This window comes from Excalfactoria chinensis, chromosome 2 (genome assembly GCF_039878825.1).
Source record: "Excalfactoria chinensis isolate bCotChi1 chromosome 2, bCotChi1.hap2, whole genome shotgun sequence".
Lineage (NCBI taxonomy): Eukaryota > Metazoa > Chordata > Aves > Galliformes > Phasianidae > Excalfactoria > Excalfactoria chinensis.
Genome location: NC_092826.1, coordinates 98211057 through 98355235, shown reverse-complemented (window position 1 = coordinate 98355235; position 144179 = coordinate 98211057). Strand labels below are relative to the sequence as shown.

The 144179-nt window shown below is 39.6% G+C and overlaps 1 protein-coding gene across 1 annotated transcript; it reads left to right on the top strand.

Annotated features, from left to right (window-relative positions):
* Positions 1-63833: 63833 nt before the first annotated feature.
* STAC (SH3 and cysteine rich domain) lies at positions 63834-135567 on the top strand. The gene is made up of 13 exons (XM_072328446.1): positions 63834-63930; positions 64171-64251; positions 64789-64912; positions 87537-87813; positions 107591-107691; positions 109662-109743; positions 111445-111560; positions 115521-115593; positions 119555-119619; positions 120571-120659; positions 124508-124559; positions 124679-124816; positions 133039-135567. Exons 3-13 carry the CDS (start codon positions 64796-64798, stop codon positions 133135-133137), a joined length of 1209 nt encoding a protein of 402 aa, XP_072184547.1. The 5' UTR covers positions 63834-63930; positions 64171-64251; positions 64789-64795; the 3' UTR covers positions 133138-135567.
* The last annotated feature ends 8612 nt before the right edge of the window (positions 135568-144179 follow it).

The following is a 144179-nucleotide window of genomic DNA, read 5'->3' as shown; positions in this document are numbered from 1 at the left end:
TCAGAGAAATCCAGATGTATGCCAGGCAAAAAGCTACACATGATGATGGTAAGTTACTTGGATTTCAAACTAACCAGTCCTGCTTCACAAGGGAATGCATATGCTCACGTAAAGGGAGATAGGGGGAATTAACTTACTTTTTATCAAGAATCTGATGCTATTTCTAATGGTTCTAAGCAAAATATTACTTTTAAATACTCTGTGCTCTTGTCCTCTAGATATGACTGTAGTGTAAATAGAGGTACTTCAGAATGTTTGGGAAAATTACTCATTCCAAATTATTATGACATCCAAATAGTTTTATAAACAGTGAGTCCACCTTAACTGGTTCCTCTTATCACAGGCTTTGGGTTTTCATTTTGAAGATTGGTCTGCTAAGAACTTGTTTATAGTTGTGCCTCATTAAAATCTGGAGATGTAATACTCTGTGCAGAGATGTTAATTTGTCATAGTGCTAAAAGGAGTCATCTAATCTTCCTTAACTTGTCTGAGACAAGCACGTGGTTGAATTAAAGTCACAAAACTTCATCTGCACGGCTGATTTGCTATTGTTTTGAATGTTACTTGATGCTATCCTGTGGCATTATCTGTCTTCTTTTTACTCTCTCGAACCACTTTTTATTTGCATATGCAAAGACTGCAGTATAGTAGAACTGAAATTCACCCTTCCTGGCAGAAATGAGACTTCATATTCTGTAGTCTCTGCAACACTTGAGTAAAAGGCATTTCCGTGCAGTGAATTATATGTTGCAAAGTAACAGATCCAAACAGAGGAGGTCAATCCAGTTAAGACTACAGGCTAGTATTTGAGGGGTGAGACTTGGTCACTGTGGTTTTTCGGAATTCTTGCCTACAGGACTGGAAGAATTTAGCATTTCACACTGTTACATGAATACACAGCACCGTGACATTTATCTTCTTGTCTGGTTTTACAATTGCACTGCCTCGTTGAAGCCTCTGTCTCAAATCGCTGCCACTGAAATTACAGAGTAATTTCTAAGGTGCATAAAAGTCATAATCATTATTTTTTTATCTTATGCTTATATTGAGAACTAGCACAAACTGAAGAGATGCTACAAGCATGCATTCAGTCAGGAAGGTAGGGAAATGCCGCATGGATGTGGTAAAATGCAGCTCCCAGAGCCGGACCCTTGTCGAGGTGTAAGCCACGATCTCAGATGGAGTGGGAGGAAAAAAGAAACCACCGAAAATGCACAAACCCCAAAAGTTTCACACAAATGAGACTAAGTCTTAATTGTAGTAGTTTCAGGTGAAACAGATTAGATTTGCAACAGTGGTATTTTGCACTTCTTAGAACTCTGGAATTCTTATAGAATAAGGTGCTTGCAGTGTTGCTTCTTTCTTTAAGTAAGCTAAATCCTACAAATTAATAGTCTTCATAGAAAATAAAACAGTAAAGATAGTGCACACCCTTAAATGACTGACTTTAGAGATTATTAAAGCTAGAACAGTTCATGCACCTAACAGTAAGTGCATTTAAGAGAACTTCACAAACCTGGTGTCTTAGGGAGCATTACTCCATCACTGTTTTGGTGTGACAGTAGAGTTACAGTGATATTTACTTGATAAAGGATGATGAAAAAGCAGAAAATGAACATATTTTTTGTTTCCCCTTTCACATATTTTCATATGTATCACTTTAACAGCAAGTGATTAGTACTGAAAAGATCAAAAACATGAGATAAATTAGCATTGATTGCCCTTTTATCCAAGGAAAACACACTTCAGAGGTGCTTTCTTTCTTTCCTTCTCTTCAGACACTGTTCAAGCAGCCTATTGAGTGCCTATATAGTGACAGCCATTGAGAAACTGACCTTTTTTAAAACAAATCCAAAGGAGTGTGCTGGTGTCTACACAGTGTATGGGTGAAAGTCGCTGATGCACAGTGCTAAGCCCAGAAATAGTGAGTGGTTCAGTGGGAATCTGCAGGCAGTTGGTTTTACAGGAGCCTGATCTGCCAGATTTCACTTCCATTACAAGAAATTAATCCCCTGTTCAACAGACCCAAAATAGAAGCTCTTTTGCCTGCCTGGTAATTAGTCTCTTGCATATTTGCATCTCATTGGCTTTTTCTCTCTACTTAATGGTGCAGCTGCTTTTTGCTCATGATAAATTAGAGTGGGAATCAGGAAAACATATCCATTTGGTAGTAATGGTCTGTCTAATAAACTTGTTGCCTCTTGAGTTTCACAGTCCTAATGGTAATCTTCTATTAGTTCCAGGAATGCTTCATTTCTTTCCTTCCTCCTGCTCTGTTCCCTATTAGTTAAAGTAAAGGTTTAATGAGATGAATTTCCACATCAACCATCTTTTATTGAAAAGCTCATCTGTTGTTGAAACGATCATACCTCACATCAACCCTTCTGAATGGGTGTCTGCACAAACTACAAATAAGAAGGAAGAGCAAAGTGGGAAGTAAAAAGCCAGTTCAGTTTAAGCAAGGAACATAGTTTTGCTCCATTGTCCTTCACCTGCAAGCTGCATATAGCCAAATTAACATTTTCCATGTAATGACTGAAGCTCTTCTTTACATGTCACAATTTGTATGTTCTCTGTTTAAGCCAACATGAAAACCAAGCAGCCACAGGCTGGGCATCTTGCTGGTTATCTCAGCCTTCAGTGGTGATAATGAGCGCAGAGGAGAGGTGAGTAAACGGCGCTAATCCTCTGAATGGCTGGTGAAAATTAAGGATCTCAATTATAAAGAAATATTGGTGATAGTTGTGTGCCATGGTGGAACTCTACCAACCGCCATTACTTAGCAGTGTAAGCAAAAAACCTGCTTTGCTGAGGGCTTTGTTTGATCGTAAGCCAAAAGGAAATTAATCCAGTGCCGGCTGAATGGAAACAAAACTAAAAGCTGGAATTCAGATTTCTTCTGTACGGGGTTGTGTTGTGTGAAATCACTGCAAGGGTGCTCTGTCACTAAAAAACTGTGGCAAGAAATTTCATGACTGCCTTACTTTCATAGTATAGAAACTGCTGAGCAACGACAGCATGTTTACTTAGATCTGCACTTGCTGGAAGCTAAAATGTAGTTGAGCTATAAAAGTAAGATTTTATTGGGAAGATTGCTTTGAAATTTACATTACCTGTACTCATTTTTCTTTTCCTTCAGATTTTATTTCTATGCAAGTATTTCAAATTGTTTTATATATTAAAGTTAATGTTTCTCTATTCTCCACTTTGAACTGGAACTGCTTCTTGTGAGTAAGTTGCTGATGTCAGCACTTAGAATTTGAGAACAAATTATTTGTAAGAGGTAAACAGAAGAGCATGCTTTGATCCCTGCTGCTTTCAGTGTACAACCTTAAAGTGACATTACTAATTCTTTTAATCAAACCAGCAAAGAATTATTGAAAATGCCTTGGCATTTCTGCTTTTTCTTTTGACATTCATTAGACTGAATTAAGTGATAAATCCGTGGGTAGAACTAGCAGACTAATTACTTTAACCTTTCACCTTAGAATTAGTTATTATGGAAAGGAAAATGTTGCATGCTGCAAAAGAGGAGTTTGTTACAGTACTATGTGACACACTTAGAGTCTGTTGTGTCTGAATGGGCATAAAGCAGTTTCCTATTTGCAGCATGTTGTAGTGTTGGATCCTGACTGGAGCTCACAGGGACACAGTGTAGGCAGGCCAACTGATCTATCAGGTTTCTGCTGGTGTAACCGGTAGGTTGGATCTATGCAGCTCAAGAGCAAAATGACTGAAAATAAGGCTAATGCCAAATGGTTGAAAGTTCAGAGAAAGCACAGCCAGAAGCTCTTTATGGGGAAAAAACTATCATCAGCAAGGTGAGCTGAGCAGCTAACTAAGTGAACATATGCACACAATCGCAGTGACTATGTATTTTAATTTAGGGTTAGATCTTTATGTTTTATGACAGATTTAATGAGACTTCCCTCCAAGCACTCTAAAGACCCTTAGGCTTCTTTCTGTTTAACAAAGCAAAGGAAAGGAGTGTTTTGTGTTTAAAAATAGCAACAAAAGACATTTTAGTTCATGTGCAAACTCAGCAGAATTTCAAAAAAGCAGAAGAAAGTGGGAGAAAGAGCCTTAGATGCCTTAAGTTTTATCCCTTTCCTAGCTAACAGCCATCTGCCCTTGTTTGATAGGAGACAGATATCCAGAGGGATTTAGCTGAAGGGGATCATGCAGTCCGGGAGAGAGCAAAGTAGATCTGTGGCACCAGATGAATCCCTGTGCTTTCCCTAGCAGGTAATTGTAATACCTACTGTTGGTGTGAAAAAGGTAGATTAGTTGCTCTTTCATTTCTAAATAGAAAAGGTGAGTGTTTCACTGTTAAAGAGTTGCCTTTTGTGATAGCAGGGCTTTCAGCACTTAGCTTCATTTCCCTATTGTAGGTCAATATGTTACTGAATCAAAGGAGAGAAGGAAAGCAAAAGCACAGATCTGTCCCCCATAACTTGCTAATTGTCCAGAAAGGAAGAACTTCACTCCTGCCCGTACTTTGTAATTCTGTAATAACATTTACTGCTTTGCCATCTGCACCAGATGAAAGGAAGCTGACCTCTGGGTGGCTTTGAAAAGCCTGTGTTCCATATTGAGCCAATAGAGATGATGTCAGCCTACCTTACTTGCCATCAGACCTTATATCTGAGAACTCATGTAATTTGTTGTAATAAAGTGGCTGGTGTAAATGCATTTGCAACTCTAAAAATAACATTTAATTTCAAAATTAGCATATTTTCAATTAAGGCCCTTCAATCTATTACAAAATAAGAAACATGCACAATAACTACTTATTGTTCTGTCATGGTAAAATATATAAATTAAACCAACAAATGTAAGAACTGAGCTCTCTATAGCACAAGAATTACATTTGTTAAAGCTGGGAAATAGAGCAAGAGGACTGAAAATGTGTTTAGTGTAAGCTTGGTGGTGTGGGGGAATGAAAGAAACAAGGTACGCCCCATCAAGACATAATACTGATCATTATTTTTTTAATGACATGTCATTATATGTGGTAACGTTAGATTTGTATTTGGTCACAGCTGCTACTTGACCAGTAAGAAACAAAGGCCAGATTTTCTTTTCATTATTTTTTCCCCCAGTATTCAGTGGACTTTGGGGTGATGTCAGCTTGTAACCACTACAGCCTGGGTCACTCTGGGTTTTTTGTTTTTTTTCTGTGGATTTGAGTTTCTATTTTTCTCTGAAATGCCACGTGCCCCTGAAAAATAAAACTTCGGTGTTTAGAACTAAGCTTTCAAAACTGAAAATAATCAAGACTGCAGTGGCTTCTTTGACTACTTAGAAGTTCACAGCATTGAATACCCTATTTGCTGTAAATTATTTCCTCAGGTGTAATAATGAGAATAACCTTCATGATCTTTTCTGATGCAAATACAATTGAGACAGATGGTAACAACACTAAGAAACTTCTGTCTGAAAGGTTAATCTGATTCCTAACCAGGAAACCTCATTAGCCAAGAACTATCATTCTAACTCAAAACCTCACACCTGTAGTAGTGGAAATTGCCAAGTGGCACATAGGCTTGTAGACATTAATCACCCTTCAGCCAAATGCCTGCTTTCCAATAAGTTCTTGCATTGCTATCTCCTCTCTGTTGCTAAGCATTGCTATTTTAATATTTGCTTTCTGCAGCCTAATTTATTGCCTACTTTATCTTCAATACATTTGGACTGAAGCTTAATCTGAGTTCTGAAATTTGATCTACCTGTGCAAATAGTTACTTTTCTCCAGCTAACAAATTAAACTGGGTGATGATGTAGGAAGATATGAATGACCCTTACTGCCGTGTTTCAACTGAGTCATTGCAGCACCATGGACTATTCCATAATTCAGAATGAGTGACACATTGCACTAGCTCACGTCAAAATTCCATGTGCACTTTTTTACAAACATTTGCATGCGACTATTTATTTTCTCTGTCTCAATCTTTAATATTCTTATCAATAAATCTGCAAAAGTTTTGTCTTTCTCCTTTAACGCTTATCTTATTTGGAAAATATACCCTGACCGCCATGTATTTCATCATCTTACAAGAGGTGTGTTCGCAGGTAGTGTCAAGAAGATGGAAAAGCTAAGGGCTAGTCACGGATTCAAGGTGGGTGGATAGGTAGCCAGCCAGCCTCATCATGCTGAAATCATAAGCACAAGACACCACTCTCCCCCAGTGATTTCTCTCCATGCTACCCATCCTGAACCATTTCTCATAATACACAGCCTTGTAGCACTAGCCTCTCAAATCCTGGTGTCCAGCTTTAACTGTCTATCTCATTATGTTAAACATGTATAGACAGTCTTTCTAAGGGTGCTTCCTATATGCTGAAATAGTTAAGTAAATGCTATTTTATACACACACACATTTATATACATAGATATGAACACTTATGTTCTTTTAATAAGTAAAGGCAATGCTATTAGGCTGTCCCAGGTTTTATCCATACTGGATATTTCAGTAGGTGCATAGTATGACTTTTTTAGAGGTTTCTTGTTGAAGACACGGAATATTTTTTCCTGGTACACTATGCTCAGGTTCTAGAATCACAGAATAGTTAGAACTGAAAGACTGTCTAGTCCAATTCCCCTGCAATGGAAAGAGACATCTGCAGCTTGATCAGGCTGCTCAGAGCCTGGTGCAGCCTGACCTTGGATGTATCCAAAGAGACATCTGCCACATCTTTTGGCACAGCTGTGTTCTACCCTTTCATCCCCCAGCATGCACTGATATTGGGGGTTGTTGTGACCCAGGTGCAAGACCTTGCAATTGGATTTGTTGAACCTCATGAGAGTCCACTGCGTGAGCCTTTCTAGGTCTCTTTGAATGGAATTCCATCCCTCAGGCATACTGACCACACTACAAAGCATGGTGTCAATTGCAAACTTGCTGAGGGTACACTTTATCCCACTGTCTATGTAGTTGATGAAGATATTGAAGAACATTGGTCCCAGTACTGACCCCTGAGGGACAGGACAGGCAAGGCTTTCCTTTTTGCAATCCATGCTTGACTGAGATCACTTTGTTAGTCCATCATTTTTGTAAGTATTAGCTTAATGAATATTTGACATCTCTGTGCCTTAGAAACTCTATATATTATTAATGAGTTTCTTTGATTTCTTTTAGCTGTAGACGCTTTTGTATCAAAACAGCCCGTCTCTACTATGGATTTATTTATTTTTTTTCTGAACATGGGTTTAAAAGGTAATTAGAGAATCAACTGGAGACAAATAATCATTGTTTGTTCTTGAGAATCCATGCTGAATATCCTCCACTTTCAAATCTATTTTTCCTAATCATTCATCAATTTTAGGTGACCATACTGATCTAAATGTGACCTTCAAAGTCAGTCATCAGAAAATAGTTATTGTAATGTTGCTGCTGAAAGTACTCCTGATATTTCTTTAAGGCGGGCTTGTTTATTTAACTGCTTTCAACAGTGATGCATTTCCAGATAAGCTGGCCAGCTAAGCAATGCTGTGCAAAGTGCTACCAAGAATTTATTGTCTGCTTTCACGGTATGAGGCTGGGCTACATATTTATTGGATATTTAGATAGAAACAGAGTTCCTTATGAGGAAAAGAAAGATCAAGTAAGGATTTGAAGGATTGTTTGGGTTTTAATTTCCTGCATTTATTAAAAGAAAATCATGGCAGGGCAAAAAGTTGAAAGGACTTGAAGAGTGTGCATGAACTTGAAGAGGAGAGAAGTTCTCACTTCAGGAGGAGCTGGCACCTGCCGTTCATCCCAGCAAAGACTGGGAAAGGCCAACTTTCAATAAGTATTTTCTGTTACAATATGAAACCCCGTTAAGACAAACAGTGTTATATGAAGTAGTCTGACTAGGGCAATCTGAAGAGCATCAATTTCTAGCCATGTCCTGAAAACACCAGATTCTGCTGCTCAAAGAAACGTCAGTTTGGAAAAAGGTTGTAGGGAAAGTTTTCTCTCAGACAACACATGAAGGTGATAAACACAAACTATCTTGATGACAGTAAGAGGGCTATTTGTGAAGGTTGGTGGACAGCTGGCTGAACTATTATGGGATACTGTAGGTGAATGAGTTTCTGGATTGATCAGGAAGTAATTAAATGTACTATTAGACAAATTATTAAATTAAAATGCATTTATTTGGTTAAAAAAGATGGTGGTTAGGGTAGGATGGGGGGGGGGGTAGTCTTTTATGGCTCTTTACTACACTCTATTGAATAAAGCTCTCATATATCTCTTGGTCATATTTTTCTGCTTATAAATTCTCCTAGAAAATCTTGCCTTGGACTCCAGCTGCCAGTCTAGATCTGAAGCAACATGGCTAGCTGAACAAGTAGACCTTTCTAGTAGAAAGATAGGTATTTTGCCATCCTAAACATTGCTATCTGTGTCTTGAGCAAGAACTGGTCCACGTGTGAGACAGTGTAGTAGGTAGTAACTTTGTGCTTGTTTGGGGCTTTATTTAATGTTTTGGTTTTTTTTACCTGCACTGATCCTGATCTGTTGGCTGTGTAAGTAAATGGAAAGCCTCCCTTATGTTCTAAAACACCTTGAATGGATCTGTTATTTCTTCTGTGGTTCCTTTCATTCCTTTCTCTGTGTCCCATGGATGCATTTCACCTAGTGTATAAGCTTGTAATATGGACATCTAACTGGAGAGTCAGATGGGGCTGATATTTTTTCCTAACTTCCAGTTGTAAGTAACATAGACTTGTAGCAAGATACGCTTCTGCTGCTGCAGCCAACATAGGTAGTTTGAGCTAGTTATAGGAGTTGTTGATTATAAATATCTGCAGATAAATATTCACGTGTTCACTGTACTTTGTTGACATGAATAGAAACCTGAGTCTCAGCAACTGTGAACAAATAAAATCAACTATAAAGACACAGACACTGGCACTGATAGAGCAACGGAGTACAACAGCAAAGGTTAGCTACATAGAGCATGTGCTAAGACCTTCATTGAACTGATAAGAATTTCAGAAGACAGATTTCAGCAGTTCTCCCATAATTTTAAATACTGAGTGAAGACATAAATGCATTCATCAGAGATGTTATAGACTGCCTGCATGAGCATGTTACCTTGTAGGCAGTCAGGGGTTTCTTAATACTGCTAGGAAAATAATCATTCATGGTTATTATTATGCCTCTGATTCATGGGAGCACTTTGAAGCATAATTCAGTCACTGTAAAGAGACCTTGAAGAGGAAAGTTTGTCCCATACCAACAGTTTCTCAGTTTTGTTGTCCATAAAAATGATTTCACATCTTAAGACCCATGAGTCTGTAAAAGAAGAGTTTAATTTTTCTGTGTGCGTGCGTGTTGTGTTCTGTGTCTTCTGTATCCTTGTCCTTCAGGAAAAAAATTCACAGTTACTTTAACAGGTGGAAGCATTTCACTGGCAGTACAAATGATGCAGCTAAGAAGCCAGCTCTGTGCAGTGTTACACAACTCTTCTTTGAACAGACGTTACCAAAGCATAGCTTAAAATATTGTTGCATCTAGGAGTTGAATATCACTGCAGGCATACTTTTTCCCATGCCTACAAAAACTTTTGCCAAAAGATGAAACATGATGCACAATATTGCATAGACTCGGTGATGAAAGAGAATCGAGTGGGATATAAGCAGGAAGTAAGTTTGATGTTTCACAGTTTACCAAGGATCTTTGTAATGAACAGGAATAATGTGTCTGGGATTTCTAGTTTGAAAAAGCAAGGTAATTCAAGCAGCAGCACAGACAAGAGACTGCTCGTGTACTGTGACCTCAAGACTGATTATTGAAGCAGTTAGGCTTTGTACCAGTGATCAAACTTAGATGTCTGGAGGGGTATCAAGATGTCTGGTGCTGGCAAACCTACTCTGTGAGGTCTTGTAGGTCTGTTTTTGCTGATGAATAAGATGCATGGAGTTGTCTGAAATGGGCTGGGTACATTTGGAATGGACCTCATTTGTCAAGAGAAACCAGTAATTGTTACTGGTTAATTGTTACTCTAGGAGCAGAATGGATAGGTATTTGAGGTGCTGTATGTGCAATGTTTTAAGTTTATATACACAGTTTGTCACCACTCTTGAGATCTACTGGACTTTGCTGGTGAGTTCTATGCTGTAGTAGCATTGGTTTCCCACCTGATTTACTGAAAGAAGAATTTGACTCCTTCCTAGCAGAAGAACAATCTGCATAATCTGGGCAAATCACACGTTTTAATATATCCCTACCTTTCTTTATCTGCAATACTGACTTAGTAAAAAAAATAGTGTGTTATGTTGTCCCTTAGCCATCATCTTGAACCTTGTATCATGTCTTCCTCTTAATATAAGCAAAGAATTTCTCAATGGAGAGGTGCCACTTAGATTTCTTGTTAAAAGATATTGTAAGTCTGACAGAACCAAGTGAAGAAAGCTACACTGAACTTAAACATGGTTTCCTAACTTCTCATTTCTTGCTGCACTGAACTCTCTGAAGCAGTGTGCTTAAAAATATTTGACTTGCATCCCAGTAAGTCCCTGTAAAACCTGAAAGAATAAACCACATTGTGTAACTGTATATACATGTACATATTCAGTACACTAACAACTTGGGAGTTCAGCATCAGTTCTCAACATCATGGAAGGGCCTTTGCCTTCCTATTGTTGTTCTCTTCTGAATACATTCCAGGTTTATGAGGTTTTTCCTTTCCTTCCATTCATTTTTTTTTATTATTTATTTGTTTATTTATTTTTGCTTAGAAACCTGAGGTACCTGGGGGTATGGCAGTAAGAACAAATGAGGAGTTAATTTGTATTCTTATAGAGCGAGGAGGAATATAAACTTGCAATTTAGAATTGGCTGTGAGACACTTAAAAGTTGGAATCATTTTTCATTTGACTTTTCACAGTGAATTTCTTCTTTGGGCTCTGTTTCAGATTGTGCTGTGGATCCCACACTAGGTTTTCCCAGGAAACTTCCAGCGGTTAAAGACCCTTAGGGTATGATCAGATAAACCCTGTTTCTCAGTTGCAAAAGGCTGCTCTCAGGAGCTGAATAAGCAAACACAGCTTCCCCTGCATTTCAGTGGCCTGGGCATAACGTGCTGTTAGCTGGTTGTTGGTTTTCAACAGACCTTCAGAAAATCCTTAAACAGCACGAGTACACACTGTAATGTATAATCCAAATGTGTTCGTTCTACCAGCGTGCCTATGTTTATTAGAGCTGTAGGTTTAGTGCTTCTTTTATTTATTTATTTTTTTCTGTAACTGATTAATAGGTCAGTCCCAAGTAATCTTGCAGATGTATACACAGTGAAATTCATAACCTTCCATCTTAATTGTCTTCTAATGGTAGGAAAGTCATAGCAACAAATGTAGCTGTAGCCATATATCAACATATGTCATATACCGTATGTCAACAAGGCTTGTATTTCCTTGATTTCCAAAGAGATGTATATTTTAAAATTATTCTTCAAAATCTTATTACACTGCACGTATTACCTTACACAACCAACTACACCAGAAAGCCCTGTTCTTAATGCAGTGTGATAAAGGAATAGTTGAATGGCTTATTTTGCTTGTCACTGAACTGGAAAGTGTAACATTCTACTATGCATTTCCTTATGTGCTTTCTATTGTACATTCCAGATGGGCCCAGGTGCCCTAGGGAGCTTTGGCGAAGCTTACAACTTGGTAATGCAGAGAGATCCATCAGAATAGGACTTCTGTAGGGATTGAAACTGTCCCAACAGCTGGGCCAGGTTAAATATGGAATAATGTTTTTAACTCCCACCTTCTATGGTTAGTTATCCTTGGGTTGGTTTGTGGTCATGGTGGTGTGATTGTTGGGGTTTTTTTTTTGTTTTTTTGTTTGTTTTAATGTATTTTTATATTTGGTGTTTTTTTTGTTTGTTTATTTTGTTGGTTTTGTATTCAAGCATCTATGCATTTACGTAGTGTTTTTCAGAAAGCATTCTGACTCATGTTCTTTGAATGCTGCTGTCTAAATCATGTATTTCAATTGATTAACAGTTTAAAGCTTTTCTGTAGAACGGTTGCTAAAATTAGTAACATCGCAAAAAGACTGTCTGAAAGCTATGATAATGGCTTTGAAACAAAACAGTAGGTTATTCATTTGCAGTTAAAATTTATCCTGGCTCTTCTGGTTTTGTTCAGGGTGGGTTCTCAGATTAATTTATATGAATCCACAATTAATGAACATGTTGTATACTTTGAGAACTATAGATGAGCAATAGCAGTGAGCAAGGAAAATGTCTGTTTCATAATGACATCTAAAATGCATTTTTACCTGGTTATTTTGTAGAAATAAAAATGAGACGCTTCCATCTCCTTAGATTATGCAAATATCTTCCACAGTCTGCTGTTTGTCTTGTTCTTTCCTTCTTCCTGCTCCCGTGAATGAATACATTCAAGATGAGTTTAACGGCAAAGAAATTCTAAAACTCTTAACCTCTCTGAAAGTGGTCAGATTTTGGAAGTGTGAAAAAGGTGAGATAATCACTAAAAGGTTTGAACAGGAAAAGGTTACGTCACAGATGATAGCAAGAGGGGTAGAATGGTTTATATTGTACAGAAGAATTTTAATCTTTCCTTCTCAGCAGTTATTGGTCATGCTTTGGGTTGAGATCATCTTTCTCTTCACCGAGATCTATTCACTGTGTTTAATTCTATGTTGGTAAGAAAAGAAATCCTATTTCTCTAGAACATAATTCATCCTTTTAAAAAAATTTACAAGTCTACTTTGGGTTCAAATATTGTGGGTGCAAGCAGAACTTCTTATTCCTGGTTGAGAAAGTAAACATACTGAGGAGTTAGTTGTATATACCTCTAGCTGGCTGTTCTTCTTACCACTCTTTCTGAGCCCACAGCAGAACTGAAACAGACAGTTTTTACCTTTTGAAGGCTAAATCCTATCAGTATAAGGTTTATGATGATTCACTACATTGGGCTCAGAGTGAAAGAGGACAGCACAGTGAGCAAATAGACTTTTACAATCAGGTCCCCTGAAAGAGTATATGATCCTGGTCTTAGTGCAAAAACTGTGTGTGTTAGAGTGTGGGGAGAGTAGCAGCTCAGCACACATAAACCTTTCCTTGGATCTAGGTGGGGTAATTGTCACTAGATGTTGTGTTGAACTTGGATTCCTAAAGGAATGTACTACTCAATAGCTGTCTGTTCTAGGCACAAAATTTCCACATTTTCACACATTTCCACTCTTTATTAGGCTCATTAGGCCTGAGCATGTGAGATACAAATGTGGGAATGATAACATTCATCACTGCATGCCACATGACTACAGCCATCAGTAGCAGGAAGTCATCCTTTTTGTACCTTGGCAGGCAAAGGACACACTGAAGCCACTTATTTTGCTCATAGACTAGGATGGAAAGATGCAAACAGCAACCTTCCTTAGTTGCTGTGATTTGATGCAGAACTACTGATGATGATTTATACTGAAGGTATGCCTGGTAAATTTGTACAGCACATGCTCTCCTCTTTAGCATTCATTTAGCTCCATATGGGTAATTGGAGTACTCTGAATCTTTGCAGGCTGTAAAATTCACCAGTGGTGTGAATATTTTCATATACAGAGCAATATGAAGCTACCTACTTTGTTAAATATCAGATGCCCATATGGATTGGTTCATTTTAACTACTGACACACTACAGTAATACTGAACTATCAGAGAAGATCTCCAGAATATAATGGAATTACCAAGTGGCTTTATCTGTAACTATAGAATGAAGCTTCTCACTCACTTTTGAGCAGCATAGTATGCTGCTTCTAATAATCTTCATTATTTTTCTGAGTTTTCTTTACACTATCAATTAAAATATCCTAAGGTCATTTCCTCCACTGTTTCTTATTATAGCCAAATATGTCACTAACAGTGCCTTCCCCTTCTTTCCTTTTACAAATAATGGTTCTTTGTGTTTGCACTCTTATTGTAAAGTATCAGACACAAGTAAATTAATGGAGGTACCCAAGAGAATGGAAACAGGAACATGCTACTATTTCTGATGCCCTTCTGGGACTAAAAACACAGGCTCTGGAGAAGGCAGGATTTCATCTCTTCGAAAACTCACTTTAAAACTCTTAACAAAGTTATCTCTGAATCTAATGGCTCTAATTCAAAACAGATTTTGTTCTTCTGATATCTTTTGAAACCAGCGTTAGGAAATTTGCTTTTCTGAGTAGTAGTTCTCACTGCATAACGTATATAATTGGGCTACATATCATGCTTTCCAGCTCTGGATAAACAGAAGTGTTTTAAGGTCTGAAAAGTGAGAGACACTGCTGCCCCATGCATATATTTATGGAGCTTCTCACCCAGTGAACTCATCCCAGAGGACTTTGAAGAACAAAGCAGCATTCTAGTATTGTGACAGTAAGACTTAATATAGTTTATAAAATTATACTTCTTTTTTTTTAACGACTCAAAGCCTCTGACAAACAAGTGTGTCTTTCTATACTAGATTTAAAGTAGAGCAGGAAATGCTCTTTTCCTTTCTTCAAAGGTAGAGCAAGTTAAACACTGAAGATGAAAACAAATCTGTTCTAATCCTAGGGCTTCCAAAGGAAAATGAATACATCGGTTGTCTGTCATTCATCATTCTCCTGAATGCACATTGAATGTAAGCAATGAATCTCAAGATTTAAATTAAAATAAGTAAATAGCTAAAGACAGGGTGCTGCTCTTTTGTTTGTCTTTGAGAGAGATGGGACATGCAGTTCAAGTTATCCCCGCGTTCTATCTAGAAATCTGTTTTGTTATAAACCAGGGGGTTGTTTTTTCCTACACAGATTATATAGAAGGAGCGTTGAGGAAAGTCAGTTTTTGAGAGCAGAATTGTGAGAGTGCTGTTGCATGCATGTGAAAATGTAGGATTCTCTCGGTTGCTCGTGTTACAAAGCAAAAGTAAGAAATGATGAGATTCTTTTCATTGTGCTGTAAGGTTAGGTGTCTGAAGACATACTGTACATACTTGGACAGCTGAAGATTCATTAGGACACCCACTGGGTGTTTTCAAATGTAATTACTGCACCTTTAAGTGCCGGCATACTTTTCAAAAAGTTACGAATCTTTCCACTGCTTAAGTTATTTTGGTGTTTCTACTCTCCAACAGTCTTTCATCAGTGGTGAAATAAAGAAGTTAGTTTCATAGCAACAGTTTCCTTTGTGTGGTGTAATGACCAGAGCCCAACCCCCCCAGAGCATTGCACTGTGTTAGTCTATCTTTAGTCTGCCACTACAACCTTTCTCCCTTGCAATTTGACAAGATACATTTATCAGCTAGGTAACTGTCCCCTCAGAGATTTGTGCCACACAAACTTCTACACATTTAGGGTACTGTTGTCTATTGCTAAACAGTCCTGAAGGGCATTCTGGTAGAAGTGTGCAGCTATTTTTAACAAAACAAAACAAAAAGAAACCCAAATGCAATAATAATAATAATACAAAATCTAACCTCAAAACTACCAAACCATAGCTAGTTCTCTAAACTTAACAATATTCATTTATTTTTAAACTAGAGACTTGAAACATCAGAATGAATTTCTTTTCCTCTCTTTTTCCTGTACTCTTACCAAATTATTGAACTGACTGATGGCAATCTGGCCTTTTCTCCCAGAGCAGCCATGGTGTATGCAGCAAGATGTTAATTTAGATGTTTTATGAATTAAACTTGATAGGTTTTCATTTCTTTGCAGTGATCGCTTCTCAGAAACTGGAGACAACATTGCACATTCTCCACAGATTTGGATGAGAACAATGCTGAAAACTTCAGGGAGGCTCAGGTACACAAATGTATACAAATATATATTGTGATGCAAATACGTATTGTGACTATGTAGTTTGCCTATAATGCTCCAGTAATCAAAAATGCCTTTAGTAAGCGCCATTCAGGCTTCTCCATCAATCTAAACCAGCAAGATAAAGAATATTTGTTTGAAAACAACTGCCAAATTTGCCTTTCCTGTAGCTTATTCTGATTATCAGCCTCTTCTTCTTTCTTATGGCAGCACACTTCCCTAGAATATGGCTACAGTCTCAGGACCTAAAGTTTATCTAGTCCTGTAACTTGACAATGGTCAGAAGCCAATTCTTAGTTAAGAATGGGCATTGGTCACTGCTTCTGCTCCTGCGGACACTTAATGTTCATTCTTTCAATCTCTTCATATCCATCTCATTTAGTTGGAAGAGCTTTGTAGTAGTCTCTTTGTGCTCTCCCTCTGTCCACAATCTCCTTTTCCACCCCATTTCCCTGTCAAATTCTCGTTCTCATAAGCTAAAAATGCATTATATTTGGATGTAGTAAGGAAACGCCTTTCTAGTTGTGGTTGTGAATTTAAACAAAACACATTTCAGTAATCCTAGAATCATTTAAATGGAAAGAACCTTGAGACGTCATCTAGTCCAGCCTACTGCTCAAAACTGAATCAGTAGAGTTATGGCTTCATTAGAGAAGTGGCAATAGTGAAATACAAACAGATGAGATTTTAGCCACTATAAATTTGTGACCATGCATTAGTCAGTTTGTACAGGATAAAATTATGCTCTGAATTTTGCTGGCACTGTATGAATTGGTCACTGCTGGCAACTTGGTTATGACCATTAATTTCTGCTGACAATTCTCTACAGCCACCATGCTGATCTCATAGCAATTAATGTATTTGTAATGTATTTGTAAAGACTTCATTTTCTTCTTCCTAACAACCCTATTTTTTTATTTATATATATCAGGGCACAAAATTTTCCTAGGGGAAATTTGTATCTTACCTTTCTATTTGTAGCTAGGAAGTGAAGTAGGAGCCTCTAATGTGTCCTTATTTTTAAGCACAGAAGTGCAACTCCTAATCAAGTTGCCTACATCTCCTCATTCAACAGAGTTACTTCCATCTGCCTAGCATTCTGAGGGAAAGCCCTAAGAGAGAAGGAAAACAATTTAATATATGACATGTGCCACACACCTCAGGCCAAAGGGCTTATTAACATCCTTCTAAGGTTAGGGTGATACAGTACGTTATGTCTCCATTAAGTCACTGTGCTTACACTGTGGTTAGCTTAAAGCATACGCACACTGTGAATCCTCAGCATCGAGTGCTAGCAGCATGTCTAGAATCATACACTAAGAAGTGATGGGTGTGACTGTATCTTCTTTGATCCTCGTATCAATTTCATTTACATTGTAGCATGCCCTTAAGATACAGATGTCTCCAAGAAGGGCAAACATGATGCAAGGAACAAAAAGCTGATACAGTGCTAACAGGCTTTGTGTCAAGAAGATGATCTTCCTAGAATTGTGTTAAAAACTTGATAGTTTTGGAGGAGGGAGAGAAAAATAGGAAAAGCTTTGTGACTGTGAAGCAGCTTCATTGCAAACCACTTTCATGCATACTTCTGCAGTTTCTTTGCAGTGCCGCTTTTCTTCTCCAAACTCACTTCAGCATGGATTGTGGAAACTAAGGCAGAAAGACCAATTTTATTCAGTTTTTCTGTTCTTTAGTTAGCCAAATCTACACAGTGCAGTCAACAGTAAATTTCTTTCTGCATGGGAGTAAGATGAAAGGCAAGACAAGCTCTTTTTGTGGTATCCAAATGTTTTTTAAATCGTGGAGAAATAGATTTGGTGCCAGGATATAATCTCTTCTCTCCTTGATTGGTTTTGTTTTATTTATTTTCCATTTTGAATTAATGATGCTCTGAATAACCTGGTATAACTTTGAAATTGTCCCAGACCATGCAGTTTGTTTGGACCAGATGACCTCCAATGGTCCCTTCCAATTTAAATTATTCTATTATTACAAATAAACATACAAAAGACTTAATCCTATCTCATAATAAAAGGTAGATATTTCCTTTTATTTTGTTTTGTAACTGCAAAAGATTAATGCTTAGGCCAGAATTTTGAATACCTACATGTTCTTTTTGAGGAACATGGGGCACAAGTTCCTCTAGATATGAATCCAGAATTCAGTCCAAGTAAAGCCTTTTGAAGTCTGTCACGGTTGTGTTGTATCTAAGGGTAGCTGACATCAAGAATGAGGTGCTAGGGAAAGAAGACTGTTGTTTGAAGTATATGAGTATATGGTAGGTATTGGTTATAGCTCCTCCTGTAATTCCCACACTGTGCAGAGACAGGCTAGCAAGCAAGCAATTGGGACTGTAAGCCTGCTGGCTTCTATTTCTTGATCAGTTTTATCATATAAGCTTCAGAGGAAGAAGTAAATCTGAAAATGGATCTTTGATTTTGTGGGAGTTGAATTACGGGCAGATTTTGGAGCACATTTCTCTAGAAGGTACTGTCAGTTGTTCTGACAGATGGAGAGCTGCTGAAGGGATGTTCCAGTGGATATAATTAGATTTATTGGGATGTTATGAGGAAAAAGGAAAAACTGAGAGAATATTTGAAACATCTTATTATTTATTCAATACTTTATAGGCCCTTAGAGAATTCGGAGCTTATGTTGGTACCTGTAGAAACAACAAAGCAGAGGGCTGAAGACTGAAGCAGAAAGACAACAAATAATTGAGAGAATTTTATGCAAGTTGCTTAGAAAGGTGTGTTCAAAGAATGTGTAGATAAATAAAACTTTCGTGGTTCACTCACTCTTTAATTTGCTTCAAGGAAGAAGTGGGACTTCATAGGTCTTTGGGATCATGCTGAGAAGTATTGGAATGCAGTCCTCCAAACACCCTCAGGGTTATCAGTTGGCTAATACTTCCCAGATTACTTCAGTCTGCCTCTACATTGGCATCTTATTTGAAATGAGTAATGCTGATTTGGAATCATTAACAATAACAAGGGAACAGTGTCAAAAATAAAGATGATTCTCAGTCAGAATGCCGTTTGAAGTATCCAAAAGTGTTCATCAAATAATTAATAATTGGCTTTACTACCAAATAAGCCTCCCTGTATTTTGTCTCGCTTCCAAATAGAAAATGTGGTCACTTTGTACCACAGTGTGTACACCTAGTGGTGCTCCTAGAAGGGTGATTTGTCTCCCTTCCTTTTACTTCCTTCAGAAGTTGAGGAAGTTTTTCTGGCACCAATATTCTCCATAGTTTTTTTTAATATATATATATATATTTTCTTTTGCAAATCTCCTTATTTCCAAACCTCTACCTCACATCTTCCCATTTCTGGAGTTTGTAGGGTGGAATCGAGTGCCTTGAAGGATGTAACTTCAAAAAGCATATTGGCTGACTGAGAGCAAGATGCTTCCCATGGTGGGCTGCACAGTGTAATTCTGTTGCCAGCTGATTTTTCTTTAGCTCAGTCTTATTTGTAGGTATATGAAGAGAAAATATGCCTAGACTACTTTCAAAAGTACACATTCTGTGGCAAGTAACATAAGAAAAGAGGAGTGGAGAAGCAGAACTTAGATGTCTCTTACCCCATAAATTATCTACAATTCTCCATCGCTAGGATGTAGTGTTCTTATTTTAAAGAGCAAATGTGAGAATGCTACCATGAAAGAACAGCAGTACTTAATATCCACTTTGTACACGTGTGATTGCATGATACAAAGGCAAATATAGCTTAAGTCTTTGCATTTGCAGTGTTTTTCCTCCCCTTCCACAGAAAATATGACCTGGGGAGTTAGTAGTGCCATACTTTGTTTCTAAGCCCTTATTTCCTCTTCCTGTAGCATATATTAAAACATGCATTGAAAATTTCATCTGAACTTTCCTTCTCCTTGTGCTTCTCCTGCTGATGGATGATGACAGGACCATGTAAAATATTGCCAAAAATTTTTAATACATGGTACATCATCTATCACCTAGAATTTATACGTTTAAAAGTCATTGCTGTTCTTTATTTAAACATAATGTGAAATCATAGCTTTTTGCAAGCTATGAAATACTACCCACACCTTTTTCAATATCAAAGATGTAGTATGAGTCACTGTTTCATTTAATTCAACCAGTGACAGCTGTGTTCATGCAGCCTTAGAGAAAGCAGAGTAATGTTACACAGTCTTTGAACAAAGCACGTTGTGGGATGCATTACAGAAAGCCTCTAGCATGACTGGGCAGACGTCTGAAAGGGCTTTGTTTGGGAAGCGAAAGAGAAGTATTAACTAAAGGATGGGGTTGTTAATCTTTGCTACTATAGCAAGGTGATTTTGTTGAGTGCACAGAGATTGGAGTCTCAAAAAGAATTGCAGAAAAGTTGCGAGAGTGATGCTCTGTTTAAACCCACCTTTACTTGAAACTCTTTTTGTTGCAGGATCTTTTTCCTACTTGCGTTTCCTTTCAATCATTGCTTCTGAATGTGACTGGTGCTCTGAAAGTATGTTAAAAAGAGACCTGGGAGGAAGGTGAGAGAAAGCAGGGGACTACTTTCTGTTACTTTGCCTGTGAGGTTGTCACTGTTGCCCACAGGCAGGTGGTGTTTGAGATTGACAATTGTCTGGGCTTAGTTTCCTGCAGGAAATAAAGATGCCACCAGCATTAGCTTCAGCCCCACAGAAACTCAGATTTGCTCCTGAGGCCTTCAGGGAAACCATAAGACTGATGATAACTGAAGAAGAGACCATGTATACACGTCTGTAAATGGGATCCTGAGTATATCCCAAATGTACAGCAGTAGGGAATATGAGGGTGAAGGCTTGACTTCAACTGAAAAGAACATGATGTTTTCATTGCTTTTTAGTAAGGAAATGAGGAGATAGCATGGATTATTATGAGGGGCAGACAAGACCAAAGTTTCTCAGTCTCTGACTTTGCCCTGTTTGTTTACTGCCCGATGAGGTGTCCTCACTGTCTTGTTGGAGTGACTGTGGCATTCATATTGCCTTAGTTAGACACAATCTTTAGGCCACTGTAGAAACTACACACTGAATTGACAGGTCACTGGGATGTCTGTGAGCATGAAGTCTCACCTCTCCGCTACATTACACAATGGAGTTTTAGGGTAACACCTCAGACAGTGCACTACTGATTCAAGATAGCTGAAATATATATATTTTTTGGCTAATGACTAAAATGTTCTTCAGTGTGTATGTGTTATTTATAATCGATACTTTTTAAACCCCGCAAATAGACATATTTGGCTGCACTGAGGATGGTTCTGCTGAAAACACAGATTGTGCGATACAAAGTTCTGCCTCATCGAATTTATGAATATCAAGCGTAGGAAAATCTGCTTTGCTCAGAATTTGTAATAATTCAGCATATGTTATTTTGTCATAGACTTTCATTTGAAAGAGGAAATTGCTCTTAAACTGTTCAGATGGAGGGCCCATATATATAAGGGTATCTGTTTGAGGAAAGCATCTGTCTTCTTGTATGAGATTTCTTTTTTTTTTTTTTTTTTGGCCAAGATTAGTACTATGAATTGCTTATTCCTATTACTGAGAACTCAGATAAGCTGTAACTGTATTGTGACTATGCATTGTGTATTATACTTCATGGTTTTTTGTTTTTTTTTTGTTTTTGTTTTTATATATTTTTCTTGGTGAAACAAATGGCTGAAGTTAAGCTTGTTTCATTTTACAGCCCTTTTAAGGAAAGCTGAATGTAGATCACTCCAAGTTTTTTCCCATCAAGAAAGCCATGTCATTTGTTTTCATCATTTTTGCTGGCTGAATCTGTGGCTGCTTTTTATGTACCTCATCATTTTGCTGCTGAGTAGTCCATGTGATTGCTTTCCAGTCTCTAAAATCAGTTCATCTCAAACTTATTAATTGCATTGTTTATTCTAACTAGGCTGCCTGAAGAGACTATATGTACAAGATTCACATGCCCAAGGCCTATAATCATGCTCTTAGTAGAAATGCACTACAGAACCTGCACTGATGTTATGTAGTATGCAGCAAACTCAGCATTATCTGGATAGACTGGCAAACTCTCACAAAAACCATATTCACACCAGGCCTGAATTCACTGTTTTCTGGTCTTTTCAGCAGTATCTACAGAGCTTTTATGTAAACATTTCCTCATTTTTTTCCTACTCCTGAATAATTCTTAACTTTTCCACTCCATAAATATTTCTATCTACCTCTACTTTCCTCCCCTTCCCAATTCCGCATTTCCAGTGCTGTGAACGGAGAAGAAATTATTCTTGCTATTTTTATTTGATAACTTGTATCTGCAGCACAGAGCACCTTATTTGACAAAACATCTAATTTTTGCACAAGCACCCAGAGTGATACCGGCAGAGATAAAAAAATAGTGTGAGCCTGCTTACATTTCCATTAATTATTAAAATCTCTTCTTATTACTCTTTTCCATCACTTGTGGTATTTATTAAGAAAAGATACACCAAAGACTGAAACTCAGAAGTAATTCATTGATAATTTTTCTGCTCATTTCTTAATAGTTTTAGATGTTGGACAAAAAAAAAATATATTAGAGGAAAGGAAAGGAAAGGAAAGGAAAGGAAAGGAAAGGAAAGGAAAGGAAAGGAAAGGAAAGGAAAGGAAAGGAAAGGAAAGGAAAGGAAAGGAAAGAAAAGAAAAGAAAAGAAAAGAAAAGAAAAGAAAAGAAAAGAAAAGAAAAGAAAAGAAAAGAAAAGAAAAGAAAAGAAAAGAAAAGAAAAGAAAAGAAAAGGGGAAAAAAAAGAACAGGAAAGAGGTTTGTATTGCAGGTCAGGGTAGCAGCCTGGTTAACTTTAAACCTCATTCTCTTCGTTCATTTTCCTCTCCTTATTAGATCTAGAAAGCTCTGAGTTCTGGATTGTGCCATTTGTAGATTTCATTTTAATGTGCAGACTTCTATCTCAGAAGAATTTATATCTCTGTCTCTTTTCAGTCTTAACTTTGCTACTGCTGAATTACAAGCAGCAGCCACAGGAAGGAGGATGCATGGATGCTACCACCTTTCCATCCCAGGTTTACATGAGAGAAATAAAAGAGGGAAGTTTTAGAGAGCTGTTCCAAATCTTCAGTCTCAAGACCAGCCCTGGATCCATGACAAGTTAGAGCTCCTTTCAGGCTGTATTAATTCATGCTGTAGGGGTATAATCCCAGTTGATCTTGATGCTGCCATAGATGTGAGGAATTCTTCTGCACCCCTGAGCCTGATGCAGGCCCCAATGGATGAGCAGGAGGCTGAGCATTGGCTTCACTGTTCTTCTAGTGTTTTTCCCTCCAGCTGTTTCTATAACGATGCAAACTTCTTCCAAATCTGTGTTCTACCTCTGTTCCTTGGTTTGAACCTTAAAAATCTAATTGGTATATGTTTTAACTGCATTTTGTTACCTTTCGGTGCAGGATGGATGTGGCGTCTTATGATGATTCTGCATGGGTTGATTTTTGTAAGAATTCAGTGTGAAAACTGGAAAATATTGTGTGGTTTGACTGAAAGAATAGAAATAGAGACTTATGGTCCAAGTGGCTCAATTTTATTTTGAGTTTATTTACAAAGGCTGCAATATTTGCAGTGGTTATCATGGTAATACTCTTTTCAGTGCCTTGGCTATTCTGTAGTCAGTTGATTAAATCAGGGAGAAAGAAATGAAAGCGAAAACACAATAAACCTATTTTTTATCCAAATGAGAAAGCCACAGCATCCAAATTCTTGTGCTAGACATTCCAGAGATAAGCTTCCTCATTCACAGTGACAAAACTCAGCCCTAATAAAGGACTGCCTTGCAATTAGAGTCATCTTGTGAAGATTAAACTGCTCTGCCCTCTGGGAAACACTGCTTTTATCTCGTTAAGGATTCTTGCCACTTTACAATTAATAAAACACAAAAGATTCACCTCTGTTGCAGATAGAAGATAACTGGAGAAGATAATGGCAGCTGTGTTGCCAGACAAAGGCTCACCTCCATCAGGATGGATGCCGATAGCACTGAGTTACTGTCACCTACCCTGGTTGCAGGACATAATCAGACTGCCTCCCACCAGAGTGTTTTAAACCCCTGTGACAGGACTGAAATGACAGTAACTATAATAAAAAGAGGCTTTTTTCTTTCTTTCTTTTCTTTCTTTTTCCCTACGAATAGTTTTAATTCAGAAATGTGTTTTGTGACAGTTTTATCTAGAGAATACTCTCCATCCTCTTTTCACATTTTGACTTACTCTGTGATGGAAAGCATTTGAAAATGTAGACTATGCTTCTTAAAATTATCTGGTATTGTGAAGAGGTGAGCATGGACTTTGATACCGTATTCTCCAAGTCAGAAATAGTTGACACTTCCTCACATCTTCCCTTTGCCATTATAATCCGGAGGAGGTCTGCACTCCTACTGATTTCACTATAGGTTTACAATGCATGAAGTTGTAGCAAAAGACTAGACTTGATCTCTGCTGCTGACAGCATAGACGCTTGAAACAAGGCACTAAATCTTGGCTTGATTGCTTGTGAGAAGTAGTAGATCAAGCCAAATATAGCTCAGCCTGATGAGGAACTATTGCTTTGAATTTGGTAACACCTATTACAAAGCATTAACTTATCTGTGCCAGTTGCAGGAACATGCTGCCTGTGCTTATAACATAATGCTGTGGTGCAGTGTGTGAGGTGGAGTAATCACTGGGAGGAAAGGAGGAAAATACAGTCCAGGAATTAAAATGAAAGTATTCTGTCGTGATCTAGAATGGGTTGATGGTAGTGGCCATCTTTACAGTGATTCCTATGAGATCTAGATGAAATTTCAACTAACTATTGTGAGGATTTTGAACCACTTGAATGAAAAATGTAGCCTTAAATAAACACTAGAGTGCCCCTTTTCCTTATGCTACTGGATTTCTGTGGGCTTATCACTTTGATAGTCTTAAAATTCTGGTAAAAGGTAAATACACGGGACAACATGTAGTATAGTGCTGAGGTTCTTGTAGAGGAGGAGGATTTGGTTCCTTAAACCTACACATGAAACAACAGTGAGACAAGTGTATGAAAACTTGTCCATCTTCCTTTGCTGAGAGAAAGGATTAAGAAGAGCATATAAGTGGATAAAATGTATTAATTCTGAGATGATTTCAACTAAGTATTTACAGTTTCTTCTTCCTTCCATTCAATGTTTTGCTCTTTGTTAAAATATGAATTAGAACTTAGAGACAGTATCTTGAAGTTTTCACAATGCAAATAGGCAATACAACAAGGGCAATACTGTCTTAAAACGTGCTTGTAGGTATATGGCTACTTTCTAGAAATGAGATGTGAAATGTTTTTATGGAACCTTGTGAGAGTTTGAACTCAGAAGGGGTGGGGAGATCATCTAACTTCCCCAAGGAAATTGCAGATTTTTAACAGGCTTTTGTTACAGTGATCACAACAAGAAAAACAAAAATTGTAAACGAGCAGATTCTGTGGTTCTTAACCCTTCTTTTTCTAAGTCCAAGGTTGATAGCATGATTGATAACTAGAACAGGACAGCAAGGAATTTCCTATAAAGAGGCTGAAATATGCCTTGAGGTAGACACGGGCATTTTGGATGACATTAATTAGGATAATGAATGACATGGCAGATAATTGACACACCAAGTGCTTATGTCTTCTACCATTCGTTGACTGCCTGCCAGTTCAGATTGCATCTAAAGATCATTTCATTTCCTGCTGGCACCTGATGTATACAAACAATTAGCACTGTGCAATGCCTTTTAGGTCTTTTGGTTACATGCTGAGTTAATTGCTGGTATGTTTTGATGGCCACCACGGCGCTATCCTTATGTGTAAAAAACATTGTTATTTTTAAACTGGAAGTGGGGCACTTCATGGGAGCTTATTCAATATTTAATTTGTGTTAGAACTTAAGTAACTTTCATAAGAACCATTAAGAAAAGGTCTTTCTCTCACACCTCCTCTTCTCTGGACCTTCTGTATGTTTGGTTCTAACCCTTGGGGCACAGCTGTTCCAAAATACTTTTATAGGAAAACTGTTGCTGTTATATTTGTCTTTGAAGGTGAATGTCATCAAATATCTGACCCTTTAATTGTTCTTAACTTACAGGATTAATAGAACTAGTAAGCACATTGCTTGAGTAGTATTGCTTTCAAAGTGTCTGTCCAAAGATGCAGAAGTTTTTAAAAGTTCCTAATCATGAGATCATCATTCCTGTCTATTCTTATAGCACTTTTAAGGAGACTTCTCAGCTGGTAGAAATAGTGCTTTATTATTTTAGATTTATTTTGCATCTCTCTCTCTCTCTCTTTTTTTTTTTTTTTTTTTTTTTTTTTTTTTCCTTAGTACCTTTTTCTAATTGCTAGGCATATTTATTGGAAAGAAAACTGCCATTTCTCATTTTCATTTCATCTTCCATTTGATCTGTTAATGTTGCACTAATAATGTTCTGGCATCATTGTGGACAGCAATGACTATTTGTACAGAATAGCCTTTTCATTTCACCTGTGTGTTTGGCATTTTTTCCCCTGTGTTGCTAGTATTGTCCTCAGTGTGTATACAGAGAAGGAGAAGTTTTGTTTAGTTTAAGTAGCGCTGTTCCAGAACCTTGCATTTTGAGAACCTGCCAAAGGGCCGAGCCCGTCATAAGCAAAAAACTGTTTAAAGTGTTCAGAACAAGGTTTGCAAAGCAATGCAAAATTTGTTTAGGTCTGTAAGTAGCGGCCTTACTTTTAGACTAATTCAATATCTATCATGCTGCCATGATGAGCTCTTCCAAATAACTCACTGTTTTCTTCTGGCAATTCAAAGAATACTAGACTGTTGGAGAGATCCATCACCAATTAGGTTTGATGAAGTCTTTTAGGCTTTGATGGTCAATTTTTCTAAGCATGATAAACAGTTATTCAAATCTGTATGCATTTTACTACAGCACTGAAGTGAAGACAGGAAATGTCTAACAGGAAATGCTGGGCTGTTGGTGTAGTTGTTGTTGGTATTTTAACTGTAGGAAGAGATCTCAGGATTAAAGGATATTACTTATAATTCAAGTGACCAACTCACTAGGTTTGAAATAGCTGCATCTTATACTGTATGCATATAAGTAGGTTGCTCTGAAAGTAATGCCTCCTATTTATTTCCACGGAAACTACAGCCATTACAAAGAGCACAACAACACTATTTAATGGAATAAATTCTCAGCTGCAAAACACTATTTTACAATACAGTCGTCACTAAGCTATGCATTTTCACCAGCAACAAAAAAGAGCCTGCATGCTGCTCTCATAAAAATCTGCTACAGCAAAAATGACCCACAGTTTCACAGCTGCTATGATGACATCGCTGCTAGGAAGTTGTTGCCCATGCAGTCCATCTTTTACTGGCCTAAGAAAATGGAAGTCAGAAAGTGCTAGATCTGAGTTATACAGTGGATGTGGTAGGACAGTGCAGCCAAGATTGGCAGTGTGCTCCATGGTCTTGAGACTGGTATGGGACTTGGTGCTATTGTGTTGCAAGATAAAATTAGTCTTCTTCTCTGGTATGACTCCAGAATTTCAGGCCATCCACTTAGTCAGAGCATTGCAGTGTAGCAGTCAGAGTTGATGGTTTGTCTGGCTTCCAGGAGATCCAGAAGAATCTACCCTTTCCTATCCCAAATGACAGTGTATAACACTTTACCTTTGAGGACTGTCTCAAATATTTTCTTCTATGGGGAAATTCATATGTCACCACTCCATGGACTGCTGTTTTGATTTTATATTGTAGCGGTGACACCAGATGTTGTCACTGGAAGTGATGTGATCCAGGAAGCGGTCACATTAAGTCTCCTATTGGTCCAATTGGTCCTGACAAATTTCTATGTGGTGGTCTTTCTGTTCCTGTGTGAGCATTTGTGGGGCCTACCTGGTACAAACTTTGCAATATTGCAACACTGCCACCATTGTTTCCAGTGCACTGAAGACAATATTCAGCATATATATTCAGAATAATATTCCATACAGAGTTCCTTAGTAATCCAATGATTCTTCCAGATGATCTGATCAAAACACTCTTTGTTTTGTGATGTGGCAGATGTGCATGGGTGTCCAGAACATAGCTTGTCTTTCATGTCACTGTCATCACTGCTGAAACCACTCACCACCTGGTTCTTTCAGAACAGCCCTAGTATAAGTAGATATACATTTTCCCTGGAGCTGGAAATTCTTGGATAATCATGAGTGGCTTTAGCATTTCTGTGGCCTAATGGTCATACTTAACTGTGAATGTGTGGGAGGCAGAAAAGAAATGGACATCAATTTGTTTTTATACAATGATCAGTTAGAGTTTAGACTGTCTTCAAGACCAGTGATGGGCACTGGGGGCCCCATTGCCTTGAAGTACGGGATCATGACTGTGGGAATTATAAACTCTCATCTGAACCTTTGGGATATGTTGTTCCAGCTGGAAGTGCATAAGTCTCTGAGGCCTGATGGGATTCGTCCCCGGGTACTGAAAGAGCTGGCTGATGTCACTTTGAGACCTCTTTAAATTATTTTTAATGATCTTGGGAATCTGTGGAGGTCCCAGTCAATTGTAGGCAGGCAGTTCCATACACAAAACCATAAGGTTTGTGGTATTACAAGGTTTGGGAAGTTGGCATGCTAAAATAAATAGTTTAGAAGAAACAAATAGTCTTCATGTACTGTGTTTTACAGGGACACATTTAGTCTGTGCTTCTGGGGACAAGGGATATGTCTGAATAGCAGATGTAACTAATCAGGGTGTTGTTCTGGCAGCAGGAGTTTGCTACCAATATGTTACTCTAGGTATGATAAATCTGGAGTGTAATACAGGTGTACTTGTGCACTGTAATAAACTCTTGTTTTCAGTTTTACATGTAAGCTTCCCAAAGCAGACTGTGTTGCTTACACAGAACATCTTCTGTTCAACTTGCTTATAAAAGTGGAATGCAAACTAGGTAGCTGCTAGGTCATCTAGATAATAAGTCTCATTTCTCAATGGACTTAGAACACCAGCAAATTATCAATATCATTTAAAATGTCATCTGTATTCCGTATATCCACAGAAAGCATAGTGACTTTCAGTATACAGATACGCAGTCAGAGCTCATTCGCAGTAATTTCTCCAGAGCATATAATGTGTTTACATGCAAGAATGAACTGCAGTTTTGAAAGAGGCACTTACTGCAAGCAGTAGAAGTTTGAAAGACAATTAAGTAGTTACATGAAGCGCTACATACAACCCTAGGGAACATGAGCATATCAGGACCAGGCTTAGGGAATATAACAGCTGCATTAATGCAATTACCTTAAAAATGTCTATTTCAAATGTTCTTATTGACTGCCATGGCTCATTCTAGGTTGATGGAATGAACCTGATATATTTCTGCTTTTCTATTATTGTACACTACAGTTTAAGTAACCTCAGAAGTCTGACTTGCATTTCAGTGTGGCAGCTTAAGTACCTGATGCATAACAGTTGTTTTAATCTTACTCCAGAGACAGTTTTTTCCCTTTTCCTGTGATTTATATATTCCTTTCTCCCCTGCATTTCTTTTTCTTTTCTTTTTTTTTTTTTCCAAGCTAGTTTCTCTGTCAGGACCCAGATCTCTTCTGTCAACAAATCTGAAAGCAACAGAGGAATTGTTGACAGCTTTGTGATTCCCCGCTTGGCTGGAGACTGACCTTGCCACAGAGTAGACCAACTTCAAGACTTTTTTAAAGCTGTTTGCCCCAAATTTGCATTAGAAACGTTTGATGGGGTCAAGACCAGTCTCCCTTCCACAACTGTTTGCGGTCAACATGTTCCAAGTCCTGACATACAGTAAATTGATCCCAAAGGACCAGTGCAATGAAACTGATGAACCTTGGGAGTACAAGTATGCCTCTTCAGATGAAGTCTTGTTCAGCTAGGCCTTTATGTATGGATAGTTTAAATTTTATTTTATTTTTTTTTTATTTTGTATCATTTCTTCCTACATTTCTTTTTTTCAGCCTAACTTCTAAACTATCCATACATAAAGGCCTACTTGTACTCCCAAGGTTTGTCAGTTTCATTGCACTGGTCCTTTGGGATCAATTTACTGTATGCCATATTGGGATTGTATCTTGGTTGAGCTGTTAAGAAAATTACATTTCTTCATAAATAAGTAAAGTCTATCTTCTTGCAAGTGCTAGAATCCATGCTCTTCAGCTATTTTCCATTAAATGTATCATTTCTGCTTGCTTCACGTTACATATTTATTGAGAGATCACAATTAGGATTCCTGCTATTTTTTCCTGTACTGAGTCCATCCAAAGGAACTGTCCCATAACTAAATCATAGAATCACAAGGTTGGGAAGGACCTACAAGATCATCTAGTCCAACTGTCCTCCCATTACTGTAGCCACAGCAAACCACTAAACCGTATCTCGTAGCTGAAGTTATATTATAGGAATTAGATACAAGCTTCACTTTTCAGAAACTTTCTTTGAGGTTTTAGCCAAGTCAGCTGGTGTTGTCTTGCCTTCTTCGTACCCCTAGGAGAAGAAAAAAAAAGGAAAATAGTATCTAAATTGTATGTTTGTTTCATTCTTCTGAAATACAACTTATGATGAATAATAAAGAATGAGATTTTTGATTACTTGGGTCCCCAGCTGAGAACTGTTGAGGGGAGCTGGTTTTGGAGAAGCTTGAGCCATCAGGATCTTCCTGAAGCATTACAGGTTGAGCATGAAAAATGACTCATTTCTGTAATATTTTCTAAGATACGCTGAGGTAGTTCTGTGGAGGGTATTAAAAAGAAATTGCAGAGTACTTATAACCTCAAGCTGGCTTTGTGCAGACTATTGGTACTATATCCATGCTCATGTCTGACTTGTATTACCTTTAACAGAAGAACACAGGTCCTTGGGGTGTAAAAATGAAAACCCTATATTATGCTTAATACACATATTTTTAAAGCATTATGTTATATACTGAAATGGCATAGTTTGTAAGACCACATGCAGGAAATGATTTCTCAAGTGTATTGTTGGAAATCAGCATTGGTTTAATATGAAGTATGGAGGAGTTATGATAACATACATAAAAACTTTGATCAGTGTTTTACAGTCCCTTAGCACTTCGAGCTTTGGTATCCAGTGTCCTAAATGCCCTATCTTAATTAGATTGTACTTTTGGTAATTAGTTTTTCTAATGCAATATAGTCAGTCCTCTATGAAATTTTCTTTTGATGCCTAGGGACACATTATGTCAAAACCTGATGAGTGCTGTGAGCTTATGTATGCAAAAGATGACTTATAATCAAGCTCACTCCTCTATACTAGGATAGCAAAGAAAGGGACAACAAGAACAATCATCTTTCTGACTGCCCCAGCAGGAAAACCAACTTATTCTTCTTCCATTATAATGTTAATATCTTGCAGTAATAGGAACCTTTGGAATTCAAGCCCTGCCACTAAGGATGGCAAGTGCTTTTCCATTTCTGTCTTATATTTATTTTGGTGGATCATCAACACCTGTGCTCAGCAATGAATATATCAACCACGTACACTGATTCCCAAATAACAGCAGGAATAGAGAAGGGCAAGCATTTTTTTCTAAAGATCTTTTTTTCAACTCAGAATTATATCTTTGACTTGACAACTATTTATTTCACATTTGCCAATTTTACTGAACTGCCTAGAAGAGCAAAAGAGGGTCATAATGTTTTGCTTGATGCTTCTTTCACTAATATTTTCCAAACGGATAGTATCAGGTACCTAAAAATATTCCACCATTAATAACGTATTGAAAGAATGAACTTTCCTTGATGAAACTTAGGATTTGGGTGTTTGGGGTTTTTTTTATAATTGTTTTACATACTACAGAGCTTCCTGTACTCCCACAGACGTCTGGAAATTTCTAATTGCCCAAGGTGAAGCTAAAGTGCTTTGTCCATCCCTTAAATATATTAACTTATATCAGGTGCTACATACTTGATTGTACTCCTTGAGTCTTTATTAACCCAACAATGCAAACAGTAACGAGATATTTCTATACAGTATTTTTAACTATGGGAAAATAAAATAGAAGTATTTCTACTTTATGAAATGCTGTAGGATATTTTATCAGTTGGTGAAAGTGGGAAACTTGGGATATCTGTGCCGTAAAAACTTTCAGAAGTCATCCTGTGTGAAAGTATTCTGGAGGATTTGTTTAAAATACTAAAAAAAGTCTCAGACTGATTCTGTGGAAGTATTGCCACACCTTGAGGTAAACTATCACAGTGCATTTTTCTCAGTAAAAGAGAAAAGAGAGGGGCTGGGGGGGGAGGGAGGGTGGGGGGGGGGAAGAGGAAGGAGGGTAGTCAGAAATGCAGGTTAGTCTGTATCTCCATCCAGACACTGCTCCCATCTCATAGGATACATCTCTTATAAGACTCACATTCCTTGTGTGCAGTGGACCAGCAGGCTACGGGGGGCTTTAGCTGTCAACAGCCTGAGGCTATGCTGGACCTGGGGCCAAAGCCAGACTAAAATGCCATGGGTCCACAGATGCTCTTTCCACTTGCCCTGTGATGATGCGGATTTCAAGGATAACAATTAAAAATAGGCTTCCAGTACAGTTGCCATCATCGACTGGATCAACCCATGGATATGGATGAGAGCACAAACTCCTGGCACAGGAGGAGAAGGACAGCAGTAGACAGAGGCTGGAACTTATCATGTTTTTGGTATAGAAGGTAGATTATTGTATAACCTTCTTCTGACAAAACAGCACTTCTAGTGAGCATAACCTGGGGAAACAATGAGACACTAAACTCCTTTTCCTCAAGTCTGTGCACTAATGAGATGTCTCAGTATAATGTTTTATCAAATTGATACATAGTTGATGCTATGAACCCCTGGTTCTAATTAAGTAGTCTAAATATAAAACATAATGTACACATTTAAAAAGTTTTTCCTGTTTGTGAAGCCTTTCTCAGATCCAGAAAGAGTTCTCCATTTTAAGTGTAGAGATAAGTGCCACAATTTGCAATACCCCTAAAATGGGAATGAACTAAAACGAACCCATTACAACATTGTTTATAACAGGCAGGAAGGAACAAACTGCAAGTATGTCAGTCAAAGTGTTTTGTTTGATTGATTTTTTCATGTCATGTTATGGAAAATGAGAACAAAGGAGGGAGCAGTCATCACGTTCTCTTCTTAGCTGTCACTTGTGGACACAGTCTAATATTGTGCCTCAGAAGCAGAAAGCGCAGCGGCAGACTTCTTGAAACAGAGAAAATGAGGCTTTAGCATTTAAAAGAGCATGAAAAGGGAATATTTAAAGCAATTTCTCATTTAATTTGTGTAGCACATTTCTGCAGCTGTAGCTCAGCTACATCGAGGCAGTGCTTTGTGGTTAGTGTGATGCAGAAAAGGAGTGTTAGTGGCCAGCCAGTGATGCGGGCATTTGGCTCATGAGGGGCTGGCTCATTCCCTGTTGTGCTTTGCAGTCGGATGCAATCCAGCTGGCTGTGACACATGTGCCCAGCTCCCTTTTCCAGAGAAAGCACACCTAGGAGATGGAGGGCAGAAAACAGTGTATTAACTTCATCTAAAAGCATTAACCGTGTATGAGTTTGATAAACATTATACTGAGATGTTTCACTGCTGCACAGACTTGAGGAAAAGATGCTTAGTGTCTCATTGTTTTTCCAGGTCACAGCCCTGAGAGCTGTAGTTCTAAAGTCAAAATGGCTCCAGGTTGTGCGCACGGCTTTGGGAAGTGATTCCTGCAGTTTATCTGCAATTTTTTTGCCCTCAGCTTGTCTCCTGCACAAAAACTGAACAAGCATATCCCTTGGCATTCTAATTACGTTGTCTGCTGAGGGTTTTAAGGCATGCAATGCAGTTACACAAAGCAGCAAACTCTGCATGTGGATATTTTAAGTGGGCATTTTTATCATGGAGGATGTTCATTCATGCGTTTTTCACTCATAAATTCTCTTCTTAGTGGCATTTTCTCTGGCAGATTACAAAGGCAGCAAAGTTTGGGATTAGACAATTAGTCTGTGAAGTCTCCATTGCAACATGGGGTCCATTTGATCCCTTTTGCCTTTTGTCCTGTGACCATTTTGCATTGCAAGAATCTGCTTTGTTTCAGTAAGATCAAACTTCAGTTTAGAAACCTTCTACCTCAGCACAGTAGTGGGAAAGTTTCCTTAGGCAACCTTTCAGTCCCCTGTGGAACAAGTAAGTTCCCAAGCTTTGGACAAACAGTGCTAAAAGGACCACAATTGAAGTCCATAGCAATGATAAAGCACCCAATAGGAAGGGGATTAGTTCCATGTGAAGCCAATACTGGAGATGTGGATGTTTAACAGAACTAAGTAAAGTCAAGGCATTTATACCTTTTTGGAGTTAAGGGAAAGAAAGAGCTTTTCTCTTATTTCCTAGCATTTTCAGATCTTCACAGAAACAAGGAAGTATGATGATAGGCTTGTTCTTTTAAACTAGTAGAGGCTCTGAGAGGAAGACTTTGATATAAATTAATTTAGCCCTCTCTACTAACGCTGTGATCTGTTTAATTACAGACACAGTATGTTTCATAAATATTTGTTTACAGCTTGCTGCATGAAAGTACAGGAAAAATATGGAAATAAATTTATATAATTACAGCTTAATGATCTGCATTTTAATTGAGATTTTACCAAATAATTTTGCAAAAAGTCAAGAATGCTCCAATAATGCTGCTGTATGGTTAGATGCTTGGGGTTTCAAATCTGTTTTGTTATATTAACACCTATAAGGGCACCAAGTCAAGAACATTATTTTGAAATGTTAGGATTTTTTTTCTCTCTCTAGTGTTTATGGTACACTAGAGGAACATCTCTTATGTCTGACTGCTTCTGGTCAGTCAAAGTATGTAATGAGGTGTTTTGAAAAAGAACTTAAGGTTGATAGTTAGGTGTACATGTGCTCAAAACATATACTCCGTGCTGCTGTTGCTCTCTGAGATGACCACACTCTAACTCTTCTCTGAAGACAGAACCACATTGTTCTTGTTTTCTACTTGTCTCATCCTACAGGTTCTGACTTATTTCCCAACAATTAATCACTTGGCAGATACTGTCACCTACTGAATAGAGAATTAAGAATGAGGTAGTAGAGCAAGCTACTCCTAAAACCTCTTTTTGCATCATTTATGATAGTGTGACAATTGCCATCTTGGCTAAGCAAGCACGAGTTGAACCAAGATCTCAAATGGCCTTTGATATTACTATTTCATCCTTATTTGGAGCTCTAACATACTCCTCAACCCTGTCAATTTGGTCCAGAGGAAAAAAACACCCTCAATAATGCTAAAGTTAATGCTCTGCCCATGGAGTAGTGGTGAAGACTAATTTTCCAGAGCTTTTTCTTACATTCCTAGGGCTACAAAGCATGGGTGATAACAAAATCCAGATGCTTATTTTCTCCCCTTTGCCTTTCCCTACTAACAGTGACACAGTTAACAAATCTTACCAAACCTTGACAGAAGCAAAATTGTGTCCCTCTGGGAGAGATGGTGATTTTGCTCCATGTTAGCCACATCTATGCAAGTTCTTGCTCTTCGGGTGCAGATTTACTGGAAATTAGACCTTGTCACATGAGATACTAACAAAGAAATTACCAGTCCATTTTTTTTGCCACTTTTCTTAGAACTCTTCTTTTGTTTGTCCATATTTCAGATCAGGCACAGAGAAAAATATCAAATGGATGCAGCTTGCTGTTTTCAAAGTGGTCCTCTGTGGCAGTTCTTGTTCCCCTACTGCTGTGTTCAGCGGGCCAGGATTATTGACTTAAATTTATTTCTTTTCTTTGTGATTTTTCTTTGCTGCCAATTCTAAGGCATGTTTAGCAATTGCTAAATCACATGCTCTGTGATTTCTCAATTACTACAGGTACTGAGTGTGTGTATATATGTATGCATATAAGTTTAATAGTCAATCAAAATTTTCTTGGCAAATGCACCAAATGAAAGTGCAGCTATATCCACCTTTAAGGATAAAGCTGTGTGAATACATCTGTCTGAATACTATCATCTTTCTACATGCACAAAGTGATTCTTAACCTTTTGGAGTGTATTTAAAAGTCTCAACTAGATGCAAGACCCATTAAGAATGGACTGAAAATTGAAGTTGCTTTTGGTGGAGAGAAGTTGTAATTGCATAATTTTGTGTGTGCCACTTTTAGTTTTCCTAGGAACATCTCCCTCTTCTGTGTCTCACCTCCACTGTTCTGCTTTGCCTTTTCTGCTATAAATTCTTATATATCTAAAATAGTAAAAATTAGCCTATGAAGCGATAAACAGGAAATTAGCGCATTATTCTTTCTGGACAGCTAGATTTGGACAGCAACATATGAGCATTCATTGAGCTCTATCAAATTTCTCCCAAGTCATGGAAGACTGAGTTCAATTTTGAGTGGCTAACAGATTTGATTCCCATTAAATATCAGTCACATATGTCATGTAAAGGACACAATGAGTGGGAAGTTTATGCTCTTTTCTCTGCAGGTATTTTTCTAGCCGTGTTCATGTGTAAAAATAGGTTATGTGCTTCAATTATGCATAGAAGTCATCCATAAATAACTTCACTTCGTTGAGAAAGATCTCTCATGCATAGACACCTCCCTGTCTTTTACACGCATCCTTTGTAATTCACATCTTGGATATTCTGTGCCTAATTTTAGTGGATATCCTTCAACTTAACTTTTTCTAATTCATTATCTTTCTCCCTGCTTTACGTTTTTAGTAAAGTAAGGAATATTTCCCAGACACAATATGTAGCTATCTCTGGGTAGGCTGAAGCTCAGAGTCTGTTTTCCACTTCTTGTGATTACCTTTGTTTCCTGTTTATAGATAATGTATTCTGAGCTTTGCCATATGCTAAGCAGCCAGCCTGATAAAAAATACACAATCAACAAACAAACTGGTACTTAAAAACAGGAAAATCAATGCTGCAACTAATTATCTGTACTCTCATTTAACCCTAGCTGATATTCTATTAGATTTTGATCTAAGCTTGCAGCAGTGTGTATGCAACCCACAAAACAATTAATAGAGAGTAATGCTGCATTCCTTTCATCACTGCAAAATAGCATTGAAAATGGCTTTCTATTGCTATTCCATCTAGCTTGAAAAAAAAGCACATTCAGTTTCATTAGACATAATTTGATATGTCATGAAGCGTCTGAAGTCTAATAGTCTAGTAGAAATAATACAGAGGATTGCTAGGTCATAATATCTATGCTTTTTTTTCTTTAAGTCAGTCTGCTTACCAGTTGTGCAAGCAAGTTAATGGAGTAGAAGGAACATCAGTGTTGTATCTTAAATATTGTCCATATTGTATACAGAGATAACAAGTTAAACCTCTCTCCCTGTACTGAGATCAGTAGCAGAATCTCCTGTAGGATCAGGGGCAAAGCAACGGAGATTCTCACTATGAGCCATGAAAAAACAGAGCTCAGATTACAACATGAAGCTAAATATGGGGGAAAATTAAGCCGTTCTATCTCATTTGTGCTATTGTAGAGTTGTGAAATCCTTGGAGGATGAAAGGGCAGATCTGAGCAGAAAGCGTGTGATATTTTCTGAGCAAAGAATGTTAGTTCTATGAATCTAAATATAGAAGGTGGACAGACTGCATAACAGTCACAAACTCCTAAACTAAGTGTGAGAGAATTATAATCACCGTGAGTGTAAAATCACTGTTTATGTAATGCCATAAGAGTCCCAAACTTTGCCAGAAAGAAAGGAAAGAACCAGCATTTTCAGAAACTCATATTCTTCTTTGGTTGGAGCTCTGAGCGTAGACAGAAGGATGTCCTATCTTGTAAGACTGTGTTTCCTGAATAGAAGGTAGATATCTATAGAAAATGAGGTGATAATATACTACCTTTTTTGGAGGGCTTCAGTTTCAAAGGATTAGCTGCAGAAACTGAATGCAAAGAAACACTGCTCTACTCCAAAACTGCATTTAATACAAAAAGCCAGATTGTATCCCAAAGCCTCTTAGACTTTGTCTAACTTTTCACCTCTATCTACATTTGCTCATACAGGAAAGCACAGAGCAAATTTATTTTATCCTCGTCCTCATCATCATTCTCAGAGCAAGAATGAATCTGCATGAAGTGTTTGTTTTCATTTTGCTTCCTTTATCTCTTTTGTAGTTTTTGTTGTTTTTTTTTTTCACTACAGTAAATCTCAGGTAGTTTGGTCCTTTCCGTTTTGTGGGGAGTCATCAGCCTGGTGATGGCTAAGATTGCACAGCTGCCAGTAACAAAGGTAAATGTACTACAACTCTACAGATCATCATAAAAACAGAAGTGATGAGTGTAAGAAACTCCCTTTCAGCCTAGGGAAAGGGTGGTTTCTTCACGCTCTTCCCTTTCATGCTGACAACAGCTATTTCTCTTCTATTGACAAGAGAGAAACCAGGAAGATGCTTACTGCTGTCCCCATTCATTTGTTCATACCAGGGGAATCAGGCAAGAAGCTCTTGTTCTTCCCATTAAATTCAGTGTTTGTCTGCCTGGGGCTGAGTGGGGTGATGGTGCATTGAATGTTGCCTGCTGCACTGATCCATTGCACTTAGGGAGGGCTGTTGAATCATATGACTTTGAAATAAAAGCTTTTTCCCCTCTACTACCAGGGATTTTTTTGGGAAGCTGACAGCACTGAATTGCTAGTGCTTTTGGTGTCAGATGCCAGTAAGGGAACAGTAGCAGAATTATTTACCTAGAGGGAAACTCATTTAAAAATACTTATAAACAAAAAAGCTGTGTCTGTTCTCTAACTATCTTTTTCCTTTTTTTATTTTTCTTTTTTTTTTTTTTTTTTTTAAACTAGGGCCGTGATATAGAAAAATAATGATGAGAAGCTAAAGGGGAAATGTTAAGATGGTGAAAAATAATTTGATTGTCCTAATGAGTCATAGCACTGCTCTGCTTACTGTCTCTTCCAGTTTCTTATTAGCAGGCAAATGGACATACACACAGAAGCATTTCCTCTCACTGGCTTACAGCTGAGCTGTATGTTCAGCTGCTTATAATCCTTCAGCTGGTCATCTCCTCTGCCTTTGTGTAAGTGACTCCTCAGGACGCTAACACAGTGGTTGTATGTTTTGGCTGTTTCCAAAAATAATCCCTTGTGAATGTCCCTGAGTTCTTAAATGCATCATTTCAGACCTCTGAATCACTGAGACGTGCTACCATGGGAAAACAATAGCCCCAATCAGTCATAGTTAAATTTATGGCTAAAAAGCTATTAACCCAAGGCTTGTATAAGCGGGATTCTGATTCATTCAAATACTCCAAACCCAAGAAGAAGAGTGAGGACAACAGCTGGCCCTAAGCAGTTTCTTGTCAAGCTACATAAACTCCTGTCTGTGGTATAGGATGCTGAATTGCAAAGATGTCCTGTGCTGCTGTTAGGAGGCACAACTCTTCAGCTCCCTCTCGCATCCACTGTATAGCAGATAAAAGGTGGGTCACACACATCTCCTGGGATGCATTTGGATCTTCCAGACCTTGCTTACACTCAGCAGAAGCAATCAGTAACCACGCTCATGGTTGTGAGTTGGGTGACTATTTCCTATATGATCTAAAATGGTGTAATTTGCTAGCAGGACTTGGCATGGCCGAAGCATGTATTTTGTCCTAACTCACACTAATGATAAATTGCATCTCCACAAGAAGATTCTTTTTCTCTAGCTCCAAGAGTTGGTAACATCAACCTCAACCTAGTATTGTCAGTTTTATTGAGGTTGTTCACACCTTCAAATGGACAAGGAAAGTAAAAGTTCTCTTGAATTGCCATGATTTATCCCAAAGAATCTCAACTGGACCCAAAGCCATACCAGACCTTTAAAATTTTTGCTACGTGCTGATGTTCTTCAGCTTCATCTATGAGCTGCAGATGAAGATAGCAAAATTTCATCTTTATTGGTTTCTAGATTGCCTGTATGTGTTTTTCTCATGAGAAATGCATTACAGTGTACCTGCCATAGAGTACAGAGCCAGAATATATAATCATTTATATTGGATGTTAGGAAAACCAGGTTGGATGTTAGAAAAAACTGTTGTCTTAGAAAGAGTGGTAAAGCAATGGAACAGGCTGCCCAGAGAGGTGGTGGAGTCAGTGTCCCTAGAGATGTTCAAGAAGTGTGTAGATGTGGCACTGAGGGACATGGGTTAGTGGGCAGTATTGGCGGTAGGTGGATGGTTGGGCTAGATGAACTTAGAGGTCTTTTCCAACTTTAATGATTCTGTCTTCAGGTTTAAAATCCTTTTCATCCCCTCTTTTTAGAACAGAGAAGCTGTTTCACATTAGTTGTCCATTTTATCTTCCTAATGCTTTTTGATCTCCTCCCAGCCCTAGTGGGACTATTTTATTAACCAGGTTGGTTTTTTTTGTACGATATTATATACAGATTCCCTTGTACTTTTCCTTCTTTTTTTTCCTTAGCACTGTAATTCTGTAGAGGTGGGCTTTTTCTACTTTAATACTCTGTACACCTTCTCAAAATGCATCTCACGTGTGTCCCTCAACAGAACCTACGCTATTCTTAAAGCGCACAGAATGTTAAGTGTGGGCGTTTGTCTGTAAGCATACTTTATAAATACTGTGTATGCAAAATATTGTCGTTTTCTTCTTTTAGACATTGCACACTTTTCACGTATGATATGATATTCCATTTAGAAGGCTGGAGGCCCGGTATGTTAATGCCTGTTAGTGTGTGGTTAACTCATGAGAATGTGCAATCAGACATGACCAAAGTTTCTGATACACATCATGTAAATGTGCATTTTCCAAAATACAATTTTCCAAAATACAAAATCCAAGATTTAGCTGAATGTGCAATTGCTACTTGATTGAATGGCATATCTGATGGCACTTCTAAAGGAAATAATAAGAAATTTGATAAGTATGCTGTAAAATGAGGTTAAGAATAAGTAAGCTGTTCTTGACAAAATCAGATGTAAAGTTAGATTCAGGAAGTTTTTAGCTTCATTGTTTGCTAGCTGAAAAATCAATTTCTCCATGACCTAAACAATCTACTAATGGAAAGTTCAGAAGCAAATTTCCTTTGGGAAAATTGAGGGCTGTATCGTAACATTCTTTCAGGTATTTCATGTAACGTTTTCAAAGTGAAACTATTTTCCCTTTTCAAATTTACATTGTAGTTTCTGATAAACAAAATCAAAATTTTGGAAAGATATGGAGCGCCAACAGAAAAGGACAGCTTTAAATCCTAAAAAAAATATATATATGTTTTTGCTTTTTTAAAAAATATAGTGAGAAGTTGAGGGAGGAAATAGTACAGTTCAGAGCACCTCATCTAAATCAGACTTTGTCTGTGGCAGGCTGGTTTGTGATTTCAGTCACTAACTGCCCAAAAATCAATTATCTCTGCAGTTCCATCTTTCCAAGTGCTATGCTGAAAAACGGTTCTCAAGTTTTGAGACTTTCCTTAATTATTCCTACAGCTATGGACTTTTGCCTTCACACGGAACTTGTAAGATACCAGAAGAAAAGCTGCCTGTCTTCTTTTATGTCTGGGACTAGAGGGATGAGTGAGAAATTCATGAGCCGACCTATTTTACTAGACACAGAGAACTTGTCAGAGGTGTCCCAACACCCCAAAAAAACCTGCAAGACATTTGGAGAAGTGTTCCAACAGTCTTATCTTGCTATAATTGATTCCTGAGCTTCCAACCCTTTGCAATTCTGCCAACCTTTGATGATCTACCTTCATTTAAGCAAAAACCCATCTCCTTCTTCCTACCTGTAGAAAAAGGAGTCCACTGTAGGGAAGAAAATGAAATGTTAGCATTTGTTTGTTTGGTGAGAAGTTCTTCCATGTGTTTCATCCCATTCATTCTAAAAAGAAATGCCATTTTACAAATGCACTGGGAGCATATTTATTCCGAAGTGGTACAAAATTTGCTATAATATCAAGTCCATTTCTTTAATCTTCTTTTTACATCTTCATCCTTCTAAATGCACTGTTTTGGCTACCTGAATAAAAAGAGAGAAAAAAAAAATCAATAAAAAGGAATTCATCATACTGCCAATCTAGTTATAAATCAGCTGTCAGCTAAAAAAAGACATATATATCTTATCTAAACAAAACAAACTGTAAAATCAGACTAAACCCCAAACAGCACAGAAACACTACAAAGCTTATCTGGGACTTTGCTGTTTATCTTTTTGGCAGTGAATCTGTAGAAGTGAAGAGCATTTTGATATGTCATTGTAGTGGTTTGTGTCTACATTGTCCTGCAAAGACATTTCTAGAAGCAAGTTTGGGGTTGAAAGCTTCAAGTGTCTACTTGCTGTTGCAATTCTGAGAACTGTCATGTAAGCACTTCACCTGACATGCTGGGAGTCCACAGAGGATATTTCAGGTGCACATTGCTCCTGCTGTGCTGTCAGTAGGATCTGGCACGACCAGTATGGCTGACACTTGCTCAGACAGACCACCATTTCCTCTCAGGGGGCCACATGCTCCTAGAGCATTGTGCTGACCGTGCCTTCTGAGCAATGCCACATTAGATGGGCACATTGCCCTCTCCCTCACTGGGCAGCCCACAGGCTTTCTGCTACAACCCTTCCTTTTTCAGGCACTTTTACCACTGCCCTCATTGAAGGTAAAGCATGTCCCATCCACATGTCATGCAAACTTGCTTCACAGCTGCTGTCCATGAGGAAAGAGCTATCTTACTGAGGACTTATAGTGGTAACTGCCATGCTTCTTTCCATGACTGCTGCTTCCTTCCTTACTCCTCATCCTCATCATCAGGCCACGGTCCTGACAGCCTTACTAACTTCAGACAGGCACTAGTTCTGCTTTAGTCAAAGGACTATTGAAAAGTTAAACCATTCTCATCTTCCTTCACCATTCCTTCTCTGTCTAAACTGGGGCACGGCCATTTACTTCTCTGAGCTGCTTCCAGGTTTTGATGGCAAACTTACAGCTCCATCATGTTCCCAACAGACAGGGTTTCAAGAAAATCTGCTTCCACCTAATAGGGGTTGAAGTCAAGTGAGAGGATTCAGTCTTATCCATAGACACCTAAAAGAATCAAGGAACTAGACAGTTGTTAAGGGCTGTTTTTTTGACTTGACTTTCCCCCCTCTCCTTTTTTCTTCATACAGTTCAGTGAAATATCAATCAATTTTTAAAATGCTTTTATCTCTTGTTTATTTTTGCCAGTGATTCAGACTAAAATTTTCTGATTTTCTCAGATCTGATCAAGAATTGGGTAGTCCTCGCATTCTGGGCTTTATTTTCTAAACTGACTTAATTCACAGTAAGCACTTAGGCAGACAGCTAAGAGAACTGATTTTCAGAATTGCTCAGGGAGTTGGATTATGTAGGTACTTAAAATTTCACCAAAAATGCCACAGCAGGAAGATACTAAAAATTATCTGGTTTTCAAAACACTCAAGGTAATAGCATTTCGTTGTCTTGTTAAGGGAATAGATCATTTGAAAAATCCTCATATATTTGCAGATAACTGGAAATTTGCAGGTACCTGGAAATGGGACAGCAAATACTCTTGGACTGATTGCCTAATATACTTTTTGCAAACCCAGCTTCATATCAGTACTAGAGAATTGTATTCTGTATTCTGGCAGCAGAAGTTTATGTGCCTTTTTTTTAGAGGTTTCTATATTTTGTTTTTCAGGATTTAAATTTAACCTTCTTTGCATTTAAAAAAAAATAAAAGAAAAAAGAAAAAGAAAAGAAAAGTTTAAGTCAGTGCATTTTCATTTTCACTTCTAGTTTTATTGAAAGGAGCGTGGCTGGCTGTTTTTGTTTGTTTGATGAGGTTTTCAATTCCCTGAGGTTAGAGTGGTTTTGTGATGGCGTCTCCCACTTAAGCACTAAGTGCTTAAAGGTGCAATCAACATATATGCCGTGATTCAGTTATCCTGGTACAAGGCTACCACTCATGTTCATAAAGGAGCTGGTGCCTATTGATAATGAACAACAAGCAACACATGGAGCGGTCAGTGCCTTCTGCCTGAGTTTTAATTTGTCATCAAGGTCTCCTCTTCTGTACAGATATTCTGCTTGTGTTTAGCAGTTGCTGACGCTCGGTGAAAATAAAAAGTAGTGAGGCTGGTATACAAAGTAGGATTAATCTCTAACTTGTCACTGAGAGGGCAAGGCCTTGGCATAACCATATCATTGGAACAGGAGCAGAGTTGCACTTGGCATCAGAGGCCAGTGGGGTGCTGGCAGCAGGCTGCAAGATGAGGAATGAACTGAGTAAATGTTGATGTTGGTTGGAAATGATGAATCACTTCTAACCAAGCATGATGCACCCATATCCTGAACTATTATGGAGATTTCCTGAGAGTCCCCTTGACTGATAGGCTCAGCTTACTAACTCACTGCATGAGTATGATGCCATTCCTAAAGTACAAATGAACACAGTGGCACTTCAGTTCCACTTGCAGGAGGGAATGGTTTCATATTTTTTACTGAGGAAGTGCATTGTTCTTCTATCAAGGCACTAAAATGTCCTGCAGGCAACTGAGCGGGAATGAGGACTGGGGCAACAGGAAATAGAGCGGATATGTGGAAAATGGAATCAAAAGACTTCAAGACCAGAACTGAGTGCCATTATAGTCTCTCACTGACAAGTTAAGAAAATTGAAATCACTCACATTTCCCCCCCACACACACACTTTCTGTATTTCTCCTTAACAATAAAAATCAATAATTCTCAAGTGCCACATTATGGACTTTGTTATGCTTCCTTGTAGGCTCTTGCACATTCGGGATCCTTGTCTTCTATTCTCATAACTACTATAAGCAGCTGCTATTTCAGTAAATTTTCTGTAGAGGCATCCTCACAGAAATATTCAAAGAAGTCTGGTACTCAGGAGAGAATTACCAAGCAGTGAGAACAGCACAGCAGGCAAGCATTTCAAAATGGAGTCAAAGCTGTAGTAAAACATTTGCCTTGAGCTAAAATCAGCCAGGTAGATTAGAACTGAAGCAATCATGTGGTGCGGACACATGCTGAGTAGATGTAGTGTTATTATTTTATCATAAAATCTTCCACATTTCATTGTACAAAAAGGCATCAGCTACATTATCATTCTCTAGTCTCTCACAGTATATGCTATGTAATGGCCCAGGGCTCCCCATGTATCTTCTATATAAACACACATGGAAGCATAGAATTGCTTGAGTTGGAAAAACCCTTAAAGGTCATCCAGTTCAACTCCCCTGCAATGAAAAGGAACATACACAGCTAGGTCAGGTTGCCCAGAGCCCCATCCAGCCTCACCTTGAATGTCTCCAGGGGTGGGGCATCCAACACATCTCTGGGCAGCCTGATCCAGTCCCTCACCACCCTTATATCTGATCTAAATCTCCCTCTTAGTTTGAAACCATTTCCCCTTGTCCTGTCACAACAGACCCTGCTAAAGAACTTGACCCCTTCTTCCTTATAGCTCCTCTTGAGATATCTTAAGGCTGCTATCAGGTCTCCCCAGAGCCTTCTTTTCTTCAGGCTGAACAGCCCCAGCTCTTTCATCCTGTTCTTGTAAAGGACGTGTTCCTTCCCTTGGATCATTTTTGTTGCCCTCTTCTGGACACACGCCAGCAGGCCCATTTCTCTCCTGTAGTGGAGACTCCACATCTGGACACAGTATTCCAGATGATGTCATACAAGCACAGAGTAGAGGGGCAGGATCTCCTCCCTTACCCTGCTGGCCATGCTTCTTTCTATGCAACCTAGGATACAGTTGGTTTTCTGGGCTGCAAAGGCTCATTGCTGGCTAATATCCAACTTGACATCTACCAGTACACCTGGGTCCTTTTTGGCATGGCTGTGCTTTATCCTTACATCCTACAGCTTGTGCTGATAGTGAGAACTGCCATGATCCAGGTGCAAGACCTTGCACTTGGATTTCTTGAACTTTGTGAGCCATTGCTTGAACCTATCTAGGTCTCTTTGGATTGCATGCTGTTCTTCAGGTACTACTCAACTTGGTGTCATCCGTGAACTTTCTGGGGGTGCACTAGATCCCACTGTTTATGTCATTGATGAAAGTACTGTAGAGTATTGGTCCCAGTACTGACCCCTGAGGGACATCACTGGACACTGAGCCATTGACCACCATTCTCTGGGTATGATCTTACAACCAGTTCCTTTCCAATCCATTTCTTCCCAATTTGGAGAAAAGGATGTTATATGGGAACTGTGAAAACCTTTACTGAAGTCAAAATAGATGACATCAGTGTATCTTCTATTGTCCGTTGATGCAGCTACACCATCATAGAGGACCACTAGGTTGGTCAGGCAGGACTTGCTCTTGGTGAAGCCATGCTGGTTATCCCATACCACTTTTTTCTCTTCCATATGCCTTAGCATGCCTTCCAGGAGGATCTGCTTCCCTGTGTCATAGTTTCTACCCTTCTCAAAAATGGGTATGATGTTGCTTTTTTTTCCAGTTACCAGGGTCTTCACCTGATTTTTCAAATATCAACGGAGGCTTGGCAACTATGTCAGTCAAAGTCAAGTGCAAAGTCACTCAGTGAACCCAAGGAACACTGGATATATCTGTTCTAGTATATCTATATATGGAGGTAGATTCTGCAGTGAATACCCAGACACATGGAGTCTCCTTCTGTGGAGACATTTAAGACCTGTCTGGATGCATACGTGTGCAACCTATTGTAAGGTACCTGCTTTAGCAGGGAGGTTGGACTCTTTGATCTCTTGATGTCTCTTCCAATCCCTGCAATTTGGTGATTCTGGGATCTGTGTTGCTATCTAGAACAGTACTTCAATCTACTTCTTAGTCTATTAGATGAAGTTACAGTTTATATGGCTGTCCAGAGGCAAGTCTGTCCCGTGCAGAGCATCCAGGCTCCACATTCATGCCTGATGCTTCTCAAACGGATGTCCAGACCTCCAGATGTTGAGTAGTCAACTCAGACTCACTGCTGGAAGGAGCAGTCTGCATATCTTGAGATCTCGGAGGAGTAACTAAGTGCTTTGTCTGTTCCTAAGTAAAATGTCTGAGGGATCATTTCAGGAACATTCAGACACATGATAATTGTTTCCTATGAAAAAAAGTTTCTCAGTATCTTTATTTAACATGCTCACATTCTGTTTATTTACATGTCTTTTTTTTTTTTTTTCATTTATTTATTTCAGAAGAATCTTTTTTTTTAATTATTATTTTTATTTTTTAAATTCTGCTCTCTTTTTCCTATCCCTTATTTTTTCTTTGCTAATAGGCATTGCCATAGGTATTTTAGCCAGGATGCCTAGAAGACCAGCATGAGTGAAACATGTTGAGCTTCATCTGAAACTAATAAAAGGGCTTTCAATAGCAGCAGGTATCCTGACATACCTGTGTGGCTCCTCTTAGGAGCCTCTGACACATTGAGCTTTATGGTGGCTTTTAAGCTAGAGTGTTGGTGCCTGGCTTCTGGCAGGCAGTGGGAGTGCCTGCCACTCTATTAGAAGCACTCTCCTCATCCTGTATCTTGGACCTATTGTGTGGGCAGTGGAAAGGGAAGAAAGCCCTCTCACCTCTCCAGACCTCATTAAGCATCTGCTTCCCCAGGATTACAGTAAGAGTGAAGGAACTGTCTTTGAATGACAAACAACACAGGGACTGCTCTTATTGGCTCGCACCCTGAACTGTCTGCTTGCAGGGAAGAAAAGCCTGCAACTCATAGATGTTGGGAAGGTAGCTGAGGTTAGTTTTCTCTTTTTAGTTGGCAATATATGGACAAACAATGATTAAACATGCATTTGTGAGCCATCTTTAAAATGTCACTCCCGGTTAGCCCTGGAGACTTGTACCATTTTACTGCAGTGCATGCATACATTCTTTCTGCTTGGCAGATGTAAAAAAAATTGTTTGCTTTAATTATGCAGCAAAGAAGGAAGAAGTATAGCTTGGATATGTATAAATGCTTACTTTTACCATCAGTAACAACAACTGTATTTAAGGAGATGTTAACATTTCAGAGCAATTGATTTTCTTCTGATCATACTCTAAACAGATGAGAGTAGTGGCTGTTTCTACAATTGCCATTCCTAAATGTTAAAACAGTACTTGAAATGACTCAAAGTTCAATGTAAATGTTTTCTCCTGGCTGTTCTGTGTTGATGTTACTATGACATATTTTCCAGTAGCGAAGTAAATGATTAGCACATTGGAGGAGGTTATTTTGTTAATAAATGGCATACAGTGCCACTTAGTTGAATATAAACCTATTGTATCCTTCTGTTTAGGCAGCACGTATGCTCCATAGGGCCATGGCCTCATAAATTCTAATAATCTTCCCAGGGCAAGGCTGGTTACTGCACCTCCAAAAGCCTGGATTGGCAAAAAAAAGGATGATTCGATACTTGTGCTTCTTCCTTTAAGTCACCACCAATCCAACAGTCCAGGGTAGATGTAAGGGATCCTCTGCCTCTGGACATGCTGTCAGGTTCATGTTCTTCTTCCAAACAAACTGAAATTGATGCAATATAAATGCCTGTGGAAACTGGGCAGACCTACTCATATCACATGGTAGAGGGCAGCCGAGTTCAGTTCAGGATGAGGTACAGCACCCTTAGAAAATATTTCCTAGCAAATCCTATAGTATATGTGGATTTGGACAAACAGTCAGTGTCCATTGCTCCTCCAACCAAGGCAAAGATATGGTTCTTCATACAGATGTTGATGTAAAGAGGATGAAGCAGACGGCAGAGCCCACCTGCCTGTCAGAGCAGCAGGCAACCTCAGTGTGTGAGTGCAAGAAGGAATGCCTGATTATCAAGAGTAGAGTGGCAGACCTTTTAAAAATGAATTCACAATGATCCCAACAACGTTAAGAGGTGTTTCAGCCCCTGAACTGTTTGCTATTTAATAGGGAAAAGAGCACAAATGCCAGTGAATTTGGAAAGCATTCAGAGCCCAAAGAGATGCATTCTGAGCTGGCATTTGCCCAAATGTGAGACACAGTGATTGGGGTGTAGTGGGATGGCAGCAGGGTTGAAAAGAGACACGTAAAATAAGAGGGCTCCTTTTCTAATGACTGATGCAGATGAGTTTCATTTTCTTGAAGATACAGCTTTCCAAAATCTATGATGCTCTTTCAGTCTGTAGCTTCTTTGAGCTGTTTCTTTTTCCTTCTGCCTCTTAATGCAGCCATCAGATGAAAGCATAGTTGCCGCAAGCTTGAAAAGTGAAGCTTCCCTTGCCTTAAAAGTACTGCTTCTCACTCCTTTTTGCAAAGCTTTGAATCACCGCGACAAGCAAAACTGCTAACCTTAACTCTCCTCTTCTAATTAGGCAACAGCATTAAAACTCTTTATTAATGCCACCCCTCCTGGGTAGTTGCAGATATATATATTTTCGCCGCGTAATTGCTTTCTGGCCTTCATTTTAATTAGAGTCGGGGGGGCTATGGTATTCCACCACCTTCATTTCCCACTGGCTCATTGTGCCTACAATGCAGATTCAGAAATGGGGAACTACTTTCCAGATATGCTTCTGAGAAAATGTGCAAAGGGAAAGCCAAAACCCAACAGTGTTGCTTTCTCCCTGTTTAATTCCTCTTACATCCCAGCAAACTCTCTCAGTTTGGCTCCTTTGTTCACTGGGAATTCAGATTTCTGACTTTTGTCAATATGGTGCAGCTTTATAACTAGATTAACCAGGATTTTAAAGGCCATTTGAGGCTAAGCTTAAATGTTAGTTAAGGTTACAGGTTTTTTTTGCAAATACGACCCATGCTTTTCTGGGTCCTTAGAGTCTCAGGCCAGGTATGGAGAGAGGTGTAATGTTGTGGCAGAAGGGAAATGAGGTATACAACTTTGCAGACCTGAATATAAAATGGATGGGGCCCTGGGAAACCTGATGTAGTAAAGGCGTATGTTTGGTGGCCCTGCTAGGCAGGAGGGTTGGAACTACATGATCCTTGAGGTCCCTTCCATCCCGGGTCATTCTATGATTCTATGATTCTATGATTCTATGATAAAAGGAACCGCTTCTCCCAGCTGAGATTTTGCCTAACTTAGCTTTTGAGAAGTGTTTTTGTTTTACTGATGTTCATATTTCCCTTGAAACAAATCCATTTTTTGAAGAGTAAAGAAACCATCTACCTGAAGGAAACATTTTGGTTAAAGTCCATCAAACCAATAGATTGGATAGAGAATATCTGATCATACTGAATTACCTTAAAAATAGGTCTACTGCTTGACAGAGAAATGTAAGTTTTTGAGATATGCACTTCAGCTGGATATTTCAAATGAAATGAATAGTAGTTAAATGGCAACAGTATTGTTAATATCAATCTTCAAAGTTAATATATGCTAAGGTGGATGAAGTAATTCATATCCATCCAAGATATTATTTCAGGCAATGACTGCAGACACTTCTAGTCTGTATAGTGTTCCAATTAATGTTTTCTAAATTATAGTCACAATCATAAGGACTAGAAACTATAATTACTCAAAGAGGTGTGCAGAGTGAAATTCTCTCTCTTATTCCAACATTTTACAATAAAGTTTTGTTTGGTTCTTTGTGTGTTAAAGCAGAAATAACTTCATAAAGCTGAAGGAATATAATTGCTTTTTTTGAAGGTTTTCTTTTCTTTTTTTTAATATTTCATAGTTTTGACATTTTATAATTAATTCTGCTAGAAATTATGATTCATCCTTTAGTCTTCTGGATTTCCCTTCTTGGAAAGCATAGCTACCAGAGCACAGTTTCATTATAGCCTAAAACTCCCAAGTGCCAGTTACACAGCTACATGAGGCTCTGCACCTGGACATCATTTGGTTGCTTCTTTCAGAGTTCCTGATAAAAGGCTGATTACTGTTGCCAGCTCTCATGCACAGTTGAGTATTTCTAGAGAGGACAGTCGCTTCTCATCACGTCTGCCTAATTAGGCTGATTGGTTCACAGCACCAAGCCAACCTGATTGAGAGACGTGCTTGGCTCAGTGTCCTGATTTCTTACTGGTTTTGCTTTGCATTAAATGAAACTTTGCTGAGCCCCCCTGCAAGATGCTTTTCCAGCTAGAATTGAGGCTGCATAGCCAATGTAATGCTGAAGAAGTAAAACCTGTCTTGCTGATGTGCTGTGGGTGAGCTACATCACAAATATACTGAGGTCATTGTTCTAGGTTGTAGCTGCATTGAGATTTTAAAAATAATAATAAAAAAAAGGCTGGATATGTTGCAGTTTAAGGATTTAGAAGGACTCACAAAACAGTGAATAGTATGCAGAAATAAGGGCCTAATTTTTATTTAAAGGCTTGTCATTTAAAGGTTGTTTGGCTATCCCAAATAGCCTTAAATCTGTACACTAGAAGGTATGCCTATGAGAACTGTGCTTGTTTCAGAGACTGACTGAGGGAATAACATGTAATTCTGCACCCTAGTTCTTGCAGACCTTTCATAATCCCACTCAGTTCCCTTCTAAGGACTGAAACATTTGCTTAGGGCCACTGATCCCAGAAATGAAGCTTCCAGTCTTTGTAGTAGCATCAGCATGAAAGCTTGTGAAGAGACTATACTTGCTAAGTTATACTGGAGCTGAAAGATAAATGGAATGGGGTTGTGATTGAGATGAACTGTCTGACTAACAGGGTGCAAAATCAAGAGGGAAGCTGAAGAGGGGAAGCGTTTCACCATGTGAAGCACAATTAAGACGTAGGTTTGTCCTTTAAATCCTAAATTTTGAGGTGTTTAGATCAGTAAAGCTTATTCACTCTGCACTGGTAGTCCAGGAGCTAATTCTCTGTTGGCTGTAATTCCTGTTACCAAATTAATTAGTAGAGCATGCCATGCCCAGGGAAGTATTTGTAGCATTCATATGCATATATCTGGATTTTGAATACTCTTCTAAATGTGGAAGTGTGCTGCTCACAAAGAAAATATAGCTCTTACATGGCACCATTTAAATTATCTGCTGACTTTGACAAGCAGTCATACGGCATTTCTGCAATAACACTGAATTTAGTGTGGGCAAATGTTCTTTTTTGTTGACCTTTGTAAGGGAAATGGTTGTAAGTGTCTGAAAACCTAAAACTGCCAGGTGCTCTACTGCATTCAAGTTTTGTAAGCTAAGGTACAGCTAATGTCAAGTGCATCAAAGTTTGTAGAAGTCACTTTTCCTCTAAAATAGATGAACCATCTGACAGATTTACATCAAAATCACAGACACATTCCCAAGTTTCATTTGATTGCATGTGAGATTGTTTCATAATTGCTTATTTTCCTGTGAAAACTGTGAGTGCTGCCATTAGCTTTGAATGCATAGCAGTGAATTCCACCATCCGTTTACCTGACCCATCAAAACTAAATCCAAACCCCATGTACCAATCAAGGAATTCTTAAGGATAAATAAGGGGAAAAGAGCAGAATACTAAGGGATTTAAATACATTCCTACCAATATTTGGAAGTCAAGGAGCTCATACAGCTCCAGCACTGCAACATTTGATCCATTTTTCCATTTCATATAATCACTGATATATACAGCTGACAGTCAAAATAATTTTGCATTCAGAATGAAAAGCTCATTTGAATACAGTATATCCAGAGGATTCCCTCTTTTTATAGAAAGACCTCTGTTCATTAGTAATTGCCTAGAAAAAAACTTACTTGAGGTACAACAGATAAGAAAGCAATGCATTTCCACAAGCACACTGCTTCATATTCTTCTTACGTGAGCTCACATAGCTTGATCAAGGTCTAATGACTCACAGCTTACAAAGGCTTTGGACACATCATTTATGATAAACACTGGAGGGGTTTGTCTGAAGAGACAAGAAATTGCGCACAACTATTCTAATGAAAGGTAGAAGTAGATCGTTGGTGGGAGAGAGTAGTTTATGCCAGTCTAAGAGTGGGGGAATTAGGAAATTGATTTAGTGGTTCTATAAGTAGATATAGGTGTTAGTCTTTAGAATAGATTGCCTAAAGTCTTTATGCCAGCATGATCGAAGCACTAGATCCAAAAAGCTGAGGATAGGAATGGCTCAACAGTCACTGGTAGGATATTTATCATTGTTGATTTAGAATTTCAAGCAGTAAACAAGAAAAATATTCCTCTTCTATTTGAATGATAGACTTTCATGCTAGCACTGAGTCTAAGTGGCGAGTCTGTAGCAGACGGGTATTCATTTTTGAGAAATAGTGAACAGTTATTTCTCTTAACTCAGTAGGGAAATACATGCAAGAAGGCAGGAAATCAGTGCCTAAACCCTATCTTTCTCTCCAGCACATTGTGAAACTTGTCTGCAGCCCATTCCTAAGTCCACATTGTGTGAACTCAGGCACATATTCTGGGTGAACAAATTGCAATATAACACCATTTGGGAAAGAGGGGAAGATTCTCTGGCCACAGCTCAAATGGCATGCTCAGATGCGTTCATACCTGTTTCCTAAAAGCCTTCTCTTTGATGGCTCCCCACCAGGCCTGCAATAGGTCTTTAATTAAGGCCAAGATATTAGAATTGCTCTCACTGAGCAGCAGCTCACCTCCACCACACTGGTAAAATCTATCTAGCTGGTTACAGCACTACCTCATCTGACAAGCACTGCACTTTTGTATCTTCCAGAAAATCCTGATAGAGATTAGTGTGTAGTGGTATTCTCAGAGTAGAAAATAATTGATTAAATTGGTTGGGGATCTCTGACAAACTGTTTGTTAGATCAGTCCCTTGGTATCAAAGCTAGCCCTGTAGGGAATATATAAATCATTTACATGCCCAGGAGTGATAGTGGAATATGAGATGATAACTAAGGTTTCTACTTTAAGTAGAAAATCCTTTTTTATTGAACTAACATTTAACATTTGAAGGAAATTAGAACCCCTGAGGCAGAGACAGGGACAAGGCTTTTAAACTGTGTTGAAACGTACTGGAATAGTTACATGTCTTTGTGAGAAAGATTATACAGAAAAAAATACAGAAAATAGTAAAGAGTGTGCTAAAAACAGGAATTGTCCTTTTTGGGTAGGAATGTCTGACAGCTAAGACAAATTTGGTCCGGTTTTGTCGTTTAAAATAGTAACTGATATTTTGTCAAGTTGCTCCCTCATGGGTAAACTCTTACAAAATGAGAGCAATGATTCCATTAACTTGTGTCTCTTCTGTGGTCCCAGATGGCACAGTTAATATAGTTTCTGTAATACCAAGTTAATACTTATTCTTCCTTTTGCTGCGTTCTTTTGTAAATTTGCCCTCAGCTCACATTATACCCTCTGGCAGTAGAGAAGTTGAAGGTTGAGAATGGAGGCTTTAGGCTTGATCTGAAAATGAAGTTCAAGAACTGGTAAAACATAGCTTCCAAATGTGTCTTCAGATGCAACTTGAGTTTACCTGCTTTCTGTGATCTTTCATTTCATGTCCAATGCTACTTCATTCCTTGTGTCACCTGTTTGTGTAAATAATACAGATCTCTAAAGCCAGTCGAGCAGGGTCTGTTTAAACCCATCTGAACACCAACCAATATCAAGCCAGAACTGATACCAGTACCTGAGTTTTCACAGAGTTTTCCCTCTTTCATTCACCTTTATGTGTCCACTTGCTGTTTTTTTTGTTTGTTTGTTTGTTTGAATGCTAATTTCTTAAAGGGAAAAAAAAATGCAATGACAGAATATTTCAGTGGATGTAAATGGAAAGGAGCCTGGTGATATGAGTCATCAGATGATCTCCTAATTCATCCCCTTTTTAAGATGAAAAAGACTGTAATCTGTATTTGTATACAGAGAAAACCATTAAGATATCCAGGAAGGAATTTCACCCCACTTCTGATTTCTGTCTAATACATCCACCACAATGGATGAGGTTTAACAGTTAACACAGAAGTTATCAGTAAACTAAATGGCTCTAGGAATTTGTGACCAGTCTTCTCAGAGGTGAATTCAATGTCAGCATAAAACCATAACTTCCAAAGTAAGTTTTTGTTTCCAGGGATCCTTGTTTGTTTTTGTATGCTTTGTTTTCTTAGCCAATAATTCAGTACAGTCAGGTTGTACAAGAAGTGCTAGAATGAGTTAAGGATTTGAAAGAAACATATCCGGGGCTCTCTCCTGTTTTGTCATGCCATTTGGGTGCCTAGAGTAAAGAACAAAAAGGTTAAAGTGTATTTAAACTAGATGCTGATCTTGCAGATTTAGGTTGTCATAAATGAAAACTTCAGGGAAGTTTGGCTGTATTCCATTTTTTCAGCTCCCTACTCTTTTAGGAATTTTATTTTTTTTCTTGGATAATTAGATCTCTGACAGTAGATGCATGAAATTAACAGGGAAGATGGTTTGCATGCTGACTATAATAGCACTGACTGATCTCTTTGCCAGCTAACTGCTATGGCTTGGATTTCCAGTATCATTTTATTACGACAGATATCACCAGACATCCCTATCTGGAACCATCTATATTTGATTGCAAGGATGAAACCTTGAAACCATTTATTAATTTCACTGGACCAAGAATTCTGTGTGCATCCTCAGAATTCCTCCTTTAGATGGTTCTCTTTAAAAATGTTTAGTCTTTTGGTAGTTGAACGTGAACGTCTTCCTCTTTTCAGTAGTGTAATAGAGATGAAATTTCATTTAAAAAATGCATTTCTCAGGGAAGATGGGTTTTAGAATTGGCACAGGAGCTTTTACTGCGATTCTCAAAATGTACCTCCCTAGGTGGGAGGAAGACGTGTTCTCTTTAAAATAAAATGAGCTTTATCTATCTTTGGTTAAGCAAAGTTCAGTACCCTGGTGTCACTCATGTCTTTTGGAAAATTGCCCCCAAGTCTTTTTTGATAGCCCATTTACCATCTGCTAAGCAAACAACACCTAACAGTAAAGGGTTGGGAAAAACACTTATGGTTGTTTTATTATAATGTATTTTATGCTACTTACAACTTCCTTCTTACATTTAGATCAGATGAGATTTAGGTTCACTGGAATAAAGCTTTTAATCACGGCTTTTCAAGGAGTAAGAATATGAATATAGGTGGGTGAAGCACGCGCCAGATTATATGTATTTTTTTCCCCAAGCATAGGGTCCAGGTGTAATTTCTATGTGTTTAATACTGAAAGGAATAGTAACAAGTAAAACAGATCTCAATCTTTTTGGACAAAAATGGTAGCATGAATTGGAGCTAACTGCTTGCTTTTGGTCCAGCTGGTCTGTCTTTGTCAACAGAAGGCAGCTTTTACATCTCTGGAAGAAGATAAAGCCCCATGAAATATTTTTGAAGATTGCACCTATGAGGATATGAGTAGTATTTCAGCTGAGATCATGGAGAAACGGCTTTTGAGATGTATTAACAAGTACCCTTATAAATCCACTGGCAGTAATAGGATTAAAAAATACCCCTCAAAAAGTCAAAACCCCTACCAACTATTTGCAGTTAAAATACATCATTCACAGTTCTGGATGTTCTTTGCTTTTCTATGTGGAAGATAAAAATAGATTTGCTACACAAAGCTCTCATTAGGGGGTCACACAAATACACAGCAGCCATTTTCCCCTAAATTGGATCATTCTCTACATTTTTTCTTTTGATGTATGAAGTCCTTGCTGCAGTGATCTTTCCTCATCTTTTCTGAGCGCTACTGCCTAGTATTGTCTATCACTCGGTGCACTGGGCTAAGTACGCTGCATGTGAACACGTATATTAAGAAACCTACTGTTTAGCTACTACTTCCTTACTTTGATGTCTTTGTTTGAGATTTCAGTCTTGAAAATATAACTCTGGATTTATTTTTTATTTTTAAAAATGCTTTTATACTTCAGATTCTAGTGGCTAGTGCAGAAAAGCAGAATTGTGTTTATCATAGGAAAATAGAAGTGCAAGTGAGAGGGAAAAACTAAAGGAAAATTTTGATGATAAAATCTTTCAACGCAGCCAAATGTTGCACAGGTGAGATTCACAGTGCCCTTGGGACTGACCAGGCACACATACACTTTTCAACATGATTATTTGTTTGTTTTAATGTAATAAGACCAGAAAAGTAAAGCTGGCTCTGAGATGTTGTACAAATTCAAAATAGAAGGTCAACATTGAACCTGAAGAGCTGACAATTTAGGCATAAACTTCGTGTGTTTGCAGGAGTTCATATCTGATTACTGGTCATATGTGACTTGGAAAAAAAAAACAACAACCCTCCTTTGTTATTTTGCTCCTTAATTTCTAGCACTTTCCTTTTCACATTTCTTGTGAATCAGAACTCTTTTCTGCTTGAAATTATATCTTCATAGTGTCTGCAACTCCTTGGCTGTTCTGATCACGTGGACCACCACATCCTCTGGATTTTCTTCTCCTTGGGATACCAGAAAAATGCCCCAGTTTGGAACAATCCCTTCAGTTATCTGATGAAGGCTATCCCTTCTGTTATAAACTGCTGCTTTCTTTAATTGTTGGTCTCTTGTATTTATAAAAATCTAGTCACTTGTTCTGAGTTGTTAATTCTTCCTTTAGTTAAATTAAACATCCCAAATATTAGCCCTTCCTGGGAATTTGGAATGACTTGTTTTTCCTCCAGATTTCAGATATCATGATGCTCAAAAGTCTTTTCTATCCTTGTGATCCAGTAAAAAAGAGTAATAAGACATAGAAGTAACATGGACTACAAAATTAAAATGGAATTTTACAATTATACAGAACTGTATTATCTAAATGGTCAGCCACGTAACTTTAAGGTTCTGAATACTCTTGCTAAAATCAATTTGACCAATCACATGAATAAATCTACAACATAATTTGGTACCTTGCTTACTTAAAGTCTGAAACCACTAAGCCCAGTCATTAAGTGTTTGAATTTGGGGTGATGTATTCCATGGAAAGAGCAGGAGAAGTCCAGGAATCTGAATCTGATGTGCGGATCCTTTCTGTCTGAACAGCCACACTGAAACATCAGAATTACATGCATAGTGTGGTGTTACTGCAGGAAGTACAACTGAAGAAAGAAAACCATTACTGTTGTGTTGTTTCTTTTCTCTTAAATCTACTGAAGAAATAGAAGTAATTGAGAATGTGGAAAGTGAAGTCATTCACACAATTTTCCTTTTTTTTTTTTTTTTCTTTTATTTGTTTTCTTCAGTTTGTTGTTCTAAAAATCTTGACTATCTTCCCTAGTGAAATTGTTTTCTCTTGCAGCTGGGCTTGACCCTTTTGGATAATGAGGCAGTGATATGTGCTTATAAAAGGAGCAGTGACTCAAAAGTGCTCTGTGTGGAGATTTCAAATGGCAGCAAGTGATCATATACTTTCCTATTGCTTCAAGCAACGAAATATACTGATTATATGTACTGGAACAGTTTAAAAAATGGATGGTATTTCTATGGGGAGATCTAGTTGGAAAGATTCTCAACTAAAAGACTCAGTAGTTTTATCACTCCTTCTAGACAAGATAGTGAGACCTAATTTTTACCCAGTAAATTGACCATTCTCAGTCCTTTTAAAAGGTCCTGAACATGTGTGATAGAATCAGAATACTAATAGACAGGAAAACAAACCTACCTTCCTACAAGCATTTTGCATTAGATTATAAAACTTTTAGTTACTTTAAAATCAAATAATATAAAACATTACAGATAATCTCTTGCAGTATTGTAAGGTTTAGTTTGTTGTTTTTTGTTTTTTTTTTGCTGTTTTTAAATTTTACTTCATGTTTTTATTTAGAACTGGTAACTATGTAGAGAGAGCACAGCCTATTTTCGTCACATATCCATTAGTATCTTTCAAGCTTTGCATATTATCAACATTCAAGAAACAAAAGCAACAGATGTGGGCTGTAAGATATTCACCTTTCCATTCAATTCATAGCAGGCTGAATGTTTTCTTTATTCTTGTTTAAGAGCTGTAACAGACCATCATAATAACTTACATAATAGTAGGCAGCCCTCATCATACATGCTTCTATTCCATTTGACACATGCGCTAATCTGATAGAGCAAAATGTTAATCTTGATAATGATATTTTCTGATATTTCCATGAAGTCTTTCATCCTGACAGATCCAAAGGCTCTTAGAGGTTTGCTGTGAACAACTGAGTGGTGCCACACTCTGTAGGAAAGCCCTGTTTTTCTAACAAAGGTCAACTGCGCACTAAGAAATCCTTTCTTTCTTTCTATGCAAATTATGCCAACACAACCCTGTAGACAGTTAAGTTCATTTTGCATTCAGCATGCATGTTTGTGCCCAAATATTACAGTGACAGGCACACTCTAACTACCTATGACAGGAAATACTGTGCATAAAAATAAAAAATAAAATAAAAAAATAATAATAATAATAAAAAAAAAAGCATATACATATCCTTGTATTCACCACTAACTATGCTGGGAATGTTTGCCAGTGCTTGTTTTAGATTCTATTTACAGGCTAAGCAAAACACTGCTCTAAATGCATTTTCACTGGCATTAGTTAAGAAATAGCTCATTATGATGCACTGCTGAATACCAGAGTGATGGAGAAAGCAGGTACCTAAGACAAATCCAGTGAAGCCCTGCCAGTTGTAATACTCATGACTGCAAAGGATAACAAATGGACAAGGGAATTTCAAGGAGAATTCAGGCTAGGGAAGGCTGAGGAAAGAAAAGTGACTGAAAGTTCCCTTCCATCGAAAGTCATTCAGAAAAAAATAATAACCCCAAGGGTGGTGACCCTGTGAGGATTTCCTCCCACTCCATCCTGGAAAAGGATGAGAAAAGAAGTAGATACAGTTCATTGGGATGATAGAGGACTTTTCAGAGTTGTACTGAAAGCTATAAAGAAGAATCCTACTTTCCATAAAGCCTTTCATCCTGGGGAACAGAAGTGAGGTTAAAGCAGAAAGAGTGGGATAGATCATTACATTAGTTATCATCACTTTGTTATATCTCTAAATATTTGGAGCACAGATACTCTGAAAGGATTTAGTACATTATGCTTACATGGATGAATCACCATCACAGCCACTCACTGAACTGGATCAGGGCATTCTCACTACAGTCATATTGGACTGTGTCGGTAAATGGCTATTAAATGCCATAAATTTCTAGGAGCATCTGTGAATTGCAGGAAGCGGTGCTACTGATTCCATGGGTCTCTTTTTTTATCACATTCCTATAAAAAGAGAGAAGGAATCGCATTGCTAGCAGAGATGTAAAATCAGGTCGGGACTGTCGCTAGTTATTTAAAGGTATTGCAAAGCTTTTCTTAAGCCTGAACATATTACATGCTGTATCTTGGCTAAACTCCATGTTTTGTAATTACATCCTCTTCTCCTCTTCTCAAACAACTTTTGTTGTCACAAGAGGATGCTGCTTTCTTCGTTTGCCTGAACTAGATGTCTGGATAGCAGTATTTTAATCGTGAGCGCTCTGAAAGATAAATTCAAGTTGCCTGAGACGCAGCATGGTTTCTGCATCACTCCCTGTAGCACTGCAGTATATGGAGAGAAGGCAGGTTTTTAAATTTATGTTCAGGAAGAGGTTCCATTTTTCTCCGTGCTTAAGTACAAGCACAAAGCTGTTGGTTTGGCTTCCTCCTCCATTACTCCCTTGCTACAGTATAATCACTCCCGGGAGCAATAGGAGGCTTAGTACTTTAACTCGAAAACGTGTTTTGAGATCACTGTAGTCAAAATGCAAGTCATCACTATCCCATTAGCTCTTGGAATGCTTTCAGAGCACTGACTGGTTTCTGCTTCCAATTTGATGAGCTGGTGACTGTAGCCCTTGCATGGCATTTTCATAAGCAAAGTCCTGAGGGAGGTGGTTGCAGTTGTTACCATGTTAGCCACCTGATGAACTGCCAAGGTTGTATTGATAGCAAGCAAGAGGTATGTCACTATAAACAAAACAACACTAACGCCTCTTTCTGCTATTTTAGCACTGTTTTCTCTGTGGGTACAGTGTTTGCTGGCAGAGCAGTGCCCACAAGCCTGCTAACTGGAAATGCAGGCAAATTCTTCACTAGCACAGTGATCTGGTCTTTGCCATCTGGTAGCCAGCTGTGGGCAATAGTGAATATCTGAGAGCACAGCCTAGTGAAGACATCCACCAGTATGTCTGGCCAAATACACCATGCCAAAAGTAAAATTCCCATCACGAAAAGCAATAGAGGCATAGCCTGTTGCCAGTTTTCACAAAGACAAAATTGGACTGAACAAGAATTGAAGCTACTATTTCTCACCTGAAACACTCACAAATTGAACTGAGGGACTGAGAGAGAGGCTGATTAAGTTGCACTTCTAATGCCTTATTCTGTGGCTATTGGTTTTCTGTAGCACTCAGTCTGCAGCTGGCTGAATGTTGGACTTTCAGTAAACTTCAGTCCTCTTTCCTCTCAGGGCTCTGCTTCGGTGGCAGACATTCTGATTCCTCCTGATTCCTGTGCTGCTTTGTACACTGCTAGGGAGAGGTACATCGTGGTTTAGAAGTGCTGTTTATCAGCAGTATCATCTCTGTAAGCACCTTTATACTCTATTTGCTGAGGACTGTGAGATGGTTTATGCACCAGGCAGTGAATAATGATACGTATATTCATTATTTGCTGAATAATTATTTGCTTCTCTCTCTGTTTTGTGGTTGTTTTTTTTTTACTTCTTATTTTTCTCTAGTAATTACATGGGATGTCCAAGTGGGTATAACATCCTTGTTATTTATATATATGTAAAATAAGTGCTGATTTCATAACTTCCCTCTCAGTGAAATATAGCTGTGTTTGTGTACTCTTTTTGCAGAAAGGTGCCTAAATATGTTAGAGGAAGAAGGTGAAGGAATGTGGTGTGGGCCAAAACATCCACATGAAGTTAACCTTGCCACTGTGGAGCTTGAGAGCAGGTAGGACTTGGCAGTACAAAAATGTTTATTAATAATCAGAGTACATTTTCCTGTGCTGGGAGCTTCTGGGATGCTCTCACTGAAGAACAGCTGGACCTCCAGCACCGCATCATGTGCTCTGTGTCACACCCCATCACTATCATGTGTGTACCTGGACACACAGCAGAGAGGGTGAGGCATAGCACTCATGTCCTCAGCTTTGCTCTGCCCATCAGGAGAATGCTGGCGGTGACTCCAGTCAGCATCCAAGCACCTTTACACATTGCAACAACTTCAGCTGGGGGCGGAGAATCCATCCTCATGTTTTATTCATCCAAATTTCCTCTCCCCACTCCAGAAATCTACACTCATCTCTTCACTAGAGAATCTGTTCAATTTCCTCTCATTTAGCGCCATGCTGCAGCGCTCACATTTCCGCTGAGTACCTTCACTCAGAGACTGATCGGCGCTAATCACAAGTCCAACTTCTCAAGAGTGAAGCGTGGGAGAGAGAGGGAGATGTAGGCTCATCTAATTTGATCAGTCTGTTTTGTTACACCAAATATTTGATTTTCAATAGCCAGCTCCCTTGGAAGGAAATAAAAATGTAAGAAATCCAGCTTCCTTCCCTTTTTGCTTTTTTGGTAAGATTTTAGGTTTGACTCATCTTTCCCAGGCTAATTGTCAAGAATCTGACAGATCACTCATGGTTGACAAGTGAGTAATTGGGAGAAGAGAGGGAGTGCAGCAGGTGTCAGTACTAATTTGGTAAAACAAACGGGGGAAAAAAACAGAGGAGTAGAGAGTGGTATGATAGTCACTTTCACAGTCATGACGCTACAAGCACTTCATGCAAAATGTGTACATGATTTTACAACACTTAGAGCGTTAACTGTTAACCAGCCACTCCAGACGCACTTCAGAGTTGGCCTGCAGTTCACCATAAGAAGATGCTTTTGAGTCTCTTAACAGGAAAGGCTGGTTCATAGCACTGCTGAGGAAAGGGATGAAAAATAGCTTCATGATTCTCACCTATTGCATTATTGGTCAGAGCAGCCCTTGCAGTGGGCAGACCTTGTGCCCTTGGTCATCAGGAAGGTTACCACCGTCAGAGCTGGAGCATTCCATCGCTGGCATGATCTCTGTTATCTACAGCTGCCCTAATTCTCCCAAATTGAGACTCAGCCTAGACCTTGGCCATTGCTAGGACCTAAATCTCACTTACTGGATGGAAGAAGTGAGCGTTGTGCCTGGAGAGTTGCTCTGGCTCTGAAGAGAGCAGCCAAAGACTTTGCTATGTTTTAGATATCAAACTCCTGGAAATCAATTATTCCACTTATCTGCCAAATCTGCTCATCTGAGCTCTGTTTTCTTGCTTCAGTCTCAGATGTCATTGAAACTGCCTCAACACAGACCAGTGCTCTTGTTTTGATCCCTGTAGTAGTGTTAGCAGCTACAGGCTAAATAATGGATTCTGCTGGCAGACTCCTAAAACACACTTTTGCTTTAAAGTGGTGATACAAACAGCAGTGCAGCATTTCATGTTTATTGTCTGCTAAAGATTTCAGTATCTTATATGCTCGATTTCAAAGAAAAATACTTTTTTTTTTTTTTCCCCCCCAAATGCTGGTACTGGAAATTCACCAAAGATTCAAAGAAAAGTATAGGTTTTTTTTTCCAGACTTCAGCATAGTTATAAAGAAAAAATATTGAGGCTGCGGGGCACTTTCTGCTCTGGCTTTCATCTGTACAACCCCTAGTGTCTTGAAATCCTGCCTTGCTTTCACCCACGGATAGAGTAGTCCTACAGGGCAGCCCCAGGTAGCAAGCATGTTTCTAAGGGGTAGGACCAAAGTGAATCTGGTACCCTCTCTTGAGCTCCTTTCTGGCTCAGATGTCAGTGCATCATCTCCAAACACCTTTGTCTGTACCTCCAGGAAAAAGCAAGATTTTTTTTCCTTCTTGCTTTATGGGATATAAGTACTGATAACTGGAAGCACATTAGGGTTGCTTTTATTCTTTTTTCTTCCCCTGAAATATAAAGAGGCATCTCCCCCAGCTGCATGGAGTGAATCCCACTCCACAAAGCATACATGCATTGGGGAGGACATCCGTTCAACCTTTTGCCACGCAGACCTGAAGTCAGCAGGGAGGAGAGCATACAGGTGCCTTTGCAGCCGATTTAACCCAGAGACATGGGTTGAGCCTGCCAGCAAAGTCATGCTGTCCTTCTGCCAGGACTACTGCAGCCCTGAGAGTGACTTTGGGCACTGCGTCCATGGGAAAGACGGCGCCTGGGGATGCCGACAGCTTTCCCACTGCAGCCTGAGTGTTATTACTATGACAACCTACAGGTACGGATCTGCGCAGCGCCGGGAGCTCCGGCAAACCCTGACTGCATGTGCATGGCTTAGAGCGGGGGTCTCCTGCCCAGGAGAGAGGTAAAAAGCACTAAGAGCCACAGGTGCCCCTCCCTGGCTCTGTCCTGTTGCTTTGGGGTGTAAGGCAGTGTGGGTGTTCAAGAGACATCAGCAGCTAGGATTTTTAATCATCTTCTCTGGGACAAAGTAAGAAGAGTGTTGCTTTTCTCCTAGAGTCCTTCTTCAGAAAATTACCAGACCTATAAGAATATAAACCTGCCTTTCAAACTCTGCCTTCCTCAGCCTGATTAAAAGGTAAAATGCTCCCATACCTCATGCATGCTGCATGCCTCTGTGTGTGTGCATGCATGCATGCCCACATTACTTTTTTACACTACTATGACAGCACATGCTCCCCAAAGCTATTCAAAGCATTAGAAATACAACTCCTCCCTCCAGTGCCCTGTATGTGTGTGGCTGGGGTTTCTGCTTTGCCTCACTCCCAGCTGATTGCGGGCTGATGGTCACGACTCTGCTCCTCACCTCCCGGCTTCACGCTGAGGAGAGAAGGATCAGGGAAGACGGAGAAGCCGGCACACAACTGCCCTACGGAGCCGTCGATAACTTGCTCCCCGCGCAGCAGAACCACACAGGGGAGGGGAGGGAGGAGGGAGGAAAGAAGGGGAGGAGGAGGAGGAGAAGGAAAAAAAGAAAATCCAGAGAATTCTAGTCCTGCAAATGTGAGTGGTCAGAGTTCATTTGCTCGAGAAGAGCGGAGAAGAAAGAGGACATTAAATGAGAAAAAGCAAGAAAGGTCTGTAGCTTTTTTTCCTGATACTAGCAGTCTTTTAGAGGGAAAATGATTCCTCCGAGCAGCATGACTGAAGTCAGCGTGGACAGCGTGGAGAAAGAGAATGAAGTGGAGAGCACAGAGCAGCCCCCATCTCCAGCATCAACCACCAGCCAGGAATCTAAGGTACTTGTATCTCTCTTCTGTCTGTCTGTCTGTCTGTCTTTCTTTCTTTATTATTAGTAATTTTTTTTTCCTTTTTTTAAAATATGCATTGCTCTGATCTGTGTTTGAAGCTCAGTGGCAGGATCAGCAGTGGAGCGCTGTAAACCACCTCCGACTGCAGAGTCTGCTCTGACATTCCTACTACTGAATTCTCCCTGTCACCCGGGAGGCTCAAGGGTCTGAACCGAGGAACTCTTGCTTTTTGAGATGGTCAGGTTTGGGGAATTTGAGGAATGTTCACCTCTTTATTACTCCAGGGACATGGAGGAGGGAAGGGGGTCAGGGATGGGATCACTGCCAACAGGTGATTTTAGCTGTTTTCACATTGATGATCAGATCACTTACGGGGTTTCTGTTCATGGCTGGAATGATTTATTTTCTCATGTATCCCAAGAGGACTGTTTTGGTGGGAGATGTTCCACTTCCCTCATCACGCTAACAGTGAACTTTCACTGTTTAATGAGCCGGTAGTTGAAATGGGATGGAAGTGACAGCTTTGGCACAAGAATCCTTATGTACACTACCCAGAAAAGGATGTTTTTTTTTCCCAGCCTTTTATTTATTGATTACTAAATGTGTTTCAATTTACCATAGTGAAAACCAACATCCAGCTCGAATGGCATGGCCCCTAAATTTTTCATTGGCTAGTACATGAAAAGTTTTCCTGCCTGCCAGTATGTGACCTGGAAGACTGAGTAGCAAGGGAAGGAAAGTAGTATCCTTAGATAATGGATGTTCTCTGCAGCTTTCCTGGATAATGTGATTTTACTGATCCTCTGCTACTTACTTATGATTGATATCATGATAGCAGCTGCCAGATCTTCCTGTACACTTCCACAGTGATGCTGCGTGCTGGGTAAACGTATCAAAATAGGGAGGTCCTCATCACTTGGAGCTTACAGCTGGGTAGAGGCTTAGAAAGTACCATGTGAGCAGAACAGCTGCCTGACAGGGAAGGTCTGTGTTGGCCTGAGTTTAAAAGGCACTGGCTGCCTGGTATAATGTATGAAAGCTGCTATGTTATTCTGCAGCTAAAACTAGGTTTCCAGAGTGTAAGTTGCAAGAGTCTGTGTGGGAAGAATTCTGACGTAAGCTTTGGGATTTTTTTTAAATGCTGTACTCCAAGGAGGAAAACTAAGGTATCCCCAGTGTAAAACAACCTCTGTAAAAGAGTTCTCCCAGCAACAAAATCATTCCTTGTTCATGTTGTTCACTATATGCATTCGGCACTACTGGGACACTGCTGCAGTCTCCCTGGTGAGAAGGGAAAGAGTAAATGTGTTATTGGTTCAGCCCTAAAAGGATTCGGTTGATAGGTACCCAAATCCTCCCACAGAGAGCATTTCCCCAGAGTTGTTGGTATTTGTCACGTAGGGATCTCAGCCCCCCAGTGAGGTCCCAGTAGGAACTGGAGCCTTTGCTGCATTGACACCACCAGGTCCTCACATGTGCTGGACTGTTTCTGGGCCAGGTAGGATGAGTGCTCCCTCTGCTCCCAGGCACAGCCAAGCAAGTTGTTACAGAGCTGAGGTGCTGCTCACATGAGGGATTTACCCACAGAGCACCCAGATTTCCCAAAATGAACAGACAGGCAGGAATCCTACAAAAAGAGAAAGCAAAGTGCTGCATGTAGGGATCCTTCTTGCTCCTTATGTATGCTCTCAGAAGGATGAAAGCAGGAGTTAGGCGCATCTAGCCAGAGAGTGAAAAGACTACTAAGCAGTTTCTAATCAGACAGTACAATCATCAATTTTTCCAGTCTTGAGAGCATTAGGAGTGATACACTGCAATAGGCAAAAGCCGTGACTGTGCAGTTGATGCCATCACTTGAATACAGATATTTTAAGTAAACATGTAATCTGTGTATTCACATTTTAGAACTGCAAATAAGATCGGAAAATGTTCTGCATTTTCATTTCAAAAGATGGAGTCAAAAGAGCCCTCTGATCATTAGGTTAATAAGATTTTTTGTCCCAGTAAGCAGAAGGATGGAAAAAATATCAGTGATTTCATGATACCTTTTTCAAGAGAGTTTATGTACTTCAAAAGCTCTGACAAAGACGTATGTCAGTGTGTGCCAATGGCCTGTGCACTAGCTTTCATTCCACTGCATCTTCTGCCTAGGGTGCTATCTTGTCAACCACAGAGGGTTTTGCTTTCTTCAAGTACCCTCTGTTGTGTAAGTTAACAGGTTCATGTCTTCTACAGTTACTGCAGATCACTTTGTGCAGGGTCTAATTACCTCGCAATAACTTGTTTCTGAGGTAAAACACTATTATGACTCCGAATATAGAAACAGAAACAACATGGATAATAGCAACCTTCAAAATGCATTTGAAAACATTTCAGTGGAATGATAATTCTGAAAAACTTCCGTAGAGCTAATGTAGAAACATTGCTTCCAGCCTTTTGTAATCACAGTCTGTGACACATAGTCCCTTACAGTAACAAAGTCCAGAAAAGGGTTTTATCTAGCACACTCCAGGCTGTACTCAGAAGATGACACAGAGGAGATACTGCAATTCCTGACTGGCATGAGTTTGAGAGGCAGCACTTTAGGATGTTACCAAGTACCTAAAACTTGGAAGAATGACTTGCATGCACGCACCCTTGCCACAGGAAACCAGCTTGCTAAAATAAATTAAATGCTAGAAATTTCCACCATGTTTTCCTATGGATTAAGAGCATATTTACTGGTGAGTACACACAGACACTGAAAGCTGGAAGGCCATCCTCTTGTGCATGTCTTCCCCACAGTGAGCACCTTCACGCCTGCTCACAAAGCTGCTCAGTATGGGAAAATTCAAATGCTCTTTTAGTTACACCATGTTGCCTGGTCTCTGTAAGCAAGCCCATTTTACGTGTTCTAAGTAGTAGATGTAAATGTTCCACTGCTTTATAATGTAGTAGATATAGTATACTGAGAATGCATCTTTTGGACTGTAGCACTTCCTCTGTGGTGCCTCGCTAATACAACTTCAAACAGATATCCAAAGGGTAGTAAACACTGTAACTGGGCCATCCTGTAGCACTACATGTTCTGCTATTGTGCTAAATACCCTACAGCTTGAATGGTTAAGAATGCTGCAAAGCTGTTAATTAACTTATTAAATTAATCTGTTGAGTCTTGAAAACATTTACTTCACATCTAAGTACATCTTGAGTGGAAACTTGGAGAATACTTGAAGAAATTTAGGAGAATAACTTTATGAGGGTACCAAATAAATGTATATTGTTGCTAATTCTATTACACGCATCTGTTTGTAATCATGCCTTCTACCTGCTTAGGGCCTTCACATCTGCCTTCCAAAAAGGCAAATAGCCAATTTGCCAAAGAATTTTCTATATTTTCAACTCAATGAGGGAGGAATTCATTGGCTAATGAATCCTAAAGGAGGATTTCTTCTTGCTGGTAGCAATTAAAGACACACTACACACTTGTACAACTACTGACTTAGCAACAGAGGCAGAAATGTGGTGGCAGCAATCGAATCATATTTCTGATGTCTTTTGTGTATAAGGGTACCTTGAATTTAGTAAAGAAAACTAAAATGTGGGGGAAGGTGAGTCTAAAGAAAAATATTATCACAACTGACAATATTTCTGTATGTTGTGGCATAATTGGAACATAACTTTATGTCTTTAGCTTTATCATTTTTATATTTAACTTGCACATGTATATGGAGAAGAAAGAAACTGTCTATCTTCTGTTTTCTGAATAGATTTGACTCAAGTTGTTATTGCTGTATTGTGAATAATGGCTGGGGATATTCATAGACAGTGGACCACATCTTTGAAAGCGCCTTTCCTGTTTTTAAGTTTTAAGAGAGCTTGAGTATCTGTGATGTTTAAGCTAGTACCTGCAGGAGTGTCAGTGCTGGTCTTCAAATTATTAGTGTCTTGTTTAAAGTATGTAAAACACTTGTCAGATTCTTGCCTTCACTCTAAGAAGTAGTAATAAGCCTTGACCATTGTCAAGGCAATCTCTCATGTAAAAGTTATTTATTGACAGTAAAGAATATGAAGGACGAATATTCTTTCACAGCTTTGCCCATTTCTGTCTACTTTTTTTCTGGTTTAATTATGATGTACTGTGGTCATGTATCTTTGGTGCAATAGCTTCACACCAACAATTTCGTTGGCCTAACAAATTGCTTACAGTCAGGTCAGTTAGGTAAGTTGAACAGCTGAAAATAGGGAAAAAAAAAGCCCACAAAAGCAGAAACGAATCCTCCAAATGAACATGACATTTGGAATAAGTATTGCACAAAATAAGTGAGTTTTTCAGTCTGGCACTTCTGCACACATACTACTCATTAGCCAGTATTCAGGGAAATGCATGTTATTCTCTTCAAATTCAGAAATGTCATTTCGGGAGATGTAGCACAGTTGTTCTAGCTCTAACTAACCTGATATGTAATACATAAGATGGAAGTTGATGAAAAGTAGTAAACCAAGAAAGTGATTCAGCATTGAGGTTCAAGATGTAGTTGTAATTTACTTATATCCCCAAATCAGCTGAGAAGGTTGAACTTAACTTTCTCCTGTTTTGCTAGTGTAATAGAGCAATGGTGCTTGCATAATATTTCAAATCCAGGTGTTAATATTAGATAGTGAACAACACAAACAGCTTGAAACTCTTTGGACTTTAATAGGATTGTGTGGGATTTAAATCACGTAGGATTTGTGCTATGCACTTAAGCAGATATCTTCCCCATTTAAAGAGTTAATTCTTTATGAGGCTCCATAGATGGTTACTCGTCAATGAATATTTAAAGAGGCAGAGAGTATGGTGAACAGTTAGTGTTTCACCCTCCACACTACTGCTAAATACTCAGTATGTAAACTATTGCTGTCGTCTTCAAAGGAATACCAAAGAGCTTAAAAAAAATCCTGTGGAAGGGTTCTCCTTAATCGTACCCACATGCCTCTGCATAAAATGGTGAGTACATACTGTGAAGTAAGACTAAGGGAAATAAATGTGCTTAAGTTTGTTTTTAAGATGTTACTTTCAATAGCAGATTAAGTAACTAGAGGATTTTCTTAACAGTAAGAAGGTAGTACTCCATCAATATTTTCTTGAGCAGAGTTGTTGTATTTACATCTGTTTTGACTTTTCTCTCTGTCTTACCTTTCTCCTGATTAAAACACTCTGCTGTTGTTTTTGCTTTGAGATGTATGTCAGATCATTTCTTAGGTGCATTGAGATATCTCAGGCAAAGCAGAAAAGTGATCAGTTCATTCTCTTCTATCCACGCTTTCTACCTTGCCAAAGTGAAGTAAATGTCTATTTCAACAAGTAGAGATGACTTGAATCGAAACTGGCATGGTAAAAAATGGATTTATTAGAAGTGCAAATTTTCAGTGAAACAAATAAAATTGTTTTCAAAGCTGTAGGACAGTCCAAATCTACCATCACAGCCTATTATCCTGTACTTTTTTTCTTATAGTAATCCTCAGAATTTATTGCTACTCCTTTTGAAAGACATTTCCATCACCTGGATGCTCTAACGGCTAAGGGATGCTCTCTGCTCTCTCCTTCCTTCTAATTCCAGTCTAACTTTATCTTTGGCCAACTTGTGGTGCATTGTACTTTTGATGGTACTACTTTAGTTGAAACAGGTCTTTACCATTCGGATTTCCATCATTTAGGAGTAGACTTTTATATTCTTTCCAACCCTTTTATTTTCTAGACTAAACAAGTCAGGCTGATAAAAGATAAACTCTTTTCTTCTTCTCATTCTAATAGCAGATCTGTGCACCTGTTTCAGTTCTTGAAAAACATTGACTGACTTTTTTCAAAGTATTTCACATGAGCTTTCGTACAATATCACTAATATGTCATTAACTTGCCCAGAAACCCTGCTTCTCGTGCTTTTTAAGGTCCTCAATACATCCTCTTTGTGTGTTCTAGACACCCTTCAGTCATTCTGAGGTCATGATTCTATTTCTCTTCCATGATTTCCAGTTGTTAGGATAGATTTGTCCATCTTCATCTGGAGAGGTTCAGATCAGGTCTCAAGTGCCCAAGTATGCATTTGCACTGTAACTCCATCCCTCAGGCCCCAAGCCTTTTCAGTTTTGACAGTGCCTGCAGCCTCATGTAAGAAGAAAATGGCTTTATGATGCACTCTATCTTTGCATCACTTTCAGTAATGAAAATACAGAAAGCAAGATTGGCCTTAAAATGGCTGGTGTTGTTCTTTGAAGAACTCCACTAATGGTCTTCCTTCAAGCAACTAATTCTTTCATCCATTGGACTCACTTTCTTTCATATATTACAATTTCTCCACTACTTTCATTCTTTTATGTCTTGACTAATAGATTCCTACTTGATAGCACACTGAAATAGACCAAACCTTCCACTGGCCTACCAAATTTTCTTTGACTAGAAAATTTTTCACCTTCTCCAAGATATCGAGCCTAGGAGGATCTGGTTGGTTGGGTTTTTTTGTTGCTGTTTTTCGCTGCACTATTGAGATCAGACCTACAAATATCCATTTTCTGGGATCCCTTTTCCCCCCTCTTGAAATAGATTTCTATTTTTCTTTACCATTTTCCTGCTTGATAAAATTTATTAAGAAAACTTGGTCCTAGACTTGCAAAGTAAAATTTTGTAGTATTTTTCTCCTTTTCACCTCAGCAGGTATATTGAACTGCCTTTTCGATGTCATACCATCAATTTCTGTAAGTACTTTCCTATTATTCCTGTTATTTTACCCCAAGATCATTGTTCTGAGAAGAATGTGAGATGAAGCATTTGATAAATTCTGAGTCCACCTTTTATCCCATCTTTGCTATACCACAGTCTCTTTCTTCTTTTCCATTTTCCAGTCTGCATCAATCCTTTGACATTTCCTTAAATACCTTTAGCAAGGGCTCTCTCAGTTTTCCTTGGCAATTAACATGCTTAAACCTTAGCAGCTCAAACTGAAAGCTCAGATTTCATTTGCATGCCAGTCTTCTTTTTTACTCTTTCTCTTACTCCACTCCTCATCATGTTTTTGTGGACTCTGCTCTTTCCCAGTTTCCTTTCTGAGGTAACTATTTTCAAGCAGTTTGACAGGACCATACATCTATGGGATCTTTTTATTTCTTTATGTTTGTTTCATATTACAGGTAGCATTAACATATTTACTTTAAAGAAATTCTATACCTCTTGCATACCCAAGCACATTCAAGTGTCTGATGGTTTCTATTCAGTTTCCTTTCTCTGCAAAGCATGTCTCTAACCTGATACCTCATGTCTAACAAAGGCCAAGGCCATTCCACAACCCATGGCCATAGGGGTTCATCAGCTCTCGGTACTTGCTGACAGCCCTCATTCATTAGCAGCAATATAGCAACCTACTTACATAGCTGTGCTGCTTTCTAGACTGCTGCTAAGACCTTCATGCTGCTTTTGATGGACATATTCAGACAGACACTACCTTGGGTCCTTCAAACTCCAGGGTGCCATGTGGTGTAAAATAAATCCCTAGGGAGCTGGGATTGCTGAAAGTTTTGAATTTCTTTAAGAGAATGAAGCACATCAACTCTGTCCTCTTGAAGACACAGAATTTGCTTAGAGGTTCATTTTTTCCCTCAATTCAACTTAAATGAAAGTAACACATAACCACTTGATCCCAAACTATTGTTTCTGATAGTCCTATGACAAGTATTTTTCTTGTTGCCTACCTGAGCCATTACTGCATGCTTATGATGGATAGAAGATTGCATTAATCTCAAATCTGAGATTTTCCCCATATTTGTCAGGCAGAGGACTTAATTTTCAGTAGTGAATGCACAAGTTGAATATCCTTGACTCTGTATTCAGTCCTGCGCAATTTGCAGTTGCATAGGCAAATGAGCAATCAATTAATAATTGTGAGAAAAGGGTGTTTCCCAGCTGCAGAACTCTGCAAGTTCAATATGGATTTGCAGACAAGAGGCCTTTAGGTGAGTAACAGTGATTGCTTGAATGCTTTTCTTTTCTTGAGACACAATATGCTTCATTTCTGAGTGCCATTTAAAAGCTTTATTGAAATGCCATGCATGCACTGCTTTATTAAGATAATTTTAGTAGTCTAGTGTTCTGAATAGAAGAGCAAAATGCATCTGACCTACAGTAACTGATGATTAGGCTTGATTCAGAAAGGAACAAAATACTACAAGCTGGTGTTCACAAAGCGACTAAAATCATTATTTAGGATATATATATATACAGCTTATTTCTCGGAGTAAGTCAAACAATTAGAGGCATAGCTCAGGTGAGAGAGCAAAGTCATCCTGACAGCTTGTTATAGCAGATATAGTTAAATATGGGCTTAGAGCTGCACTCACATCTCCATTACCCCCAACATTTAATTTCATTTGAGTTTTACAAAAATTATTTATGCACAGTGGAATGACCAGCTTTTATAGTCCAAGTCAGATTCCTGGCATGAGGCATAGAAATCACCTCCTCTAACATCGCATGTATAGATGTGATATTCCTTTTTCATTTCCCAGTTTTTCTCCTGCCACTTTAAAAGCTCTGGTAATGATTCTGAGAACCAAACTATCTCAGGATTGAGCAGAGAGGCTGAAAACACTGCCTATAGCAAAAGGGTTGGAATTAGATAATCTTAAATGTCCCTTCCAACTCGAATCATTCTGTGATTCTATGATAACGTGACTTGTGATGATATGCCAAAGATATCTGATAATGAACATTTTGATCAAGTGTGTTTGTCAGGTGCTCTTCTCTTTTTGGTCAAAATCTTTGGTTTTGGAGAAATACTTATTGAGCGTGTAAACTTTATTAAGGAACCTTTCCCTCATTGCAGACGAAATTTCTAGTCAAAAGAGGAGAAAAATCATATGTTAATTTATACAGACCCGCCTGTAATCAGAGCCCAGCTTTTGGTAGTTCAGTCTCCCTATTTTACAAACAGACACAGACAGAAGCAGCTTTATCAAAGGTGTAATTTAAAGCAAAAGCCTGTCTAATGCATTCTGAATTAGCCTCTTTGAGAGGAAATCACTTTCCTTTTACAACAGTACACAGCTACTGCTGAGTTAAGAGCTTGAATTTAAGTAGGGTGAACACCTCTTTGAATCTGTCAGAGCAAGGTCTTGAACCTTATAGATGAAAACTGGCCAATTGTTTCCTTCCCTAGAAGTTTACTCTTCTGCCAGCAGTCCTCTCAAAGACGGTTTGAAAGGCTGCAGTTGGTTTTTTTTTATGTCAATGTGGAAAAAAAGAACAAAAAATACATTCAAAACTAGAACTTTTTCTTTTTTTTTTTGCCGTGTGGAATTGCTGTTTTGCAGCCAGTCCTATAATGGAAAGTTATGCACCTATGACAAAAAGAGAAAAAAAAATTGAGCCTATCCAGGCTTCAAGATATGAAGCACTGCTATTAAACTCTAGCTACAAGATCAATCATGTACCCATTTCATGAAGTATGGGCACAGAGCAGTCTTTGGCAGGTGCACAGCAGTTAGATCTACCTCCCGTACTTAGTCATAATGACAAATGAACTTCATTCTCATGGCCATCCAAAAGATCCAGATGAACACTTAACTTTTTTTTGCTGGCTTTTTCACTCTCTGCCTTTCGGTACTTCTCTCTCTGCTCCTTCTCTCACCCAACTGCTTTAATCCAGGACGAGGCTCTCTGACACAGCACAAAGTTTGTCTTGAGGCAAAAGAGTCAAAATTTCCAGGTTTCCAAGGTTAGCCAAGTTTAAACATGCCTGTTAAGAAAATGGATGGTGGTTCTTCTGTTAGGGAAGGGACCTTTTAGAAATACCATGTGAATGCTGGCGCTCGTGCTTTAAGTACTCTTGGAAAAAAGTGAACCCTACTGTTTGCACTTTCCTTTTCATCTGTATCCAGGACGTGCTTGTTTTATTCACAAATAAATTCTTCAAGTTGCATTTCAGTTTCCCTGTGTTGTCTGGCATTATACTGTCTGTGCTCTGCATGTGGGCGCCTATTTCTCTCTTAATGTAACATCATGCTCTCTTTATAATGTATATACAGGAAAGTGTACATAAATTTAGAACTCAGACAATGAGGTAACAAAAAGCATTTCTTATGCAGAAGAAATTAAACCCTCTTAATCTACCCTTGTGTTAGTCTACTATCTAGGTAGGTAGTAGTGTAACTCAGGAGATCCCTTTTCAACTCTGTTGCCAGTGGAGGGCTTTTGAGCTCTTGCTTCCCTAGCAGGGTAGGTTCCTACATACAACCTTGGGCTCCGATTCTGCCCTTGGTAGCACTTTTTCTTTCAGCAGTTCCTACCTGGCATCTAAGAAAAATGTTATGGAAAAATGAATCTGTGTGCATGATCAAATCTAAAGTTAATTCCAACAGCTACACCAAACCTACTTGAGGCCTGCTAGAATGTAGATGAAGTAAAAGCATTTCACAAAGATATATATATATATATATTTAAATGATAGCTAAACCTAAAATTTCTGAGGAGAATTCGGCTGTGAATAGATGATGGCCACAAGAAGTAGCCCCTCAGGTCAGAGAAATATAGTCAGATCCTTTTAAAACAAGATGAGAAAACCAGCCTGTTTTTTCTTACTCTGCAGAGAACACATTGCAATAAATACAGTATTCCTGAAGTAGAAAATGACGTAACATCATTTGGCCTTTACTACCAGCTGCTCCGTTCCAGAAAAAGATCTCCTTTTCATGAGTTATCATTCCTTCAGCACAGTCATACTCAGAGTCACTGCTGTGTATAAAAAAAATCAGTTGATGAGAAAAAGCAGGTATAAATCTTAGAAGTTATCAGTGCACTTGTTCTTCAATTCAACAGCAGCTGGTTGCTCTTCAGGCTCTGATATCTGCTATAATATGCCACACTCATGAATCAGTGCCACTCTGCTGATACCAAGAATGGAAGCTACTCTGACAGTAGACTAGCCGAAGTGATACATTTCATGGTAATACCCACTATTACGCAGGATTCATGCTCATGTTTTTCCAAACACACTCTGTCCTCACTTGACTTTCCTCTTCTCCCCCACTGCTCTCTTGCCTGCCTGAATCCCTCATGCAACCCCACTGAAATCACTGCCGTTATTTCTGTCAGACAACACGATGTTTTACTCATTTGAAATCCCTCACTTTCCTATCATAAAAACAATTACTGTAAAATCTGTTGGTATCTGATGTTAATACCAAGCTCTTTTCTCTCTCAACACCAACAATCTGAATTTAAAATATGCTTCATTTCTTTGGAGATCCCAACTGTATGATAGTGTTACAAGTCTTTTATTAATTCATTTTTCAATTCTTAGCTCACTGTGCACATCTGAGGGGCTTAACAATCCCTTTTAATACTGAGCAAAAACTGTAGTACCTCAAAGGTACAGTCTTAAATTCTCTCTTTCTGTTTGTGAAGTTCTGTGTATAACCATTTATTTTTTTTTAGAAGAAGCTAGATGTCTCAGTATAAAAACACAGTGCAGTCAGTCATTTTTTGTCCTGCTACTTCTATAGAGGTAATTTGAGAAGGAAAGTTGTGCAGCTGGTGAGGATAAAAATAAAATGTTTTTGTTTTGCAGGGTTGATCTTGAAACAATAGCTGGCTGAAGATGTTCAGCAGCTTGGAGGTTTAGGAAAAATACAAACAAAACAGATTAGCCTGAGGTAAAAGGAGCAAAAGATGTACAATAAATCTCATCCATAACTTGCCAATTAACATCTCCAAATGTACATATTTACATTATAAACTTGATGCGTAATTCAGGTCTTAAAGTATTTCCATATAGTGCCAAGTAATTGTAATTCCATATGTACAACAACATCATCATCAAGTTAAACTCTTCATGTGGATATATGGTTTATTCTTTATGTATAACATTGAATGCAGTTTTTGCTGAGCATCACTTACCTGAAATGATGGTAAGACAAAGGACAGACTTACTTAGATGGAAACTTTCTGTACTACTAAAAGCTTCCTTGAAAACTGAGTAATACAGGAGTAATTTTCCTTCAAATGATTTGGAAGTACTGTTGAAAATGAGAAAATGATTGGAGGAGATATGTTGGAAGGTAGAAATGCATGCCCTAAGTTGTATTATGAGAAGACCTATAGCTAGAAAACTGCCAGATCAGGACTGGATCTGGAAATAAACAGATCTCTGCCATGGTCGATAGTAAGATAATTAGATACATAGCAAGCAAGGAAGATGTTAAACAAGGTGGAAAAAGATTTTGATCTATAAATGACAGTATTTGCCATGTATCTGGTAGATGCTGTAGGATTCTAAAGCTGGAAAAACAAGATAAAAGAAATTCAATGAGGCCCCTGGGTGGAGCAACGAGAAACCCAGAGGCATTTGCTCAACCTGTGCTGTTGATGCTCCCCCCAGATCCTGGGCTGCAGGTCAAGTGATGCCAAGCTGTGTTGTGTCTGCACATCAGGACAGCAAGGGTCCTGCTGGGCTTCAGAACAGACATTGCCAGTGTAACATTGCCAGTAACCTGGTCTCCAGAACAGCTGGCAAGAAGCAGCATTTAAAGGATGGGACAGTGTCAGGCTTTGGGAGGGATAAAAAGAAGACAGGAGGCAGAAAATTTGCTACCAGGTTGTAAAAATAAGTACTTGGAGGGGAAGGAGGTTGTGAAAAAAGAAAAACTGAAAACAAGCCAACAAACACTGCTAATAGTCTGCAAGGCATAATCTTCCCACTAAGAAGAGTCTGAAGTGGAGAGATGGGAACAAGCTGTATAATTCAGATGTGAATCTGTTTGTGGATTGACAGCAAAGAGGGAGGTGCAGAAACCTATGGGATCAAATAAGCCAGAATAGCTTTGTTTATGTGTGTTGGGTGTGGTTTTTTTTAAGCTAATAAGCCATACAGCAGTCAAATCCTGGCATTATGGTTCTGTTCTTTCTGTGATCGGAATATGAGCTAGCATTGTGTCAGACTTAAGGCATAGTAGTTAAGCAAGAAATCTAGGCAGGATAAAGTCACACTAGGTACAAATTTGAAACAAGCATATGAGAAAAATAAAAGCAAGAGGCATAGGTGTTCCGTGGATCTGTCAGTATTTGGTTGTGGAGGAGAGGAAGGATGAATGAAGTCCATCCGATAACAGGATGCCATGTGTTCAGGTGGCTGTTCATGCTGCGGGCAGAAACCCTTTGCTCATAATGCACAAAGTAAAACAGTAAAAAAAAAAAGTTCCATTTCAAAACAAGCAAAACAATAGTCTTGCCAAATCCCCAACCTTTACTTGGGAACTGTGCTCACTGAAGTCAGCGAGAGTTAGGAGTGAGCAAAGACCTTAGGATTTGGCCCAGTGACAACAACTCTGTTGTAGAGCTGAGCACTTATATGCTTTCATCGTGAAGCAATTTTTAACAGCCTAATTTTGGAACCCCAGAAGGAGGAGTGGAAACACTAAAATATTAACTATCACAACTCCCAGTAGATCTCATTCCTCCTTTTTGTGGACAATGCATATGTGATCAGATGGTATGTGGGATCTGGTGCTGATCTTAATTTGCCCCCTCAGTTACTGTCAGCCTCCCTGCCAGATGTATCGCCATGTTTGTTTCAAGAGACATACTACCATTTAAAGTCTGTTTTTGCTGAACAGCTAAACAGCTCTGTTAAAAAAGAAAGGGAAAGGGAAAGGGAAAGGGAAAGGGAAAGGGAAAGGGAAAGGGAAAGGGAAAGGGAAAGGGAAAGGGAAAGGGAAAGGGAAAGGGAAAGGGAAAGGGAAAGGGAAAGGGAAGGAAAGGGAAGGAAAGGAAAGGAAAGGAAAGGAAAGGAAAGGAAAGGAAAGGAAAGGAAAGGAAAGGAAAGGAAAGGAAAGGAAAGGAAAGGAAAGGAAAGGAAAGGAAAGGAAAGGAAAGGAAAGGAAAGGAAAGGAAAGGAAAGGAAAGGAAAGGAAGGAAAGGAAAAGAAAAGAAAAGAAAAGAAAAGAAAAGAAAAGAAAAGAAAAGAAAAGAAAAGAAAAGAAAAGAAAAGAAAAGAAAAGAAAAGAAAAGAAAAGAAGAAAAAAAAAAAAAAGAAGATGAACAAATGAGCAAAATGACTTGGTGGAAATTATTAGCATAGGTAGGCCAGCACTTCTTAGCAGAAGTTGTCTTTATTAAGAAGATCTAAGTGAGCTTTAATTTCTCAAAAGAACAGTAGTGGAAAATAACGATGCATGCTTCATAGGTGGAAAGATACAAGGCATGGTCGTGGATGATTAATCCTACATTCACAATCATATTCATCACAGATTATTTGTGAGAAGAAAAAGAAGCAAAACTCAGGCCTTATTATTATTGTTGCAGACTCTCAGCAGGTGCATGCAGTGTAGCTTCATTCACCTCAGCAGGGCTGCCAGGATTTACATTACTCTGAAATCCAGCCTTTTAATCTCCAAAATTCACTGCGCCACTTCCACTGCTGAAAAGATTATTACGAGAGTATGTCAGGAGTTACCAAAGGGAAATCATTGTTCCATTTAGAAGGTGAAATGGAAAAGAGATATCAAAGGGAGCAGCAAAATGCAGGATTTGTGGATGAGACCTCAGAGACAACAGTCTAAATTCCTCTTATGTCAAAAGTTAGGAGATAACCACATCTGCACATCATCCTAATAGGGACAAAGTGTGGAGATGACCAGCTGCTTAACAATCAGATGCCTGAGGTAAAGCCCAGGATACCAGCCAAGATGTAGTAAACACATCCATTTTGAAACCAAATGTTAGAAGGCGGTTTTAATGAAATTGAAGGACTGTTCCTCATCATCTCTTGCTTGTGCTGTGACCTTGTCTGCTAGATCCAGGAGGAAAGACCGGAGATTAAATTGCCTGGTGATGAAGAAAGGAGCCACAGAAAAGTCATTCCACCAGCCACTTCTCATAACCTGAATTACAGGAGATCTCCCACAGCTGATGCCACCCATGTTGGAACAGCTGTTTGTTGGAAGGGAGAATATATTTCTGTGATTAAATACAGAATTTATAGTCTTGCCTTTTTCTCTGGAAAGGAGCACCTCCTCTTTGCTAGGTGAGGCAAGAGAAGGGACAAAGCATTTTCCAATCCCAACAAAAAGCGATCAGCGTGTTTTGGGAATGGATGAAGCACTGTTTAGTTTGATCTGTAACATGTTTTGATCTGTGCGTGAGTTCACAAAGGAGGAAGAACTGATGATCATTGAGCTAAACGCAATGAACTCAACATATCTGACTTTGGGGCTCTTAATCTGATTTTCATGATTTGAATGAGAAAATTCTCTGAAAGATGTTCTTGTGATTTGTTACCTTGAAATGCTGCAGATTTGAGAAAGATTTTCCTCTCTGTTAGAAGCAGGCTGCATACAAACCATGACTTTGTGACACATATACAGTGATAAAGCAACCACTCTTTCACAAACATTTATTTTTTTCTCAAACTCAGCTTGTGAAATTTGAAGCAATACTAATAGAGACGAAATATCTTGGGAACAGAAGCGTAATATACGATCTTTTATTTCTAGATTACTGATTCTAGTGTACCCAGATTAAAAGAAAAAAACCATGATGAGTACATCAAAATAGGGCTGCTTGAAAACTCAACAGAAAAAGAATTGTTTTACATAGAACCTTTGAGAGTTTTAGTTAAATAAATAAATGTATTTTATGTTGCTATTCTCAGGGGGAGAAAAAATTGCTTAGTGTTTGATTAAAAAATTAATTTTCTGGTTTTCACATGCATACAAATATTGTTATATTTATTTTGCATATGTTGCCTGCTTTTTACAAGCTGTTTTAAAATGTTTAAAGGACAGTGAGTCTTTAGAAGCTAGTATGAAAATATATTTGGCAGGGAAGTTAATACGAGCTCAGGGTAAGTCATAGTTGCAGAATATCTCACACAGAGTTTACTCTTTTAATGCCTTATGACTAAGTAGACTACTCAGAATATAATGAAGACAAGAAAGAATTTCCTTGAAATTTGAGGGAAATTACTGTAGTTAATAAACTGTTTGTGTTTCCTCAAGTGTGCCACTCGCTGGAAGGCAGTACTTTGTCCTGTTGCACCTTAATGCTGAATTTCAAGGCTATGTAAAGGAATTCAGAGCAAAAGGCAAACCATTTCATATTCTCAAGCATTTTATTTCACATTTGTTTCACTTATTTGCTAGTTCCGGTTCTTTGCAATGTTAGAAAATGTACCTCAAACTATGGGGCTTTTGGGCCAATAGCGGGAGGAATTTTTGAGATCTATGTGAAGTATTCAGGATGATTTAAACCAAACCACAAGGTTGTAGAGAAGGGATGAAACTGCTAAGCAAACACACTATTTGGCTCCACGTGCAGACTGTACCTCTTGCTAATGTAGAGGTTTGTCAATTAGATATGCAAACACACAGCTGCCAAGGATGTAGTACATCAGTACAGGGCTGAGAACGTGTGATTCACAGTGACATTTGTGGGAATGGTGACAACTGAGCATCTCTTCAGATTGCGTGCTCTGAAAAAAATCCCTGAGGCCCTTTCAGGAATTTTTGCTGTTACACTCTGATGTGCCAATCAGAGCATTTCATTGTAGTTAGGACTCTGCATGTCAAACAAAATCACAATAAGAGCCCAGCCTGGAAAGGTTTATATCCTAAATTGGTTTGAGAATCAGTGGGTGAGTATCAAAAACAATGGAGTTCAGGGAGGGTAATGTAAGGATGGTGGTCAGAGCAACAACAGCCAACCAGAGTAGCTGAAGGTACCCAATACATCAATATTATTACTATTAGGGATTATAGAAAAGATTTCCCCTTTGAGTAGTCTGATACAATATTCAAGTAGACAGATGATCATGTTTTTACAGCAATAAGAAATATATTTGTTCTAATGGAGGCTTTGCCATCTCTTTGGGGAAAAAAAAACCACAAACGTTACGTAGCAGATTGTGCAGTGATGAGTATTTTCTCTTTGTCTATAGTTGATTAAAAGGATTAAAAGCTTCTAAGAAAGCTGTCTAGGGCAGCCACAAATATATGATAGAGCTAGATTCTCAGACTGTATAAATTGGCAACGATTGAAGTCAGTTCAGCTAATTCAATTTGTACTGGAAGTGTCTTTGTACTATTTATTATTTAGAAAGGAGAAGATAGAAAAGGAATCAGCTTTGCTTACAAATTTTACTGTGGATACTTTGCCAAAAAACATACCAACCTCTTAAGTGTTTGAAATGTCCTTTTATCTTGTTAATTCTGTAAGACATGGCATTTCTCTCATCAACAGACAAACACGCTATTTATAAAGCTGCATACTGGCTTTGGACGTGTCACAATCTTATTTTGCTCATTGAAATGCCAAGGCAGTGCATTTTAAAATCAAAACTAGAGAAGAACACAACAGTCCCACACTCATCTGTGCTCAAAAATCACTTGCTTTTGTGTCCCTCAGCTTTAAGAAGAAAATTGCTAGCCTCCATGCTCACAAAAGCAGCATTTCTGTTGGAGGAGGTTCCTTGTTTGTTCTAATCAATGCAGCATGCTGAAGCCCAGCAATGCCTCCAGGCTACTGACACCCTGGTAACATCTAGTACTTCAACAAATCCATTTAACATCTGAAGTATATTCAGGGGGTTGCTGGTACAAAATGAATGCTCTTTGGCCCAGAAAATGGACTGTGTTTGGTAGAATAGATTTCATTTGTCACCACTGTTGTTCTTTCCCTTTTTTGAAAGGCTTTTGGTTCGAGTCCCTTTTGGTGATGTACCTGACACGATCTCTAGTTAATCTACACAGCAGTTCTGCATGTTGAAGTCCTTCATCAATAATAACAGAAGAGTCATATAATTTGGAAAGTTGTTTTAAGAAACAGAAAAGAGGAAGAAAGTGTTCCTTATAGAAGGTGGATGTCTGTGTCTTACAGCAGTGTGGGAAAACCACTGACAGCACTTAAAGTCTCCGTAGCTGAACAAATTAGGTACATTTTATAAGAACTGCAGCAATCAAATTGTCCTAAAGGTTCATCCCAACACCATTAATGCCTTGTGTTACTTGTAATTCATCTAATGATGTTGCTAACGCTGGTGTGAAAGGGATCAAGAAGAGCAAGCCATCAGTTTTTCGTTGTTTTTACTAGGACGGTAGCACAGCTGACATCTGAAGATCAGGGTTTTGTCATGTGGTGTGTCAGTAAAGGACAGTTGATAAGCTTATTTATTTCATTTGTTCTTTTTCTTTTTTTGTGGAAGATAAAGTTAAGTGTGGAAACTCATAAAAACAACCTTCTTGTTGTCCCCTTGCCATCCAGGAGCCTCTATTACTGCTGAGGATGGCTAGCAGTGACTGAGCAGGAAGCAATACTAAGGATGTCGAGAAGAACTCCCAACAGGGTTCCTCTGAATGCCAGAGCTGATGGTCCAAGCAGTCACAATACAAACAAACTGCTTGTCCTTCCAGTTAACTGCCACTCACCTTGAGATCACTAAGGAGAGAGCTTATGAAAGAGGACTGAAGCACACGTGTAGGGAGTGGAGCTTTCTCTGAGCTTTGGATGGTAAGAAGGTGTGATGAAGTTTTTCTAGAGAATTGGTGATGGTGGAGAGGAAACTTAACTTAGCATTTTAATTTGGTTTAGGAGTGCAGTTTCAAAGCAAACCTCTCAGTTGTGGAACACCCCATAGCCTCACTGAGCACAGACTGCATCTCTTGGGGATATGCTTGTGCTGCAGGTGGGCACATAATGCACATAAAAGCTAATGGGATGCTCTCTTTCGGAGTATTCTGTGTCCTGAAATGTTTGCATGCTGTATGTACTTCAACACCCTCCATTTCATTCAGCTCCTACTGAGCCACGTTGTCTGCAGACAGAGCCAGAGAGGCTTGGGAAAAAAAGCTTCTTGATATCAGGGGAGTGGTTAGGAGCCCAAACAAATTATTCTTTGCAGAGTGGACAACTGGAAATTACATATTTATCTATTTATCTTTTCTAATTACAAAGTTAGTGTTTATAAAGCAGTTCAAATCACCAATATCTTCCCAGCTTGAGCTCAAAGTTCTTCAACCAAAATTGTAGACAAGAGTTGTGTGCTTTCCACATAGAATAAAGTCTCAGCAAAGGCAGGTGCAACTCCCATTCAAATCAATATCAGTGGCAGCTGTTAATTCTAGGAATGAATTTCAGTAGCTGTCCTTTTGCTGCCTGCTGTTTTCTGGTTATAGCAGCTGAAGAGCTGTAGTAAAGGGAAATCAGAAGCAGAGGAGGTGTTGATAAGCTGTAGTTCATCAGGGCTTCCTGATTCCTTGAAGCACAAACATTCAATATCTCTGGAGAAGGTGGAGATTGTGTTGGATAATGCTGAAAAAAAGGTTAATAAAGATCCAGGGTTTAGCTATTTCACTTATCTCTTTCTTGTCCACAGGTTTAATATATTGAGTTGTGTGACCGATAAAAAGCTTTTGACCAGAGACAAACTCTTTTCCCCATCAGAACATCTTGAATTTGATAGCAAAGGTTCTGTTTCTGAAGGATCGGTATTGTGTAGTCTTGTGATCCTATCGTAATTCTAGAAAAGCTCTTGTGCTTGTGAGAATTTTAATTTGATCTTATTCATTTATTTATTCCAGCAAAAGCTTATTTGTAACCTTCCATGCAGGCAGAAAATGTGAAAGGCCTAGGAGAATTATCTCCAGTGTGTTTCTTAAAGCCTTTTAGTTATTGGTTTAGGTCATTGTTTAGTCCATGATTTTGTTTGTGATATTTCACTGGAGTGCTGAAGTAAGGTCAAACACAGAGCAGTCACAGTCTCACCATTTGCCAAAGTTTGGTAGTGTTTTTGTCTATGACTTAACTTTGGACACAATTAATTCTGCAGAAGGAAATTAATCATACTAAACTCTGCATACTTCTCTCTCTATTGACAGAGCTGATTCCAGTTGAATTGCACAACTTCTCCCTTAGGAGTAGCATTACAAGTGCATTAAATGAGTTAATGGCACATCAAAACCAGGCCTGTTGTAAGCTAGTGTTTATATTTAAAATCTTCCAGTTAAAGAGTGGACCTGGCCATAGCGCACTTCACAATGAGAATTCTGCATTTGAGTAACAGCAAGAATGCCCACCTTACCTTGGAAAATGATTTTAACAGTTAGTGCTGAGGATTATTCCCTCATGCAGAGGTGCCTACCAAGCTTATAGATGCAGTTTGGTCAACTCGTTCCTGAATATCTGTGTTCTGTTCTGAATGCTGAGGCTGGAGATGTATGGAGTATACACAACTGCTCACTCACCTGAGTGCGTGCACATAGGTTTGGATGTGCATGGCCTGAATGTTATGCTACCCGTCTTTGGAAAACTACTGACTTTTCTACCCAGGGGAAAAAAGGGTGCTGGAATATCTCTAGACTGGCAAGTGACTTTGCACAGGAGAATGCAATAAGAGTAGTAAAAGCAGAACTCCTTGAAACACACTGCATTGCTGAGCTTAAAAGACAGCTCACGATAAAACAAATACTGTGTTGCACAGCTTAGTCTTCTTTCTGTGGCAGAAGCAGTATTTTGAAATTTAATTAACTTCGTGTGACACTGTAGAAAGGTATGGCAAATCAATAATGAATGCCATTTCAGTCACCTTGTGGTGCTTTAATTCGGTGTTTTTCTGTGCTGATTAGGTCTGACTTCAGTGGGAAGCACTTTGGTAGCAAGGGGGCAAGTTATTACTGAGTTTCTGGCTGTCACTGGGAAGATTAAGTAGTTTCAGCACTTAGTAACTGCAGTGACTTTGGGTGCCAGTGACTAAGCAGGAGAGGAAGAATCTCACATTGTGGTGGTGCTCTTGTAAGGTGATTCTCAGGCTCAGCAAGTCCTCTGCTTATCCTTCAGCTGAATGAGTTTCAGAAAACTTGCCTCAAAATTGGTGTTAGTTGACTTACTTAACTACTCTTCTTTAGGCATTTCCCCTCTGAGACTTTCTGACAAACTGGTGGGAATTTCTTTCCTTTGGATCCAGGACTCCGTGTACTGTGTCCAGAGAGACATGTGGGACAGGCCCCTAGCTCTGATCCCCCCTGGCTCCCAAATCCTCTATGGAGAAACAGCTCAGGGAGCAGAAGGTTTCTCTAGCAGGATGCTGGGAAACCTTCCATGCAGCAAACACAAATGCCGTTAACCAGAGGCAATGGTTTTTACCCATTTACTGGGACTGGGGATTTTGGTGTTGTGCAAGGTGAGGAAAGAGCTGGATTATCTTTCTTCTTCAAGGGCAAGCTGCCTATGTTTAGAGGTGGTAGAGAGGCTTCCCCTCAGGATGCCTGCAGGCTTTTATTCCACAGTGCACTATTGGCTGCATTGCAAAGAAAATTGATGGATCACAAAGAGAAACTGGGAAGAACAAGTACCCTGGGGCCACTATGTCAGTGTGACAGTCCCATGCTTTTTTGGGAATGCACGTGAACTCTTCCCTTTATATTAGAGTGAATTATGATTCCCAATCGTCACTGTTTCTAACATAAACAGTTTCTAATATAAACCATTCCTGCTGGTTTGCCACAGCCAGCCAATGAGGCATGGAAAATATCAGATGTTATATCACATTTGCCCAGATAATTGCAATAGCGATTGAAGTGATTCTGTGATGGTTGATTTAATGTTGAGGGAAAAGATGGAATGGTGTTATTACACTCCATAGACAACAAAGATAAAGTGGATGCAAAGCTGGCTTTCCCAGGATGCTTTCCTTTTACCGTGTTCACGTGTGATCAGAGTTGGCAAAACTGCAAATTGATGTGGTTGATAAGCTGATGCCTTCTGTGGATCACCTCATGCCCTTCTCAGCCTTACATAAAACTCTTTGGAGGAAGGATGAGTTGAGCCCTGATAAGGTACAAGACACTCTGTGGGTAAAGAAGCATAGCTTAAATTTGAGCTAATTATGCCTCATTGTGATGCTTAATATTCTGGCAATGAATACACAAATCATTTCATAAGAAATTATATGGATGCTTGTTAATTAGTAGGAATTAATTAATGCATTAGCTATCAGTTGACTGGTTAACTATGTAGTTATTGCTCCTCAAACTTTTTACCTTTCTAAAAAAAACCACAAGTATTTCTCAGTCAAAACTGCGTGTAGTCTCTGTTTCTGCCAAATTCAAGACATTTAATTATATCGAATTTATTTACTGAATTCACTCTTTTTGTTATGCCATTTAACATCTGCTCCTGAAATGGCTTTACAGGCTGCTGAAGGCCATGCAATGACTCTGACTTTTCTCATGCTTGAATGCAAAGAATATATTCTCCAAGGGAGTATATGTGCAACTCTCTGCAATATCTCTTCGTTGTCGTACATGAAAGAAAAGACAAATAGCATTCCTTAGGGATATGAAGTTTATTACCACATCAGAAAATATATGAAGAGTGGTTTATTTTCAAGTAGGGATCTGGTGTTGTTTTGTTTTTCTTTTATTTTGAAATTGCTAGTTAAATTCTAGAGTCAGTTTTATTACTCAGGTGGCTCCAGGTTTGCTAATGGCTCCTAGGTGCCCCGGGGACAGGAGGCTGTCTGCTACTCACTTAGCAGCAGCAGATGCCAAAACCAAGAGCCTTACCTTGCTGTTGAAAAGAAAGAGGCAATAATTGTGATTGTCTTCTTGGTTGCAGCTGCAGAAACTGAAACGATCACTCTCCTTCAAGACCAAAAGCTTGCGGAGCAAAAGCGCAGACAATTTCTTCCAGAGGACTAACAGTGATGTGAAGCTGCAAGTGGACTTGATGCCAGAGGTGAGCACGAGCACAGGGCAGCTCCCCAGCTCGGAGAGCCAGGCATCCTCCCCCACCAGAACGCAGCAGCTGTCAGAAAACAACAAGGCTCACATCTTCCAGGAGCACATCTTCAAAAAGCCCACCTTCTGTGATGTCTGCAACCACATGATTGTTGGTAAGAAACAATTTTCAAACTCTATATGGGCATCCACATTAGAATATGCAAGATGACTTTCTGTAACTCACGTGAGCCTAGATGTCCAATTGAGAGTTCTCCTACAATAACGGTCTGCATTTAAGTCACATCTGCTGTAAACAAATACAAAATCTATATTCACACATGGTTCTCTTTCCTTGGTGACGTATGTACTGGTTATAAATAACAGGTGAGGGTTTTTGCCAGGGTTAAGTTCTGTGCTCATTTAGCTTATATTGAGCACCAAGTGCAAGCCTTGTTATATATTATAGTAGAAAGAGCAGAAATCCGTCTTGAGAATTTGTGTCTGCTATTCTTTCTCTTTTATGCAACAGTAATTCTAACTCTTGTTCTTTATGACTGCCCCAACCCTGCAGTGCCCATTAAATACGGTGACAATGCCCGTCTACCTCAGCTGACAACTGAGCAAGAAGTAGCATCGGCTGGGTAGTAGGCTCTGAGCCACTTGTGCACGCATGTTGACTGTGCAGAACATGTGTTTTGGCAGAGTAGGTCAACTGAACAAATAAGAACTGAATTCATACTGCAGGCTTTCTTGGAATTGTTGATTTAGGTGTCTCTCTTCTAGCTGTCTCTGGCACTCCAGAAACCTCATAGCTTCAAAGGATCTCCCTTCCTCATCTCTGAAACTGTCCATGGCTATATAAGTTACTGCCATAGACTGACAGAAATAGAGAGCAGAACTAATCATTTATTATTCTCTTGAGCATCCAAAATGCAACTCCAAGTTGAGCTCTGCTCATGAAGTAATTTTCAGTACAGAGCAGAAGATCTGAAAAAAGGCATCCTTCATGCAGCAGATTATCTGTGGGACTGTACGGGTCGAGGTCAGGAAAGAAATGCTGGCAGGTGACTAGAGGTGTACCACATGCATGGTCACCACTATGGGAAGCTGTGGGAACTGCTATTCAGTAATGCAGTCCTACAAATGCACGTCTCAGCTGCTAGTTTGGTATGCACATGATTTAGCTTCGTTGTTTATCATCCAGCCCCAGCACAGTAAGTAAGGAATAAATTCAGTGGCGGTGTACCAGTGTAAAAGTGAGCGACAGAATTTCCATGTTTTGATGTAGTAAATGGAGTGAGATGCTTGTTTAGCTTGATATAGAAGTAGAGCAGGTCTTTGAGAGCAAACTATTGTCTGCAGTTTGTTTAGCTTACTGTAAGAAGCAGTGTCCCTTGGTGTGGAACTGCTTTTCATATGAAAGCTTTGTAAATTCTTGAAAGATGCTAATAGGGTTGTTTGACCTTTCTCAAAGAATGGTACCTTATTTTCCACATGAGGGTACCTGGTGTCCCCCTGCTTGTTTGAGGAATTTTGTTCTTTAGATAAGGCAGCTACCAGTCAGCAGAATGTTATATCCAATGCAATGCAATCCTGTTTCAGTAAATTAAATAATTAAACACATGAGTCTTGGTTTCATCCAGCCCACAGCTTTACCAAGGCTGGGGAAATAGGAGTTATGATTCCAGATATTTGTTTCTTCCATTTTAAGGGGTAGGACGTGTCAAAGGGGGAAGGACAAAAGCATCAATACCAGGGAACTGTATAGTCCAGGGATTGGAAGGATGTCTGGATGATAGGTGGGCAAAATAGCTTCTTGTATGGAAGTAGTCCCAGAACTTGTCTCTTTCTGTAATCTGGATGGATGTTCTATCATAGCTCAGTTTCACAAACATATAGTGCAAATACAAGTGCTTCTCATTGCTGGCAACTTCTCATGAAAATTGTATGGAGATTAATATGATCACAAATCTGCACAGCTCAGCAAAACTGTTCCAAAACAGTGCTGCGCAAGACAGATTATTACTGGCAGCAGACTTTGCAGAGAGCAACTCCAGTTCATAAACATCTGTGCCATTCTTCCTTGCTAGGTTCTCTATGTCCTGCCTGGGGTAGAAAAGTCCTGAAGCATATCTATTAAGATTCAAAACATCAGCTTTAATCCCACCTGCCTAACTGAATTTTTCCTTTTCTTTTGTATCCTTTGAGGGCTTCCCTTTGCTGTTCCCTGACTTAGCCTCTTAATTAGGGAATTAAGCCTTTCGTAATTGCTGAAGAAGCTAATGCAACCTACTTTGGCTGGTGTCAGGCTGAGTCAGGTGAATTTCTCTGACCTCCTGTAGCATATCTTTGCTTGAAGGTACATCAGAGAAGAAAAGATGTTAAGAATTTTACCTTATAATGCATTTGAGTCAAATGCCCTTATTCTCATAGACAGAGGTCTACTCTGTTTCCATAATGTTCTGTCTTTGATCCTTACTACAGTCATGCCTGATTTCTCTGTGCTGTATTTTAAGCGGCATGGGAAATTTGGGTGTTGCTGTTTGTAGCTCAATTAATCCACATAAGTTGCACAACTGTTGGTCATGGGGTTGGTGAAGCAAACCAGGCAACTTCTCAGGAAATCATGTCAGGCCTGCTCCCACAGGCAGACAGAAAAAAAAAAGTCATTTCTGTGCAGGAACCCTGCATTTATGCTTGCAACACAGAGTCTATTTGTTCCTTCTATTTGCATTTTTCAAGGGCAGTGACATTTGAGAGTAATGTGTCTCTGGCTTTAAATTCCTTATTGATGAGAGTAAAGGCAAAGGCTAGATACATGTTTTGAAGGCTGGGGGAAAGAGTCCAGGAAAATCCCAGCTTGACTTTAGATGGTTTCAGTTTTGCCACCAAGAATGATTCCAGGTTCACCTTAAATGGTTCTCTAATTCACAAACCGAGCAGCTCTGTTTGGTGCCGGGCAGCATGATGAACTGTGCATGGCACGAGCATGCAGCACACACTTTGGACTCGCTGGCATGGCAGAGCCTGACTGTAGCTTCAATGTGAACAGGACACTTGGAACAGAAGCAGCAGGATCCCTGTGCTGCTCCTTTCATCAGCAGCAAAATTAAAATAAAGGAGCATGAAATATTATCTTCCTACAAAAAATACGGGCATCATCTCTCCTTGGTTGTTAGGCACCAGGAGCCAAATTTTGCCATTGGAACGCAGCACGTGTTCCTGTTTGTTCATTTGACAGCAGTACAGTCATAAGATAAAGGCCAAATGCATGTGATAGGTTTAAGCACTCAAAGGAAGACGTTTACTAGGAGGAGTATAACGCAGATTTGCTCATAAACTATGGTGTATTGGTTCATTCTCAAGAAAAGAAAAACAAATATTAATTAATAGTAATATTGTACCTTTTATCTTACATTAAAGACAGGAATAACTGTGTTCCTACTAACTATACTAGACTGCAGCTCAAGTTCTAGCTCTCTAAAGAGAAGAAAAAATTGATATAGAAGCAGTAATTTGCTGCCTAATACATTATGCAAGATAATTTCAGATCCAAAGCAATACTACGAAGTACACAGAGCGTCCATTTGTTGTTGGGGTCTTCCAGCACTGTGAGATGCCATGATGCAATCTCTAGTTCTAATACTGAAGTCAGTAGTAATACTTCACACAATTTCAGAGCAAGTCAATAATATGTTGGAATAAGTATTCTCTTCTGTTACTCAATCTTATGCCACTTTGCATTCCTCCACTTCTGCCACTGTGAGTTCTAGGCACTGGTAGGGTTAGGACTGAGGATTCAGCTCCATGATAAGTTACATATTTTCCTAAGCGTGTCTGCTTATGAACATCTTCTTACAGCATGACTTTTAGGAACTGGTTGATGTACCGTTCTTGCTCCTAATTTTTCTACTGTTACTATTTTTATTATGATTTTAATGTCTAACTCCAGCAAGAGAAAAATTCTGAAAACCAAAATATCTCATGTGATGTATCAGTAGGTCATTATTTAGAAGGTGCAAGTTTGTTTATTTCCTATCAAACTATTATTTCCTATTCAACCCTGCCAGTGGCAGGATGGTTGGAATTGAATGATCTTTACGGTCACCTCCCATCTAAGTCATTCTAAGTCATTCTATCACTGAGAAGAAAATGAAGGAAATTCAAAGAAATTTTGGCTTGGTATTAACTACAATTCTTTGTGTTCAGTAAGAACGTGGTAAGCTTTGGCAATGTTCCGTAAAGGGAGGCAAAGCTGTCTGACATCATCAAAGAGAGAAATCTAAATGAAAACAGTTAATGTTGCATCAAATGAGAAGCTTTGACTATGCAGATCAGAAGGAAGTTCTTACTTGCTCTTCTTCAGTCTCTGGTGTGTCATCAGTCATTTCTGTGTTACTTTGCTCTATAAGAAGTCATGATGTCAGTACTATACTCTGGTGTATTACAAAAAATATCTCCATCTGTAGACTTCTCAACATTCTACTCATTTGCAGTTCATTTCCTGTGCTGACTCATATGGAAAACATTTTATTTTCCACACATTCCAAGCATATTACACACAATTAATATGCTCCCATCTAAGTCAAATATAAGTAGTGTAGCAAAAAAAGTAAGCCACTTTGCTATCAAAAATAGCTGACTTGAAAGTTGATCCTTTAAAACAGTGTTTTAAGGGAATAGCTGCTCATTTATAAGCATCCTTGTGTGTCTCTGTGTGTTTCAGAAGTGTACTTAGCAGTTTCATTCTATGTTTGATCTTATCACTGACACACATTTCTGACCAACCACTTGTTTTATTGGGGGTATCTTTGTCTGGAAAGACGTGGTAGGTGACCACAAAGATTCAGAATGACCAAATTAAACTGTGGTGTCCAGCAGTGGTTAAAAATGTGTCTTTTTTGATTGTGCCATTGCTACTCCGCCCTTAGATGTTTTCTATTGTTTATACTAGCAGCAGTTACAAGACTACAGATATATGCAGGAAAAAAAATATGTTTTAATGAAAGCTTTACATATAGGCAGTATTTTTTGGATGAGTATTCATCTTTCATAGACTGTGTGCTGCCATGATTGTCCACATACAGAGATAGTATCGAGATTAAATTTAGTCTGAAGCTTCAACAGAGCAAGTCGAACCTGTGACTTCTCACTTGGATGCAAATTCTCCAAGCTACTGCAGTCCCTTTACAACTAAATTACTCAACCTTCTCTCTCAGGGAGCTAAGGTCCAGACAGAGAAACAAAAAGATAAAAACCATTAATAACTCCCTGCCACGGTTTACTTCCAATCTGCTAATAGTACTTAGTGCACTTCAACAGTGAAATTGTGCTGTCTCTTCAGAGCTGATTCACTTCTACTACTGTCTGTTCTGGCTTAGCCAGTGTATTTGGAGTTCCAACCAGCCATCCAAGTGCCACTAATAATTCCTTCTGGCCATGTCTTTAAAATAAATCCTTTATTACCGCCACCATACAGGAGATGTTTCCATGGAGAAGAATGGGAGATGCCCCTGGATCAGCTTGTGTACACCTCCCCAAGTGGGCTTATGTGGTCTTAGCTGAGCCTTCCCAGATCCATTTTCCACATGATTATAATAGAGTGTAACACTGAATGTATTATTATTGTTTATTATTGATACAAGCAGACAACAGGTTTCCCTATGGAAAGAATTTTCCAAAGCAACTGAATCACAGAATCAGCAAATCAAAGGGTTAGAAAGGACATCTGGAGATACCATGTAGTCCAACCTCCCTCCCAGATCTGGTTCCCTAGAATAGAAAGACTTTTAATTTTGATTGTGAGGGAAAGGGGCAATTGCGTAGCCTTGTCAATGACTGGTACTAGGTGCCAACCTATCTATTGCTTCAGTGGTCTGAAGTCCTTGTCTCTTTACCTTCCCTTCTTTAAAGATAGTTGTGGATTTAGGAGACTTAGATTCTCACTCTAATTGATTCAGAAGTGTTCTGGCCACCAAAACCTTCTGAGAAAGTGAAAATTACTTCAGTCCCCTCTGGCCTTCTGTGAAAGAGTTTAGAAAAAAACATTTGCCTCTTCCCCACCATGTATTTATTTATTTATTTCAGTGTAGGAATAAAGATTATGCAAAATAATGATTTTAACATATTTATTAGCTTGTTACTGAGCCTGGCTTCTCCAGTGATAACTTTCTTAAGTCAGTAACTCTTCCCAGGGTGAACCTTATGACTTGTGCCAAGCAAAACTCTGCTGAGATTAGAGATTAAGTGCTATACATTAATCAATTTATGCAGCTCACAGTCAGCTGCTACCTGTACATTACTCAGACACAGACAGTGTCATCTAGACTCTGTAACGTTTCCAGAAAGCAGACAGTTTGTACATCAAAAATACTTAAGATATGGATGAAGAGAGGGAAAGAGAAGTAGATGCGTGTAAGGTATATGTGCTATAGACGTGCCCTGTAGATACCTCTCCCATTTTTTCTAAGCGTGACAAAAATTATCCTATTCATGCGGGCTCGTATTTGTGAAGTCGCTACAGAGGGCTAAACATTATCCATCTGTTAAATTAATATTTTTCTTTGGTAATAAATAGTTAATCATACTTTAAAGCAAATATTGAAAGGCAAATATTTAGTCTGTTTATCCTCTGGGAGGGCTTCCTCCTCTGAGATGAGGCGAGAATGTTAACACTAAATTGGATAATCAGGAACTGCTTAGTTGAGAAAAGAGGATGGAAGTATATTTTAAATTCTAATTTGTCCTTGAACAGCATCAAGCATGTTTCACATTTGTTACTAAATAATTTTCAAGCTCACTGTAATTTTTGGAAAATTGCTATTAATATGAAAATGCAGTTAATGCTTAGTGAAAAGAAATGTTATGAGGACTGCTCTGAAAGTAATGCTTCCTATATTGTTACATTAGTCCACAATATCAGAGGCAAATGCTGGTGGTATGGGTATGGCAGTAGAGCTTGAACCTTCCCACCCATATTCCATTACACGTTGTTGCCATGTGACAGATGGCAGCAGAGGGGCAGTCTGACCAAATGGCATCTGACATGGTAGTTTGTATGAAGCAAAGGCGTGTCACTGAATTCCTCCATGTGGAAATAATTGCACACATTGACATTAATTGGCACTTGCTGAATGTTTGTGGAGACCAAACAGTGAATGTGAGCACAGTGAGGCAGTGGATGCTGAATTTCAGAAGTGGTTACAGTAGTGACAGAAGGAGAAACCATGTTCTGGATGGCCATGCAGAGCTGTCACACATGAAGAGTGTCTGAATCAGCTCATCTATATGAATTGACTGCTTACAATCAGGGAACTGTGTACAGAGCTGAATATCAGCTTCAATATGCAGGAAATGGCGGTGGCAGTGTTTGAATATTGCAAAGACTGCACCAGGTGGGTCCCATGAGAGCTCACACAGGAACAAAAAGAACACTGTGTGCAAGTTTATCAGGACCTATTGAACAAATACTGAAGGTGACAGTTTTCTGAATTGCATCGTTTCTGGTGATGAGACATGGTGTGACCATTGCAGTCCAGAGACAAAACAACAGTCCGTAGAGTGGTGGCATGTGAATTACCACATCTAAGAAAATGTCTAGGATGCAGCCCACACAGGAAGTGATGTGCACTGTCTGTTGGGAAAGGAAAGGAATGATCCTTCTGGATTTCCTGTTATCCAAATAAACCATTAGCTTAGACTGTTACACTGTGACACTGGCCAACCTGAAGACTCCAACTTCTAGAATCAGGCCAAGGAAGAAGGCAACCTCTCACTTTCAATGCGATAACACCAGGCCGCATACCAGTTTGAAGATCAAAGTGCACAGTAAAAATCCTGGATGTACTGTGCCACTAAACCCACCATATTGTCTGGATTTGGCACCTTCTGACTTCCATCTGTTCAGAATGATGAAAGATGGACTTCATGGGCAACGTTTTCCTAGCAATGATGTCTTCACAGCAACTGTGAAGCAGTGGGTCAGCTGTACTCAAGAGGATGAGTGCAGCATGCAGGCTCTTGTTCATCACTGAGGAGAATGTATAGCTAATGGTGCTGACAGTGCTGAAAAACAGTTTTGTAGCTGAGAATTTGTTCTATCAAATAGTATTATTGTGCTCTTTGTATCTGTTGTATTTTCTGTGGAAAGAAATAGGAGGCATTACTTTTGCAGCAACCTGTATAAACATGTTGACCTGCGTTTACTTCCTAACTAGATGGAAAACGGTAAACATTTCCAGTACAGACCCAATCTATATTTCAAAGTGATCTTAGCCTCCATACTTTTGACAAAAGACTGTATTGAAAAATAGCTGAAGTAATGCTTTTCTTAGGTTTTTTGCTGTCCTTGTGACTGCTCAGTAATGTCTGTTGTTCCTGAGATCAGACCTAGAGAAGAACATTATGGTAAACTTAAGTTTTTATGGGGATGGGGAAGAATACAAAACACTGTTATGTCCTTCTATGTAATTTTTTGAGCTCATATGAGATACCAGATATTTTCAGATAAGCAAATTAAATGCATCTTCTTTGAAACCAGACTTCTAGTAATAGATATATATATAGTTTGTTTGGTTTTTTAATAGTTGTTGGTTTTTTTTTTAATAGTTTTTTTCTACCAGAGTATTACAGTTGTGTGGAAAATAAATTGGCACATAGCTGACAAAAGCATTATCTAGAAGGAAACTCATTAGAAGCTTTACCATGCAGAGTGTTGCAGAAACCACAAAATGAGGCAAGTGGTGTTAATGCCTTTGTAAGAAATAGAATATTGCTATTGTGTAGAGTAAAATGCCTGCCCACCCTTGCCTGTTATTTTCTTTGGCTTCAAAGGATATCTCAGAGAGCAATGATTCTCATGGCTCATATAGAGCCCCGATTGCTGAGATTTACCACTTTTGCCAACTTCCTTCTGTTTTTGTAACACGAATGCAAGGAACAGAAGTTTGAAGAATTATCTACTCCAAACTGCACTAAGTTTAATTTTCCAATTTATTTACAGCCTGTAGTTTTTTTCCTCTTTGATGTAGGTACAATAGACAGTACATGCTGGAGCATGTTGCATACACATGGATTACCTCCTCGTCCTCTAATTCAGAAGATGAGCTCTGCATATTGTGATGTAATTGTAATTTCCTTTGTAACACACAATGAGTGATCTTGAGAATCCTGAAGTACTTTGTTTTGACCATGAGATTACCTCCTGCTTAACAAAAGGGATGGAAGAACAAAAGAAAAAGTGTCCATCACCCTCACACCAAAACAATTCTACTTTCTCAGCCAAGAGAGGAAATAATCTTTGTGTAACCACTAAGTTATTGTGAACTAAAATATTATTGCCAGTATTTCCCTGCAACGCTTCTTCAGCAGAGGGTTGTATGTTAAAGGAATATTGGGATTATTGGTGAAGGAATGTGTATTTACAATGGTAATACAGCCTGTTGTACAAGCTGCACCTCTCAAAAGTGTAGCAAGCTCTCATATCCCATGATGATCTGAGTTACGTGGAAGTTTCCAGACATACTCTGTAGTTCGCTTTCTCTGAAAAATGGAGACAGAGTAGGGGGACAAAGTGATGCGTGGCCTTCCTCTGTAAGCACAAGTTCAGCATCATGAACGGCTCATCTGCACATCTCTTTACAGCCGCTTGCTGAGTTTTCATCTGCCTCACAGTGTCTGTTATATCTAACAAATACGGAAAATTTACACCAAAAATCTGTTTTGATGAACTTGATAAACTCAATGCAGCTGAGCATATAAATCCATTTCTCATTAGTAATCTTTGAATGGGACAACCACTGAGTACAACTCAGATGTCACCAGGAGTGGGAAGACAGGATAGTTTCTTTTGAAGAGCAGCAGATGAACAACATCTGATAAGCAGTTGTTGTTTTTCCATAATAAGCTGAATAAACACTGTAGCAGGCTGAGCTGCTTAGTGGCAGCTTCTCCAGTCCAAGTAGTATATATGCAGACAGAAGCACAATCCACAATTATACTTTTAACTGAGATGCCTTTCACACGTCTTTTTATTAATTGGAGAAATTTGGTTGTGCCACTTCCATTTAGTCTGTTACCGTAACTTTCAAGCAGCCCATACTGGTTGAAGCTTGCAAGTAACAAGCTTTAGAGTTTGCAAGTTCAGTTTTGGACAGTTATCCATGCTCATACAGAATTATCTGTTCCCTGATGGTGTTCACGATTTCAGCTATGTCTTGCTTATGACAGTTTCTAAATCTGAATGTATGTGTTGACTCAACTGCCCATTAGTGAGATCCAGATACGTGCCAGTGCCTTCTGACATAAAGATCTTCTGCTCTCAGCCCCCAGAAAAGTTTGTGTCTTCTGAGACTTCCAACCAAACAGCACTGGAAATCGTTCTGTTAAAAGCAAAGTTGCCTGCTGGAATTTATTGAAATTTATTCTTTTTTTACAGGTTATGTTGTTCTACAGGCCAGATGGTTATAACTGCACTGTATTGTTACCCCTGCTGTTTTCATTACCTCTGATAGTGGTATCAGAGCAATTACAGTCAGTATTTTAATTTGGACTTTCAGATAACAAATCACATAGTCATGCTGGTGCAAACTGCATGTGTAAATGAGAGAAGACATGACCTGAATGGGTTTGGCTTATTCCTGCTTGCATCTAGGCTGCATTCAGATAATGTGAATCATTGTTAACCACAGAGAGTTTAAATGATACCTTTGAGCTATACCTGTTGATGGGTAAAATGTTAACAGTTTGGCATTTCTGGTTTAAAACTTTAAATAGCTAGCAACAATGTAAAGTAAATAATGCAAAGTTACAACAAAATGTTCGTGTTTCTTTGAGATTCCTAGATGGATCCCAGCAAAGATAACAGTCTTTGCATTACTGAGCTACAAGAGCTTATTCACAATCATTTGGTAGAAGTTTTCCTTGTTCTTTTAAACAACAACTGATAACACACAGAGGTGCATTTGTGAGCGTGCTTTAAGCCAGAACTGCTGTGAGTCAGGGACTAAATTTGGTCTCAGGTCATAACAGTGAAGGCTGCGAGCGTCTCTCTGAGCAGGTGACAGAAACAGTCAAAAGTGTTTTTCTATCCAGCTGATGTCATGGCACTGAAATGAGTAGAATTTTTTCTTGAAAATTGTCAGTTTAAGCAAAACTTTGTTTTGAAGAAGATTTTTCTAAGCACTTGCACGTGAGTTGAAAGGTTTCATTTAAATGTTTCTCCGCATTTAGCATTTCATCGTTTTGCTTATGAAATTGCTGTGGGAAAGGAACTGAAACAACTCATAAGGAAATGTGATTGTAAAATTCTATGAAGAAGCAACACGTTGTGACTAACTGCAAAAATAACTTCCATACCAAACTGGTACACCTGCCCACTTACCCATGGTGGTGCCCTGAGCCATCACCAATTTTGCCATAGCCTGCTGTTACCTCCATCTGCAGCCTCTGACAAGGTCTTCCCCAGCTATATGTGCATCCAAGGACATAAATGGCTCTGGAGCAGGATCCTGTTCGTAGCCACATCCTGCCTGTGCAATGGGTATTGGGCAGAGGCAAGCATTGTTATTGTGTCTCTATGCTTTCCAGCTCCATTGCCAATTGAAATGAGGAAAAGAGGAGGGAAAGGAGAGGAATTATATCTATGGCATGCTGCACATCAGTGTTTTGTGTGTGAGGCCCTTTGCTGCAGATGTTGCCAGTTCATTTGCACTAATGAAGAACAGGAACAACAACAAGGGGTTGCGCTAATGAGAGAGCATTTGTGCTGCAGGACGAAAGAACCAAAGCCCTCAGTAAGATTGAAAGAGCAGAAGGCCAGAGAGCAGTTGGCTGTTTACATATCAGGTTTTTTTTAACTAAACCTTTTATAGTCAGATTGCCCTAATCTTCTGGCACATAGCAGCCTCTCATTTCAAGCCTATTGATGATGGAGCTCTGTAAGCAACAAGCAATGTTAAAAATCCATTAGTAGAGCAGAGAGGATATTAAATTCCTTTGCTGAGGGCAGGCTGTTCTTTTATTCTATAACTCTTCTCCCACATTTCCAGCAAGTCCAGAGCTCCTCTTTTCATTTTGCAGCTCAGTCTTTGTTCAGATATCAGCTTTCTGCTTTCCAACTTCTCTCTTTTAAGGGAACAAAGCCCTTAAAACATCAAGATCTCAGCATCTCTAAGTGGCCCTAAAATATGCAGGTCCTTTTTCAAAGCATTTTAAAACAGAAAGAAAAAAGTTGTAACTGGATGGCTTTGCATTTCAACATACGTAAGAACACAGGTACAGGTAACTTAAGCCTGTCAATGTGAAAGCCCTGTTTGAAATCTGACTTTCTTTGTCACCACATCAAGAAGAGTTACTGACCACATTATACTTGCTAATATTACTGAGACCAAGATCAGCCACAGATTTCTGATAGTCTTTCTTTGAGGCACTGTGCCAGGTTTAATTTCTCAGTGTTGCCTTGTCCTTCTCAGCTCTGGTACAATCACCATCTCTGGTACAGTTTAGTATCAACCCCCATTGACAAGTCCATGCCTATCGCCTCTGAGCTATTTTCTTTCTCAGCAAAACAACCCAGTGCAAAAATCCACAAACACAGGTTCAAGATTGCTGGCAGTAGTCTATAAATGTAGTTGTTATTGAGATATCACTGTCAGTTTGTTTAGAGCAAAGAATGCTAAAGACAACCTATGTCTGGGTTTCAGAAGACTGGCATTTTTTCTTCTGATAATGCAGTTAGCTGTTAGTTTATTTATCATGGTGTTCCTGCATCTTAACTTAAATTTACATGATCCAAAACGTGAGAAAATATTTTAAGAAATATGGAGGTGGATATTTCCTTTCAGGGGCAGACATCTATAGCAAAGCTGCAGAATATGTGAAAAGTGCATTGCAAATAGAATCACTTGCAGCCATATTTTTCAGTGCAGGGCAGTGGATTTTGTCCTTATCACTAAACACTAACAATGAGAATCTCTTTGGGACCAAAAGACAGGAAAAGCCTATTTCCCATGTAAGTAAATCTCATTGTTCCTTTACCAAAGAATAAGAGGGCTAGTCGCATTGGAAATTCTTTGTCAGGGAATTACCAAGTTGACTTGCAAGAGGAATAAAAGCATTTTCTCTTCCAGCCATGTATGTTTTAAAACCATGAAGAACTGTACTTTAGCAGGGATATTTTTCTTTTCTGGAACAGCCCATGTAGAAAAACGCGCCTATTACTGCCTCAGTTTTTTTACTCAGTACATTGTTTCTAAAGAAAACTATGTCACTAGGAAGTCAGTTCTAATTTTATGCCCCGCTTTGTAGCCTGCCTACATACGAGACAACATTTTGTGCTATTTAAACACTGAATATTGTTACAGGGAAACTGGGTGGGGTGGGCATTCAAACAGGCCCATACCACTCAGTGGTGCATCATCTAAAATTTATTAATTGGACAGAACAGGTACAGTGGTTGGATATTGAGTTTTACTCTACAAAGCACAAACAAGTTTCTTCTCCTCCCATCCAATTTACTTTAGACTAATACAAGTTGGACTTGGGAAAAAGAGATGCTCATACCAACCAGCCGAGTTGTCAGGTCCAGACCTGGCAGCTTGGATGCAAATGGAGGGAATCCTCTTCCAGATCCTATGTGTTTTTAGATCTGCCTGTACAGTGTATCCCTTCCTGAGGAACTAAAGGTTGAACCTATCTGCAGCTCTTTACATTTTGAACCGGAAAATTTGACTGTAAAATAGATACCAACTAGGAGGTAAAGTCTTTGGAGTCAATCCAATGCTGTCATTATTCATGAAAAATTGCCTGGATAAGATTTTTGCCTACTTTTGTGTATGTACTTTGAACTCTTTCATCTTGCTTGTCTGATATTCAAGCACGGAGAGCTTTTGCCACAGTGCTGAAATGAGTGTAGGTCACCTAGTCAGGTTGAAAGAGAAGCCTACTTGTAAAGTGTGAATTCTTCACCTTGAAAAGGAAAACACATTCTATTGAACTGTTCAAATGGAAATGCCAAGAGCTGCTGTAATCCATTTATCTGCAGGCAATCTAAGAAAAATACACAGCAGAATGCAAACTGATTGTTTCCTTTCCTTTCCTTTTCACTTTTTCAGTAATCCATTTGGTCAAGCGCTTAGCAGTAGAAAGCACAATGGGGCAATTGCTAATGGTACTGGTAATTTTCTGTGATGTGAATATTTGTGTATCAGTCAACACTCCTGGCCAACAATATATGGCAGAAATGACTATCAGTGGCGAACATCTGGGATGTCTGGGAAGCATAGGTTTGAGCTCCAGTCTGTAGGCCAGTTGGGTATTCACACATCTACTCTCTCTGCACTGTCAGCTGGGGGAATCAAGATTCTTAACTTTAAAGGGATGGGTATCCTGCTCAAAAAATGCCATTTTCTGTTCTCCCCACAGCACTCATACTCTGAGGCCATGCAAAGGAGGAAGGCGAGCAGCAGCCAGCTCAGGGGACAGGAAGTAACCAAAGATGAATTTTTAAAGATAATCTCCATCCTTTCAGATACAGAGTTTTTATGCAAAGACAGTTAATTTAAAAAATGAAGTAGAGAGCAGAGGAGGAAGTTGGACAAAGGCTGAGATGGATACAAAGGCAACAGTGACATTATAGGGACTTCTCTTTCTCCTTCTAAGGTGACATCCCAAGCATCTCACTGTTACAGTACTGGCCCAGTTTGCCTAAAATCCTCCGTTTCCCAGAAATTCTGGCACAGAGACAGCTTTCCAGTGACAATTCCAAATGTGCTTTGGGAGAAAGGGGCAACGCACTCATTATTTTTATCAGCCTCCCACAGCAGAAGTTGAAGTTCTGTGGAAAATATGTAATTTTAAATGTGTTTATTTATGCAAGCTTTAAATCAAAACCATTTCTGACTGGCATGTTCGTCTCAGCTGGAACAACAGCAAATATTCATTGGGTCGCTGTCGGATTAGCTGGAGATGACAGTCCATGTCTTTGCCCTTCTTTCTGATAGAGACCTGAATATTTTTACCCTTTCTTTCTTTTCTTTTTTTTTCATTTTAGCCTAAGTGCCTAATATAGATATCTTTATACACTCAGCATAATGTCATGCTGTTACCAGCATTTGCGGTTTCCTTTCAGATTTCCTCAGGTTGCAGAGATCATTCGCACTAGCTATTAATCTTATGCTGAGTCTTTAAACAACTGGCAAAAAGCACCAGCCAGCAGTGTTGTGGCCATAGCTGTGCTGGCCAAGAGAATAATAAAGGTTCCCTTTGCAAGCATGTGACCAACATAATTCTCATTTGCATTCCTTGAGATAAATGCCACTCTCCTGAAGTGCAGTGTAGTTTCTAAACTTATATTGGAGAGACAGGCATAAAGCCTTGAAATCAAATTCTGCCCTTTCTGTCTCATCTGTTTCTCTCTGCCTTCAAATTTTTCCATTCACCTGTGTTGAAGTGTTCTGATCCCATTAAGGCTTCCTCCAAAAAAAGCTTAGATTTATGAAAGCGATGTAGTATGTCCTTTGGGTAATATTCAGGGTCAGATTATCAGAACAGTTCAAGACTGAATTTTCCATGGCTGTTCTGAAAAGCCTAGCCACTGGTTCAGGTATTCAAATGGGAGCTGACCCAGTCGTAGAATATTTCTAGCAAGGTGTTATTAAATATGACCTGCTTCTCAAAACAATGTGTCCTTCTAGTACTGGGAGTCTGGATGTATTAGTTTGTATCTGAAGAAAATGACTGTGACAGAACTTCATTTGTAAGTCTGTTTGAGAGCTACTCAAGTGTCCTGACGTGAAATTTCCTCATTTTCTTCCAGCAAAACGTGGTTTCTTTTGACAATTTTGCCTTTTTCATTTGCAAAACAATACCAGATTTGACTGTGAGAAAATGAATAGATACGTTAATAAACAGGACACAAAATACATGCACATGCATGTGTGCTTTCTTCCTATAAGAATTTCCTGACTTTGTTGTCTACTAAGTTTATATGCAATATAATTTTGCTAAGCATGACCCGGTATTTTCCATTCTAAAGCCCAGTTCTAATGATTTGCAATGATCTGGACAAAGCAGTGCCCATCAGTGACACCTCTGATGGTTTTACCATTGATTCATCAAATGGGATCCATGCTACCCAAGTTTTGGCAAACGTTTTCATATCACAAGGCATAAAGAGACAAAGATAGTGAGCCCACAGGTAAGCCTGTGATGTTATGAATCATCTTCTATTTGGAAATGGTGCAAATATGATACACCAGAGGTGATGTAAATGAATGCATACGGACCAATGAAGGAGTGCTGAATAGAGCTGGCCACTCATTAAATGCTGACTACCCTGTTCACTGAAGGTAATACTGTGCCTTGAATTAAAAAAATCTCACATTCCAAGACTGCAAAAAAAGAAAGTGAGCAGAACCTTTGTTCTAATGTGCTCAACTTGTAACGATTTGATTAAGTAACCATAATAAGGGTCTTTGGAGAAGGGAACGGAGATAGGTAATTATATTTTTAAGGTAATGATAAAGAGTCCATCAAAGTTATTCATCTCCTCCTCCTTTGAAAGAATAACTGGAGCAAATTGTAGTTAGGGTGCTCAAAGTTTAGCTTAATTGCTAAGCCTTTAGCTCCTGTACTTCTGATCCGCCACAAATGGAAATGACTGGCACATTCCAGGTGGATAAAGGCATTTCACTGAGTACTTTATACTAGTAGCTTCCTGCTGTGCTGTAAAATTAGCATAGAGTAGTATCTGCTAGTGGGAATAAATGGTGGGCTGCAGTCAGGCTGCCAGCTATTTAGGGGACAGGAAACAGAGAGAAATATGGCCAACAGAAGTCCCAGAGGAGAGTGTTTTAGCATCTCAGGCTTCACAGGAATAGTGTCACTTCCAGACACTGCTATGACCATCTGCAATGTAATTCTCTCTGATCCCCACATTTCAGTCTGCAAATAGATTAACCCATCGGGAATAAGCAGACCACAGAGTGGTTTTTAACTTCATACACACCCTGTTGCCCTCTGAGAGACAAACGGAACTGCCCAAGTTCCCCTCAGATATTCTGCCACAGTGAGTCATTATTTATTAACATGATTATTTATCATTTTTACTTTTAGTCATTAATACCACTTATTCTTTTCTACTTAAAGTATACCTAGAACAAATCTCTCGCTTTCACATGCTCTCTGGAGGAATGTATTTGCCAGCAGTGTTTCAAGACATTGCTATCTCCTTTGCCACTTCTTTACGCTAATGAAACATCACTCTTATTTTGGCATGACTGTCAACGTACTTACCCAGCACTATATAACATGCTTACAACACCCATGTTCTACCTGCTTTTTCCTTATTTCAAACTACAGGGATGCATACAAAAACCAGCTCCATTCAAGCAACTATGAAGCCGACACGTTTGCATGTACATGAGCCCAAAACCTAAGCACAGTGTAAATCCTGGTCTTGCTCACACCTGTACCACATGCAGATGAGTTGTCCTCCACACTGTGAGCTGTGGCTCCACCTCAGTTCTGAATCTCAGCAGCTGGGAGACAGATATATTGTCAATATGCAGTTCTCTAACCTCTGGCATGCTTTTGAAACAGCTTAGCTGTAATCCTCCTAGTACGTTTGAGTTAGTGTGGTGGAGATCAGAAACTGGATAATGTAGAATTATCCTGAGGAAAAATTAAAATATTTCCCATATAAATGTCCTTTTCAGAGATTGAGGTATGATGGGTAAGTAAATATGGAATTAACTCTTCTTCTTTAAGCTCTTTGGGTATTCCTCAGAGCGAGGAAGGGAGATACATGCAAATTACTTCCAAGCTGCTTATCCCCAAAGTAAACCAAGTAGTTAGAAGTTACAATTAGTAGATTATTGAAACTTTTGATAGTTGAAGGCAGTTTCATTTTGATTTTAAAATCCTTCTTGTAGACTCAAACCTGTGACTGAATTCTCTCTTTGAAGCCACTGTTTACCTACCTGCAGGTAACGAATGGCATTCAGCAGTAGAAATATAGTATTACTCTTTTGTAGTTTATTGTATAAGACTGATGGTGGCTCGTTCTTACATAACCACAGATTTCTCTTCTAAAAAGTTGAATTTTTGAAAATAGTGCGCTCTATGTGCATTTTGCACATCAGTTGGATGTGCTGCTACATCATTGAATGTGTCTCTCCTGTGATCACACAGTTATACCATGCAAAGACAAATATCCAGCCTTTAACTTATGGGTAGAATAACATAATAGAGCCAGCAGAAAGGACTGTGGCACTGACTGCCCCTTCAGCTGAATTTTAGTACCTTTTGCGTAGGCAAAATATGATGACATTTTGCTTTTTTCATTCCTACCTGTAGATCTAATAAAATAATGAGGAAGTCCTGTTTTCTCACAGCTCTCTGTGTTTGTCATAGACCATCAGAAAGGGTGATACAGCATTTCATTCTCAGTAACACAAGCACAAAGCCACAGAAGTCAATATTGGTTTGAGCATCTGTTAATGAAAAGAAAGCGTAACAGGAAAAAAAATCATCACAGCACACTAATCCAAGTGCAGCCACTCAGGGGAAAAAAATAAAATAAAAACCAACGGGGATATATTGCAATAAATCTGGAAAAAGAGCCTGAGGTGAAGCTAACTGCACATACCCGAGCAGTGAGGCATCGTGCATTGACTCAGCCAAGAAGGGTCATACAGTCTCCACACAGGGGCCCTTGGAGTGCACCCCAAAATGCCAGGCCTCATTCACTCCTCATCTCTTAAGCAGTCTCAGGAGGAAGGCAGTGACTTTGCTGATTACCTGACCTACAAACAACACGCAAGTGAGACGTCCAAGCCTGTCTCAGTGCAGCCATCCCCAGCTCTTGCAGCCTGCCTCCACCTGACTTGGAAGTGGACACTTCAGGGACCTCTTCCCCTGAAAGTGGTCTCAACAACACTCATTTTCTAGCACCAACTTGATATATCTTACCCTGAAGTGATTCTTTCAGAAGCAGCATTTCACAGAATTCAGTCAGCAATGTGTATGTGACGTTAACTACTCAAATAATCAAGATCTGCATGAGTACTTTCAGATGTGGGATCTTCTGACTCCTATGACTAATATTTCTATCATGTCTGACTAATGAGGGCCAGTTTAAAATGTCAAGAGTTTTTTGTTGTTGTTGTTGTTTTTATTTTTACTACCTTGTTTCTTATTCAGTCAATGGTAATGAACTGACATGCTGTTTACTCATCCCATTTATACAGTCCTGTGGCAGGACGAAGAGAGTTGCTGCAGCTTAACTGCTACTACGTCATTCAGGAAGTCTTATGGGCATATGAATAAGAGTGTCTTCCTGGAAGACAGACTATACTCTGTCATTTCAGAGTAGTTCCACACTGAATGTAATTCACAGCTACTGTTCTGCAGTACTGGGAGAAGTCTGCTTCTGTATGGCAACATTTCTGCTGGAGCTCCCTGATACATGTCACCAGATTTTTCCATTGGCAGTGAAGGAGAACGAGTTCAGGTTTATGTCATCCTTGCTGCCCAGCTCAGAGATGTGCAAGGTGCAAGGAGCAATTCTGGCATGCCCCTAGAACACTGATCTGAGGAAGGAAGAGTGGCAGCCCCTTGGGTACACTGATAGGCAATGATAAGGAAGCATTCTCATGCTATCACACAACAGAGCCTAATCTAATATATATCCAAAGGCAACACTAGCCTGGGAAGTAGCCTGGAGTAGAAGTTGCCTGAAATGGAAAGACTGTTGTCTTTTCATTCAATAAAAGAATGTGTATAAACATGCATTAAAAAGTAGGCAAGGCAAAGTTTGCCATCGGTATTTATACTACCACCACTGACCTCCCCATTAGCTCTTTCAGGTCGTTCATTAAATGCATGGAAATTTGTTAAGTGCATGGAAACTATTGATTTTGTCTAATCAAATCATTTCCATCCATTTCACAGGGACAAACGCTAAGCATGGACTGCGCTGTAAGGCTTGTAAGATGAGCATCCACCACAAGTGTGCGGACAGTATTGGACAACAGCGTTGCATGGGCAAGCTGGTAAGTAAGCAGCCCAGGGCTGCAAGTGGGGGGCATATTGCTTTGTGGGCCAGACCCCCTGGCTGGCATTTAGCTGAAAACACAGTTACATAATCTAAAGTGAGCTGAATATTATAATTAATTCCCATAATTTGAACTGTACTTACTGTAGTGGAAATCACTGTGGGGAAAGTTACCAATTAGTCAAAATATTTCAATGGATTTTAACAGATGAAAAATCCTTCACATGATGGTTTTTTTTGGGTTTTTTTTGGTTTGGTTGTTGCTTTTTTTTTTTTTTTCCATTGTTAGGGCTTGAAGAATAAGCATAATTCATCTTAAAAAGAAAACTGAAATATATTTCACAGAGAGACCCTACAGAGCTTGCCTAAGTCTTTCAATAGGAGAGGCTTGGAGGACCACTGCCCTGTAATGCACACAGCACCTTAATGCCTGTTTTACCAGCAAAGGCAGAAAACTGTATTGGAAAAAAATCCAACTTAAAATGACAATATGGCCTAAGCCATAATTTCGGTTCTATTGCAAAACATGTTTCAGATGAAGGCAAATCTGAACTAACTACAAACAGCCTTGATATGTTAAGTGATTTAAAAAAGCATGCATAGTCTTCAAAAAGACTAGAAAACCTACTTCTCCCTGGAAAGATCTTTTCAAGTATATTCAGTGATTGCTGTTGTTGTTCATAGTCCTGAAGCAAATCCTTATGCTTTTAAAGCATAATCATTGTCCTGGTTTGGTGCTTTCTGATATAAAGGAAGTTGATCCATGAAGAGCAAAATTATCTCACTGCAGGCTTGGGACAAGCCAAATATTAAATCACATTGATTGTTTCACACATTGCCTGATTCCAGCCTCAACTCTTGTGGTGATCAGTTTACAAAAACAGAAAACAAGAGGCCAAATTTATAGCAGGAAGAATTCCAGCAGAGTCATGGGAGTTTTATGAGTTCATGTGGTGTCTGAATTTAGTTTGGGTCTAAAGTGAAGCTGGGGAATCTGGAATTTGTTTCTGTAAGTAACCAAGTTTGCTCCTTCTCAATCCATACTGCAGCTCATTAGTGAAAGAACTAGTTCTATATAATTTTTTAATGTACACTGGATATAAGACACAGAAAATATGCACATCCTCATGAGGCCTTTCCACTTCTCACTATGGACAGAAGTTCTCACAGGCTGCAGAGATCAGAGATCTGAGAGAATTGTTGTGACTCTTTAATGCCTTGAATTTCCAATGACTTAGGTGTTAGCACCTTTACTTTGGGTGCTCAGCATTTGCCTGAAGTATTTCCAAACAGAAAAATAACAAGAAATATTCATTCTTCTAAGAGTCGTTTATAGAGTGATACAGGGCACCGTTATTGGCCGTGCTGGTTATGTTGTAGGTTGAGTTGTTATAGTGCATTTCCCTACAAACAGACATTTAGGGGACATGTGGTGATGACTTGGGGAGTTTTTTGACCTTGCAAGGCAAAAGAAATTAAAAAGGAGTGGAAACTGTGGTCAGTCAGCAGCAAGTTTTAGAAAAACCTGAAAAATTGATACATGAAAACATGGGGAAGAACAGACGCATGTTTAGCAAATGCAAAACAGTGCAAATTCACGTCGCATAAGAAGAAATGGAGAATAGAACATAGAGCTTCTCAGAACATCTAATGATTCAGCACTTCTGCTGCAATTAATTAGCGTTGCTTTTGTGTAAGACAAAAGAAAATAAAGGCTGGAAATGAGCTCCTCCTTTTTCCACACAAATACGGGAAATTAGCTTTTTCCAGGAGAAAAATTAAACAAAACCCCAATCTCTGCACCCCACCGTGACTCAACAACAGAAGGCAAATTTCCAGTCTTGCCACACTTTGCAGAAAAAATAAAAAAAGCTCTGTTATGCCACTGCCCAAAGAGCTGAGGTTATTTCTACTATGTCGATCATGGCAGCAATGCGCTTCACATGGTTTTGCTTTCTCTCCCTCCAGCCAAAGGGATTTCGACGGTACTACAGCTCACCACTTCTCATTCATGAGCAGTTTGGCTGCATCAAAGAAGTGATGCCTATTGGTAGGTTCTGATTGCTTTTCTGTTCAGTCTCCCCTTGGCAGTGCTCTGCAACAGCAGCGGCAGACTTTCAACCATGGTATTTGCCCTCAGCTGCCTTTCAGCTCCTTTCAGTGACTGGATGTCCTTCTGCCATCTCAGGAAAGGACCACTTCAAAGATACAAAGCTGGAAGAGGAGAGGGTGTGTTTATTGTGTGTTTCACTCAAAACCCCCTACATGTCACTTCTTAGTAATCATTCTGTTTATAATAACAACTACTTGAGCTCAAAGTAAGGAACTTAGGAAGAAACTGTGGAATACTGAAGTGAAGGTCTGAGCCGGGAAGAGCTACGTAAGAGACAGAGATCACAACAGTGGGATGCATTTAAACCACTAGTCTGGCCCTTGTAGGACTTTGTAAGGTTCTTGTTCTTTTTTCACCCACCCTTTTTACTTTTCTATTTTTTTCCTTACAGAATGTTTCTGCAGTTTGTCCAAGTATCTAAAAGATCACATTTTGTTCACTGTAATACCTGAAAAGAAAAATTTCTGAAATTTGATCCTCAATAATACTTCTCCCTGAGCAGGCAAACCTGGCAGTATAAAAAGAGGAATGCCAAAAGTAAACAGGCAGTTTAAAATGGCTTACCTGAGAACACGTATTCTGTTGTTTAGAAAAAAAGAAGTCAGTTACATAGATTTCTTCTAAGTTTCTCTTTCTAAAAACCATCCATCATTGTCACTTTTGTCATAAGTAATTTAAGCATTCTGAGCAACCTCTGACTTAAAAATGAGATATACTTTGTTCCCATCAAAAATCAAAATCCCAAGCATCTTCTTAGTACTTTGCCCAGTTTTCCCTCCCATACAGTGTTACTAAGATGCTGTATTCTAAGCATCTACTGCCTGGTATGGCAGGGGAAGCTGAGGTCTAACAAGGCTGTATGTATAAAAGGGTTTCATCTGGTTCCGTTCATGCCAATTGGAGGTGTTCATTTCTCTTTCATGAGATATTACTTTGGGACTAGCTAAGAGGGAGAGTGTAGGAGTGAAAATGATCAGACATGCCAGTGGGGGCGGTGGCCTTTCTGGCTACTCCTAGACTATGAGCAACCTGGAATGCATTTCCAATGGCAGGTATCTTCTTATGACTGCCCCACATCCCACATGGTCCCACACTGGTGCTATCAACACCTTCCCAGGATGATCCAGGTCATCTTATTTATCCATATTATCCCAGTGCTGTGAGGGTTAATGGCATAAAGGTGAAAGCCTACACACACCACCCTGATGCTCAGGGAAGATGCAAGTTTTTTCCCATCAAGTATGTAGCGTGGAGAGCAATCTAAGAAGTTAGTGGTAGGAAGAAGTAGGAAACATGGATTAAAGCTTCCTGGTATGTTCACTCACTCATGTCAACATTGGTGGAGATTAAGGAAGGAGGGTGGCGGATGGACTGAGATGAGGTAATGACAGGGACTCAGAGAGTCTGTGTGAAGGAAACATAATCTTAATGTGAGCAAAGATACAGCAAAAAGTAAGTAGCAAAAGCCAATTATATTAAGGCCTTCAGATGCTTTTTATAAGGATAGTCTCTCAACTTGTATTTCTAAATATGTATCCCAACATGTCAGTACAAACAGATGTTTCTACAAGTGGAGCAGGAATCACTGCAGAAATATCTTTGAGGGATTGAGGTATATATTTTCTCCTTCCATTGCAGCCTGTGGCAATAAGGTTGATCCTGTGTATGAAACTCTCCGCTTTGGGACTTCTTTAGCCCAGAAAACCAAGAAGGGAAGTTCTGGAAGTGGGTCTGATTCTCCCAATAGAAACTCTGTAAGTATCCTACCTCTTTCTTCTATTTTCTTTGTGGAGAAGCAGTACTTATTCCTTCACAGGAGTTCACAAAACTTGTATTTCAAGCTGCAAAACAAACACACACAAAAAGAAAACACCAGCAAGGTCATTTCCAGCTCCCAAGATGAGACAAGAAGACACTATTTTTATAAACTCAGTATCTTTTAGATGACTACTAAGAAAAAGAGAAAAATACAAATTAAGTGAATAATCTTTTGTTCTCATGAGATAAACATCACAAATTTAAGCTACTCTCCCCAAACCTCAAATGCTGACAGCTATTCTCAGCCTGTTATAACCAGACAAAACTATTTTCACCTCTGTATTAAAACTTATCATCCTTCATGAAAGTCAGATTATTCAGGACCATGGCAAGAGAGTGCAGAATGAGGACAAGGGAGGAAAGAGTTCCCTTAGCTCTGCCTGTTGTAAATCCCTGCTTAGTTCAATAATACCACTTGACAATTAGTGTAAAGAGAAAAATGATATTTCAGTAGTATTGATGTCCATGAGGTCAGATTATCTCTTTTATTTTTTACCAAGAGATTCTCCCACATCTCAAAAAGCATTCACAACTAACTGCTCCACAGACTGGAGTTGATTGTCATGTCTAAAAATTAGACCCAAGCTATCTGACAATTTTTCCTTTGCTCACATCAGAAAAAAAGTTACCAATGCACAGAAACACTGTGAGACTTGGTCTCCGGGCCTTTGTGCAAATATTTACATGCTTAAGTTAACCTTGAGAACATTTGGTAGAGCATCTTCCTAGCATTTAAAAATATGCTCACTCACTTGAGTGAATGGTGACTTCTGATGGCACAGGTGGTCTCTAAACTGATACTCAATTCTCAGATGGGAAGAAGACAAATTTACCCAAGAACTGAGTGAAATCTGCAAGGGAGCTGTTAAAGGACATGTCCTTCATTCACTCTTGTTTGTGCCTTAAAAGGAATCTGGTAATTCTCATTCTTTTTTAAAACCCAAAGCGACTCTACCACCTGTCACGTTGTGATTACACTTCTTTCTTTCAATTATTTCATTTACTTGAAACAGAAGTTCTACAAATGCAGTTATTGCTTTCTAAATCAATAAAGCATTATGTTGAATTATGAATGACTACTCAAGCATACAAATCATGAATGCTGTGTTTTCCCTAGAGAAGTGATCATAACGAGGTAGGGTGTGGGTGTAGAATGAGGAACACAGGTTCATTATGGGAATTTCTGCAGAGTAGTGAGGCTGAGAGTGAATGTAAGACGTGTCAGCATTCAGAAAATAGAAGACACTAGAGAACTGAATAAACAGGCATGTGAAACCTCAAATTCTGCTGGTGCAAGCCTGTGGATTAAGTCAAGAACAAAAAACGGATGGACCCAACCCTGATCAAAACAATGAGTGCATAGAGCTTCACAACTGTGATGTGTGACCAAGGAGCAGGCACTGACCAGTGGACAGAGGAGGGGGTGATAAAGAGCCCTTAGACACCATGCAGTTAATAACACACAGAGACTAAAATTCTTTCCCAGTGATCCTCCCTGCTCCCTTCTGTGCTGCTCTTTTCCTCTTGAAACAGAAGCAGTAATGCAGCTGTGAGGCTCACAGCATCGCTGAGACTTTGCAGCTCAATAGTGCCTGGACCCTGCCAGCTGAGGAGTGTTTTAGAGTTCTGCCATGGGACAAAATCAGGGACACCAGGGATGTGCTGATACCTGGGTTCCTACTGCACCTCACAAATGTGTCCAAGCCATGAAGGGGTTAGCTTAAGCTCAGTGCAGTATAGCTGTACCTGCCAAGAATAGTTAACAGCATAGGCAACAAGCCCAGGAGCCGTGCCCTGCCTCTACAACTGCCAGGGCTGAAGCTCATGTCTGCCCAGAGTAGAGATACCATCTCGCTCTGAACTAGCCAAGGTATTTTTAATATAACTGAGCAGTGTGGATGCACCCACTGTGATTTTCAGCCTGGATTCTGCATTTCCTGTAAAAGAAAGTGGCCATATGTTCCAGATTTACTACCTACTGCTTTCTTCAAAATGTGCTTCTGCAACCCACATTTATACAGAAAGTCACTTGAGGTGATATCAATGTGATTCCAGTTCTTATTAGTCCTCTCAAAAGCAGCTTTGTGCCTCTACCACTTCCATTAGACTGTGTCATATACTTCTTGTCTGAAAAGTCCTGAAATGTAAGTGATGTTATTTCAGGAGGTTTTGGATTAGTTATATGCCGAAGAGAAAGTCACTGCACATCCCATATGCAGTAGTACCCAACAAAGTATGAAGCTAGTCAGTAATTCTGATGCTAGTTCATAAAGACTGAGGAGCACGCCACGGCAGTGGGCTGAAAAATAGTTGCAACTTGCTATTTCACCAAAGTCAGTCTTTCCCTCCCCCACCAAGCAACTAGCAACCCCTAGCTATGCTCTACTCTGACTCACTGTTATCATTTCTAACACAGTCCCTTCTCACCCAGGGGTGACCCATTTGTACAAGGTGCAAGACAAGCATGACCTTTTCCTAAAGGGTGAAGTCTAAAAACAGTGCATGATAGAAAATAAAGAAGAAGGCTGTGAAAATAGTAAGAGAGACGTGATAATCACTACAGCGTAAATCTACTGTTACTTGCATTCAGAAGTAGCTAAGAAATAAAATTCCTAGGAAATACAATGAATTGCTAATATATCTTCTAAAATGAAAGTATTGTTGTAAATATGCATGGAAGGAAAAATCATATAAAAAAAACCAAACAAACATGAAGCAATTCAGATTTTGCACTCCCTACACAAAGGCAGTGGATATTCCTCATTTGGGTTGGTTTTTTTTTATCATGAAATGCAGGCAGATGTCTACAAAACACCAGATAGACGTGTTTATTCTGTAAAATTCTAGAGTGTTGTGGAATAATTAAGTTAAATCCTTCCATCTGCTTTAAAATCCTGTTAACAAGAAATAAATAAAGCTTAGGAGCATATGAGGACTTTTAGCAGTTTTTTCATATTGGCAGCATCGTCCTAATCTTCAGTTTAAAGTTTTGCTTGTTTGTTTGTTTGTATGGTGATGTTTTATCCAAAATAAATCGTAGGTGGGAAGTTCAGAAAGAGAAGCTCCTTAAGGTTAGATTCGGACAGAGCTTTTTTGGCGTGGCTCCTGGTTCCTGTCAGGCTATACATGGAGAAGCCAACTACCCAGCTGAGGAATCCAGCGCCTTACGCAGAATGCATTTGAGAGGCTTGGGGTTTTGTCATCCCATGTTTTCCTGTGTCCTAGAACAATGGGTCCCTAATCATGATTGACATTAATATGGTACACATAACAAATCATAGTAATTCTAACAACAATATTTGAGCTTCATTTGTCCCTAACTATACCAGCCAGATTTAAAAAGAAATTGAAGGCAGATATTTCAAGGCTGACTTCATGACTCTGTTACACTCAGTGTTGGTTTTTTTTTCACAGAATGTTAATGGAATTAAAATCACACTTCTCTTACAGTAATTTTACTGGAAAACGTGCTCGGGGTTAATAAATTGTTAGTCAATATTTCAATTAACGGCCAGTCTATTCTGTAGTCAGCTATTTGGAAAATCTTCATCATCTCCAACTTCCCCAAACTTCTGCTTTATACAGACACTCATATGGTTTAACACAGTCAATTATTCCTTAACTTTCACTTTACTTTACACTGCAGAAATGTTGTGTGCTGAAGACAGGAAATTTTTTCTAGAGTCCTTAGTGGGCTTTTATTGCTCCCTATAAAGTAGGGTATTTGTTGTGCACCACCAGATACGATGTTTTCTGCAGTCCCATCAAGCAGACTTACTCTGCTCTGATAGCACCCAATTGCTGCATTCCCCAAAGGCTCGTGTGAGGTTTTATTTCACCTTGTCGCTCACTTTCCCTGGCTTTTCCCATCTCATTTGCTCTTTCTGTCCCTGCAGACAGCTGATCTGGCAGAAGTTCCTGAGGAAGCTGATAGCAGCCTTGACATAAGCAGGAGACGCAGCAACAGTGGTGAGTGCTGCTAGGCCAGGATGACATCTTTGCATGTGTTGGTTTTGTGTAGAGCCTATTCCTGATTTTGGAAGGGGGAGGTGAGTGAGGCAGCAAGCTAGTGAAGGAATTTAGGGGAATGCTTTTTTGAGTGCCAGGTGAGATCCAAGCCCCTGGTTTCCATCATCTGTTTTGTCCAGACCTGGCACTGGACAGTGTTCAGGTTTATTCCTTATCTCCTATGTTTCACAACTCTAGACCAGGCACTTAAAAAGTTTCAGTTTCACATTGGCAACGTGGAACAAAACTAAGACTTTTTTTCTCTTTCCATATGTCTGACTTGTCTACATGTCTCTATATACCACAGTCTCTTCAGTATAGGAAATGATTCATATAATATCCATATGTCTGTAAAATATACATCACAATGAATCCTGATTGTAATTGCATCTTCTTCAGTACAGCTACAGAATCTGTCTCCATAATATTAACAGCCAATTCCTTTGTCTGCTTTTCAGGGTGTAATGCTTTTACAGCATTGGCATGATAGGATTTTTGAGACCAGAGCTGAGCGATGAAATCTCAGCTACTGTGGGATGACGTACATGACCTTCTTTTTTAATTCAGTCGTGGCAAGGGAAGCAATAAGTACAAAGTGGGTTCAGCACTTTTAGTAAAACTTTAGGCTCGAACCACCAGTGACTGCTCTAGCACAATGAGGCTGCTTTGGTAAACTTCACATGAGATGTACACTACAAAAATAAGTCACAGAGAACACAGCTTTTTTGTCTGTTAGACCCCTTGTGCTCCTTACATGCAGCTGACAATTCATGTGGGTGAGATGCCAGCTTTAACTGTTCATTCCACTTTCATGCCTTCTCCTCCATATTCCTTCCTTTCCAAGTGTTCCTATCACTTCTCCTCACCATGTTCAGTCATTTCCTCCTTTCCGTTCTGTGAACATTTCGTCTATGTCATCTTCTTTCTCCTGACAATTTATTTAGTATTTCCATCTCACTGATGTGTGTTGATCTCACTTGGTTAAAGAATTAAGCCCACTTCACATATTTTAATCCTGCCCACCTGAGATTAATTCGGCCTTGCCTGAGTTTCCTCAGAACTTTTTTTTCACTGTCAAACAGCAGTTTAATTTCCGAAACCCAAAGTAACTTTTTCTTTTGCTGTGAGATCTTCCTTCGCTGAATGCACTAAGAGGCATTCAAGGAACTTACTCAAAGAGATTACTTTAAAAAACCCAGCATGTGTCAAACCTCCAAATAACTTCCGCGGCACATTAACGATTCCTTTGATCAGCACTGGCTTTTTACAATCCATCCTTCAGAGGCTCAGAGTATAAATTATGCATCAGTCACTCCAAAAATTTCCCCTTGGTAGATTTTTAATAAACTGCCCGCACTGTTTGCACAAGCTGTGGAAATGGTAAAATCCTTTTCAGACTCTCAGAATCTCTGGGTTTTTCTGGGTGTTTTTTGGTTGTTGTTTGTTTGGTTTTTTTTTTTCTTCTTTTTCTTTTTCTTTTTTTCCTCATTTGCTGCGGGGGCAAGCAAATATGAAAGGAGGTGGATTTATGTTTTGTAGAGACATGAACAACAGAGCTGTATGGCTTTCAGACTCCAGTGCCTCCTAGAAATATCCAGAGACCGTGAACTAAACAGAGATTAAAAATTTAACAAAGTAAATTCAAAATGTTGCTGCAGGGTGATTCACCACTCCTTTTTCCACTGTTGTCCGCTGCCTCTTTATCAGGCAGTTCCACATTAATGCTTTCATGAATCAGGTTCATTCCAGTTATTTTTATTCCAATAAAAACCTGCATTCTGCAAACAAGATTTTAGGAACATGCACATTTGAGCCTCCTTGTTTAAAGAGAAAAAGCAGAAAGGACTCAGCACGTGTGGCAATGGAATCAGCTCTATAGGCATATGACAGCAACTTCAGGGGGTGATGGATTATTTCAGACCCTGGTACACAAACTATCCAGCAGACCTTCCTGGTTTACAATTCTAAGTAAGCTGACATACCTAATCACCAGACCTTCAGCCTCCTCTAAGCCAGTTATACTCTTTTGCTGCTGTGAGTTGCCATCCGTATGTGGTCCATGAGCCCTCCACAGCTCACAAGGCACACATGAGTAACCAGGCTTTGTTTTCTATTACCAAGCAGAAATTCCCCCAAATGTGTTCTTCTGCTGAAATGCTTCCACATCTTCTGAAAGACTTTCTGCAAGTCCAAATGGCTCCTATTTACTCAGCTCACTCACCAGAACTTGTCCAATTTTCTTACCTCCTTCTCCACTGAACAAAAACAAGTGGAACACAGATATATAAGTAGGACTTCTCTACACAGATGCCAGGTATATGCATACCCCTATGCTACAGGATACTGCAAAGTGTTTTTTCCTTAAAGTACTCCCTTTTGGTGCTGGTGACAGTGTGCAGAGTCAGGGTTCCTTCACCACAGGACTTGGTAGAGAGCACAATGAGACCTCCAGGTCAGCCACAACTTGGAGACAACTTGGGGCAGTTTCAGGCTAAGTGTATCAATTCATATGCAGACTTCACATTCGCACAATAGATTTTATCACTTTAAAATTGTCTTACATTTTATCAGAGTATATGTGTTTTTGTGTGCTCATTGCTATGTTTCCCTTTGTAGAAAATCTTTCTCACTCATGCTGTGCCTACCGTTTTATCTGTCTCCTCCTTTACAAGAACAGTACGCTTTTTTCAAGATCTAAGTACAACTGACTGTTCTCAAGGAGCCTTACTATTTAACTCATAAAACTTCTTCAAAGACTTTGCCTGGCTGTCACTGGCAATCTAGAACAGCCACAGTAGCATGATTTCATGGAAGAAAAGTGAGAATGTGTAAGAACAGAAAGAGAAGGGAATTCAGCCATTTAGTGATGCCCTGGCCTCTTCTTTCTCTGAATATGTGAAACCATATTGCAGAGAAATAGAAAGAGCACTAATAAGTAATAAGTGCTACTTATTACTGTTTTGGAGATTTCCAAATTCTCATTATAGAATACAAAACTGCTTGAAACACTTGCAGGGGTAAATGGATGGCGGTGATGCTGTTGGTTCTATCTGCTGAAGAACTCCAGATATTACAGTCATGTTCAGGCTTTATTCAGAAGCATAAAACACCAAGCAATTATTAAAATGTAAAGGGGGGTTCAATCAACTTAATAAAGCCAGTATGGTCTTTCCAGGGAGATAACCATGGACAGATATCTGTGGTATCACAAAGCAATTGTGAATACAGTGTAACTGATCTGTATCATGTACCAATCAGGTCAGTTATAAGCTGTGATGCTTGGTTTATTCCACGAGTTTCTGATTTACTGCCTTAGAAGCACATTTTCAAGCATATAGGCCTATGTCTCAGACAACCCATCTTCACTTTAAAGCACATCTAGTGTCCCTGTGTGATCAGATGGAGAGGGCATAGCCAGTGCATTCAGGCAGAGTTTGCTGGAGAGAAGGAAAAAGAAGTCCACCAAACATGTAGAGACGGAAGATACAGAAAGGGAAGAAGGTGTCTTGGCTGCAAAATTCTCTCAATAATGCTTGTATACAATCATCAGATTTTGTAGTTGCTTTCAAATGGAAATTCTTCTGCTCCTAAACACAAAAATACAGCATCAAATATGAAGAAAAGGCATTAGGACTTTAAACAGTAGTGCATTTGGGAGACTTAAGTTCTGTGCTATACCTATCTATAGTCATCTGATCAAAATTGGTTATCTAGTATGACTGTAAATTCTTCAGGATATAAATGGTTTTGAGCCATGCAATAGGTTCAGTGGAACACCTGGTTTTGTTGAGGGTGTAAAAAGGTTCAAATGAGACAAGGGATCAAAGAAAGTAAGGGGAAGGGTTTAACAGAATGAAGCGGAACTTGCTGAAGTGAAGAGCCTTAACTTATTCTAAAATGTCATGTGTTTGCTTTATTTTAGTGTTTACATATTCTGAAAATGGCACAGAACACTTTGGAGAAGAACCAAAAAGTATAAATTCCCCGGTACGGGTAAAAATTTTCTGAGAACTCGGTGAGGATGGGAAGACATGTATAGTAAAGACTGGGGAGGACTTTAGTCGCTAAATAATAGTGGGACTGCTGGGGGCACTGTCTGGGGCAAACATTAATATCTGCCTGTCACATAATGGTTCCATTTCTGGGCCCCTGGCCATGATTGGAAGCACTATACAGGACTGGATGGCTCTTTAGTTGACCAGTAATGGACCTTTTTATGTTCCTATGGTTATTATAATTTGATGTTATGAACATAAAATATCCAGTGTGGAAGCCGTGTCATTACAACAGAACAGCAGTAACATAAAAATCACAGAACTGACATAATTTGGAAAATTACCCAGGGTTTGGTTTAGGTGCTTTTTTTCCTGCAGATTTCCAGTAGAGGAAGAGAGGCAAAAGGGTAGCCAGTCTTCTCTGCAGGAAGCCCAGAGCAAATAACTTTCTGTTTAAGAAAGTGATTTTCCCTCTGTATTCATTGGACTTGTGCACTGTACGGGTTGAGCTCATCTGTAATGAGGCCTGTATAATAGATATATAATACCAGCAGTATACTGCTGGGCTTGCAATATTCATATGTTAAGAAGGAGTAAAACTTAAGCTTGCTTTTATGGTATCACCCAAAAGACCAAGTTGTTCATATTTCTACCAGAAAATTGATCTTGGGATTCAAGGACTCTTATTTCTCCATGAAGACATTTATTGCCTTGGTGCCCCACAATGTATTTAGGCAACAGTCCTCCAAGGTGTGAAAGCAATGATATTTTGGCTCATCTCTTGGAGTAACAGACCTTGGTTCCTCACTATAACACTGTGAACAAAATTCCTGGGTTTTCCAGTGTCAGTAAGCTTCAGACATGGGGCTATACTTTACACTTAAATATTTTACATGCACACATTAACATTTTCTCGTTATCTTTTTTTTTTTTTTTCTTAAAGGGACCATTTTATAAAAGCACGTTACAAATGAACACCTATGTTGCCTTGTACAAATTTGTACCACAAGAAAATGAAGACTTGGAGATGAGGTAAAGGCCCAAAATATTTATTGTTTCATTTAATGCATGCAATCTAAGGCTCATATTGCTATGTATGAATTGAGGGGAAAGGAAAGAAGGAGATTTATCTTGACATATTTTTCTGGACATTTTTTAAGATAAGTACTTGTACGTACAAAGATATTCTCTCAGGAACAAGTGACCATTTATTTGGCAAGGGCACACCAGATAAAATGCTTAGAAGACATTTATGTCAATTCCAAAGGAGGAGGGATTTCCACTACAAAATATTCAGTTTTCAGTTACTTTGTCATTTAATTTTCAACTAGGAATTCCTCATCAGCTGTCCTGCTATTGCTGAACGTTTTGCAAGTCCTGTTTGATTTTTCCCTCCCATTTAGATTATGGATGAGAAAAAAAGAATGATGTCCAGCTGCTGGATGGCATTCTTTTTTTTTTTCACACTAGAAAATACATCCTGAGCTTCACAAAGCATCCTTGTCAATTATTAGTTTTTAACACTTCCTGCCTCAGTTCTGCATCAGTTTCTAGCATTGCAGGATCTAATCCAAACCCACCAAAGTGTAAGAGCATCTTTTCTTTGAGTGCAATAAGATTGACTCATGCTGTTGATATTTTGAGGGCCTTGCTAGAGCTGTTGACTTCAAATGTGTCAGTTCTTTCCAAGGCATTCCCTACATGATAACAGTCATGCACTTGATGCAAAATTTAAGGAATTAACAGAGAAATGCCCCAGTTGCCAGCATCTCATTTTTAGTATATCCAGCTGTATCTTCTCATTGCTCTGGAAAGAATGGGTGGGACGTAAGGCAGAAATGACAAGTTTCCCTATCATTCTGTTCTGCTAGCATTTTCTGATCACAATTGTAGGCATGACAGCTCTTCAGGAAATAACCACAGGCTATGGTGACCTGTAGTGCAACTTGCCAGCCTTTCTGCTTGAAGGATCCCACTTTGCATCCTGCTCCTTTACGGCTGTATTTCAGCCTGAGCAGTTTTCCCATGAAGAGGAACTCCATTCACAGAATCACAGAATCACAGAGTCACAGAATCACAGAATGACCCGGGTTGGAAGGGACCTCAAGGATCATGTAGTTCCAACCCCCCTGCCTAGCAGGGCCACCAAACATACACCTTTACTAGATCAGGTTGCCCAGGGCCCCATCCAACCTGGCCTTAAACACCTCCAAGGACGGGGCATCCACAACCTCCCTGGTCAGCCTGTTCCAGGACCTAACCACTCTCCTAGTGAAGAACATTCAGACACACCTGCTCTGGCATCCTAAGCCAGACACAGAAAACCAGAAAATGCATCATTCCCCAAAATTCCCCTGTCCCTCCCAGTGAAGGCCAGAACAACCAATGGCCTACAACTTGAACAGTCATTACTGACAGACTCTTTCCATGGAGACAAGAGCCAGGTTTTGGAATAGCGTCACCAGGCTGCAGCAAAGTTATCTGTCCCATGACCTGAAATTTACTAATACATGGATTAACACTGTTTCATAAGTGATGCCAAATAGCTAGTAATGCAGTTTGGTATCTGCAGGGAAGGATTCAGGTTATTTGGATGAATTTTCATTCAGCAAAGTTAAGTTTCCTGGGATGGGTTCAGCACAGCATTATTATCAAGACTTGATATATACTATCCTGGCAGCCAGGGATCGACTGGACACTGATCATCTTAACAGAAGGAAGAGAACTAGCAGAGGAAGGAGATGAGCTGGAAGGAAATGTTAAGAGAGATTTGTGGAGATTTGAGCTCACATTTGAGGGCATGCAATGGGCAGCAGACTGCTGCAGCTGAGCGATGACAGTCCTTATTTCAGCAGCAATTAGTATTTGACACAACCTTGATTTCTTCCTTCCTCAGCAGCGGAAGCAGTCAGTCTTGTTCTCCAGAGCTCTGGCTTCAGTAAAAAAGGGTAGTCCAATAACAAGCTTATTCTAAGAGATGGCCATATGTTAAAGTGTTCTGCAGTAAAGCAAGTTTAAAGCAAGTTCTGCAGTAAAGCACTCTGGATGTCAGATACTGCACTGATAAACACCTATCTTGGCACCTACTGAAATCTAGAACACTGATGTAGAGCAGAGCACTTGTCCAGGGCTGTGATGCAGAGGAAAAATAATAGGGTAAGACCAGAGAGCCATTTCAACAAGCAGTGAACACCAAGCGGGTTGCCCCTCATCAGGGATATTGCAGCCTAAGTCTAAGCAGGAAAAATAATATAGGTTCACTTGGGACTTCTATTTATGAATCCTTTTAGGAGATTAGAGACATCAGTGTTAGTCCTGTACTGAAAATTATCAGCTACATTTGCAAGCTTTGCATGTAAAATCTCAGTGCTCAGACCACTGATGTGGAAGACTTCAGGTTCAGTTACCCTCTTCCTCTGATAACCTGAAATGTATTTTCTTCTAAGTTTTTTTCTAGCTACCAGGCTGGAAGGTGTTTAAAAGATTGAATTCTCTAAATCCTTCTTGTTGAAGATGAAAAAGTTCCTCCTTGCAGTGTCAGGATGCCAGTAGCATTACAGCCTGTTCACTTTGGAGTGCCGCACTGGGCTCCTTCAAAACCCAAGTACCTTATATTAAATACTAACTGGAATTGGATGTCCTTTCCTATGGAAGAAACTTTTTACCACAAGGGTAACAAGTCATCCTTTTTCTCTAAATTCCTTTCTCACAGCAAGAACATTCAATTATTCCAAACACAATGAGAACAGCTTCCCAAGGAGGGCAAAGACTACTCTTTTGCCTTATTGATAGCACCTTTGAAACCTAAAAATTCAGGATCAAACCCCACTATGTTAGAGGAAAGACTAAATTCCTGTATCTCCATTTGTCTGCAGCAGTGATAACTGTTGGGCAAGTAGACCAGAGAAGCTCTCCAGCTGGACAAGTGCATGTCTTCTATGTGTGTTCTGCAAGAGCCCATTAAATTCTCTATTTATCACATGTTCTCAATGTGTTGTCAGACTCTTGTGCTGATACCTCACTGATACAAGGAGACTAACATGACATGCAAGGGAAACTGAATAATTAGGGGTCAACCATTAATTTTATTAAGATCAAAGAGATGCCTCTTATCAAGCAGACAAATTTCTGGGGTTAATCCATTTTGCAAATGGGCTGCCACTTACATCCTGCAACACGGTGCAATTATAATTACACAATAATGTTGATGAAGTGCCACCAATGGGGGAAAGGAAGTCAAATAACTGTTCAACTACCTGTACGAAACCAGCTCGGCATGTTTCACTATTAGCATTTCCAGCCAAATTATTCTCTTAGCTCTGCTTTGAAACTAGTCAGCTGGATGCTGATACTTAGCAATTACAACCCTGCACTGTGCATTATAGAGGTAAATATGTCCCATTCAAAAAAAAAGGAAAAAAAGACATTCCTGGGCAGAATTATATCCCTGCTGACTAATTGCCTTTGTCAGTTAAATAGAACCATTTTCCTGCTGCCTTCCTTCTGCAATCACAGCTTGAAAACACAGATGATAAAGTAGTGTGTCCCAACAATGCAAAATATCTTGAAGTAACAAGATAATGCCTGTAACAAATAGGGACAGCATTTTAAGCAGTTTCTTATTAAACAGGAAGGAGAAATTCCTGTTCACAGAAGGTGCTCTCACAATAAAGATCTAGCCTCAATGTACAGCAATTCTCTTTCCACATTACTGAGTATGATTTAAGAAAACCTTGCTCCCTCATTGAGTCTACCCACAGTAAATGCTCTGATGAAATGACCAAGGAAGGACCGGCTTCCTATTAGAAGATAACTGTGGGAGCTGATGCAGCATCACTATTAAGAGTCATGCTGATCTACTTTTCCTCTTCTAATTACAGGCCAGGGGATATGATCACTCTTCTGGAAGACTCCAATGAAGACTGGTGGAAGGTACGTGCTAATTATTTTGCATCTGTCTCATTTCCAAAGGGAAAAATACATTATTTTCAATACTGAACTTGTATTAAAGCTACTAACAGCTTTCTTCTGTCAATACATTTTCTCCACAGGGAAAAATTGACGACAGAACTGGATTTTTTCCTGCTAACTTTGTTCAAAGAGTGCAACATGATGAGAAGATTTACAGATGTATCAGGACATTCATTGGCTGCAAGGAGCAGGGACAGATAACTCTGAAAGAGAACCAGGTAAATGCAAGGGGACCCACTGGGCTGAATTCTCACCAGACTTGAGCATCCAACAGTCAAACTGATGTGACCAGAGGGAAGGTGCAAAATGCACACAAACAGATGCTGTTTGCTGCAGTTCAGCTATGTTTTCAAGATTTACAATTTACAGGGTAATGATCTATAACCAGCTAACACATTCTCCCTGTTTATTGTGGCCTAAGTTTTCAGACTTACAGATGTTCATAAAGATATTTATGTGTTGCCTGCTGACCTCAGAAGGACAGCTTGGAAAATAGAGTTGTAGGGGTAGACCTGAGTGCTTAACACATTGTCTGCTTTCCTCCATGCTATTGGAGCTGATCTAATAACACAGAGTAGCTCCCTTCCCAGACCTTACCTTACCTAAACATTAACACAGCACATTGCTTCAGCTTCAGCAGGAGCAGAGTTAAGACATCAATGAAAAAACTGTAAATCTTAACTTTATCCCTTATTCACTGGTTGTAAAATATCTTTAGACATTAATGGCTTGTGATGCTACTTACACATCCTTTCTACAAGGCATAATTTAAGCAGCATGTGGAAGTTATAGTACACCACATACAGTGAAGATTCACAAAGTCCATTCACCTGGCATATTTTTAGTAGTTCCTTCTACCTCAGGTTATTTGGGTGGATTCACAATGTGGAAGCCACAGCCACCATTATGCAGTGTGCCTCTGATCTGACTTTAAGTACACTTGCAAGCAGAATTTTTACTGGACTTTTTTAGTTTATCTGATAATGCTGCTATAAATGTTTGCTGGGGGAAAGTGAGAGAAGAATTTGGCTCAAAACTTGCATGGAGAACAGTAAGGTTTACAGCATAGGGTCATGTGGATGTGAGGACGGCTGGCTGGGGACAACCCAGAGGCTGAGTCCTCCAAACCCTACACAAAACAGGAAGCTGGCTTTCTATCACTGTATTTTGTGAAGCCCAGTTTTGTTTCACCTTCCCTTCCCTTGGCAGTGTATATCCCATCACCAGGAGGTGTTTTCCTTACAGTGCCTGGAAAACCACTGATTTTAGCAAAGTGGAGCAGAAATCAGCATTAGGGTGGACTCCAGGACTACATATTTTCCATGCAGAACTTTTGTAATACTTCACTCCAGCAGTGGGTAAGGTTAACTCGTACCTTTGCTGCTGCCTTGTGGCGCAGCATAATACACTAACGCTAACAGTCCTTAAATATACACAGCTTTTTAAGGAAGGCATAGTATACAGTAACAGGAATGCATTTTAACTGCGCTGTGCGCTTAGTACATTTGGCAGCCCTTAATTTACTGGAAAGAGATAATGTGCCTAACTTTTTTTTTTTTACCCAGCTCTTCTTTTTATTGTTTATATTTGTGCACACAGGGAAGAAATCATTACCAAAGCCAGACTGGAGGTTTGGCACCTTTTGTGCTCTAGGATTAACAGTGCAGAAGCTTGAGGAAATGGGAGCGTGGAGATTTGCTTGCCAGCACAAAGGAAGAGTTGCAGTCTGAGTCCTTTCTTGTCAGCAGGCACACCATATCCACTATGTCAGTGTGGCTGCTCCTGCAGACAGTGAGGGTGCAGTTTCTTGCCTCATTTCTCACAAGACCAGAGTTTTTAAGTGGGCAGGTCTGGCAGCAGCATCTGAGCACAAAAGCTTCCTATTGTTCCCTAGATCATAATAGGCTCACAATGGAGTTTGCAGTGAGGAGGGAGGCATTGTCTGTGGTAGGGCAGGTGGTAAAAATGGGATTATGAATCCATCCTATTTGTCCATCCCCCTTTTTTCTTCTTTTTTTCTTCTTTTATTTATTTTTATTTTATTTTATTTTTTGGTTCTTTTTTTTTCTTTTTTAGACCTTTCTAACACAGAGAGATGCTGAGGGCAAACATGAAATAAAAATCTGGTTAAAGCAAGGGGCCAGAGACAAGGCTGAACCAGCATATGAGCACAGGGTGGTGAGAACCTGTTCCGTCCTCACACAAATGATCTTAAACAGGGGACGTTCAAGGAACTTCAAGGCCATTTTGAGTAATTTTGAGGTTGAATGTGTTCCAGAAACTCATCTGCTTGCCCCTGTCGTCCCATACAGGGGGTGAGCTTCCTGTGACAGTCCCCAGTGACGGCTGGCAACCTGCACAGGGTCAACATCTGGTTGCATCAGCATAGGGCCGTGGGCACAGGGACACCCAAAGCCAGACCAGACCACAGGACCTGTGCCTGCCTCAGAGATCACCTCCTCAAGGGCACCATTTATTGCCCTTTCTTTTTTCCTTTTGTAGCAGAACAATGCTTCCTTTCCTGAGGAACAACAATATTTGCCATGAAATAAAACATATTTTTTACCAGGATTTTTTTACTTCAAACAATTATTTTATATTTCCAAGTTCAAATTTCCTTCCTTTTTTCTCCAGGTAGTTCTCTTATTTTTTATCCTTTATTTCCTCAGTGTTTATTTCTCCCACTGAGAGAGTTAAACATAAGGGAGGGCATGGAAAAAAAAAGAAAAAGAAGAAAATCATCTGAATAGGACTTCTGGAAAAAGTTCTGCATAGTTCTTTCTTTTTTTTTTTTCATTCTGCTTGGGGATTTCTGTGGGATCTAAGCAGCCATTTTAGCTGTCTCACAGCATTTGGAATCCTGGGAGCACAATATATGTACTACATGCAAAGCACTGGCTTGTTTTAGATTAGCAAGGAGGAGAAATTATTCATTGCTACTAATTCCTGTCAAGTCTCACTTTAGCTAGAAAAACTCATTAACTGGTCTCATAAATTCCTGTAGCTATAGTATGGCAGATTGTCTTCATTTTATTGTGTTAATTCACTGGGGGAAATTCTGCAGGGTTTTTACAGGAGTTCAGAGCCATTCTTACAATGAAGGTGAACAGGAAAACTTATCCTGTGCCTTTAATATGAATTTTCAGTATAATGGTTAATAACATCCATGGTTTATACTGTAGGTCTCCATCTCTTTTTTACCTTACGTGAATGTCCTCGAGTTGAGAGTCTGTATTTGTAAGGAAAAAGGCAAAAAAAAAAGATGGTTTTTTTTTTTTTTTACACAAAGGAATCTATGGTTCCATTTCAGGCAAGCAGAGACATTTTCAAAGTTTGAAGCACAGTAGGTGAGGCTTTCTCTGGAATCATTTGTTGTTTTCATGTCCTGTGAATAGCGTGTTGGGTTTTCAGCTGCACGCAGATTCTTCTGGCAAGGCCAGTACTCAGGGACAAGTAGGACAATCAACAAGACTGAGGGGAAAACAAAGCAGCACATTTGCACGTCTTATGCAAGATGCACGGGTTTATCTTCACAAAGGTTTCCTTGAAAAATTCATTATGGAAAATGAAACTCGGCCTGGGAATAAGCAGTACTGCTTCAGAGACAGCAACATTTGGAGTTCAGGGTGTGCTGACAGATCCTGAAACCAGTGTAGAAGGCGGCTGGGCGCTGTAGGGCTCAATCTGATATGTGCAGGAGAAAGGCAGACTTAGCCTTGTTTTTAAAGAAGATATAACATTCTATTGTTTGAATGTCTGCTGCTCCTTCTCTTCTAGTATCCTAATTAAATACAGGAAATGCCCCCTTTAAGAAAACCCTGCTCACACCCTTTACTGGCAGCCCCTCTGACGTCTACAGGCATACAAATATAAACCACATTAGGACCGGGCTCTTTGTGATTAAATAACACTATTGATTTTGAATTGCACAAGTGATCTTGTGAAACAGAAATGACCCCAGCCACGACATCTATAATGAGATTAACAATCAGAAACTCTCCGCCTCATCCAAATGTGGACTGTGAGTTTACATAAAGGTCAGTGCAACAGATCCATTTTGCAAAGGATGTGTTCTATAACTGTCGCTGATGAAAACTATCCCTGTTGCAGGAAGCATCTCCCATCCAGGTTCCACAATGACTGCAAAAAAGGCCATAGCTGTGATGGCTTCAGCTTCCAAACCAGTGCTGTCAGCCTTGCTGTCCCCAGGGCATCATTCCCCTGCACCCAGTTGCTCCCATTTCAGAATGAGTGGCTTTTAGGTATGTGTATATCGGCAGCTACATTCAGATCTGATCCAGCCCCCTGAGAAGAGCACAGAAATGGACTTGGATGCAGGCACAGGCTCTTATCCTGTAGCCTGGACTCAACAGAGCAGGACTGCAGCCTGGGTCTCCAATCCCAGGGGATTCACCTGCCTCAAGTCTTCTCATTAGTTCATAGGTTTTTTTGGTGTCTGGCTTTTCACCTTGCTGCCTGGGAGTCACACTAGGTCCCCACATTTTTCATCCTGACGTACTCCAGAAGGGGATGAACTTCTTAAAGAATGACTCAGCTGCCTTTGAAAATCAGTTGCACTACTGAAACAAACCCAGATTGGAAAGCAATGCTGAAGTTATCCTCCCCTGCAATAGATGCTACCCTTCACAGTTAGGCTTGAAGGAAAAAGGGTCTTTCTCTGCAGCTATCTCACATTTGCACTGATGCTCGTCTTGTTTAACTGGGACATTCACTCAGAGACACTGAGTGGCACACAAGTTGTAGAAGAGTTTAGTACCTGAGCACAGCACATTTTGTATCCAGGTCATCTTTAAAACCCTGAACAAATGTCATATGAAGAACAAGCTGGTGTTCTTGGTCCGAAAGCTAGTGAAGCAGCTGATATAAAACCTGTCATCATACTTTACATTGTAGCCAAATTAGCATAAGAACTGAGTTACCTATCATTTCCATCTACAGAGCTTACTTTTAGGCAAGAATTTCAGTGCATAGACAGAAGCAGATGTGGAAACTCATCATGTCCCTGTGCTGTCACTCCTAGATACAAGCAGAAGGCGTGAGCTTTCAGACCTCTTGACCTGGCTGTGTCTCCAGACTCCAGAACAGCTCTTGAAGCTGTGCTATCCTCGTAAGCAAATGCCTGTCTCATCAGAACTAGCCTGTTACTGACAGACAGGTTAAATATGTGAAAGAGAAGATAAGCAAAAGACAGCTACAGAAAACTAGAGCAAGTTCAAAGTTACTCAGGGACAAAGAGAATTTGCTACAGGACTTAGAAACACAGAAGAGTTCGGATCGCAGCTTGAAGGATCATTTCCTGATTGCTTGTATGTCCCCTGCTGAGGGCTGAGGGATAAAGAAATTCCAAGGGCAGATGTTGACAAGTTTAGACATCAGTCAGGATCTGAGCAGTTGTTTTCTTTATTTTTCTTGTGTGTTTATTTTGTTTGGTTTTTTTTTAGATAAACGAGATGAAAGAGTGAGAAAGTGACTTTATAATACCAGATCCCGCTTTCAGTTATTTCTGTAGATCCCTTGATGACTGAGAAATAGCCTGAGATGTGATTGCTTATCCCACGGCTTACTCCATTAATAAACTCTTGAGCCAGGGCACTTTCTATTTTCTTTCTAAAGAAAAAAAAAAAAAGCACGCTGTTTGTCTCATTTGTGTAGCTGCCAAGTTCACAGGGGAATAACTGCTCAGCCACCTTGCCCCCAGAACATGCCAGCCTGAGTAGCTGTCATTTCAAGCAGTTTCCAGTTGGATGCAGTGAACTGTGGGTGTCTGATGGCAGCTTAGGCATGCTGTGCCTTCAAAACCATCACACTTGCTGTCACCAGGGCTAGTCCTCAGTGACAGCTGATTCATCAGATGGAGCCCAAAACTCTGTACACCTCCTGATTTACACCCGCCTAAGAAACCCAGATCCCAAGGCTTGTGGATGAAAACCTTGGTAGCACTCACAATAGGTGATGAGGACAAACGTGGCCAAAGGTGGGGTTGCATTCCCTCCTTTCTGAAAGTGCAGAATCTGGAGCATCTCCAGAGCTGTGCAAAGCTCCAGCAGCTGCTATAGACCTGGAGAACTCCTGACTTGTACCATACTAGTAAAGTGTGTTATACTGCAGCCAGGCTCAACCTGCCTTTCACATGTCTTTGGGAAAGAGTGGGAAAAGCTTCTGTCATTCAGGGGCTGGCACATGCAGGGCTTAGAGTATTAGTGTGAGAGAACTTCAGCTGGAATTTGTGAGGGTGCAGACTGATTAATGTATTAATGTATTAGTATGGGGAGCGAGACAAAATCTTGCAGAAAGACCTTGTTTCCCACATAGCCAGTGAAGATCTAAAGCTATTGCTAGAGCAGAGCATTCCCACTGATATCGAGGAGAGCTTGAATAGCAGCAGCAGAATGAAAACAATTTTTAAAGTTCAAATCTGATGTCCTTTTTCCACTCCAAGGATAAAGAAAACCTCTGTTCAGAAAGTTCTGTGTTTTTCTTTTGTCCACAAATCATTCTGCTTCCAGTGCAAGACATCAGGGAAGAGTCTGTCAGACTTTTTTAGTTAGGAGGTAACATAGTGATGGAGTCAGGCATTCCTTTTAACAAGCCAGGTCCATTACGGAGAGCCTACAAAAGTTTATTTTCCCACGCAGGGATCAACTGAGAATGGGCATCTTTCAATCAAGATCTTCTTCCCTACTTTTGGACACTCTGCTATGCTCATTTAACCTTAAACTCATGCTCCATTCTAGGCTTTTTTTCTAGTTGTTGAGGTTTTCATAGTCTTCCTCAAAGACAGACCAACATCTCATGATACTCAGAAGAATCTTCCCATATACCTCTGTTTCACACGTTCCTGCTTCAAGTGATGATGCGACTGCCTAGGGAGCTGCTACTGTGCTAGGGATTCATCACACAAAATTAACTTGACTCTTTTGCAACAGTACCTGAACAAAAACAGTATCAATTACATACTTCTCCCTCTCTTTCTGTGTGATTTAGCCCAAACAACAATACATTATTTTGCTTTAATTGGATGTCAACTCTACTGGTGTGCTCAGGCATTCTGCCCCGGGAATGCAATTCAATTAGAATTAAGTAGATAGCCTAAGAATATTAATGAACACGTGTGTTTTCCAAACCCGTTTTTTCAGCTATAGAGATGTACCTGACCATTTCCAAATACTGGAGATGGCAAATATGAAACATCTTTGCCTCCTTCATATATCCTTTCATTTCCCACTAGCAGCATCAGTATTGCTAGCAAATTTTAGGCATGTAGCAATCAGAGGACAATCCGACCCACAGTTGAGATATGTTATTTAGGTGTCACTGCACAATTTGTAAGAGTCGTGCTGAAACACATTTAGTCAGAAATGTTTTTAGCCATTTGGGGTCATTTCATACTCTCTGAATTGCTGTAACTAAACACTGTAAACATCCATCAGATACAGCCTTTGTGAGTATTAATCCAGATACAGGGCTTAAAAGACCTGGCACTTTCATCACGAGAAATCAGTGAGTTGATCTCAGTAGCACCATCAAATTTTTGCCTATTTTTAAACTGTAATTGAATAATAGGAAAATATCTTTCTTTGGTACAGATGTTTGAAAAAAAAAGTCTTAATTTTTATGCCTCTGTGCTCAAGTGCCCAGTCCAAAGTACTAGTGCTTTCAAATGGCTCGTCTATTGCCAAAGTAGTCTCAGATTGGCCCTAAAGTGGAAATACCTGAGTTCATAAAGGTCTGTAGGAAATGCAGATCCTTAACATGATGTAGTGCTTGCACTGTTGTGAAGACCATACAGTTTCCATCACGATTACCTCTGTTGGGCACAGTAGTTGTGCAAACACACTCGCAGAGCTGTATTCAGGTCACATACTTTGGTATCCAAAATAGACATGGGCATCTGCAGGTTAGAGAGCTGAGTGAATAACATAACTCATTACCCATCTGAGAAGCACCTGGGTTCCTTAAATATTCCAAAGAGAATATGCTTGCATTCAGATCAGCTGCTATGAGTGACCCACCTTGGCACTGTGATTGTTTTTCATCAGCTGCTGAGGGAGCCTGATAGCTTGATAGCTCGTGATCTGAATTACCCACATCTCTCATACACAGACAACTAAATCATGATAGTTACAGTAGGTTGAAGTCATAAATTGAGCTTCAAAATATTTGATCCTGTATGAGGGTGTTAATGATTTTAATGTCTCTCATTTATATGTGGCACTTCAGAGAGTCAGGGGGAATTGGTAGCACTCTGAACATATGACTTTGAGTTTCTTGTTAAAACAGTGAGCCTAAAAAGGATTCTTCTGCCTATAGAAGTTACTAGCACAGTGTCCAGCCTACCAAATAAGTAGACTTTACTTCAATGACTTGTTTCTTCATCACGGGAAATAGATTTTTGTTTTCCTACCTTCTTTGCATCCAGATTTGCGTGACTTCAGAAAAGGAACACGATGGCTTCATCAAAGTATACAGCGGGAAGAAGAAAGGCTTTGTCCCCATAGACATCTTAGAAAACATCTGATTGCAACAGCCCGCTTGCTGCAGTAGGAGCCCTTTGTTGGCAATGCCTGTCTGCCTCATCTCACACTGTGTCAACCCAGATGGGCTGTCTTGCAGATGTTCAGGGAAACAGTGGGAAAACTGCAACTACAAGAAGAAAAAGACATTTAGACTGCCGCAGCAACACTAAGAAATTAGAAAAGTGGAATGATTGAAAGAAAATATAGTCAGAAACCAACAGGGAAATGAGAGGCCCTTGGAAACTAATAGGAAAAAGGTAAGAAAAAGAAGTCTGGGCTGATTTCTGATGCAGGATGGCTATTGCAACCCTGATGGAAACAGACAGCTGTTCTGAAGGACTAAACTCAAGTCTCGTTCTTGTGTCTTAGAGAACTGTTGGACTACTTTCTTGTTGGAGATGTGTGTTTGGGAGGGAGGGACAAATACAAGTCAAACAACTGTGCTCGTACTACAGCCCAATGCTTGTGGTAAAGTGTGGCTGTAGTTCTACAGTTCTGTCCACTGTATCAACCAACCAGTTTAAGCGTTTATTCCTGATGTTAGTCTCATATCAAAGCAGTTTGGAGTCACCATGTGGACGTCAGTTCAAGAAGTGCACTGTGCCCTGGAGGTCAGCAGCTTTCTCTTTCTGTGTAATCTTACCTTATGAAAGAGTAGCAACCTTGTATGTCCTTTGTTTTCTCTGTATACAAACAAAAGCTCTCAGCGTGTGCCAGGTGTGATGGCTGCTCTCATAGCTCCCGAAAATGGCCTGCCCTCCAATTCAAGAGCCTTTTTGGAAGTGTCCCTCTGTGTTTCCTGCACCCTTACCTGGTGAGGCAGAAAATGGGAGGAATGCTGGGAAAGTGCCACAGGCTTGAAATGTTTTGTATCTTTCTGTGTTTATTGCACTTACAAGATTTTATATATTAATCCTGTTTATAAAAAAATAAGACAGTTAACCAACCCCCTGAAAGACTGAAAACACTAGGAAAGGACAGACCGCACACAGAAGTGAAGATGGTATTGAAATCCAGAACTTGTGACAGTAAGGCACTAAGTGTCTTAGCATTGTCTTCACCCAACAAAGTCGTCATCTTCATTTGCTAGATTAGTTTTACAGATTCATCACTCAATCACATGAGTACCTCCTTGGCATTAACAACTGTGAGCCTCCTGTAAGCCCCCTCAGACCCAGTGCAACTAAACAGACAGGTCTGGTTTGTCCATGTGAGCCTCCATTTTCAAGTATGTTTGAGGTATAAGATCTGTGGGACTGGTGGATTTGGACCAACTTACACAGATCAGCCGGTGCCAATCCTGTTGCAGAGCAGGGGCCTTATGATGTTTCAAAACAGCAAACCTGATTTCCAAGTACTTAATTAGACGTAATTGCACCAAATACACTTAAACAGCTTAGTATGTATTATGACATAGAGATTAAGTCCTGTCCCAAAGCTCCCTGGTGAATTCAAGCCTTATTTGACCAGCCTGAGATGGACTGCCAGTTTTTAATACTGCTGCAATTAGCCACAAATGGATGCCCTGAATGCCAACACTGCAAGAAGAAATCCAGATGCTGCCAGGTTAGTACAGGCCTTTGCACAGCTGACACTATGTCTAAAAAGATGCTGTCTGTTCTGCTTCCTTATACTGAGGCCGTTTGAATCCGTGTTGCACAGCCCAGGTCTCATAGTTGGGATGCCCAACAGCTGACCTTATGCAAAGCCTTATTAAATCCAGTGTTGTGCTACACATGACCAGAAGCTCACAGAGCAGATCAGGCTGCAGCCTCTTAGAGGCACATTTTGCAACTCTTACTTATCACTTAATTGCCGAGGAGGAAGTTACAGGGTTGATGCTGAAACATCATCCTTCGTAATACAAATGGTCTACACCGATAATTCACATCCTTCTAGCTGATCAAAAGTATCTGATTTCATATCTCCCTCTATGGGAATATCAGCAATTCATAAATGGCTTTCCTACAGAGCAAACAATGAACATTTCTCAGCTCATTCTTCTAAGCAACCAGTAAACTTAGTGGGAAGAGGGAGGATTCTGACACGCCTTAAAGATCAAGACAAAAAGTCATGATAATCCACTCTGCTTTATATGATTTATATATATGTATTCACCAGTTCAAACAAAAAACTCAAATGTTTGTTAGAATTGAAATATTTGCTATTTTTGATCAGACCTGACAAGTGGGCAAAGGAAATCTGTATTAATCTATACATATGTGCTATTGTTTACATGATTGCATCATACTGTGATTCCCTATTTGAGTCTTCTATGATTTTAAGTTATCCCTACAATGTGCATCAAGAAAGAAGGAATTCAAAGAATTCAAAGATATGAATATTACCTACAACTCACAATGGCCTTTAATCAATGTCAGTTTGATTCCTTTTGATACTGAGCAATAAACAATAAAGTGATTGAGTAAAACAAAACAAACCCTACGTTGACTGCATTACATCTGAGCAAGCATTGCTTCTGAACCAAAGCTTTCATGGTTAACTTTCCTTTGTGTGTTTTGTTTTGTCTTTTTACTGGGTTTTTGCTGCTGTTCGATATGGAGATGTAATTTATGCCTAATTTAGCAAGAAGCACATACATGAGTCTTACTTTAAGCATGTGATTCATTGGCTATTTGCACGCTTAAAGCTGAAGCACTTTGCTGAATTGAGGACATTTTCCTCAAATTAATTTTGGATGCCTTACTCTGAATCCAGATGAGTGTCCCATTATTTTCTTTTCCTACCATATGCAGTTTGCAATAGATACTGAGTTAGCAAGCAGTTAGAAGAAGCTGGAGTGGAATTTATCTGACGTTTCCTCAGAAGATTTGAACTTTAGGAGATGGATACTGTTCACACTTAATATTCTGCTTAATAAAGAATGTGCAATGGTTGGAAGGAGAATAGAAGTGTATGTTTCTTGGCTTCTTTGCATCAGCCGCTATCATTTTCAGTCAGACACCTCAGAGAGCATTTACTACAGTCATCAGCAACAGACATCACTGAGCATTGCCATTTCAAATCTACAGCACTTGCATTTGCCATATTTAGCAAACCATTTCTGAAGCGGTTCTTCTGTAATGTATGTAGCATGCATAGACTCAGAGTGAAGTTTTGCAGCACAGTCATCCTAATCACTTGTTTCTGGCAGATCAGACTATATTTTAAGCCATTCAGCATCTCGTCACAGCATAAAACTGGCTGCAGAATATTTTCATAAGTGCTAGGGAGATCAACCAATATGAGCTGAGGGTGAACTGCCTGAGTCATGATTTACTCCATCCATAAACAACACGTTATCTATCTCAGCGTATCAGCATCCTGCTCTAACACCTGACCACTTTGTCTTGGTGACTTATTTCAGCCACAGATGCTGCAGTGCATGGTCAGATGCACACATTGCACCAGGGGGACTAGGACACTTACTTCTATGAACACCATGCATCTTCAGCACAGGCTTTCTCTTTGTTATTATTGGTCAAGATCCAGTTGACTAAATATTGCACTGAGTTCCATTATAGACTGAGGAGACTGTGAGAGTAGTGAGCAATGACACTGGAGACTTGGAAGAACTGTGACCTTCTAAAGAAACCACTGGGGACCATAAAGGTTATCCAAAATGGCATTAGGCAGAAATGTTTGGAAAATGAACCCTACTCATTTTTCCTAAATGCATGCAGACAAGTCTGATATACTGAGCACTCAAATTACATTTCTTTCCCTAAAGGACACCGAATAAATACAGCTCACCGTATCAATCTTCTCTCATTTAAGTCCACCATAAAAAAAAGAAATCTTTGAATGCCACAGGGAGTGAAGTTCATCTATTATGTTGGAAAAGGCTGGCTGCTGTTATCATTCTTCCAAAACTCAGTGATGTAATTTACCTCATCTAACTGAAAATGTCTACAGCTAAGCTAGTAAATCAATTGGCTTTCCTCCTTCCCCAGAAAAGAGAGTTATGGGTACTTCAGTATTATGGTTCATGTGACCTACTGAAGCCTTCTGCTTTTGCTTAAGTTATATTGTGCCTCTCAAGTGCCTGTTTCTACCCATCAACAATCGTGAGAGCCTTGGCCAGTTGGGTGCAGACCTCTGCAGAGCAAAGTTCTGTATCAGGACAGTTGAATTCCTAGCCCTGATTTCTGGACGTGTAGGTATAATACATATATGTGAGTATTGTGTGCTTGTTTGATGCTTTTTAGAACACTTCAGAAGTTACTAGTCATTAATATTATTAGAAATGAAAAAAAGAGCTAAAAGGAAGTCCCTGCTTCCTTTATATAGACTTTCATTTACAAGCTGGTGGACAAGAATGGCCTTCTCAATAGAACATGTTGCCTTTAACTTTAATACAGTATTGAACTGATCCTAAGGATGTTTTAATTTAGAACACTGAACACAGGAAATATTAGCCTGGAGAAATATATTCTCCAAGTATAGTGCCTGCCCACAAATCCTGGAGGCAACAGTACCATGCACTGACTGCAGTCCCAGGAAGGTTGTTCCAAGTGTTTCATTTCTGATTTCAGACATTTCAGAAAAAAACGCAGTTCCGAATTACCATCCAGACTGTGAGCGTTGCAGTTTGCAAAGCAGGGTGAATATACTTTCCCCTGTGGGATTACATGCCATCATCACAATGTTGAGTTTTCCATAGGAAAAAAATAAAAAAAATAAAAAAATAAAATCCAAATCTAAGAGGTATATGGGTTATTTTTAACTGTTCTTTATATAGAAAATTGCCATGTGCCTGGGGAATGAGCACTTGGCAGGCGCACCACAAAGAGGCCCGGAAGAACTATATCAGGGCTGTGTCAGATTCAGATGTATGTCCTTTTCTTGAGTAGCTCTAGGAAAATTAACATCACTCATTCTATCAAATAAGATGACGTTCGTTTAATGTTTCATATACAAAGCTAGGTTGATATGCATATCCTTCTCTATATATTCATTACATTCAGTAGTAGTACTCAGTAACATGAAGCCAAAGGCAAGAGGATATTCCCTTAAAAATCTGTCACAACTGATATTTTTACTTCTCTTAATATTCTCAGTGCCAGGCTAGGATGGTTGTTAGTGCCCTACAAGTACTGAGACACAGAGCTGTATAGGCAGAGAAGTGTAGCCCTGACAAGTATTAGCTGTGTTAGACAAAGCATATAGTGTATAAACTCAGAGTCACCGGCGGGTGAACTGCAGCTGTGCAATGCACTGAGCACAGTCAAGGCACTCACTGCTCCAAACTGTGTGATCCATCCAGCAAAGGCAGGGCTGCATGCTGCATACAAATGGGCAGCCTGGAAACAGTGTCAGAACAACACGTAAATCACACCTCTTTGACCCAGGTGCCTTGAAATAATGAGGTATGGAAAATAATCTCCTTGAAGGCTTGAAGGAGAGGAATTCAGAAGGAAAAGACAGGGTGCATTCCCAGGGGCTTCAAATGAACAAAACACAACAACAACAACAAAAAGAAGCACCAGTCAGTGACACAGACACACTGTGAAGAGAGAGCACACATTTACCTTTGTTAGAATGAAGTAAATCATCATCTGAGTAATTACTATGCTACCAGTGGCTTTCCAGCTGGTAGGGTCAGAGGCTGACTACATGAAACTACAAGACTGTGAGAGTTATTTCAGTTTTGCATCACAAACAGGGAAAGCTGAGATGTAGCCAAAAGGTGAAACCTGACTTAAAGAACACAGCCCAGTAGCAGCACTAAAGCAACCCCTTCAATATGCCCTGGGTTCCTGCAGCTGTGTCCTGGGTGGGGGGCTGGGCAGAATGTCAGCAGCCCCCACCTCACACCCTGGCCCCAGAGCACATGGCAGACTCCTACCCTTCCCAGCCTGCCCAACCCCAGCCAATAGAGCCTCTATCCACCATTTGCCTTCCAGGAAATGGCCATGGTGTTAACCAGCCACTGCATGTCTTTTGTGTATCACAGAAAAAGAATGCCAAAATTACCCCTAGCAAACAGATGACAAACAGAGTATACAATCCCCATGGCTCTGCTCCCCAAAACCTTAAGGTCAGACTTTCCTGTATGTGTTGCAAAGTGGGCCACAGAAAATGGTCACCCCTGGCACCCCTCTGCAGCACCTTTCTCACCAGCACTCTGGCTATCTCACACTCTGTCCCACTGAGAAAAGCCTTTCTGAGCCACCTACCCAGTGTTTGACACTTGCTGTCTCTCCAAATTCAAGTGGCCTTCCCACAGAAGCACCTTCTGCAGACAGGTTGGGAGCTCTCATTGAAGGTGGGGATGGAAGGGGACCATGCCTGTATAATCAAGGATGGAAGGGGAAAACCAGATGCTATTTCTTTTACCCTCTGGGAGAAGTCTGGTTCCCCAAGGCCCAAGTGTTACATGGGTCGAACTAAATATGGGAAAAAAAAATAAACTTTTGTGACCGGCTTGTTCATGTTGTTTATTACTCTGTCACCATATTTCACTCCGAAAATGCAACATGAATCCAAATTGCCCTTGCTCTCTCTTGCACTCACTCTACATCCTCAACAGCCACTTCCCTGTGTCTTGCAAAGATCTCTCCTCCACAGCCTTTCTCCTGCTGCTGAAGGCAATACTTCTTTCCAGAGACAATTCAAGCTGCAGTGGGACATTCCTCTCTGCAAGATGTTGGGTTTGGCTTATCTGCTGTTAGAGTGTTCACCAGAAGTTTCCCTGCCATACAGTTCTTGCCATGCACACCAGAATCCAAGCAGAAGTAAAGAAAAGAGGAGCACTGACCTTCATTAGTGCTTTTGTTGTCTGGGATACTGGAATGTAAAGAACCTGACCTCCAGATGATCTGAGCCTGGCCCCACTGACATACCTGTGGGCAGTCAGGTCTGAAAATGAACAGCACAGCAATTTTTTGCTATTCATACCTACTGTGTGTTATCCTTCCTGAACTGTAGGGTCCCGATGGATGTTCTCCTTTCCTCTTTCCTTTTTCTTTCTTTTTCCTAAACAATAAACCTCAATACACGCCTTAATCAGAAGTCACTATACCTCAAATGGGCAGGAAAATTATTTAACTGGAGGGGCTGAGTGTGATCAAACACAGCAGATTTGCTTGCCACTCCTCCATGCTCACATCCAGGCCTGACGTATGTTGTCCTACATGAGTAGGCAGACAGGGCACTAAGCTGGCAGCACCAAAAGCATGGCTCACTGAACACTATCTGCACTGGGAAGAAGCAAGCCCAGGATGCTACAGTCCAAGGAGAAGGTTACCTTATAAAAATAGCACCTAGGGCATCATGGCTTCAGCTTCTTGCTTAACCATGGACAAGAAACTTCACCCAATAGTACTGTGGCTATCAGGGATTTAATACTGTGGTGGGACAGCCTAGAAAAGCAGACTGGAGCACATATATTTCTTCAGTATTTATCTAGTTTGCAGCATTTTACTGCATTATTTTACCTTTAAATAGCCCAAGACAAAATTATTCCCTGGCTCCTACCCATCGTCTTACACAGCAGCTCTTGAACGGCTGTAGACTGACTTCCTCTGGAGATGTGTATGGTACCCGTGGCCTCTAGAGGCTACTGTCATATGTACAAATGACAGGCAAACCTGCTTCTCTCACATCCTGAAAAGAAACTCCCAGGAAAGGAGAGGCAGACTAATTCCCGTACTAGGAAGTAAATAACATTTTCCACAGCCTTTCTTAGAAGAGCCAAAGGTCTCGCATTTCCAAAACAGAAGCGAGATTTCTTCACGAAGACTACCAAAACCATCTCTATGCTTCTTTTTTCCCAGGTCACAGTGCTTTAGATTCACTTCTTCAAAATCCCAGGGGCCTTTATTTTGGCCTGCATGACACTAGTAAAGATTGCAAAAACACAGTTTGCCTCTCTGTAATGTCCCCTCCCTCTAAAAAAAAAAAAGAAAACACATGAACTCAGAATAACACATCAGCTGCTCATGATCAGATGCTGCAGCAGTCAGGTGGCCCTTCCTCTGACAGCACTTCACTTACTCCTCGTCTTACACAAAAGTTGCCAAGTGAGAAGGAAAGTCCACAGTATCTTGAGTTTCAATAGTTCTTCAAGAAGCTTCAGTGCCCCAATTAACCCCCTCATAGATTTAGCACGCTTGTCACATCTAATGCCAGCATCTGATGCCAGCATCATGAAACAATCTGTGGTAGGCCAGAGACATCAGAGCAGCATCATGCCTGCAGTGCAGCCTCTTCAGCAAGCTCCTCAGCCTGTCAGGTCCAGAAAGGGATGGCAATCTTTTATTTCACTCCCACAGTGCGGTCCTCTGTCTGGATTAAGCCAGCTTTCCATGATCTGAACTCCTTTTAAACAACAACACCATGATTTTGGCCTCAGACCTGCCAAGTCAGATCTGAAAGGCAGAGGAAGAAGTATCTCCTATACTCCTGTAGCCTTCAAGGCTCTCCGTAGAAGGCAAAGGCTCAGTGTCTGCTTAAAGGAAACCCAAACACAGACTAGAAAAGTGCCTCCCCCACTGTCTTGGGAGCAAGGGGAGGAAGAGCTGTCAGTGCTAATGAGGCTCAGGGCAGGTGATGCAATTATCATCTGAGAACATGAGTAGGATGAGACAGATGTTGCTTTCAGGGTTCACTGCTTTATTAGAGACACCTGCTAACCATTTTACATGATACCCCCCCAGCCACACCAGATACAGCTTGTCATAAAATGAGCTGGTATGACTCAAACCAAAACCCTCTGGGCAATATCAAAGCCATCCTCAAGGCTGCCCTTACACAGTGGGAGTCCCAGCAGGAGCTGAAAATGAGATCATAAATCACTTTTAAATAAAACAGATATGCCACTTTTTCTTCATGAGACTCTGAGATTGTACATCATCTCAAGCCCCTTCTTCCCAAACCAGAGTCCTTCTCTTCCAATTCATGTGGCTTTGCAGCAACCCTAGCACCTCCTCAGCCCATTTCCAGCCCTGATGCTGGATTTCACACCATCTGCATGGCTGGGGCTGCATGAAGTCCCAAATTAGGACATGGGACAGCCTCTGTCACCACTGGTAAATGCTTAAGGCAGAGACTCGCCTTTGCGTGGAGCTGCAGAGGAGCAATGACTCCGTGCTGATCTGCACACTAGGGATGTGCTAGCTAACTTCAGGCTCGAGGCTGGTGTAAGAAGTGAGTCCCAGCTGATGTTTGCCTGACTGGATCCAAGAAGTGTTAGTGATCTGCTGTCGGAACGATGCACGGAGACCTGGGGTGCAGAAAAACAACCCTTGTGTGAAATCACAGCCAGGCACCTGTTGTAAAGCCTTACGTGACAGATCATCACTCAACAAGTTTGGGGACCAGACTTTGGGCTATGGAGGATGAAGGGACTCAGGCAGACCATATGGAGCAAGTTCAAGTGCAATGCTATGATAACAACTGGATATCATTTATGCTTGGATCCACCCTTGTTCACACAACTGGGAGCTGAGAACAAATGAGCAGTGTGGATAAAAATCCATTACAGTTATTTATGGCTGCAAAGCACTTTGAGAATCTTGTACCCAAGGTAGTGCTGGAGTCCAAAGCATGATCTCAACACAGATGTCTGGCAGCAGCAAGAAGCACTTTGTAGATCACCACAGACTGAAATTACTTTAGTTTCAAGGTCATAGACACAGGCATAAAATCACACCTGTGAGATGCACTGTTCCCACTCTTGGCTGGATTGGGGGAGCAGCAGAGTTCTTCCTCAGAGGAGGCAAAGGAAGTCCACATCATCAACACACACGATGTTTTTTTACCACCAGCTCATCCTGGCAAGAGAAAATGACTCTTCTAATCAGTTGTGTTCATTCATTTAAATATTCCTCAGGTAATTAACACTGAGCACCAGCAGAACCGGTGTTCCCTGACGAATGAAATATTTATTGCCCTTCTTGACCCCCTTCCTGAAAGACTGAGATGAAAGGAAGGTTAGGAGTAGTCTTTTCTGGGTACTCTTATTTCTCTTTTGTCTTTCACATTGGTTCCAGGAATGGAAAGTCATTAATCACCTATTGAGACAGCAGATAAGAGTTGCCTTGGGGTTAGCGCGGATTGGAAAAGATCATTTAAGCATGGCAATTAATTGAAATGAGTGAGAGACTCTTTATGCAGAGCTAAGTAGCAGGTGATAGGTAGCAGATTTGGATTGGTATTAAGAAAAATTGAATGAGGAATCCTAGCTGACAAGAAAGAAAAGTAAAAACTGAGTTATGAAAAGATGAAAAAAAAAAGAAAAAGAAAAAAAAGAAAAAACACAGGAATGGAGAAAAATGCTTACAGTGATAATCCCAGTTTATTTATAGCTTTAAATTATTCACTTGGAAACCTCTGTCTCTGGGTCTCCTCCTAACCGTGTTAGCCAGGTCGGCACTGCACAGACAAATCAGTATCAGCCAAACATCAGCCACTTTGAGGCTCCAGAAGAAGGATGCTTCAGACAATAATTGCATTACGCATCCCTGTGACAAAGTTTTCTCTCTCTGCTAGACTTTGGTGTCAGTGCAGATATATGCCCTGGAGTGCTGCAGCTGGGGGGTTGCATGAGCTCTCATTGTGTGTTTGCTGGTTTTGCACATCCTGTCTCCCTACCACACAGCAACATTATGCCTGTACATGTTTCTGCTTACCTCTTTTGATGTGAAAATCCTCTGTTTGCATAAACAAATGTGTTTTCAGTCCATTTTTTGATCTCTCAGGGATGCCATCCTTTTGATGATGGGTGCTCTGTGTATGACAGAGAGCGTCAGAGACTCCACTGCACTACACTTCTTTAGCAACCTGCTGCTCACATGCAATCCACACTGGCTTTCTGGTACTCACTGTCCCCCTCCACCGCACTTCTCACAAACCCATGCGTGAAGGAAGCCCCAGGAAGTTCCTCCTTCCACACTGTTCTTTCAGGTAGGACACAGACTCTCACTGCTGATGTACAGAGGCAAGCAATGCCACCAGGACACTGTCAGGTTCTGATGCTTTGCTGACGGAGCTTTTCCCAAAAGTTGGGGAAATGGCTTGTTTTGAACAGCCAACACAGAGC

Bases quoted from the DNA above. Each gene is read 5' to 3' on its own strand.
- STAC (XM_072328446.1), top strand. From the start codon at position 64,796: ATGATTCCTCCGAGCAGCATGACTGAAGTCAGCGTGGACAGCGTGGAG. The intron at 64,913-87,536 runs GTACTTGTATCT...TCTTGGTTGCAG, and splicing joins CCACCAGCCAGGAATCTAAG to CTGCAGAAACTGAAACGATC. The intron at 107,692-109,661 runs GTAAGTAAGCAG...CTCTCCCTCCAG, and splicing joins AGCGTTGCATGGGCAAGCTG to CCAAAGGGATTTCGACGGTA.